Below are 121,896 nucleotides of genomic sequence, written 5' to 3'. Positions count from 1 at the left end.
ATGGAAAAGAGGAGAGAAAAAAAAAAAAAAAAAAAGGAGAAAAAAATATTATTAAAATATTCTGATTCAGTGTAAACGCAACATAAAATAGTTTTTTTTTTTTTTTTTTTTTTTTTTTTTTTTTTTTAACCTTACAGTGCACATCTAAAGATAGATGTGCGCTGAGAAGCTAAAATTTTTAGGTTTAGCTCCACTGCTGCAACCCTCTTTTTTGTATTTTAGTGTAACTAAAATAGTTATATAGTTATTTAGCTACACTACTACAAATGCTTTTAGAAGCTAGTATAATATAATAATATTAATATAATAGAGATAACTACAATTCGGAGACGGTACTCCACTCAAACGGTCCAAAACAGTATTCAAAACCCAAACCTTTTGGTAAAGAGTGCCCAAAGATATATTTTCGACAGAATGTGGCTGACAGTGAAGCCAGCAGGACTCTAAACCTGCAATTCTTATAATCAAAACACATGCTTCGCCAAAGTCCAGAAACTATGATATTTTGTTTTGACTTTACTATTTTTATTAGAGCATTTATAACATCGTTGCTCGTTCCAAACAAGGAAAGTTTGAACACTCCCTCTCCCTCTCTCCCTCTCTCTCTCTCGTTTGTGTGAACTGTGTGTTGAAGCTTGGAAGAAGCTATGGCAGTTGGGTTAGCCAAAACAAGTGAAGAAGGGCAATATAATGCCAAGATGACCCTTTTGGTTGTCTTATCTTGTATGGTTGCTGCCACAGGAGGAATTATCTTTGGCTACGATCTTGGAATTTCAGGTCCCTTCTTCCTAAAATTTTATATATTCATCATGTTTATAATATATATATATATATATGTATATATATATATATATATATATATATATATATATATAAACCTTAGTTTTATTTTTATTTTTCACCTACCAATTAAGAAAATACATACTGATTTTAATTTATACTTGCATCTAGTTGACGGTGTTACTTTATGTGGTGTGTTGGCTTATGTTTTTGCCGGAGTCGGCCCAACTTAATTGAGGCCTAAGCTAAATATTTATGTGGGCCTTTTATATATATTAATTAAATAAAACTATTTAATGTTAAACAAATTAAGGTTATTTTGATGTATTAAATACATAATTTAATGGATAATACTAACTAAAACTATGGTTAATTTCATATAGAGAATTGAATATCATAGTTGAAACATAAATTTAATAAAAAAAAATATATATATTATTTTTAAAAAGAAAATTAATTTATTTTGGATATATGATGATATATAGTTAATTACATTTATAATCTAATGTATAATCTATGATTTTAATTGATGTATGGCTTTGTAGTAGATTAGTTTACAAATATGAAAGTTTCAAACTATTAAGGGGGATTAATCATCATTGATGATCTAACACATTTGTAAATTTTTTTTAAAGTCTTGTTAGAAATAAAAAAGGAAAATGCTAAAGGTACTACAAAATGTTTACAATATAATATGACAATAACAATGGTTGATGAACTTCTATAATGTAATTGATAAATATTTAAAATACTTTTTTTGTGATTGGTAACATGTCAATTTATAAATCTATAGTAAATTTGTGATATCCCTAACATCATTAATAATTAAAAGTGTGCAACCATTTGAAAAAATTCAAATCTTTTATAAAATTTTGGGCCTTTTACAATGGGATGGGGCCTTTTTTGTAAAGGGCAAATATTTTTTTGTGGTGGGGGCCTTAGGCCTAGGCCTTGGGCCGGCCCTGGTTTTTGCACACATTAAACTCAATTAAGGTTAAACAAAAAAACAAAAGCATTTCAATGCTTAAGGCTTTCCAGCTTCTTAGAGCACCCGCAGCAGATGTGCTAAATGTGCCAAATGCCAAATTTTTGGCACATTTAGCACACCAAACACAAAAATAGAGCTTTATCAGATGTTCCAAATGGTAAAAATTATACCACATATGAACAGTACCGTTTTATATTTGCCACTGTACGGACAAAAATGGTATACTGAATAATATTTTTTTATTCTCTTCTCTCTCTCCTCTCTCTTCAGTTTATTATTTTCTCTCCTCTCTCACCTCTGTTCTCTCTCACCGATTCTCTTCTCTCTCACGTCTGTCATCGCCGATCGTCATCGCCAATCCATCATCGCCGATCGTCATCGCCGATCCTTCATCGCCGATCGTCATCGTCGATCTCTCACCGGTTGCATTTTGCATCGTCATCGCCGATCTCTCCAGGCATCGTCATCGTCATCATCGATCGGAATTGACGTGGGCATCAACGTTGAGGTGAGATCGGTGTGTTCGTCACGATCGTGGGCATCGACGTTGAGGTGAGGTGAGATCTTGATCGTGGGTCGCCGGTGCTAGTGGGTTTGAGTTGATCGGATTGTTTTCTGGGTTTTGTTTTGCAATGGATTGTGGCTGCGGCGGCAGAGGCGGCGGCGGCGGTGGCGACGACGATGGCAGTAGTGTTGGGGTGATTTGTATGGGGTCCGGCGTGGGGCCGTGGTTGTTTGGGGTGATTTTGTAATGGGTTTGTGTCATTGATTGTTTGGGTTGTGGTGGTGCAGTGGCGGCGATCGTGCCTGGGTTTGTGTCGTTGATTGTTTGGGTCGTAGTGGTGCAGTGGCGGCGATCGTGCCTGGGTTGGTGTCGTTGATCGTTGGGGTGATTTGTAATGGGGTCCGGCGTGGGGCCGTGGTTGTTTGGGGTGATTTTGTAATGGGTTTGTGTCGTTGATTGTTTGGGTCGTGGTGGTGCAGTGGCGGCGTGGGGCCGTGGTTGTGGCTGGGTATTGATCAATCAAAGTGGTGGTGGTTGTGTGGTGGTGGCTGTTGGTTGTTTGCAGTGGCTGTTGATTGTGTTTGATGAGTTGTATATATTATTTTAATGTGTAGGAAATATTATTTTAATGTATAGAATTGTATAATAAAACATCTGATAAATGGGATGTTGTAAAATGGTGTGGTAAAATAATAAAGTAGGTCTTTGATGTTGTAAAATAGCATAATTTTTGCCACATCTGCTGTGGATGCTCTTAGTAGTTCAGTTTTGTGTTATAATTTTGGCATCAATATGACTGGCTAATAAGCAATGTATCATTACCTAATAAACCACACCATAAAAGAAGTTTGAAACAGTTTCACTAACATATGAAAGCAACTATGAAGGAGGAGTGACCTCTATGGAGCCATTTCTCAAAAAGTTCTTCCCAGAGGTGTACACTAAGATGAATGAAGACACTAAGATCAGCAACTACTGCAAATTTGATAGCCAACTGTTGACCTCCTTCACATCCTCACTCTACATTGCTGGCCTTGTTGCTTCCTTCTTTGCCTCAACAGTCACTAGAGTCTTTGGGCGCAAGCCATCAATTCTTATAGGAGGTACCGCATTCCTTGCTGGTTCAGCTCTTGGGGGTGCAGCTTTGAATGTGTACATGATTATATTTGGTCGAATTTTGCTTGGAATTGGTGTTGGTTTCGCCAACCAGGTATTAAAGTTACTCTAATTTTTTCCCTCCTTTTGTGAAACCTCTTTCATTCATCTCTAGAACATTTTCTGAACCTTCTTTTAATAGCATCAGTAACATTTTAGTAAGTTACTTTAATGTTCATTCCACAAAAGGAATGGAAATTGAGTATGGCAGAAATTGTGAAGGTTATATGTGTAGACACATACAAAAGTAAGACAAGACAACATATTGTAATCTTGTATCATTATGGGAATCTTTGAATTGGATCATGGTCTAAATTTTGTTCTAAAATGGACTTTGTTTTTGCAGTCAGTACCCTTGTATCTCTCAGAAATGGCACCACCAAACTACAGAGGAGCAATTAACATTGGCTTTGAACTCTGGGTTGGCATTGGGGTTCTATTAGCTAACCTCATAAATTTTGGTACTGAGAAGATTAAAGGCGGTTGGGGTTGGCGAATCTCCCTAGCCATGGCTGCAGTCCCAGCTTTAATCCTTACACTAGGTGCTCTATTTCTCCCAGAGACACCCAACAGCCTAATCCAGAACAGCAAAGACCATGAAAAGGCCAAGCTAATGCTGCAACGTGTCCGAGGCACCAATGATGTGCAAGCAGAATTAGATGATCTCGTCAAAGCTAGTTCCTTATCAAAAACCATTAAACACCCATTTAAGAATATCATACATAGAAAGTATAGCCCTCAACTGGTTATGGCAATTGCAATTCCATTTTTCCAACAAGTAACCGGAATAAATGTCATCACCTTCTATGCACCAGTACTTTTTCGAACAATTGGTTTAGGTGAAAGTGCATCACTATTCTCCGCAGTCATGACTGGGGTTGTTGGTGCTGTCTCAACCTCCATATCCATGCTTATAGTGGATAAACTTGGCCGAAGAGCTTTGTTTATGATTGGGGGTATTCAGATGTTCCTCTCACAAATTATAATTGGTGGACTTATGGCTGCTCAACTTGGAGATCATGGTGGGATTAGCAAAGGGTATGCAACTTCGATTATAATTTTTATTTGTATATATGTGTCCGGGTTTGGATGGTCATGGGGGCCACTAGGATGGTTGGTTCCAAGTGAGATTTTTCCTTTAGAAATTCGATCGGCAGGACAAAGTATTACAGTAGCAGTGGGTTTTATCTTCATATTTTTGGGTGCTCAAACTTTTCTTGCCATGCTTTGCCATTTCAAATCTGGTATTTTCTTCTTTTTTGGGGGATGGGTGGCTGTGATGACTGCATTTGTGTACTTCTTGTTGCCGGAGACTAAGAATGTGCCCATTGAACAGATGAGTAAAGTGTGGAGGGAGCATTGGTTTTGGAAGAGAATTGTTGGGGAAGTGAATGAAGATATAAAGATGGAAGCAGCATGATATGTTTACTTATTGTGTACCAGTTCATAGTTACTATGTTCTCATTAGAATTTCCAATTTCGCTCTTTCATCTCTTACAATTTTAGCTTCTTTTATGTTAGGTAATTGCAAAGTTATTAAGGATGGTGTGAAAAGGTGAGGATTCGGATAAGGAACACAAACATGTACATGAACCAACTAAGTAATTTATATAGACTGAGCATATATCTTCAAGCAAAGGTTATCAGTTACAGCCCCAATTTTTCTTGCCATCTGGATTTGAAATAGCACTTGCTAATTGCTTTCATTATATGATAAGTTATAAAGTATTTTGAAGGGAAATTTTTTTTCTTACCACATGAACATGAACAAATTTGAAGTTTGAACACACACACACACACATTCTCTCTTGCTTCTGCCCACTGTGTTGGAGCTTGGAAGAAGAGATGGCGGTTGGGCTAGCTATAACTAGTGAAAAAGGGCAATATAATGGCAAGATGACACCCTTTGTCGTCCTATCTTGTATGATTGCTGCCACGGGAGGAGTCATCTTTGGCTACGATATTGGAATTTCAGATCCCTCCTTCCTAAGCTTTTAAATTCATCAAGATTAAAAATAAAATAAAATTTTTAGTTTTATTTTTCTCCTATATATGCAATGTTAGAGACCAATTGAGAAATACATACTAATCTGTACTTGTTGACGATGGTGTGCGTGTATATTGGTACTGAATTTTCAAGTACCTTTTAAAGTAGTCCAAGACACATCAGACTTTTGTTTTTACAAACATTAATGTACTCAATTAAGGATTTAAAAGAATTCAATGTTTAAGCTTTCCATCTGCTTACCAGTTCATCTTCTGTTATAATTTGGCATCAATATGACTAACTAATATCTCCATCAATAAGCGATGTCATTAACTAATAAACCACCTACAAAATAAGTTTGAAACAGTTCCACTAACATATATGTAAGCAACTATGAAGGAGGAGTGACCTCTATGGAGCCATTTCTCAAAAAGTTCTTCCCAGAGGTGTACACTAAGATGAATGAAGACACCAATATTAGCAACTACTGCAAATTTGATAGCCAACTGCTGACCACCTTCACATCCTCACTCTATATCGCTGGCCTTGTTGCTTCCTTATTTGCCTCATCAGTCACTAGAGTTTTTGGGCGCAAGCCATCAATTCATTTAGGTGGTGCGGCATTCCTTGCTAGTTCAGCCCTTGGTGGTGCAGCTTTGAATGTGTACAAGCTTATATTTGGTCGCATTTTGCTTGGGATTGGTGTTGGTTTTGCCAACCAGGTATTAAAGTTAAATCTTTTTCCCCCCTTTTGTGAAACCTCTTGAGTTCATCTCCGGAGCATTTACTAAATCTTCATTGAATGGCATCAGTAATGTGTTAGTAAGTTACCTTAATGTTTGTTTGACAAAAGGAATGTAGAAATTGAATTTGGAAGAAATTGTGATGGTTAAATGTATAGACATTAGACGCATACAAAAGCAGGACACCTTAATCTTAGAATTTTGTTTTGTTGCTGAAATGTGGTTCTCAATCCTAGCACGTGTTTTTGCAGTCAGTCCGGCCCCCAGTCCCCTTGTATCTCTCAGAAATGGCACCACCAAAGTACAGAGGGGCAATTAACATTAGCTTTCAACTCTCTATTGGCATAGGTTTCCTATTGGCAAACCTCATCAACTTTGGTACTGAGAAGATTAAAAGTGGTTGGGGCTGGCGAATCTCCCTAGCCATGGCTGCTGCTCCAGCTTCAATCCTCACATTAGGTTCTCTATTCCTTCCTGAGACACCCAACAGCCAAATCCAGAATGGCAAAGACTACGAAAAGGCCAAGCTTATGCTGCAACGTGTCCGAGGCACCAATGATGTGCAAGCAGAATTAGATGATCTCATCAAAGCTAGTTCCATATCAAAAACCATTACACCCATGTAAGAATATCATACATAGAAAGTATAGGCCTCAACTGGTTATGGCTATAACAATTTCATTTTTCCAACAAGTAACTGGAATAAACGTCATCACTTCTATGCACCAGTAATTTTTCGAACGATTAGTTAGGTGAAAGTGATTCACTTTTATCTGCGGTCGTGACTGGGGTTGTTGGTACTGTCACAACCTTCATATCCATGCTTATAGTGTATAAACTTGGCCGAAGAGCTTTGTTTATGATTGGGGGCATCCAGATTTTCCTCTCACAAATTATGGTCGGACTTATAGCTGCTCAGCTTTGAGATCATGGTGGGATTAGCAAAGGGTATGCAAGTTGATTATGATTTTTATTTGTACATATGTTACCGGGTTTGCATGGTCATGGGGGCCACTAGGATGGTTGGTACCAAGTGAGATTTTTCCTTCGGAAATACGATCAGCAGGGCAAAGTATTACTGTAGCAGTGAGCTTTCTCTTCATTTTTATCAGTGCTTAAACTTTTCTTACCATGCTTTACCATTTCAAGTCTGGTATTTTCTTCTTTTTTGGAGGATGGGTGATGGTGATGACTGCATTTGTGTACTTCTTGTTGCCGGAGACTAAGAATATGCCCACTGAACAGATGACCAAAGTGTGGAGGGAGCAATGGTTTTGGAAGAGAATTGTTGGGGATGTGAGGATATTCCTGATGGTTGACTAATCAAGGCCAAATTTGCCTAATAGCACAATTTTAGCAAAAATGCATAATGACAAATTTATTTAGTTATGTAGAACATTTTTGGAACTCGATTTTGACAAACTCGAGTTCCAAGCAGCTCACAAGCGACGGAGCCCATATTGCTTGGAACTGAAATTCCAAAAATGTGCTATATAACTAAATAACTTTGTTAGGATGATTTTTTTTTCTAAAATTTTTCTAAAATTATGCTATTTGGCAAATTTGGTCACTAATAAAAGAACACGAACACATACGGTGTACCATGAAATTCTTGAAAATTTCCTCTAGTTTTCTGACTTGGTAGATAAATAATTTATATAAAGGACCCGACTAACTAATTTATATGGTAGTATACATCTTCAAGTTAAGTCTATTAGTTTGAGCCCCATGTTTCTTACAATTTGGATTTGAAATAGCAGCTGCTAATTATCTATAGAAGATAGCATCATAAGTTTAAAACCATCAAACTCGTCTCTTTATTTAAATCCCTAATGATTCTCACATGTAGTTTTATTATTGCCATAATGATTCTCATTTAAGAACCTCTTCTCTTATTTCTTTTAGTCAGTAAGTATAGGTCTGTTGGTGTCGTTCATGTAAATGCACATGTGAGAAACTAACACGCATTGAACACTGTGTTTGATGAAAGTGCTATGCTAGAAGAAATTATGAACTTATGAATGCTTGTGTACCATAGTAGTAAAAACTTGGTGTGTTACAATCTTACCTGATCTTGATTGGTCATCTCTTTAATGTTGATATTTTTGTGAGCAACAAAAATGACTAAATCATCAAACTCGTCTGAATCGCTGAGGCACGCCAACTGTTCGACTAAATGCCTCACCGACTCATAATGGTTTTTAACTTGTTGGCTCCTTCTCTGCTTTTGGCTTTTGGTTTTTTTCTTCCCTACAATCTCCCAACTTCCCTTACGTGAAGTTTGCATTTCTGATCTTGACTTGTCTTAATTTTTTGTTTGCTGGTTTTTGGGTATCGTGCTGTGTTTCCTATTATCTGCTGTATGGATTTTCCTTGTTCTGTGTACCTTCGGCTTTTGCTTGAATATATAGTTAGTTAGTTGAAACGAATGACTATAGTTCTAACCAAAGAAAAAAAAAATGATTAAATATTTTAAAAATATAATAGTTGGATAATATGTTTTTTTATGTTTTTACTGTTTATATCAAATTTCGTATCAATTAAATATTATTTAGACGGTAAGGACATGAAATTCAAGTATTTTATTGATAATATAGCTGTTGATATTTGATTTTTTGAACATTTTGTAAGTATAGAAAATATAAAAAGAAAATCTAAATCAATTTTTCTGATTTGTCAAAATTCATATCTAATAAAAAGATATTAAGTGAAGTTGTAACCATTAATTACAACTAAGTTTGTAACCAACTTTATCCGGAACTAGTCGCAGATCCACGCGATACGTGGGAATAGATAATAATTTTGTAGTTATGGTATAATATATAATTTGTTCTCTAACTTTTGTGTAAAATAATTCTTTCTAGCTCCCAAAAAATTAAACAATTTCTAAAAATAATTTGTTCTCTAAATTATGTCTAAAATTGAACACTTTACCTATCAAAATGAAAGAAAATTATTTGTATAACGTACAACATATATACATTTTCAATTTTTTTTATTAAGATTTAATTGTCTTTAATTGGACATTCATATCACATTTATTATTGCTACGCTTATGTTGAGCCTCCTCATCCGTCGCATCATTATTCTTTTTATTATTTATTTTGTACTTTTAATTTTTTGACTATATTAAATATTTAAATATACTGCCTTTACAAATTCATCTTAGGCAGTTTTAACTTTACATATTCATCTATTTTAATTTTGATATTATAACTAAATAATAAATCGATGAAAAATTAAAACATAAATATTGTTTATACATATTCACTTAAGTGGTTTTAATAGTTGATAGACATTCAAATACATAGCCAAGATTGTGTTTTGATATAACTTTAAAATCTCACTTCCAAAATAATTAAGTATTATGTCCAAAAATTCAAACAAAAGCTATGAGAGGGAGAGAGAAAACTTGTGATGGAAAACTAAAAAAATACACACTAACAAATCATATTAACCCAAAATATTAAAAATATAAGGGAAAATTACACTTTGTCCACCTGTGATTTGTCCCTAAAACACTTTGCTTACATGTGATTTAAAAATTGACAATTTACCCACCTGAGGTAAGCTCTATTTATCTCATGTTATCCACCTTTGTTAAAAACATAAATTTGTTTTTTGTTTTTTTATATCTATCTCTTCTCAAAACATAAATAAATAAATAAATAAAAATAAAAAACAAAAAAAATCAAGAGAAAATAAGATCTGAAAGCTAGATTTTATAAAAATTAAGAACTAGCTTTTAATTTTAGGTTTTAATTTTGGTTTTGGAGAAAGTTTATAGTTTGTCAGTAAATTGAGACATTTGTGAAGTATAGTTTTCTCTACCGATCTGATTCTCTCAGGATTTCATGTTCACTAGTTGGACATTCTTTTATGATTATTGATGTAAATGTACATGTAATGTGATAGCAAAAGACCCTGGAAATTTCCAAATTATTTGTGTTCTTATGTGTGATTGTTATTTTGGATTGCTAATATTGTTGATGATATTATTTAGAGTAGAAGTGATGGTCGAAGAAGAAGGCAAAGATTCAGGAATTGAAAAGTTTGATGGAACAGACTTTGGTTATTAGAGAATGCAGATTAAAGATTATCTCTATGGGAAAAAGTTGCATCTACCTCTTTTGGGAAAAAGCCTGATACTATGAAGGATGAAGAGTAAAACCTATTGGTCTTAAACGTCCGGAGATGTTAGAGCTGTGCTGCGAAATTCTCTCCGTACCAGTATAGTACCTTTTCCCCTTTTCCTATCAGTGGAGCAAGTCTCCTCACCGTCCCTTTTCCCTTTCACTGGAGCTAGTCTCCTCCTCACTGTTACTTCCTTTTTCCTTCCTTTTTTCCCCTCCCCACCTTCTGTACCCATTGAACTGAAACAAACGTTCATACCCTTACCCGTCCCGGTGTTTCAAAGTCTCCATTATGGAGGTCTCAGATCTAGTGGCCAGGACAGAAAAATGTTTGTGCCAAGAAAACAAGATTGAGCTCCCTCCAAACCAAAATACCAATTGACCTACTGATCTTTTCCTTCTAGCCAAAATCATAATCTCCAAAAATATTAGCTACAATATGGTAAAAGATGTCACAGTTAAGGCTTGGAAGCTGGTGTTCCCAATGGAAGTTAAAAGACTCAGCAAAGAAGTTTTTATGTTCATTTTTCACCATGAAGTAGACCTTCATAAAGTGTACTCAAGAAGACCATGGTCCATCAGAGGGGGCCATTTAGTTCTTAAGAGGTGGAGTCCAGAACTTACATGGCAGGAAGTAGATTTTTCTACATCTTCAATATGGGTCCAAGTTCATGGACTTCCTCCTCTCTAGAGAACAGAGGATAATCTAAAAAGGATTGGGTCTAGAGTGGGCTCAGTCTTGGAAGTTAATTTGACAGGTGAACCAAGTGGTGCTTGGAGTAAGTTCATCAGGCTCAGAGTTGAAGTGGACATAGCTAATCCATTATCCCCAGGAGTTTTCCTTCCGCGGCCAAATAGAAAAGATTTATGGATTGGTTTAAAGTATGAGAAAATCGCAGATCTCTGCTATCACTGTGGTATCATTAGGCATGACCAAAAGAATTGCTCAACTGAAGTGTTCAAACTTAAGAACCCATCTGGTGAAATGTTTAAGGCTGCTGGTCCTTGGCTCAGAACGGATAACGAAGATATTCCTGATGAAATCGCCGATGCAAGTCAAACGGTAGACTCGGCTAGCCCGGCAAACCAAAGCAGTGAGCCGGCCAATGGCAACCCAAAGCAGTGAGCCGGCCAACTGCAACCACAGTTGGCAAAAAGCCGAAAGAAACCACATTAGTGGTAATGGCCAAGGATGTGACACGTGCACACCTGAGGACAGCGTGAATACCGTGAGCAAGGACGGTGCAGGGACTGTTTCCACGAATCCAGGAACGAAGCTCACACAGCTGGCTGCTGATACCCAAAGCTTATCTGTTCAAAATGAGGTGGGCCTTAACAACTACGTGATGAGGAATCTAATTCTTTTGACATTAGTTAAAATTAGGCTGCATAAAGGTCCTAACACTGCTGAGCAATTTCCCTCACAACATTCGGGCCCATCTATTGACCCAATCAGTAACCAAGTGCCAAACCCACCTCCAAGTAAGGAATAACTATATCATGACCCAAACCCAATCAGCCCAAAAACAATTCCCAATCCACAGCAACTCCCTAACACCGATCACTCCATCCTAATCACTCAAAATCCCCAAAACCAAAATACCCTCACCATTGTCTCTGAAGATGCCTCTATCGAAACACATACCTCACCTTCCACAAAACCTTTCCAATTCCTCACAGAAGCAAAGACCACAAGCCTTAAAAGGAAAACCTCAAAACCGGTGCTAGACCATTCCTCAAAGAGGCTAAGGACAACAGTCAAGGGTTCAGAGCTGATTTATTTCAACCCAAGCTCAACTTCTTTCATTCCGAGTTCCAGACTGGAATCTTTTATGTTGGAGGAGAGAAATGACGCCGAAAATCATGGTGAGTTCCTTCTTAAGCCAATTCTCCCTTTCATCCCAATGGTTTCTGATTGTGTTTTCTCTGACACTGTTAAAACGGCCGAGGAGGCGGGCCTTATCATGCCCCCAAAATCACCATGAAAATCCTAGGTTGGAATTGTCGAGGTATTTGCAACACCTCGACAGTTCGAGCCCTTGGGGCTCAAATAAAAGGGGCAAGGCCTAACGTGGTCTTCCTCTCCGAAACGAAAGCTAATGCAAATAGGATGGAGTTTGTTAAAAAGTCTTTAAAGTTTGATTTTTCTTGTGTTGTTGAGGCTAAAGGCAATGCAGGTGGTTTATGTATTATGTGGAAATATGGAGTGGATTTAAAAGAAATGGAGTTTAATAAGGATTTGATTGTAGTTAAGGTCTCTGACCAGTGTGTCGAGTGATTGTTAGTGGGCTTCTATGGGCCATCTTACCACTTAAAGAAGAAGAAAGCGTGGGGAAATCTGTTTGCCCTTCTTGAATCTCACCAGGGGCCGTGGGCTGTCATGGAGATTTTAACTTTATAGTCAATGAAGAGGAACAATTGGGTGGTAACAAGGGTGGCTCCTCTTCAATAAATTACCTTAAGGAACTTCTTTTTGTGGTTAATGCTGTGGATTTGGGGTACTCTGGGAACAAGTTCACATGGGCCAGAGGTAAATGGGGCAAAGCTTCTATCGAAAGAAGGCTTGACAGGGGAGTGGCAAACATATCTTGGAGGCTTGCTTACCCAAGGGCAACCATCACACATTTAGGTGCTATCAAGTCAGACCATGCCCCAATTCTGTTGGATACAAACCCAAGTGATAGTTTTGCTCACAGGCCTTTTAGGTTCGAGGCGGTTTGGCTGAGGGATGATAGATTCAGTGATGTCATTGAGGAAGCTTGGAAGGGAAAGGTCTCGGGCTCAGAGTTTATTAAATTGTACAAAAAGCAAGCTGCAACTAGAGAGGCCCTTCGTAAATGGAATAAGAAGGTTTTTGGTCGCTGCCAGGACAGGATAAACTCTCTGCTCAAGAAAATAAAGGATGTTCAAGATAGGCAACCTTCACATGAAAATGGTCTTCTGGAAAATGTTATTCAAACCGAGCTCTCTGAATGGCTCCTCAGAGCGAAGTAATTTGGAGACAAAATTCCAGGGAATTATGGCTCAAACTAGGTGATAAAAACTCAAAGTTTTTTCATCTATTCACCATCATTCACAGGAGAAGAAATAATATAGATGCAATAAAAAATGAGGAAGGAACATGGATCAATGAGTCTAGCCAAATCAAAGCCCATTTCCATGATAATTTCATTAACCTTTTCAAAGAAGAAGAAGTTTGTTTCCCTGAACAACTGGATCACTTGGTGCTGTCTTGCATCACTGAAGAAGAAAATGAGGGATTATAGTGCATCCCAACCCCCGAGGAGATCAAAGATGTTTTGTTCCAGATGCAGGACCTAAAGGCCCCAGGCCCTGACGGTTTCCCTGCTCTGTTTTACAAACAACTCTGGCCGACAGTGGGAAACGATGTCATAAAGGCAGTAACATCATTTTTCACCGTGGGATCAATGCCAAAAGAGGTAAATAGCTCCTTAATTATCCTCATCCCTAAATTATCTAACCCTACCTCTGTTAATCATTATAAGCCAATTAGCCTTTGCAACGTGGTCTACAAAATTATCTCAAAACTCTTGGTGGAAAAGTTTCGACCTCTACTGGATAAGTTGATCTCCCCCACCCAATCGGCTTTTATACCAAATAGGTGGATAGTGGAAAACCAAATCATTGTTCAGGAATTACTCCACAGCTTTAAGACTCACAAGACAAAGTCAAGTCTCATGGCGATCAAGCTTGACCTTCAAAAGGCATATGATAGAGTGAATTGGAAATTCCTGTCTGCTGTACTTCTTCACTTTGGATTCAATGAAACTTTCACAAATTGGATCATGTATTGTGTATCTTCAGTCTCATTTGAAGTGGTTGTAAATGGGGGCAAGTCTGCGGGATTCAAGCCAAGTAGGGGGCTTAGGCAAAGGGATCCACTATCCCCTTAGCTTTTCATATTGGGACAAGAAGTGTTATCCAGACTTATAGAGCACGATCTCAAGCTTAAAAATGTTGCTGGCATAAAGACTAGTATCAGTGGTCCGACTATTTCTCATGTTATGTGTGCCGATGACATTGTGTTGTTCTCAAAAGCTTCCAAAAAAGATATAGAAAGCCTAGTGAAAATCTTGGAGAAGTATTGTAGGTGGTCAGGCCAAGCTATCAATAGAAGGAAGTCGGGGTTTTTTTTCTCAAAGCATACCCATAGCCATGTTCGAAGGTCCATAAAAGGCATCCTCCAAGTTAAAAATCTAAAAAAGGAAGCAGTCTATCTAGGAGCGCCAATGTTCATGTCAAGGGCACCTTCTAAGGACTTTGCATTCCTAGAGGATAAGATTGAAGCGAAACTATCTGGTTGGAGGAGCAAATGCCTTTCTTGGGTAGGGAGAAGGACTTTGATAAACTCAGTGGCGCTGTCAACACCAATCTACTCTATGTCCTCTTTCTCTATTCTAAACAAGGTGTGTAACAGAATGGATGCCCTAACTAGAAGGTTTTGGTGGAACCCGAACAAATGTGAAGGAAGATTTCTAGCATGGAAAGATTGGGATAGCTTATGCTGTCCAAGAAGTGAGGGTGGTTTAGGGTTCAAAAAATCAAAAACCATGAATTCTGCCTTACTGGCAAAGTTGGCTTGGATGATCGCAACCAAAAGAGATAGCCTCTATATGAGGATTCTCAGAGCAAAATAAAGGGTAAAAGATGAATGGCTGAGATCAGATGCAGCTAGACATGCCTTCCCTGTTTGGAAAGCTATAAAGAAAGCTAGGGAAGTGGTTCAGAAGGGAGCTTGTTTCATTATTGGTGACGGGGAATCAGTTGATGTATGGCTGGACCCATGGGTACCCTGATTAAATGGCTTCATCCCCACACCAAAAGATGGATCAATTGTCCAATCGAAAATGAAGGTAGCTCAACTCATTGACTTTGAACAGCACACCTGGAGAACATCCTTGGTACAGAATATCTTCAACCCCACATCAGCTCAAGCTATTCTCTCCATCCACATCCCTTCCACATCGTGCCAAGACAAGCTCATGTGGATTCCGGACTCCAAAGGTTTATTTTCAATCAAATCAACCTATAATCAGATGCTGTCAAACACCCCTTCCCAAGCATCCTCTGCTGTAATTTGGTCCAAAATCTGGAAAATAAGGGGTCCCAAAAGAATCAAAATGTTTCTTTGGAGAGTTGCTGCCAATACACTTCCTACAAAAGGAAAATTTGATGACCGGATTGGACATTACTGAGCCATGGTGTGTTCTTTGTAATCAGGAGGTGGAATCTGCTTCTCACCTATTTTTCAAATGCCCTGCTGCTAAGGCGCTCTGGTTTACAGCATGTTGATGTTTCAGATCAAAGGATGTTAAGTTAGCACAACCTTGTGACATCATTAAGCTCATATTAGAACCACCAGAAACCTCTTGTCAGGCACAAGATCGCTAGCTGGTATCACTTAAGATGGCGCTCACTCTAGAGGAGATATGGTACATCCGTAATGCAGTCATTCATCAAAAAGGTACCACTGACCTTAAGGCATCCATTGGCAGAATTGGGGAAAAGTTTAAAGAATGTACAAGAGTTTTTTCTTATCCTCAAAACTCTAAAATGGCATAACCTGTGATCCGTTGGTCCCCACCCCCTCCGGAATTTATCAAGCTCAATGTGGATGTAGCTATTGCTCAAAACACCTCAGCGCTAGTAGTAGTAGCCAGAAATAAGCAAAGAGCAGTTCTGATGGCATGGTCCAAGATTATGCCAAAGAGGTCTCCAATTGCAGCTGAAGCTAAATCTATCTTGTGGGCACTACACCTAGCCAATGGCGAGAAATGGAGGAAGATCATTGTGGAAAGTGACTCAAAAATTTGTATTGACTCTATCCTTGACCACACGGCCTGCCACCAATGGGCTATCTCCTCTATTGTTTTTGATATTTGGCTGTTAAAAAAATCTTTTGTTTCTTGTCTGTTTTTTTGGGTTAAAAGAAGTGGAAATGCTGCTGCTCATGAAGCAGCAAAGTACACAATTCAGTCTTGTTCTTCTTTTTCTTTTTGTGCGGACAATCTCCTAGCCTCTGTGGCTTCTGTTTATTCGAGAGATATCCAGGCTTTGTCTCTTTCTGTTTAATGGAATATATTGAAGGTTATCAAAAAAAAAAAAAAAAAAAAAAAAGAAAAAAAAAAAAAGAAAAGAGATGAAGAATAAAACCTTCTTGATAGACAGGTATTGGGAGTTATTCGATTAATTTTATTTAGATTAGTTACGCACAATGCTGTGAAAGAAAAGACCAACAGTGGTATTAGAGCTTAGTTGATTTAGTGGATGACTCTTTGTGTGAATTAAGATGGAAGAGAATGGATTGCTTTGATTTAGGTGGAGCTATTACAAGAGGAAAAGAGGACTACTTGATTAAGGTATGAGCTATCCCAAGAGGAAAGAAGATAGTTAAGGACAATTGATAGAATTTGAGTCAATGTGGATATTGTTGGGAAATTACCTTAAATTCCAATTATGACTTGGAAATTCAATTAGGTTTCCTAGTTGAAAAAGAAAAAATTAATTTGGGTTTCTTTGTTATAGTAGGAAAGACTATTCCTTAGTGTGGAAGGAAGTATATTCCTTGTTAAAGAGGTAATGTATTTCCAGTTCAAGAGAGAATAACAAAAAAGTCTTATAAATAGACAATGCTACAAAGAATTTGATGGTTTTGGCTTTGGCTTTGGCTTTGGCCCAACGGTCCTTCCTATAGGGAGAGGGAAAATAGAGCGTGAAATAAAGAGAGAAAAAATGGATTTTCACTTGGGAGGAATGTAAGAAGAAGGAGAGAGTAAGATACTAATGCTTTCAAGAAGACATAAATTGAGTATGTGCAAGAGTAAAGAAAGAGGAAGCTGCACAAGAAAGAAAAAGAAGAGCAGTCAAGAGGGAGCCACTTAGAGAAAAAGAAAACAGCCAAGAGAGAGCTATGCATGGAGAAGAAAATAAAAATGAGACAAAAAAGTGTTGCCACCTTTGAAAAAGATAATTAGTGTGTGTGAGAGCAAAGAAAAATAAAAGAGATTTTTTTTTAGCCATGAGAAATACACAAGAATTATTGTAATTGATTTGATAATAATAAAATTATTCGGAGTTTGTCCCATGGTTTTTTCCCTTCAAAGAAAAAAAAATTTCCATGTAAATATTTGTATTCTTGTGTGTGATTGTTATTTTAGATTGCTAATATTATTGATAATATTATTTGGGATTTAACAAATACAGTCATTTACTGTAATCCCCATTGACTCCAAACAGGGGACCCATTCATGAACACCACCTACTCCCAATATACCCATGAAGATAAAGTACTTTACCACTAGATTTACCACTTTAGGTCAAGCATGGTTTTGCACCACTGGTTTGCCAAGCGACATTGTTATCGAAGTCGACGATGTGACATTTCATCTCCACAATGTTTCTTTTTCCATCAATCCCTGAATTTTTTTTTTTTCTCTTCTGTACAATATAACATTCTCTCATTTTCTTTTTTGATATTTCAGTTTCCTTTGATGTCCAAGAGTCGAAAGCTTCATGACCTTACAACGGAGCAAGAAACTAACACCAGTATTGTACAACCACGAACAACAGAAGAGGAACAAGAAAACAGTGACGGCTACGAAATTGAGGAAATACAATGTTACATAACATTATCGGAATTTCCAGGTGGTTCGTAGAAGTTTGAGACTCTGGTGAAGTTCCCTAACGTGCACGGAATTTTCCAATTCGTTGTTGATCAAAAAGTTAGGTTTTAATTTTTACAGAAGCTAGCTTTTAGATTTTTCTTTTCTCTTGATTTTTTAATTTTTTATATTTTAAGAGGAAAGAGACATAAAAGAGTAGCAAAAAATACAAATTTACTTATTTTTAACAAAGGTGAGTAACGGGAGATAAACAAATCTTACATTTGGTGGATAAAATGTCAATTTTTAAAGCATTTTTTGAGCAAATCATAGATGGAAAAAATGTAATTTCCCCAAAATACAATGATTCATCAACCTAAAGTAAAGCTACATGAAAGAATAAATAATATATATATATATATATATATATATATATATATATATATAAAGAGAGAGAGAGTGAGTGAGATCCTTTTTTGGGAGAGAAATAGAAAATAAAATGAGAAGAAGAAGCATAAAATTAAAATATATAGTCATGAGTGAAACACCAAATTATCCAAGTCATTTTATATAATAGAACAATATTATATTCTTGTAAACCATATATCTTTATATGCAATAGGATAACATTTAACAATCATATAAAAGAAAAAACATGATAACTTAAAAACAAAAAACCATATCTAAAATGTTAGTCAACCGGTTGAAGCTCATCCTCCCAAATTTAATTTATGATACTTAGAGCACTTTTGTCCCGGGAAGATTAATTATAGACAACATTTTAGTTGCATATGAAACTTTGCATAGCATGGAAAAGAAAAGGTGGGGCAAGATAGGTCAGGTAGCTATTAAATTGGACATGAGTAGAGCTTATGATCGGGTTGAATGGGGTTATCTACAAAAGGTGATGGAGAAAATGGGGTTTCATGCAAAATGGGTGCAATTAATAATGGCATGCATAACAACTACTCATTTTTCTATTTTAGTTAATAGCAATCCTACAAGTTATATTTTGCCTTCTGGAGGATTGAGACAAGGTGACCCACTGTCACATTATATCTTTCTGTTTTGTGTTGAGGGGCTTACCGCTCTGCTCAAAAAGGTAGAAACAGATGGAATTATAAGAGGAGTGGTAGCTAGTAGAGATGGTCCTTGTATTTCTCATCTCCTATTTGCTGATGATAGCTTATTATTTTGTCGTGCCTCAGTAGAGGAGTGCCAATAGGTCAATTTTTTGCTTAATTTATATGAGGTTGCTTCAGGAAAAAAGATTAATACTAACAAAACTTCTCTTTTCTTTAGTAGCAATACTGGATTAGAGACCCAAAAATCAATTAAACAAGCATTGGGTGCCGAGACAGTCCTAGAATATGAGAAGTATTTAGGGCTGCCTAGTATAGTGGGACGTAACAAAAAATCAGCCTTTGCTCCAATCATTGGAAGAGTTTGGAGTAAACTAAAGGGATGGAAGGAAAAGATGATGTCTCAAGCTGGAAGAGAAATTTTGATTAAAGTCATAGCACAAGCTATCCCCACATATGCCATGGGATGCTTTTTGCTACCAAAAGGCTTGCTTAAAGATCTTGAAGGGATGATGAGTAGATTTTGGTGGGGTCAAGAGACACAAGAAAGGAAAGTACATTGGCTGAGTTAGTCTAAACTTTGTATGCCCAAGTCGATGGGAGGAATTGGGTTTCGGGATCTTCATTCTTTCAACCTAGCCATGTTAGCTAAACAAAGATGGAGGATTCTGAAAGACACACACTCCTTGTTCTATCGAGTCTACAAATCAAAGCACTTTCCCAATACATCTTTTTTAGATGCCCCATCACCAAATTCAGGGAGTTTTGCATAGAAAAGTATAGTAGCAGCCAAATCTATCTTGGACAGTGGATTGAGATGGCAGGTAGGAACCAGAAATAAAATTCGAATTTGGCAAGACCGATGGCTTCCAACCCCACCATCATTCAAGGTGGTAACCCTGTGCTCCACAATGTCAACAATAGCCACAGTGGATAACCTCATTGATCCAACTACAAGATCATGGCGAGTATCCATGATTGATCATGTATTTCTCTCGCATGAAGCTGTGGTTATCAAATCCATCCCATTGAGCAATAGAGTGGTGCAAGACATCCAAATTTGGGCATACACAAACACAGGTGAATATTCAGTAAAAAGTGCATATAAGATGATCCAAACTTAACAAGTGAGATCTTCTCATGGCCAATCATCCAATCACTCACAGAGCAATAAATTTTGGAAAGCGATTTGGGCAATCAAGGTATGTAATAAAATCAAAACTTCCATTTGGAGAGCTTGTAGAGATATATTGCCTACTAAAGCTAATATAACTAGAAGGAGAATTTTGTTTGATGCTGGATGTGAATATTGTGAGAATGGGGTGAAGTCAATAGACCATGTCATTCTAAGATGTACATATTCTGACAAGGTTTGGATGTCTTCATGTTTGAGGGAGATCATGACTCATTACACAAATCTCTTATTTGTGAATGTGGCTGATCAAATAATGCAAAGAAAAAATGACCTAGAGATTGTAATACTTTTCACAACCAGCTGGATGATTTGGAATAAGCGAAATGAGGCTCGCTTCAGTATTCCACGACCTGATCCCCCTTTTCTAGCCATGTCTGCTACAGCCCGTGCTTTAGAATATTTGGAAGCTAATTATGGAGTTTTGTCTTGAGGAATAGTTAGATAGTCTTGTTTTTTCTGTGGCTTTCCTTGATGTAACTTATTTATTTATAGTTGTTGTTTTGTTGGTGAAGAGAAAGCTATGTAGCTAGTACAGGTTTAGCATGCATAGTTTTTTTTTATGCTGCCTTACTTTGTATAAACTTATTCTTTCTTTGAATAAAATTCTGCCGTTGATTCTCAAAAAAAAAAAAAAAAAAAAAAAAAAAAAAAAAAAAAAAAAACCAAATACTTGAAGTAAAATTCTAAAGAACGCATAAATTCATAAATTTAAAGTAGAGATTAAAAAAAAAATCGCACAAAAATAAAACTTGAAAGAGAGAGTAATAAAGTTTTTCATGTGGGAAAATATGTATAAAATAGGAGAGAGAATAACATATTTATATAATAGAATGGGGAGAAGAAGAGTCAAAATAAAAGGAAAAGGAAGGGATAGATAAAGAATGATTAAGTTTGAGAGTAGTAGAGAGATAAAAAGGTAAAAGAGACATCATGGTTGGAAATAATGGAGAGAAATGGTTGGAAATAGGTAAATGATATGACGCTGAGATGACTCAATAGGAGCGTAGTAACAATAAATACTACGTTTCTACTTTTAAAAATAAATAGATATAGATAATATGTCCTTCCAAAATAAGAGAAAAAGAAACAAATGAGCCTATCTACGTACATGTCATGAGATTGATTAGAAACTCTTGCTACTTTCATCCACTTTTTAAGCACCTACTTTCATGTTTTAGACAGATCTCTCTCCCTTTTTTTGCCTTTTAAATTGTGCACATACGTGCATTAATTGTGAATATATAATGTAGATGTAAAAAGAAAAATTTTAGTATTAAACATGTTTAAAATTATCTTTTTTCAACTTATTATGTAACAACTAAAAAAAACAATGCATGTATAATTTTACCTGCATGACTTTGTTAATAGCTCATATGACTTATTTAAATACTATGCATAAATAGTTTTATAAATTACTATGTAATGATCTGTAAAAAATAATTCCAAACATATTTGAAAGTTGGAACCAAACTTAATTCAACGTTTGTTTCCGAGACAAATTTTTCTCTTGTTATTATATACTCTATTCGAGTCGAGGCAATCGTCACCTTAATGAAAATGCGTTTCAAAAAGCCAAATACTTTTTTTTTCTTTTTTGGTGATCATTATCACCACTTCAACCATGTGGCCGACAATAAAGCTTACAAGACTCTGCACTAGTTGATAGAACACATGTTCCACTTTAAGTGCAAAAACAAATATTTTTTGTTTCGACTTTTTCCACGTTCATAACATTGGTGCTAGCCAGTAAAGGAAGAGTGCTCTTTTTATTCTGAACCTACTATTTTGAACACACACTCTCTCTCTCTCTCTCTCCTATCATTTTTGTGTGTACTGTGTGTTGGAGCTTGGAAGAAGCTATGGCAGTTGGGTTAGCCATAACAAGTGAAGAAGGGCAATATAATGCCAAAATGACCCCCTTCGTTGTCCTATCTTGTATGATTGCTGCCACAGGAGGAATTATCTTTGGCTATGATCTTGGAATTTCAGGTCCCTTCTTTTTTGAACCTTTATATTCATCAGGATTTTAAAAAATAAAAATAAAAATCTTAACGTTATTTTTCTCATATATGTAATGTTAGCCATCAATTATGAAACACATAGTTGTCAAAGACACATTTCAGGTTTTTGTTTTTACAAACATTGTACTCAGTTAAGGTCAAAGGAAGAGTGATTTAACCTTTCCAGCTGCTCACTAATTCAGTTATTGTTATAATTTGGCATCAATATGAATGGCTAATATCACCATGAATATTACTATTAGTAAGTAATATCATTATCTAATAAACCACTTTACAAAAGAAGTTTAAAATAGTTTCACTAAGACACTAACATATGAAATCAACTATGAAGGAGGAGTGACCTCTATGGAGCCATTTCTCAAAAAGTTCTTCCCAGAGGTGTATACTAAGTTGAATGAACACACCAAGATTAGCAACTACTGCAAATTTGATAGTCAACTGCTGACCACCTTCACATCCTCACTCTATATTGCTGGCCTTGTTGCTTCCTTCTTTGCCTCATCAGTCACTAAAGCCTTCGGGCGCAAGACATCAATTCTTGTAGGAGGTGTCGCATTCCTTGCTGGTTCAGCCCTTGGTGGTGCAGCTTTCAATGTGTACATGATTATATTTGGTCGCATTTTGCTTGGATTTGGTCTTGGTTTTGCCAACCAGGTAGTAAAATTACTCTCTTTTTTCCCCTTTTTGAAAGTCTTTTGAGTTCATATCTGGAAGAATTTTTTAACCTTCTTTAAACAGCATCAGTGATACGTTAGTAAGTCACATTAATGTTAATTAGACAAAAGAAGTTAAATGTGGCTATTGAATTTAGCAGAAATTGTGAAGGTTATACGTATTGGCACACACAAAAGCAGGACATGACAAAATATTTTATTCTCCTTTTCTTTTCTTTTCTTTTTTTTTTTTCCCATAATCATTCTTGTATAATTATTGGAATATCTTTGAATTTGATAATTGTCGAAATTTTTTTCTAACATAGACTTTTTATGCGCAGTCAGTACCCTTGTATCTCTCAGAAATGGCACCTCCAAACTACAGAGGAGCAATTAACATTGGCTTTGACCTCTGTGTTGGCTTGGGTATACTATTCGCAAACCTTATAAACTTTGGGACTGAGAAGATTAAAGGCGGTTGGGGCTGGCGAATCTCCCTAGCCATGGCTGCAGCCCCAGCTTCAATCCTTACACTAGGTGCTGTATTCCTCCCAGAGACACCCAACAGCCTAATCCAGAACAGCAAAGACCACGAAAAGGCCAAGCTAATGCTGCAACGTGTCCGAGGCACCAACGATGTGCAAGCAGAATTAGATGATCTCATCAAAGCTAGTTCCATATCAAAAACCATTAAACACCCATTTAAAAATATCTTACAGAGAAAGTATAGGCCTCAACTGGTTATGGCAATGGCAATTCCATTTTTCCAACAAGTAACCGGAATAAATGTCATCTCCTTCTACGCACCAGTACTTTTTCGAACAATGGGTTTAGCTGAAAGCGCATCACTTTTTTCTGCAATCGTGATTAGGGCTGTTGCTACTGTCTCAACCATCACATCCATGCTTATAGTTGATAAACTTGGCCGAAGAGCTTTGTTTATGATTGGGGGTGTTCAGATGTTCCTCTCACAAATTATAATTGGTGGACTTATGGCTGCTCAGCTTGGAGATCATGGTGGGATTAGCAAAGGGTATGCAACTTTGATTATAATTTTTATTTGCATATATGTGTCCGGGTTTGCTTGGTCATGGGGGCCACTAGCATGGTTGGTTCCAAGTGAGATTTTTCCATTGGAAATTCGATCAGCAGGGCAAAGTATTACAGTAGCAGTGAGCTTTCTCTTTATTTTTATCAGTGCTCAAACTTTTCTTACCATGCTTTGCCATTTCAAGTCTGGTATTTTCTTCTTTTTTGGGGGATGGGTGATGGTGATGACTGCATTTGTGTACTTGTTGTTGCCGGAGACTAAGAATATGCCCATTGAACAGATGAGTAAAGTGTGGAGGGAGCATTGGTTTTGGAGGAGAATTGTTGGGGAAGTGAATGAAGATAGAAACAAGGAAGCACCATGATATGTGCACTTGTTTTATGTCATAAGTACCATGTTCCCATGAGAATTTCCATTTTCGCTCTCTCATTTCTTGCAATTTTAGCTTCTGTTATGTTGGCTAATTGCAAAGTTGTGAGAAGGTGAGGATATTCCCGATAGTTGACAAATCAAGGAACACAAACATGTACATGAAATTCTTGAAAAGTTCCTCCAGTTTTTTGACTTAGTAGAGAAATTATTTATATCAAGGAACCGTATAGCAGTATGCATCTTCAAGTTGAGTCTATCGGTTTGAGTCCTAAGTATTTGGATTTGAGATAGCACTTGCTAATTGCCTTCTTTAGATGATAAGTAATAAATATTTTTGATGGGATAATGTTTTTCTTACCACACTAACATATAACCATTATCTGCACAAGATAGTATCATAAGTTCATAACCATCTAAGCATATAAAAATTAGAGGAAGTGGATTGTTAAGCAACTGTGGCTATGATTATGTTATTAACAAAACTTTAATTTAAGCTAACTAATAAACTGTAGTTTTCATGTGGTCTGCCTTCTAACTGTTCCCTACTATCTTTATAATCAATTACTGTTTTCTAAACCACATTTACTCTCCAGCCTTTATCGTTTTCTTTTTTTGAAAGAGATGTCAATTGATCTTAAGGAGATTTGAAGTGTTTGTTAGAAACATCAAGAAATATCAATTGTTTACAAGACTATTTGCCTTAAACCATAATTTTAAGATTATTTTTTAAAATGTACGTAAAAGACATTTTCTAATTGGGGCGAAAGCTCACATAGATGTAAACATATAATAAAATTAAACAGAAATAAAAAAAAGCCCACCATTAGATAAAAGAAAGCTGGAAAATCCGTATTAAAAATAGTCAAGAGTCTTTTGTAACTATTGAATTATCAATAAAATGAAATAAAAAAATCTTTGAGCTGGGGCAATTACGCAGCTAGCGAGGTTGTAACCAAGGCATGTCTATTGCCGGTTGAAAACTATTTCCAAACCCCTCTTGGGCCTGGGTTCAACCTACGCCTTTGAGAATTTCTGGAATAACTCCCTCCGGGGTAAAGCCCTACAATTAGCTGGTCCAATACTCCAATATATTTTATTAGAACCCCCCCTCCCCCCAACCCCAACCTCCAAAAAAAAAAAAAAATAAGGAAAAGATTAAATTGCAACTATTGTAAAATCAGTTTTTTTTTTTTTTTTTTTATTAATATTTTTTTGAAAAAATTATGGATATGGGTTTGGTTTGGTTAAGACTTTGGGTTGTATTATTTTTGGGCCCTTCCTGTCCTCATCCGTATGTTGATTTGGATTCAATTCAATAGATGAGCACATATCTGAGCCCGACATGAACATGATAGTTACATGCAGGCATCACACAATAGCCCACCCAAAGTTTCAGCCAATCAAAAGAAAATGTTTTTGTGGTGTACTTGCGGATAAGGTTCTGTCTTCATGTTGTATTTCTATGACTATGAGACTGGCTCCATTAAAATTAAATGATGGCATGGTGTACAATTCTACTCCATCGGTTTCAAAGTATAACTTGTCATATTCTTTCTTAAAAATTGGGCACTAATTATAATATGGTGTTTTTATAAATTGTAATCATGAATTAAACTTATGATTTTAGTTTATTGAAACACAAAGACTGATTTTGTCGTTAAAAGTTACTATGATTTTTTAGTAGAGCTATATTAAAATCTCATTCCCTTTCTCACGTTTTTTTTTTTTTTTTTTAATTAAAATATTTAAAGAAGAAGAATGCTCAGTTTTTGTTGAAGTGTTTTGGAACACATCAACATCAAATCCTTCTCCAAACCTTTGGAAAAGTGGCTTCTCTGCAATTGCGGTTCAGTAGTTTAACCAAACCTGTGATTCTCATGATCGATGAGCCCACGTGCTCCGCTAAGTCCAGAAACTATGACGTTTCCTTTTGACTTTACCACTTTTTCTACATTGATGTTGATGCAGATGCTAGTCAAGGAAGACTGCTCTTTCTTTTGTTTACCACTTTGAACACGCAGACACACAGTCCACCTCTCTCTTTCGCGTTTGTGTTTACTGTATTGGGGCTTGGAAGAAGCGATGGCAGTTGGGCTAGCCATAACAAGTGAAAAAGGGCACTATAATGGCAAGATGACCCCCTTTGTTGTCATATCTTGTATGATTGCAGCCACGGGAGGAGTTATCTTTGGCTACGATATTGGAATTTCAGGTCCTTTCTTGCTAAACTTTTATATTCATCTTTCATCAAGATTAAAAATAAAATAAAAATATTAGTGTTCTCTTCTCTTATATATGCAATGTTAGCAACGAATTCAGAAACCCATACTAATCATATTTGTATAAAGTTGACAATGGTATATATAATATGTCGTACTAAAATTTTCAAGTGCCTTTTAAGGTTGTCCAAGATAAATATCAGGTTTTTCTTATTACAAACATTCATGTACTCAATTCAAAAAAAAATTCAATGTTTAAGCTTTCCATCTGCCTACTAGTTCAGTTTTGGTTATAGTTCGGCATCAATATGACTAGCTAATGTCTCCATGAATATTGCTAATGGGAAGCAATGTCATTATATAATCAACCATGCCACAAAGAAGTTTCAAACAATTTCACTAATTTATGAAAGCAACTATGAAGGAGGAGTGACCTCTATGGAGCCATTTCTCAAGAAGTTCTTCCCAGAGGTGTACACTAAGATGAATGAAGACACTAAGATCAGCAACTACTGCAAATTTGATAGCCAACTGTTGACCTCCTTCACATCCTCACTCTATATTGCTGGCCTTGTTGCTTCCTTCTTTGCCTCATCAGTCACTAGAGTCTTTGGGCGCAAGCCATCAATTCTTTTAGGAGGTGCTGCATTCCTTGCTGGTTCAGCCCTTGGTGGTGCAGCTTTGAATGTGTACATGCTTATATTTGGTCGCATTTTACTTGGAATTGGTGTTGGTTTTGCCAACCAGGTAGGAAGTTACTCTTTTCTTCTTCTTTATTATTTGTTTCTTTTGTAGAACTTCTTGAGTTCATCTCTTGGAATATTTTGTTGTTGTGAACCTTCTTTTAATGAGATCAGATAGTAAGTTACCTTAATGTTCATCAGAAGTAAGGAATGTTGAAATTGAGTTTGGTAGAAACTGTGAGGGTTATATGCATAGACATTAGACGCATACAAAAGCAGGACAGGAACTTTTTTTTCCCTCATATCTTTATCGGTAAATCTTTGAATAGGATTGTTGCTAAAATGTTGTTCTAAATTCAAGTACTTTTTGCTTTCAAAAAAAAAAAAAAAAAAAAAAATCAAGTACTTTTTTTTGCAGTCAGTCCCTTTGTATCTCTCAGAAATGGCACCACCAAACTACAGAGGAGCAATTACCATTGGCTTTCAACTCTGTGTTGGCATAGGTGTTCTATCAGCTAACCTTATCAACTTTGGAACTGAGAAGATTAAAGCCGGTTGGGGCTGGCGAATCTCCCTAGCTATGGCTGCTGTTCCAGCTTCAATCCTCACACTAGGTGCTCTATTCCTTCCTGAGACACCCAACAGCCTTATCCAGAACAGCAAAGATCCCGAAAAGGCCAAGCTAATGCTGCAGCGTGTCCGAGGCACCAATGATGTCCAAGCAGAATTAGATGATCTCATCATAGCTAGTTCCATATCAAAAACCACTAAACACCCATTTAAGAATATCTTACAGAGTAAGTATAGGCCTCAACTGGTTATGGCAATAGCAATTCCATTTTTCCAACAAGTAACCGGTATAAACGTCATCTCCTTCTATGCTCCAGTACTTCTTCGAACAATTGGTTTTGGTGAAAGTGCATCACTTTTGTCCTCATTCATGATCACTGGGGTTTTAGGTACTTTCTCAACCTTCATATCCATGCTTATAGTGGATAAATTTGGCCGAAGAGCTTTGTTCATGATTGGGGGTATTCAAATGTTCCTCTCACAAACTATGGTTGGTGTACTTATGGCAGCTCAGCTTGGAGATTATGGTGGGATTAGCAAAGGGTATGCAAGTTTGATCATAATTTTTATTTGTACATATGTGGCCGGGTTTGCATGGTCATGGGGACCGCTAGGATGGTTGGTTCCAAGTGAGATTTTTCCATTGGAAATTCGATCAGCAGGGCAAAGTATTACTGTAGCAGTGGGCTTTCTCTTCACTTTTATGGTTGCTCAAACTTTTCTTACCATGCTTTGCCATCTCAAATCTGGGATTTTCTTCTTTTTTGGGGGATGGGTAGTGGTGATGTCTGCATTTGTGTACTTCTTGTTGCCTGAGACTAAGAATATGCCAATTGAACAGATGAATAGAGTGTGGAGGGAGCATTGGTTTTGGAAGAGAATAGTTGGGGAAGAGAATAGTTGGGGAAGTGAATGAAGATGGAAAGATGGAAGTGCCATGATATGTTTACTTATTTTGTATCAGTTCATACTTACTATGTTCCCATGTGAATTTCCATTTTTGCTTTCTCTACTCTTGCCGTTTTAGCTTCTTTTATGTAGGCATATTGCAAAGTCGTTAAATAATAATGTGAGAAGGTGAGGATCTTGACACTGGTATGAAAATTGGCTAATTGAAAAACACGAGTTTGTACATGAAATTCTTGACAAGTTTCTCTAGTTTTCTGACTTGGAAGTGAAAAAATTGATATGAAGAATCCGACTAACTAATTTATATAGGACAATACATTCATGTTAAGGCTATCTGTTAAGAGTCCCAAAGGTTTCTTACCATTTGGGTTTGAAATAGCACTTGCTAATAGCCTTTGTTAAATGATAAGTCAATGATGTATCACACAAATTTATATTGTAAAGATGTAGAAGTTCAATAGCTTTTCACTATCGACATAGATCGTTAGGCCAAGCCATGTCAACTCTCTCTCTCTCTCTCTCAAATTTAAACATGATATCAAAGTTAAGGTTTTGAGAATCCTCTTCTTTTTAGCTCAGTCATCTACATATCATAATTTGTCACATAACCTTACAACATTAATTAGCATAACAGCACATCTCTACCATTCTGGCATGCCACATCAACCAACACATCATCAAAATATGCCACATCACAAACACATCATCAAAATCTACCACGTCAACAACACCTATGTTAACAAGCCATGTTAATAATCAAATCATCTAGTCACGATAGTACACCATTAACCAATAATGAATTTGACCATTGACTTTGAACGATCGATGACTTCTAGCTCCCACTACACTACACTATCCTTAGCCAATATCTTTCGACAAACAATGTCGCTCTCCTTTGGCGGTCAATGTCGTCACCCTCTAACTACCATTTGTCATTACATTTTACGTCAAGCCTAGTTCATTCTACATTTGATCTGTTGTAGCTTACTTTTCTACACGGTTACAGTTTCTTTCCAAACTCAAGGTATCCTTAAGCTTGTACCTTAAGTTTGAGTGAATAAGTTAGAGGTATTAGTCCAATCAAATTAGTGCAATAGCAAATTGCAATCGCCAATTCTTGGAAATATTTTAGCTGCAACTCCAAGTTCACTTTTCATCCAAAAGTTTTCTCCATCTTTTTTATTTATTTTTATATAGAGAAGTTTTCTTTAGCTTGTATCTAACAATTTTCTTGAATTGACAATAGACTAATAATCACAAGGGCAAAACATGATAGGGATATTCATTTCCTTTTTTCTATAACACACTGAGATCTATAGTTTCTTAATTTCTCATCCTTTAATGCCAACAGAAAGGATTTAAAGTTTGTTTGACATCAGCTTCAACTTTTAATTTTTAATTTTTAGCTTTTATCTTTTATATACAGCTTTTTAAAATTTCATGTTTCTCATTTTTTTCTTACATTTTTAAGGTACAAGTATACTTTAATACACTTTCAGCAAAAAGTTTTCAGCAAAAAACTAGATAAGTTGTTTCTAAACGGACACTAAATCTTCTTTTAAAGGGAGGAAATGAAGATCTGAGATAGCAGAGAAAGCGATCAGTATATCCCATTGTTCTTTTAGGTTGGTTGATAGTTATCCAATTTTCTAGCCACCTTGCTGACTTAATCTTCTTTTTTATTATTATTATTATTTTGTGTGAGTTTTAATTATAGTGGGAATGAGGATGTTTTCGTAAATTAATATACTAATAATACAACCAAATCTCTTCCCGTGGAAAAATGATGGATCATCCACCCAATTATTGTGTGGTGGAGATGGTTCTCTAATTTTTAGTAATCCTCCTCCCAAAAAAAAAAAAAAAAAAAAAAAAACTTATCTACCTTTCTTCGGACAACACATGTAGTAAGTCAAATGGTCATGCTTGATTTTGTAAAATGGCGTCTGATAGAGAATATATAAGCCCATATGAGACTCCAAACTTGCATATATACTTGAAATATTCCACACCACATGCTCCTATATCCCATGAAGTTTTCAAAATATACTATAGTTTATAATATACATTGATAAGTGATAACATTGTTTGTTTTGACAATTCAAATTGACAACAATGATGTTGATCTCTACCGGTCAAGGAAGACTGCTTGCTGCCTTTTTTTTTTCTACATATCCACAACATTGAACTCTCTTAATCTTTGTCGTGAGTGATAACAGTGAATGAACTTGGAAAAAAAGAGGCCATGGCGACAGGTCTAGCAATAACAAGCGAAGGAGGGAACTACAATGGAAGAATGACCCTTTTTGTGATCCTATCTTGTATGATGGCTGCCATGGGAGGTGTTATCTTCGGCTATGATATTGGAATTTCAGGTACGTCTTACAATATAGTTTAATTATCATGTCAGCTTTCTTCTTACCATAGTTAGCCATTAATCCATTGACATACTCAACCAGTTACATGTATCATATATGCTATGCTAGCTTTAGGCCTATATAGCTTTTTTTTCAGTAAAGTCGTTCTATCTTTATTGCTATGCTAGCTATGAAATTGAAGGTGTTATATTTGGATCAGCTTGGATGATTGTTTGTTTTCCGATTTCTGATGTCACATATTGGTCTATATGAACAATATTATACTGCACATAATATTATACCTTTATTATAATGTTTTTTTTTTAATTTTTAATTTTCTGTGTGAGAGACCATTAATATAATGCTAGTAACTCCAAAATATCTGTTTGTTTGTACCTCCACGTTTGTTTGCCTTGGGTCTATTTTGGTCGTTTTGCACTTTTTAACTTTTTAGTTTAGGAAAAATGATGTTGATCCCTACCGGTCAAGCTAATATTTTCTTAATATAGTATGATATGAATTGATAACAAAATACTCCAAAATTGGGTTATCATATATATCTTAAACAATCAAAGAGGTACCATAGAATTAGTCGTGACTATTATTACATATTAGGTTATTATATATAGTGTGTTCAAAATATAATAAGAATCCTACAAATAAAATATAATAATTGTTAAGAACGGAGTTTAGTTACAAAATTGATTATAGGCTCGTAGAATTAGGCTACAACTTTACTAAATATCTTTTTATTGGAAGTGAATTTTGACAAATCTACCATTAGATTACATCCTTTTTTTATATCCTTTATGCTTGCAAAATTTCTAAAAAATTGAAAATCAATATTTATGTCATCAATAAATTATTTAAATTACAAGTTTTTATAATTTAAAATTATGCATAAAATATAAACTTATAGATCATATAGTAAATAATATCCAATTGACACAAAATTTGATATGTATATTAAGAGCTTAAAAAAAATGCAATTTAACTATTAGATTTTCAAAATATGTAGTAATGTTTATTTTATTAAGTAAAATTGTAGTTTTAGACTACAACCAATTTTGTAGCTAAACTTTATCTAAATAGTAATTATTATTATTGTTGTTGTTGTGCTTCCTATTATAGAATCATGACGGTTTCACCGACATTGTGAAGAAAAATAAATAGACACATAAATTAACATTTCAATGATTGGGCAGGCTTACACTTTATATCAATTGATAACCTAAATTTCATAATGGATCCAGAAAATATCGAAAAAAAGTGCTTGCTTGAGTTGATCATCCATTCACTGGATCTGGATTATAATATAAAAAATTATTGAGATTATTATCATTCTTATTTATTATGTTCAACCATTGTATAACTATGAAGGTGGAGTCACTTCTATGGATTCATTTCTGAAGAAATTCTTCCCGGAAGTGCTCACTAAGATGAAAGAAGACACCAAGATTAGCAATTACTGCATGTTTGATAGCCAATTGTTAACTTCCTTCACGTCTTCACTCTACGTGGCCGGCCTCGTAGCGTCCTTCTTCGCCTCCTCAGTCACAAGAGCCTTTGGACGCATGCCATCAATCCTTGTAGGAGGAGCTGCATTCCTCGCAGGTGCAGCCCTAGGCGGTGCAGCTTTCAATGTCACCATGCTTATACTTGGTCGTGTCTTGCTTGGAGTTGGGGTTGGCTTTGCAAACCAGGTAGCATATTAAGAAAATTGCATTTATATTAATACAATATTCACAATTAAGAATATTTAGTGTTTGTGCATGTGTATGTATAGAAGATTGGATATATAGACTCCATCCGTTATTATGGTGTTCACCCACTTTCACTTATAATGGTAGAATTTTATGACAATACATGCTCTCCCATTCACCCTTCGTACTCAAAATAAATTACTTGCTCTTTTTTTTTTTTTTTTTTTTTGAGATACAAAATAAATTACTTTCAATTCCATATACAATGTTTGCTTTCTTTATAAACAGAAAATTTTATTGACTAGCCAAACTTTTGTTTTAAACACTCTATCTCACTAGAAGGTATTCAATTTTGATACTTTATAAAGGAAAATGACCAAAAATTTCACTATAATTAATTTCTTCTCCCACCATACACCATTGTCTTTTCATACTTCTAAAGATAGAAGATCTTTGAATTGGATATTCTATTTTACAACAATAGTACTTTGTCTTTGCAGGCAGTCCCACTATATCTCTCTGAAATGGCTCCAGCAAAATATAGAGGAGCATTCAACAATGGCTTTCAATTCAGCGTTGGAATCGGTGCTTTATCGGCTAACCTCATCAACTTTGGTACACAAAAGATCAAAGGTGGATGGGGCTGGCGAATCTCTCTAGGAATGGCCTCTGTCCCTGCCTCAATTCTAACTCTAGGTGCAATTTTCCTTCCTGAAACACCCAATAGCCTAATCCAACGCAACAATGACCACCAAAAGGCCAAACTAATGCTACAACGTGTCCGAGGTACCAATGATGTGCAAGCAGAATTAGATGATCTCATCAGAGCTAGTTCAATGTCCAAAACCATTGAAAACCCATTTAAGAAAATTGTACAAAGAAAATATAGACCACAACTTGTAATGGCTATAGCAATACCCTTCTTCCAACAAGTGACTGGGATCAATGTCATTGCATTCTATGCCCCAATACTCTTTAGGACAATAGGTTTAGGTGAAAGTGCATCACTTTTATCTGCAGTCATGACTGGGATTGTTGGTACTGTCTCAACCTTCATATCCATGCTTGTAGTGGATAAATTTGGTCGAAGAGCTTTGTTTACAGTAGGAGGAATTCAAATGTTTATCTCACAAGTTCTTATTGGTGCAATAATGGCAGCTCAACTAGGTGACCATGGTGGGCTAGACAAAAGGTCTGCATATTTGGTTCTGATTTTGATATGTGTGTATGTTGCTGGGTTTGGATGGTCATGGGGTCCATTGGGATGGTTGGTTCCAAGTGAGATATTTCCCTTGGAGATTCGGTCAGCTGGGCAAAGTATTACAGTGGCAGTGAGCTTTCTTTTCACTTTCATAGTTGCTCAAACTTTTCTTGCTATGCTATGCCACTTCAAGGCTGGGATTTTCTTCTTTTTTGGGGGATGGGTGGTGGTGATGACTGTGTTTGTGTACTTGTATTTGCCGGAGACTAAGAATATGCCAATTGAACAGATGGACAAAGTTTGGAGGAAGCACTGGTTTTGGAAGAGAATGGTGGGGGAAGTGAGTGGAGAGAGTAAGATAGAAGGACCATGATGCATGATTTGCAAGTCCTCTGTTCTTTCTTCTCCTTCATGGTCCAAAAATACAAAACAGGGTGATGGTGGGATTCAATTCTAAATGTATGATACAACACTATTTAGTAAGCTGGAATAGAAACACAATCAATAGAATTGCTATTCCTTTGAAATTATCATTCAGTTCAGTTATTTAGTTGTATTTTTGTTACTAGTCCTTTAACTAGGATTAAGGAATGGTTATTTATTATCAAATAAGCCAAGTAATAGTCCCAAAAAAAAAATCTCAAAACCCATCATTAGAAAATGTTGATTATAAGTATGGTATAAGTGTAATCAATTTATACCATGATATGAAATTTAATATTTAAAAAGACAAACAAGTTACAAACCATTTTTTTCTAATGTGTTAATTTTTAATTTCAAATATGCATTAACTTTTGCTATGAAACATGTATTTTTTTTAAAATAATTTTTTTTTCTTATATATATATATATATATATATCAATATTTCATTCAAGCAAGTAACTCCGTTAGCTATTAGAGTTTAATATTTATCAAAGATGTTGTCAATTTATATATATGTGTCTGTGGAGAAATTGATATGAACAAAGTACAAGGATATTAATTAATTTTACAATTATTGAATTTTCAAATAATTGAATGTTTAGAGAAACCTAACAAGAGTGTAAATATAATTATAAAAATAAATTTAGAAATTCGATAGGAATATGATTCCATTATTATATCATCAAATCATGTTGTATCAAACTATGAAATACAAATTTATAGTTCTATTTATGTACTATCACCAAACAGATCATAGAAATAGACGATAGTTATTCAATTATAAGTAGTATTCCTCATAATCAAGGATAGAGCCATTTTTTGGCCTTGGGGCATGCTCCCCTCCCCTTGAAATTTAGGGGGAGGGAAAAGTGTGTGTATATATATAATTTAACAATTTGGTTCAAAAAAATTATATTTGCCCCCTTATAAAAGCATCCGTAGCAGCTGTTGTAAAAATTATGTCATTTTACCACATCAAAAGCCTACTTTATTATTTTACCACATCATTTTACAATATCTCATTTATCAGATGTTCTATATTTTTACCGCTTCATTTAAATATTATTTCTTAATTCTTATTTTAAAACCTAGGACTGTAGCCACAGATGGGGATTGGGGACTGTAGCCACAGATGTCACAAAATTAAAAGCTTAGAACATGGGGACTGACCGACTGACAGAGAAAGAGGAATAAAAAAATCATATGCCACAGATTTCCGTACCATGCCAAATATATGATGACACTGTAGCATGGTGTAAAAATTATGAGATTTAGAATATCTGATATTTGGTGTTTTTTGGTGTTTGGTGTGTTAAATGTGCCAAATATTTGGCATTTAGCACATTTAGCACATCTAGTGTGGGTATCATTAGCCCTATTGCATATTGTTTGCCCCTCCTCGTTGAATTGTTGGACAACCACCATGGCCCAAATTTCAGCTTTTCGGACCATCCACTACTTCTTCTTTATTTTAACTTGCTGGATCATCCACACCTGCTTCTTAGTTATACCACTCCTCTGACTTTTATTTTCCCTTTTTCTACGCCTCAGTCTTTCAAAATTCCTTTTGTTTTATTAATTGAATTGAGATGGCCTTTTGTTTTTTGGTCAAATGCTTGAACTTTGCCTTTTGTTTTCATCAAGGCATCAGATAAGTGTGCAATCTGCAATGTGATGTGCACAATCAAGTTTTTAACACTTGTTGCTTTTATTAGGTTTGGTGAGGTGATGACTGACCATTTAACAATTGTTATTATTATTATTTTATAAAATTGTAACAATTATTATAAGTATAATAATTGTGGTTGTTTGTTTGTGTTTTTTTTTTTTTAAATAAAGTTGAGATAATTAATTGTTGTGTCATTCTCTTTATTGACAGTATATCTCTATATATAGTATAAAACTGAAGACATTTAACTATTTTTTGACCTCACCAAAATTTGACACATAAGCTTTAGAGTTCTTCATGCAAGTTTTGAAACCCCCATCTACATAATTTTTACTATGAAAAACCTAAACTAAACCTACAGATGCAGAAAATCACCCCATTGACAGTATACCCACCAATCCAATGAAACCAATCCAACCGATTTTGAGCTGCCCAATGTCTACCCCTTTTATTGAGAGTGAGTTCAGATGTTTTGCAACAATGTAGTGAGGTGCTACAAAGGCATACAAAAGAGTTCGAATTGTGGGTGCTTACACAAGAAACAAATATTGCATTAACCCGTTCAGGTACACCCCAGCGAGATCATGAGAACTGCAAAAGCACTATTGGCTGAGTTTCATATCACATTAAGTCATTCTCAGGTTGTTGCAAATAGAGACTAACTCATCGTTTTATTATTGTTTTGTTTGTTGTTTATATGAATGAGGACAGAGTCCTATTTTGGGTTAAGAATCTTTTTGACATTGAGTTTTTTTTCTAATGTGCATGTTTATTTTTCTAGATTAGTGATATTATGCACTATAAGGTTGAAATTGTAGATTATTTTGTAGGTTTTTTTTTTTAAGGCAAATTTAACAAAGCAATGACGTATAAGGAAATATTAATTCTTGGGGAGTGCCTCTCTTTTGTTGTGCCATTAGCTGAGAAGATAATTTAATTTCTTGGTATTATTTATTTGTTCTTTAAAGTGAACTCCACATGCTTGATGAAATGTCCAAGTTGAATTTTTTGGATAGTTTAAATAGGTTGGATAAAGATCTTACATTGGGTTTAGATTCTATTTGCAAATAACCATTTGAATGATGAGAATATGAGGTGTTTCTCCTCTTAAAGCCCCATTTAGTAGGTGAGGATGAAGTTTGCCTGGAAATGACTATTGTAATAGTAGATGATTAACGGGTTATGGGATATAATAATAGTGTTGAGCTATTGGGGAAACACTACTTTTGGAACTTAAAAAACTTTAAGCAATGGTCTTTTTTTTTAGTCTTAGCAAATAGGATTAAGCTTCAACTTGGGTTAGTGATTTATATGATAGTGTAGACATAATAGCATGTTCTTTTTCCATTTATCTCATGTTCACTTTGTTTTTCCCTTTACCTTTTTTAAACTTACAATTTTCTATCTTAAATGGGGTACATGTTTTCTTCTCCGGAATCAAACTTACGTGTTGGGTAGAAAAAAAAAAGTTTTGAAAATTAGGTCATATAGATGCAAGAACCCAAAATAAGGTTTGCTCTAAAATTCCTATAGAAAAATGTTTGCTCTAAAATTTCTTTTGCAATTTTCAAATTAAATATGGCCTCTTATTTGAAGATATGAGAGTTGAAACTTTCAACCTATAAATTAATTTCCTAAGTGCCACCACATTCATTTGACATTCACCAATTATCATAATCTTACTTTTCTTATTGTAGTATGAGGACATAATGTCTTCTAGATTTTATTTTTTGAGCATATATTCATTAACTGATTTGAAGAAGTTTTTTGTCCATCTTCTATATCATTACCACTGTATCCTTGCATATAATGATAATGATTTGAACCTTTTTCACTAATCTCATATAAAAAGGATTGTTCAAAGTGACTACATGTAAGAACTTTTGAAGTCACAATTGGTTAGGTAGATGTCATTGACTTAATTTTAAGAAGTCACTATATTAAAAGCAGTTATATGTTTAAACTGTGTAGTAATTCTTTTGTCTTTTGTACTTATCAAAGCAAATGTATTAGCACTTTTATAATAATGAATTTAACTATACATGAATTCTATTCATGTAGTGTAAGTTTTTTGTTATCATTTTCAAGTCATAGTACCTTCAAGTAAACTAAATAGTTTTAATATTTATTTAATTATTCCGTGCATCACAAGTTAGCGACTAGTTAATACTATATGGATACTTGTTTAGAGTTTTATAATGATCTTTTTTAATACTTTGGTCCTCTTAATTCAAAGACCTAGCTTTGTCTCTGGTTATAATACTTACTACTACTTCCAAGTAATCGTCATTAACATTCTCAAAAAAAAAGGTAGTCGTCATTAATTTCTTTATTTTTAATAGGTAAAGAATCGTGATTCCATCAATAAAATCTCAAGAAATGTAGATGCATTTTACTAAAACAATAAAATGATGATGATAGCTAAAGCATCAACTCCTAAAATAGTCACTAAGGCACTACTTTTTCTTTTTTCTTTTTCTTTTTCTTTTTCTTTTTCTTTTTGAGAGTCCACTAAGGCACAAATAGGGTAGGGCCTTGAGAATGAGTTTGACAATTAACAGACTCCAAAAAAAGTTACTCTTAGACATTAGCAAATGAACCATAAATGGCAATAAGCATCCATGGGTGATGCGCCGGGTGCTAGAATAACATACAATTGGTCAAGGAATTGTCATAAAATCTTATTTCTAAAGTAGCTACTTGTTTCCAACAAAAACATGGACATTCTACAAGGTCTGTTAGCGGAACAATTTGACTTTGAGAATACATTTATCTATTCCCATTTAAAGCGTGGGCATTATTCTTCTTGAAAATTAGGTATTTTCAAAATACAGTGTTATAGTTCTTCGTTATTTTACAATCACAATGTCACTATCCTCTAGAGTGCCTAATAATTACTCATTTATGGAGAATTGTTAGAAATTTGCACTTTTTTCCTTTATTCTGCTTGTTTTTCTTACATTAATAAAGTATTTAATCATACAACTATAATGGAATATACAATCAACCATCACTTATCAAATTTGAAAAAGAGCCATGAAGACCACATCCACTACTCGATTTTCTTTAATATTCACCGACTTTGTGATCATCCAAGGTCCAAAGCCCTTCATCTTTGTTTCCGACCTTTGATCTGCTGTTGTCATCTTTCTCCATCTGCATTCACCTTTGGTATGGCCTAATCTTTTGCGATTTATAGCAGACATTTGAAAGTCGCTTGTATTTCAGTTGGATCCAAAGGTCATACATAGGTTTCTGTAAAGGAAAAAGCCACTCTTCAATAGGCTTTGGCCCATATCAACTGAGTACCATCGCTATTCATAAAAACAATGGGTAGGTTGTGGATACACCCACAAGGAAGAAAAAAAAGAAATCTATATCCCTAACTACTTGGGTTTTTCCTGATGGGCAAAGAACTACTAGATGATCATTGTTCCATGGGCCCAGAGTACCACCTTTCTTTTATCACTCTCTGATTTAAATAGAAACATAAAAAAGATTCCCACCCATTAAGGTTACATAAATACCTTTGATTAGGACTACTCATTTTGACTAATAATTGTGGTAGGTAAAGTATAATGTGGAGCTTAAATTTATGCCTAGATTAAGAGAATCTTTGCGTTTGATCTTGAGTAGTTATCATGTTTTTCCCAAATGATGAGGCCCGAAATGAATGACTAGCAAGAATCTTCTCCAAAAAAAAAAACCATATAATGTTAGACACGTAACTTCCATTTAGAGAGATTAATAATAATGTCGGATAAAATAATTATTTGAGCAATTTTATTATCCTAGTAAAATTTATTCTGTTTTACAACTCTCACATATTATTTTTAAAACCCATTCAAAATTCAAAGTCTATCTTCATGTTCATCCTTCTGATGAATTTTCTTTTTATCAGTAAAATCCTTCCCGTCAAATTATAGGTTCATATGATTTTTACAGTTGATATTCAAAATTCAATGATAATGATAGAAATAGCCTTTATTAATTTTTTTTAATAAAAAAATAGCATATACTGCCTAATTAGTGAGAGTAATAAATTTTGATAGGTGACTTAGTGTGTGTTTGTTTAGCAACGCGTCTGCGTTGAAGTTGCGTCTACATTTTTTGGTTGGTCCCATGGCACTATTCATGGACCAGCTAAAGCACAAAAACGTGTGAACAGTAACAAGTGAACAGTGTTTTACTTTTTAAAAAATATTTTGCTATAGTGTTTTTAGCAAATAGGGCTATTTGGATTTTTTTTTTTTTCCATCACTCATCACTCCTCACTCAATTTTCATCACTCATCACTCATCATTCATCACCTAAAATACCCCAGTTTCCTACACCCACCCGTTTGGCACATATTTTCAGCTTCTCATCACTCAATTTTTTCTACTTTTTGTGGGACCCATGCTTGACTCCTCACTCTAAGAATTCTGTTTGGTTACCTACGAAACCCACAGAACCCCACCATTTTTCTTTACTTCTCATTTCCCCTTCCCCTTTCAACCCTGTTTCTTCACTTCTCACTTCTCATTGTCCTGACTACTCCTCTTTTATTTACATTATTTCCTTGGGTTATGTCATGGTTTTTTTTAACCCCATTTTAATTTTTTTTTTTTTTTTTTGTGTATCACGGATGATGTAATTATCTATGTTCACTCAAATATCTTTTTTTTTTTGTTCAATTGTAAAACCCATCCCCACATAACTATGTATGAGATTTGTTTAAACTTGTGGGATCCGACCAAACTTTCACAGCCCAGAACTAAGACAAATGAAAAAAAAAAAAAAAAAAAACCGCACCTAAATCGACAAAGCAAGGAAGAAAGATTGTGGATCTAATCTGTCGAGGACGAAATTGGTACAACTGAGAAAAATTAAAAAAAAATTAAAAAAAATAATAATAATAACCCAGCACCCAAACCGACGAAGCAAGGAAGGAAGATTGTGGATCTAATCTGTGGAGGCCGAAATCGGTGAGTTTGTTGCAGTTTTGTCCTTGGTCTTCACCGTCACAAGTGGCGAGGAGCACGTTAGATGGAGATCTCCTTCAGCTATGGTATGAATCTCCTTCTAAGCTAACCTTTTTCATGATATTGATGTTGGGAAGAGAAGATGAAGCAAGTATAGGAAGGGTATGGAGAGGTTGTGCTTGGGAAGAGAAGATGAAGAAAGTAAAGGAAGGGTGTTGAATGAAATGGATTTGGTCTGGTATGAAAGAGAGACGTCGGAGTAAAAGTTGACCACTGAAATGACTAAACACTGATTGTGGGGCCCATGACTTAAGTCAAATTACAATTTTACCATTGGAAACTGAGTTTTGAAAACTGAAAACACATTTATAACTCATCACTCAAAAATCAGAGAATTGAGTGATAGAAACAAAAACTGGAAACAATGACAAACAAACTTCTCGACTGTGGGACCCACATATTTTGAGTTATAGGTGATGGAAATAGAGTTATGAGTGATGGAAACACAAAAACCAAACAACCCCTAAGTTTTCAATTTTCAGCAAATAAGCAGTATTCAAATAGACTCTTAAAGGTTCAATGAGGCTTCTATTTTGAAATTCAGCTTTAATCGTGGCTTGCTAGCTTAAACTATCATCTATGAGAACATATGATTTGGAGGTTAGACCCTTTCGGACCTAGCCTTAACTTGGAAAGGGACCTTCATCGATCTAGTTAGAGGAAACCTAACCCTTCAACTGCACTTCACTTTTGACCTTCGTAGCCCAAGGCAAGGAGCTTGCAAGCTTTGAAAATCGTGAAAATGTAGTGGCTTCCATGCTCCACATGGATGAACGGGAGTGGCTCCTATGTTGTGGTGAAACGCACATTGGTCAAGAAATCCCCAAATCTCTGAATTGTTGCATTGATTTGGTAGAGCAATGATAGAAAGAATCTTTTCCATCCCAATGATAGGTGAAACCTACCCCTCAAGTGATCAAGTCTATTTTAAATTGAATATGTTAAGGGTTGAATTCTTAAACTAGTCCAAATATGAAAACGAAGATGCCAATGCCAATGGGCCATAATGAAACATACCTCTTTAAAAATATAATAATGATAATAATGAACTAATTTTAAAATGATAGAATTTGAGTTTTTTTTTTTTTTTTTTTACTTGGGTGAGGGGGAATTTAAATTGGGAGGTCTTCATTAGAAACACTAAAAGATGTCAACTAGTTGAATTACAAAACTCTTGACATCTAGAGTTTAAGTATTTGACAAAAATTGTTATTGAGTAAAATCCATCAAACATAATTTCGCTCATTAATGTTTGGCCATATGAGTTTTATTAATGTAAGTAGTACTCATTTAGATAACGTATCTCTTAATTACAATCCCTTATTTCAAGAGAAGACTCTTTGATTTCAACCACATCCTTTTTGTACATGAGTTTATTTTTTGTATTTGAGGGGATATGTGTTTTTTATTTATTTGTGGCTGCACCTAATAACTTATGTAAGTTGCCTATGTACCTTTGGTGGGGGGTCAAGCCAATTTGTAGTTCTTAAATTAAGGTTTTGGATATAAAATTCTCAAATATGATTTTGTCCACTTTAAATGATGGACATTTAAGTCAAATACTTGCTATTTAATTAAGTATTGACTTAATTTTTTTTTTTTTTTTTGGTTGAGATAATTTATTTTAATTTTAAGGATGAGTAAAGGATCCCTTTTTTTTTTTTTTTTTTATAGAAATTGAACCAAAAACCCAATTTTTAAGAAATTAAATGTACAAAGAAATTTCCCTTTCTTTCATTTGCTTCTTTGTAGGAATTTTATCAAGCAATGGTATTTTGATTGAAGTCCTAAAAATTAATTAAGGGAAAGAAAACTCATTCGAAGTAATTCTATTTTTATGAACATTTTTAGAGATTGGAAATTGGAAAATTTTCTCATATCAATTTTATGATCATTTTACTTTGAGAATTAGAAACTCCAATTTTAGTTGAGGAATTAAGAACCCAAAACAATTAATCATATTGGAATTAAATACTTTATTGAATTAATTTGAAGGAATTAGAAACTCCACTCTATGTAAAATAATTTAGAGAGTCAAAGACTCCATTAAATCATATTATTTTAAATTAGTGGAGTCAAGAACTCCAAATTATTATTATTATTATTATTATTATTTTGATATAAGATAGAATTTATACTCTAGCTTAATCTAAGTGTATATGTATGTGAAGCTCCCTCTTGGAGACTTGAATCCCGATCCTTACCCCCCACATCCCACAATTATTTATACTTGTGGAGTGACCACCGCACTAAAGGTGTGCGGTGGTAGGAACTCCAAATTATTTAATTGGTAGAGTCAAGGACTCTATTAAATTGTTTAATTGGTGGAGTTAAGAACTCCGTTGATTTGTTTGTTTTGTAGAGTCAAGGACTCTAATATTTAAATTGGTAGAGTTAGTTTCTCCATTAATTTGTTTAATTGGTAGAGTTAAGAACTTCATTAATGTATTTGATTTGTAGAGTCAATGACTCTAATATTTTTTTGATACAAGATAGAAATTCTAATCTAACCTAATTTAAGTGTATATATGTGTGAAACTCCCTCCTGAAAACTTGAACCCCAATCCTTGCCCTTCACACTCCACAAGCACTTATACTTGTGGAGTGACCAATGCATTAAGGATGTGCGGTGGTAAGGACTCGAATATTTAAATTGGTAGAGTCAATAACTCAATTAAATTAATTCATAATGGTAGAGTGAAGGATTCTGTTAATTTGTTTAATTGGTAGAATCAAGTACTCCATTGATTTGTTTAAATTAGTAGAGACTCCATGAAATTAATTTAAATTGGTAGAGCTAAAGACTCTATTAATTTGTTTAAGAAAATCTTTGGGTTTCATCTTGAGTAGTTAATATGTTTTTCTCAAAGCAAGAGTCTTCTAAAAAAAATAAAAAAGAAGACTAGTGTTGAGGGCCATTTGTGAGAGCCCAGGCAGAAAGAAAGAAAGGCCAATAATAAGGGCAACAAGGAATTGACAAAATAGATAGCAAAAAACCATTAAGCCCAAGCGGCAGGAATAATGGATCACAGGCCCAAGAAATAGACAAATGGGTCTTGAAGAGACAAATGGGTTCAAAGAAGCCCGGAAAGAAAGAAATAGCATCTCATGGGCAGTGTATGAAATAGAAAAACGAGAAAGGGCCGCCGCAGGCCCAAGGCAAGGCAATGCAAACTAAGAGAGTAAAGGGTTTATGGCAGGCCCATAAATCCTAAGGATGAGAATAAGGTTATTGGGCCAAGGAAGCCCAATGAAATTAGTAAAAAGCTCATGAGAGTGTGGAATTAGCAAATGGGCCGAAAAAGCCCAAAGAAAGCAAACGGGCAGTGGATGCCCAAAGGACCCAAAGGGACATAGGAGCCCATAAGTAAAAGCAAAACAGTGGCCATGACAAGCCACTGAGAGAAGGAATAAACGGCTAGCCCAAAAGAGGCTCAGCAGGATTAAGTTATTACAGCAGGAATAACAGTACAACATTGCAAGAAATAAAAAAAAAAACCAAGAGTGGGCCAAAGAAATGTAAGGCCCATCATCAGACATAATCCAGCTCTTAAATGGAGCGGGAAAACAAAGAAAAGCCCACATAAGAGGCCAAAAAACACGGACGGCGAGCCTTCAAATCACGGCAAACGCATGAGCAGCAAGCAGATTTTTGGACATATCTGAAAGGAAAGCACGCGCAAAGCCCAAGCACCACCAGCCTGTACTCAGCCAATATGGGACATGGTGGGGTCATGGGCTAGAGGTAAGAGGTAAAGGGGGTATGGTTTGGTGGTGAGGAGAGGGGAAAAGACCTATTTTGCGGCTCCTGCCCAAGCCCTTTTCGGAGGTACATCCTGCTGGGATGACAGACCACCCAAAAGAGGCAAGGTTGAGGGGGGAACCGTTAGGTGCATGCCTTGAGGGAAAGAGAGAGAAAGCATTTATGCCGTGACAGGTAAGAGTGCTACGGTCGACTAAGGAATGAAACAAACCTGCCTTTGTCTGGCAAGGGTGAGTGTCACACACCTTTGGTGGTCGGCAAGTACGCCCAGACCAGACAAAGGCGGTTAAGGAGCAAAGTGGTAAAAAACTGGCCACAGCAGGCACTATAAAAGGACCCTTGCCGTGCCCTGAAAAAGGGATTGAAAAACAGAGGCCATTTTCACGGAGTAAGAGAAAGCAGAGTAAAAGAAAACAAGAGAAAGAAAAGAAAAAGATAAGAGAGAAAACAGAGGAAAAAAGAGAGGAAAATTGAGGAAAAAAGAGAGATAACATAATGGGCATGCACCAGTAGGTCAATTTTCCTCTCTTCCCCTTGAAATCCTACTCTCTTCCAAAACATAACAAGGATTTCTTTTGGGCATTAACCATTCAGGTCCGACTCCCTCAAAACCATTAATCCCCACGGCAGGATCTTTTCCTGGGAGATTATTTGCATTGAGAGGCGTTCTCCCATCTTTGGTTTTGCTTCTGCAGACCAAACTTAAAACTTGACTTTATGCCTGTTCTTGATTAGTTCATATTATTTTCTTTCTCTGTAAATGACATTATCACGACTGTAATCATGTTTTATAAGTATGGATTACTTGGCCATTTTTATTAAATAGTCGGAGTACTCTGTTTTGTTATTATTATTATATCTGCCTGCCGTAACTCATCTGAAACAGTTCTGCTTGCCGTAAGGCTACTTCTGGCAGACGAGACATAGTTTGTGCACAAACCAGCCCAAGTTGAGTTACAGTTGGACCAGTCCCAACTCCCTTACTCAGAAACATTCGGGCCCATTACCGCAGGAAACAGCCCAGCTCAACGTGCAATACGCAAAAAAAGGCCCCTACAACTAGCAAAACATATGATTTTACTCGTAACTTCCATTTAGAGAGATTAATATGAATGTAAGATAAAACAATTATTTCCAGCAAATTTATTATCTATGTTACTATTTAAGGGTCTTCTTCTATTTAGATTTCTCATTTTTTTTTAGTTCAAAAATACCTTTATACCCCTATGTTTAAGTATAAACAAAATTAAAGGATAATCTGATAAAAATGCAACTCTAACTCCACTAAAATATTACCTAAAAAATAAGACAACTCTCCTATTAATTTTCAAATTATTTTATTCACTTATAAATTAGATTCTCAAAATAAAAATTATATATATAAAATCAGAACACAGCTCATCAAAAAAATAAATAAAAGCTAGTCCTAGTTAAAGACTTTAAAAGTTATTCTCTTTTACAACTCTTACAAATTGTTTTAAAAACCATTTAAAGCCTTTCTTCAGGTTCATTCTTCCTGTCAATGTTTATTTATTTGTTTATTTATAATCATAAAAATCCTTCCGGTCAAATAACTGGTTCTTATGATTTTTACAGTTGATATTCAAAAGTCAATGATAATGATAGAATCTAGAAAAAAAAATAATAATAATAACAATGATAGAGATAGCCTTTTTTATAAATTAAACAACAAACGAAATTTCCAGCACGTCGAGCTGAAAATAGCACACAGAACAGAACCGTTACATCAGTTACCAAAATTTTACATGACCCCAAAACACTAACAAACACACACGGGTCCGCGTACACATCTAAAAAGCTCTTACGTGTCACTATTCCATTGGCTCATAACGTTAACTAATATTCCTGACTAGTCTCACAGAATCCCTTACCTCTCTTCCCAACTCTACCCACCAACCACAAAAATTTACACAACTTTTACCGTAACTCTCTTACTAAGTCATGAATTGCAAATGACAAAAAAAATCGAGTTGTGAATCCGATGTGTAGTCACCACATTTTTTTCCGCCATTCACAACCCGGTAAACTTTACTTGACAATTTGTGACAAAAGTTGCAATAACTAGCAATTTTTTTTTCAAACTCCTCCGACGGCTGACACAAAAACACTCTCTCTCTCTCTCTCTCTCTCTCTCTCAAATAAATTCCCCGTCGAGGCTGTTGGCTTTTAAATTTGAACTCTCTCTTTCTCTCTCTAAAATTATTCTCTTTATTCACCATCTTTTCCAATCAGAACCTAAACAAAGCCACGAAGGTAAATTACTTTCTCTAACTTCTCTCATAATTAGGGATTCTCTCTCTCTCTCTCTCTAAAAAGATTTTTTTTTTAACATCATATATTCTCGAAAATTTTTAGTTTTTTTTTTAATAGAAAAAGTTAGTCGAAATTTTTTAGTATATCTGATTTATATAATCGAATTTTGATTCTGAAATTCATTTGGTTGCCGAGAAAATGTTAAGAATTCAATCAACATAACTACAAAACTTTGATTTTCCTTTTCCCCTAAACAGAGCCCAAACGATTCTTTAGTAATTTTTTTTTTCCTTAATTTGAAAACTAATAAAATTTAGAATCTCTATAATTAGCACTTCTAACCCAATTTGGCTAATTGAAATTTACAAATTTTGTGTGTGTGTGTGTGTGTGTGTATATATATAGGTGATAGGTCCTGTTTGAGAACAAAGCTTCAATGCCTTCAGCAGTCTCGCCTCCGTGGCAAGAGAAGGCTAGCGGTTTCTTTTCTTCCTCAGGTAATATAGTCAATCATTATTACATTAATTAATTTGATCATTCAATTCTTTTTTTTTTTTGAAGTGTTTAGAATTTGTGGTTTTGAAAAGCAGGGGTGAAGATTAAATCCGCAGGTCAATCGGCCGGAACATTTGTGGGGGAGGTTGCAAAGGATGCCAAAGGCAATTTTACAGATGTGGCGGAACGCGTTGGCACGATGGTGAAAAGCCGGTGGGCGTTCCTTCAGCAGCCTTCCACGAAGCAGGCCGTGCAAGAACGCCTTATATCCGCGGCTGCTACCACCGGCACATTGCTTAGGAAAGGTGTTGAGGAGACCAAGGACAAGGTTGTCGTTGGAAAAACTAAAGTTGAAGAGGTAGTTTTAGCTCAAATAGCCTGTCAATGCAGAATACTAATTTTTGTGTGAAATTATAACTGATATAGTGGTGATTTGAGATTATTTAATGCATTTGCAATTTGAAGAATTTTGGAATTGTGTTAGTGGTATTTATAATTCGATATGCTATTATGGTTTGGAAGTTGCTGATATTTATTTTAATAATGCTAGTCTGCTCTGTTTGGTAACTAAGGTTAGGGGTTCCCATGAATCTTTGCTGCTTGATTATGAATTAAGTCCCTGTGGTGATTGTCAGCCAATCCCTCTTCGATTATTTTATAGCCTTAAGCCTTTGTCAAAGTTTTTAATGCTCTACTGGAATCAGTGGTCTCCAACAACTAGGGATTCTTGCTGTTCGATTTCTTAATGAACCAAGTTAATTAGTGGTATCTGTTTAGGAGACTATGGAATATGGATCAACTGTGAGGCTTCCTATTATGGGATTAAACTCATAATTAAAAAAAAAAAAAAAATTATATTATTCATACATGTTCTCACGGTTGTACTGTTCATTCTCATCTATTTGCTTGATTTCTTAACATTTCTTTCTGCCTCTTTTTTCATATCTTAACATTATAGTGTATTTATATGATATAATATATGTAAGTGATAAGGAATTCTGACAGGTAAGGTCATCTTTGTTTACAACAACCTATAATAGCCTTGATTTCAAGTTAAGATGATAACTGACTCGTCTGAGATGCTGAGTTTGTCTCAGGTGGCAAAGAAGACTGCACAAAAAAGTAAGACTATCTTGACGGACATTGAACGATGGCAGAAGGTATAGATTCTGAGGCAGCTAGTAGTTCTTCTTGCTCTTTTTGTTCTCCTCTCTTTCTCAAGTTTCAAAATTCTTACTTAAATCTGTTTTGGTCATCTGCAGGGTGTTGCTAGTACCGATGGTAAGTTACTTAAACCTTCATAATTTTTAGCTTCTTGGATAGTATTTCGTATTTGGTAATCCTACCTTCTGTTGGTTGAACATGAATTGCCTGCCTCTTCAAAGACATATGGCTAGGATAGGTTCATTATATTAGTTTATTGAAGCTGAGATAGATGGTAAGAGTACCTTTTTTTTTTCTTTTTTTTTTTTGGGTGATATTGGAGACTTTTTGTCATGTAGTTGAAATTCTCTCCAATAGAGTTATTCGAATTCCCGCAATGGTTGGAGTATCCAATGTACCATTTATTGCTTTGTAATTTTGTTTGATGTGGATGGTGTGGAAGGAAAGGAATAGCCACACTTTTAAGGATATGGAGCAATCTCTTGATCATTTGAAGTGTTTGTTGTTTTGTACCTTGTTTGATTGGTCTTGTGCTTGGGGTTTTACTCATTGTAATTCTATTTTGGAGTTCTAGGACTCCCTGCATTTCCCTATTTAATTACTTTGTACTTTTTTGGATACTTTGTGTTCATCATCGTGAACATGAAGTATTCTTATTTCTTTTTACTTTTTTACTTTTATTTAAAAAAAGAAGAAGCTATTATATACTAACAGATCCATAATGCCTTTGGGTTGCTTTTAATTAGTATTGTAGTGTTGGCTGTCATTTCTTTATTTTTATTTTTTGTGCTTTCCTAGTATTTGGAGTTCCAATTGAGGTTACGGTGCAACGGCAACAGTCCAGCAAGCCTGTTCCCCATATTTTGGTCAGATGTGCAGATTATCTCATATTATCAGGTAATTAAGTTTTGACAAAGTATGTTTTCCTGGTATAATATATAACCACTCTTTAATTTTTCATTTTGATGCTGAGAGTAACCTGTTTATTGTTTTAATTTGAAGGATTAAACTCACCAGACCTTTTTAAGTCTGAAGGAGATAAAAAAGTCATTCAACAGTTGGTTTCAATATACAACCAAGGTATCCCTGCAGTTGTTATCATTTGTTTAATTTGGTTGATATTATAATATAAAGCTGTAATCTAATGCTGTAGTATATTTATTACAGATTCAAATGCATCATTACCAGAAGGAGTAAATCCAGTTGATGTAGCAGCTCTAGCTAAGTGCTACTTAGCTAGCCTTCCTGAGCCACTAACTACATTTGAGCTTTATGATGAGATCAAAGGTGCTCGTTCTAGCATTCATTCAATGAGAAACATACTGAAGAGGCTTCCTAGTGTAAACTACATGACCCTGGAATTTATCACTGCTCTGCTACTCCGCGTTAGCCAGAAGTCACTTCTTAACAAGGCATGAATCTTTCTCTTTCTCTCTCTCAAATGGGATTGGTTATCATGGGTGTCACCCGTGTGTTGGGGTGCAGGTGGGCTCAAGTATTGGCTTATTAGGTATGAGTTCCTCACTTGATTGAGGATTATATTGTCAGTGTCTTTTTCCAGCCAGCAATAGAATTATCAGTTGAGTTAGATTATCACTCTTTGTATGCATTATATTTCTATTTAAAAATTTTAAACTTGACTGAAGAAAAGATTTAAAACATCATTAGATTAGCTCATTAGAATTATTTTGAATGCTTTTGAAAGATAACATGCCTTGATCTATTAAAAAATTCAAGGAAGTTAATTTTGAAATACCTATATTTAGCATCTAAACTTTTCTAAGCTATTGTTCCACTGAAACTGTATGCAACCATGTCTCTAATGAATAAGGCACCCCATATATTCATTAACTGCTTGATTTATTTTTACATCCACTGGGATCATACAAAGCCTCAGAAATCCATATGAGTCTGGAAAATGGAAATTTCTTGTACTTGGGGTTGCTGATGGGTAAAACACAATTTGATAGTCAACTGGTCAAGACCAACTACTTTTCCTTTTATCCCCTACCTCTGTTCAAGTTCAGCATTTTTCATCAAATCACAACATTTCATGGTTAACTTGCTCCTCCACATTGACCATGAAGGAAATATATTAGGTTTATCTGTTGTTTGTTGCTGTGCAGCTATAATTTTCATGCAACTAAAGATATTCTTCATCTAATTTATTATGGCCATCTGCAATTTCCTTTTTTATTTTATCTTTGTACTGAATGAGGAACTGTGGATCAGAGCAAGAATAATTGCTAGCCTACAGGTACATATAATTTCATAAGCTTTCTCAGTTGTTGTTAACTTTCAAACAGATGGATGCCCGGAGCCTTGCCATGGAAATGGTTCCTGTTATTATCTGGCAGAAGGGACGGAAACCAGAATTCTACAGGCAATATTGGAATCAACCATCCAAAATTCCTTCCAAGAACTTGGATCAACCGCCTAGTTACAGTGCATGGGACATGCTTGCTGGTGAGTAATACAGTTTGTGCATATATATCAACTTTTTGCCTAGGCTAGTGTACTCTTGCATCTAACTGTCTGTGACACCAGTAGATTGAATAACATTCAGGGGGGTTGGTCAATGATAATAGTTGTCAATATTTTGTTTTCTTTTCAGTTGAATCACCTATAACCCATTTTCCCGTCCCAACCCATTTAAGAAATCCATATACTACAGGATTTAATTGGGTTATAAATGGGCACCTATCAGGAGCCATATAACACCTAACAAAAGCCTCAACTTACCTATTCTGCTACCCATTTGACTTCTTTGGAATACTTCTTTCATTATCTTGAGATGCCTAACTAACTTTTGCCCCAAATCCAATTAATTTGGTGATTCTTTTCCCATTTTGAAAAAAGATATGCTTTGTTTGGTAGCTTAGAAAATTTAGGGGGGAAATTGAGATCATTCAAACACCCCTGGGTTGGGTTCTCAGACAATTAGATCTTGCTTTCTGCTCTGCCTTGAATGACCATGATCCAGCATTCATAGAAAGGAAATTAGAAATCCATCGAGTGGATGCATATGCCTGGAGTCTTTCTTATTACTTGAAAAAGGCCCTCCTGAGTTTTATAACTGTTCATATATAATTGCGTTAACTGGTGGGTAGAGATGTATCCTAATTAAATGGATTGGGTTGGGTATCGGTATCAACAGACTTATTATCACTTATCCAAAAAAGAAAAACTATCAACAGACGTATGAAAATAAATAAATAGTTGTAAACTGCTAAATGTGTAATAATGTACCGAATCCATCTATGACTTAAAATTTATTGAATTTATTTATTGAAATGGTATAAGCCATAAGTTTGTTTCCCCCTAATAAATTGTAGGATAATGCAAATACATTGTGCTAATTGAAAAGTATACTTTGTTTGCATTGGTAAAGCCTTACTCTTCTGCCTCTCTCTTTTTTTTTTTCTTTCCTTAATTTTGTGGGTACAGAAGAGGGTGAAAGTGTTGATGCATCTTCTCTCATTCCCTTGGATGATGGCGTGCCGACTGACTTTGGTGCTATTGAAGTTGTTCAGTGCCTTATAGAACATCATAATGCAATTTTTACGGATGCAAATGTGACGACTTGGAGATGACTTACAATGACCCTACCTCATCCAGCAGGGGATTTAATGAGTAGAAATAGTTTAGCCAACTATTTCTCAAGGTTGAAATCTTGACTGGTCACAAGGGTCATTGCTCTGTAGTGGATGTTACATTCCTTGATAAAGCTGAGACCATTGCTGGATTTGGGTCTATATGTTTATAGTGATCAGGGAGTACTGAAAGTTGGATTTAAATGAGTCTTGGTTTTGGCAATATTTGCCCCTTTGGAAATGGAAGTGCACCATGCATATATTTTTAGAAGATCAATCAGTCAAATACTTTACAAATACATATCTTGTAGGTGTGAAATTCTTGTGGTGTGAGTACAGTTGGAATGATGATTTATAAGTATGCAAGTAATACATTGTAGACAGAAGTAATTGTATCTGATTATAGGATTGATCTATGGTGAATTGGCTTGTCTATATTCCCTTCTGTGTAAGATGAACTTGAATTCTTTTCATGGGATTTCATTAGGGGAAAAAAGGGCATGCATAAAAGGATGTATATTTTGCAGTAATTAATATGAACTTTTAAGAATAGGGATTCAACACAACCTATTTGAAACCTGTGTTTTGATTCACAATATTTCCCTCATGCCAAGGTTGCTACATTTGTTTTTTTAAAAGCTAACAGTCGGCTTGGTAAAGCCCCCATGAAGGGTTTGCCATTAAAAAAATATTTCAGTTTTCTTAATGATCTTACATTATTACTATTTTCATTATATTATATTATATTATATTATATATATATTAATAAGTAAAGCTCAAAGAAAGTTCAATTAAAATTTGAAATTAGAATATAATTTTGTGGCATGTGTCTAAATTTATATGGGGGTTACATTATAATTATTCACTTAAGTTTTTTAATCTTTGTGCTTAGTAAGTTAATGAGTGCAAAATACTAAGAATCTAAATTAATGAACTATAAATTTTTTATTAAAAAAAAAACAATCACATATACAGCTTGGATGCTTGCTGCATGGAAGATGTGGACTGGGATGAATTGCTTGAGCATATATAGGTCTGGAGAGGTATGTCAAAAGCGATGGTCAAACACATCGGTGAGCATTCAAACAAGTCATTTGCTGAACAAGTTGAAGTCCTTTCCAAACGGTATCGTCCAGATGTACTTGAAGCAAGAGAGGCCCATGATAGCAAGCCTGCGGTTTCTTGAGCACTATCTCCCAAAGTGTTTTGAGTTTGTGATACACAGGTACTCTTTTAAGATTAATATTTTGTACCAGCGATGTAAGTTAAACTAGGGGAGTGGGAGTAAGTGCAACTACATATGAAACATTGTTTGGTTATCGTATCCTGTTGCTTTTTGGTTGTTTATTTTATCATTTACTATTGATTGCTATATATATATATATATATATATATATATATATGTGGTCACCCTTCATTTATTTAGAAAAATATCTAACGCACATGGAAACGTAGTTAGTGTCCGTTTGGCAAAGATTATTTTTGTTAACTTATTTTATTATTCAGTTTATTTTTGTTACTATTTATGGGTTACATTGTACTATTTCAGCTAATTTTTATCTTTATCTATCGTATTTTCAGTAAAAAAATTTTAATTTTAGCAAAATAAGCGGATCCCAAACGAACCCTTAGTACGTGTGGATGGTGATTTGCTTGATTTTGTTGCTGTCGCTTTTGTTGTTCTCTTATTCTCCTTCAACTTGCACTAATTATTGCTAACTTATTGTATTGATGTCATTGGATCAAACTGTCACCTGGTACTGGTCTGAAAATTTTCCTATAACATCAGTAAAATTTGACCTTGCTCACTGTAGTTTGGGTATCTGATTAAAGTTAGAAAGTGGGCTGAGTGGATATGTTTTGTTTGATTGAATGCTTTTTGTGAAACTCTTTTTCCAGGATTTAACGTTTCGCATTTTACACATTTATGTTGATTATATGACTCGGGTTTTTCACTAAAAAGTGTAATTATAAATTGGAGCATTTTGGTTTGTTGTTGGGTCAGCTTTGTTCTTTGATAATTTTGTATCTGTCTTCATTTTTATTTTTCCTTTTCAAAACTAGACCTAAGGTAAGGATGCTTAAAATCAAAAATTGGTAATTGTTATGGTAGGTAAAAAGTGATGTTAGTGGTGAGCATAGATAAGGTCTGATAAATGTTAGTCAACTCAATTGCTATTAAAAATGTTGTGAAATTTTTTGTGTAGGTAACATTGCTCTAAAATCAATGAAAATGAACTTCAAATACTTTTAACCATATAAATGATCAAGACATTCAAGTCAAAGGATTTAAAATTCATGGAATCCAATCTATGCATTCTAAACTTCTATTTTGTAAATCTAAATCCTTGTTCTCAAATGCAATCCTAAAGGAGGATTTGATCACCTCAATCAAACAAAAGCAACCCAATTTCTAAATCTGCAAACTCATTCAGCTCAGACAATAAATTTGTTTTGCATTTTCTAAGTTAAATTTCTATTGTTATTGAGACATTTAACGGCAATAGAAAAGTAAAGAGATGAAAACTTCTTTATTTAGTTGAGAATAACAATGGGAGGATGGAAAAAATTGTTTGCATGAATTTACTATTATATATCTCTATTACATAGTATGATCATATATAAAAAGTTATTGAGTAAAATTAGTTAAAAAGAAATACTAAAAAAAATAATGTGATTAACTAAAAAAATAATTTGATGAGATTTTTTTTTTTCTAGAAGACGTCATTCGTAGAAGGAGCTAGGGAAAGGAATAGTTCAGTATCCCCCTTGTTTTATGCTAGATTATATGTCTAGGTCTCATTTAAGTCTAACTTATTAGTTATTATTATTCACTTTTAGTATTAGGATCACCCCATTGGGGTACTCGAATGGTGTTGTTATTACTTAATACTTTCGATCCACCATACTATTGGATAGAGTATTAGTATTGGTGTAGGCATTTTGCTAAAATGCTAAATTTACTATCAAAATATAGCAAAAGTGGGCTGTATTAGTGGTGGTGGTGGTTGATGTTGCTTATTGTAATAGATATATTATTTTATTGTATTATTTATATTATTTTATTGTGTTGAATGCTAAAATAAAAGCATTGATGTTTATTGTTTTGTAAAGTGAGGTGATAAAATAGATAAAGTAGCTTTTTATAGTGTCAAATTGCTAAATTTTTTGCACCACCAATGCTGATGCTCTTAATGTGATTTCTTGGGTGTCTCATAGATAAAGCAAAATACTTTGGACAAAGTTTGAAACACCATTTTCTTTTATATATTTTATGTGTCAAATATTACAAATTTAAAAGTGTATTTAGTGGCACATTTTTTTTTAAAAAAAATTTTAAATGGCATTACATTACACATTGTACACTTTTAAATCTAGAAAATAAAATTTTAAGTAAACATCTCCTTCCTGCCTGATTGGGTCTCCCTCTCTTGCCCAAGAGTGGCTTTGGAGCCTCCCTTCCTTGGTCAAAAATCAAAACTGTACGTAACTTCTTTTTTTTCCTTTTGTAATTGGCTTCTTTTTTTTTTTTTTTTTTTTTTTTTTTTAGAAAAACCGTTAGTAATTTTTTTTTAAAAAATAAAAGAAGTTTTTTTCTTAAAATTTATCTAAAATTTAGGAGCTATCTTATTTTCTAATAAATTTTTTTTTCTTTAAATTTGAATTTGACAAAGAAACATGGAAGAGGGAGAAACATGGATTAAAAAAAAATTTAATCTAAAATGTAAATTTTACCTTTTAAGTTGACTGAAATTCATTTTAGTCTTTTAACTTTCTTTTCATTCAATTAGTTCTCTAAGTTTTCAATTTATTCAATTTAGGCGTTTCTTTCAATTTTGTTGAAAAATTATGTAATTAATTAATGAAAAAAAAAATTTTTTTTGAAAAAAATATCTTCACGTAAAAAATTAATAAAATATTTTTATCAACTTTATAGATTTTACAGAATTTTTTTTCAATTTGAAAAAAAAAAATTTATGAAAAAAATTTTAATTAAATAGTCAAATAGTTATTGCTCTTTTAAAAAAAAAAATTATCTATTTAATTTTTTGATAAGAAAAAAATTATCTATTTATTACATTGGTAAAATAATGTTGCTTGGTCTGATAAAAAACAAGTAACTTTTTTTTTGGATAGGAAAAAAAAAAAAAAAAAGTAAAAGGAATACTCATTTTCTTTATTACAATATTATTTCTTTATTACACTACCGTTACAACCTATTTATATTCATCCAAAACAATTATAAAAGAATATGCATGAGTGCATGACATGTATCGATGTGGTTTTGATACCATTCAAACAGTTATAAAATAAAAAATAACCATTCAAACTAAACGGGTAGCCATAAAACGTGTTGGCTCTATGAAGTTAATGCCACTTTTTCTTGTTTCAAAAGAGAATGTCTGCCACAAAAAGCATGGAAAAAAACCATTTTGGCCGCTTAGCTATTTTCAAGAACAAAAATAGATAATAAACTCACGAAGAAAAAAAAAAAATGCAAATGTACAAAAAAATGTAGCAAAATTTGACTTGATGAGTAGCGTAGTAGTAAATGGCGTAGTCTTAACCTTTAAGCAAAAAAGAAGAAAATACCTAGCCTTAAATTAGCAAAACATAAAAACTTTTGTTAGTACCAACTGCGTGTGAATTTGTGATTTGTCTATTTGAAAATAACACTTCCCTTTTTTCTTTTCTTTTTTTCATTTCAAAGCAAGTCCATTCAAAGTTCATTATTGGTTTTTTTTAATAAAAAAATTAACATGCTCCTACCAATTAAAACATAGCAAGTTCATGTGGGTTCCAGTTAACTCAACTGGTAAAGTCTCTGATGGTTGTATAAGAGATTTGGGGTTCAATCCCCGCCTACATAAAAAACTGATTGGTGTCTTGGTCTGATAATAAAAAGCTATCATCAGGAGCGGACATCATAGGTTGAAACTATCTCAAAAAAAAAAAAAAAAAAAAAAAAACATAGCAAGTTCATTAGATACATCATTAAACATTGGTATATATATATCCTCATGCAAATAAATTTATATACCACAACAATATTAAAGCTTTAATTCTATTTTTTTTTATTGGTTATGGATACTCAACAAATTAGTTGAGGTGGGTCACATGAATTATTTTTATCTATTCTATTTCATCTGAAATCATACTCTTTATCACATTCTTAATTTATAAGTCTTTATATATATATATATATATATATTATTACTTTTACTAATATTGATATTTTTAGTTTTATTAGAGCATCTCCAACAAATGTTGTATCCGGGTTGTCTAGCTAAAATTTGGAGAATTTGGGCACTGTCCATTCTTAATTTATCAAGTCTGATGGGCTACTGTTCATTCTTCAAATCTTTTTTTTTTATTATAATAATTAGGTGTTGAATAAAAAAATGTTGGAAAATGTGTAATTGTTAAAAAAAGAATAAATAATGAATGAAGAAATAATATTTAAATGAGATAGAGAATATATTGGAAAGTATATTTGAAAAAGTTGGTAGATAAAGATGAAAGTCACTGTTTATTTTCCAAACAGTACAAAAATTTAATGATTCTGTTAGAGATTCTCTTATATACCCTTTTGCATTCCTTTAACTCTCATCAACTCCCAAATAAATAAATTTAAAACAGCCATGAGCCCATGATTAAATATTGTAATTGGACACTCACATATAAATAATCTCAAAATTCAAATTAAAGGAGAGAATTATTTTAAATCTTATGGAGTGAACTATTTATTTTATTTTTCATGAGTGTCAATCAACCTAAATTAATAGTGTCTATTTGGTTTGACTTTTTTTTTTTTTTTTTTACTTATTAAATTTATAATAATAATATAATGTGAGAGAATGAGTAGCATTACTATTTTTCACTATTTTGTTATTACTGTGTTAGAGTTTAATTAGAGAACCAAACCGCACATGCAATAATATATATTGCATTATTCAGCAAAAAAAAAAAAAAATATATATATATATATATATATATATATTGCATTGCAGACAAAGAATACTAGGAAAACCCGGAAAAAACATTCAATTCCCAACTGGGTTTGATGAATTTTCGTCAAGCCCTTTTGGGTTGTTTATGTCCTGTCCTACTAAGGATATATCATCATATGAAAGCCTCACCTAGCTCTCTCTCCAAATTTGACTTTGAAATTGCATACAATCCAAGTACTCTTTCTTTCTTTCTTTCTTTGCATGTCTTATATTATTGGGGAACACAGCAGACAGCTCTCTCTACTTTCAGATAAGAGTAAGACTCTCAGTCGCACTCACACACACACACTTCTACTTCTCTAAAGTCCTAAAAATGCAAAACACAAACCAAGTTCAAGTCCAAGAGTAGTGATTTTCGAAGCCTATTATGATGGTACGGACACAACACCAACTCTCTTTGCAAACCAAAACCCACATCATCGGATCATTCTCCTCCTCCTCCACCAATGCTCAGGTACTCCACTCCTCTCCTGCTCTCTCCTCTCCTCTCCACCCAATCAGATCCCTCCACGTGTCCCGTCCCCTTCACCGGATCGAATCCAAGCTAACCCGGCCCGAATTAACCGATCGGATCTCCCGCCTCCTCGTACTCCAACGACACGACGCCATATCCAACCTCTCCTTCGACTTCTCCGACGGACTCGTCGACTCCGTTCTCCGAAAACTCCGTTTAAACCCTGGCGCTTGTTTAGGGTTTTTCAAATTGGCCTCTAAGCAAAAAACGTTCAGACTCAATGTTAAATCTTATTGTAAGATTGTTCACATTTTGTCTAGAGCTCGAATGTACGATGAAACGAGGTCGTATTTGAATGAATTGGTTGGTTTTTGTAAGAATAACTACACTGCGCTTTTTGTTTGGGACGAGCTCGTTAGGGTTTATAGGGAATTCACGTTTTCACCAGTTGTTTTCGATATGGTTTTGAAAGTTTATGCTGAGAAAGGTATGATAAAGAATGCACTCCATGTGTTTGATAATATGCCTAAGTATGGTTGCGTGCCGAGTTTGCGGTCTTGTAATTGTTTGTTGAGTAGTTTGGTAAGGAAAGGCGAAAGTCACACTGCTGTATTGGTTTATGATCAGATGATTAGGATGGGGATTGTGCCGGATGTTTTCACGTGCACGATAATGGTGAATGCTTATTGTAAGGAGGGGAGAGCGAGTAGAGCTTTGGAGTTTTTGAAAGAAATGGAGAGTTTGGGTTTTGAGACGAATGTAGTGACGTACAATTGTTTGATTGATGGGTATGTTGGTGTTGGGGATGTGGAAGGAGTGGAAAGGGTGTTGAGGTTGATGTCTGAAAAGGGGATTTCGAGGAATGTCGTGACTTATACAATGTTGATTAAGGGTTATTGCAAGCAAGGTAAGATGGAGGAAGCAGAGAAGATGTTTCAAGAAATGAAGGAGGAGGAGGAGAAGGAAGGGTTGGTGGTAGTGGATGAGCGTGCTTATGGAGTGTTGGTAGATGGGTATTGTCGAGCTGGCAAAATGGATGATGCCATTAGGGTTCGGAATGAGATGTTGGAGATAGGCTTGAAGAGCAATATATTCATTTGCAACTCGTTAATCAATGGGTATTGTAAGCTTGGTCAGGTTCATGAAGCAGAGGGAGTTTTAATGCGTATGGTGGAGTGGAACTTAAAGCCAGATTCTTATAGTTATAATACTCTCTTGGATGGGTACTGTAGGGAAGGTCATATAAGCAAGGCTTTCAAGTTTTGTGACAAGATGCTATATGAAGGAGTTGAACCAACTGTTGTAACTTACAATACTCTTCTCAAGGGTCTATGTCAAGCAGGTGCCTTTGATGATGCTCTACGCCTTTGGCATTTAATGCTGAATAGAGGGGTGGATCCAAACGACATTGGCTATTGTACTCTTCTTGATGGACTGTTCAAGATGGGGGATTTTGACAGGGCTTTTGTGGTGTGGAAAGATATTTTAGCACGGGGATTTACTAAGAGCAGGGTTGCTTACAATACAATGGTAAATGGATTATGTAAATTGGGGAAATTAGTTGAAGCAGAGGAGATTTTTGACAGGATGAAAGAGCTAGGATGTTCACCTGATGGAATAACATATCGAACCCTGGTTGATGGATATTGTAAAGTTGGAAAAGTTGAAGAAGCTTTAAAACTTAAAGGGACAATGGAAAGAGAAGCTATTGTTTCTTCCATTGAAATTTATAATTCTCTTATTTGTGGTGTTTTTAAGTGTAGGAAATTAAGTAAAGCAATGGATCTTCTTGCTGAGATGCAGACTAAAGGATTATCCCCAAATGTTGTTACTTATGGCATCTTTATCGCTGGTTGGTGCAATGAAGGGATGCTGGATAAAGCCTTTAGTGCATACTTTGAGATGATTGAAAAGGGTTTTGCGCCCAATGTAATCATTTGCAGCAAAATTGTGAGCAGCCTGTATAGGCTTTGTAGGATTGATGAAGCAAGTTTGCTTTTGCAGAAGATGGTGGATTTTAATATTGTTTCGCATGAAAGATGTTTTAATAAGTTTCTCAAGGATGACGTTAGACATCTAAACATATTGAAAATTGCTAATTCATTTGAAGAAAGTGCAAAAAAAATTTCTCTACCCAACAAAATTATGAACAATATAGCTATTTTTGGGCTATGCAAGTCTGGGAAGGTAGATGATGCAAGAAGTTTATTGTCAGAACTGTTGCTTAGAGGCTTTGGTCCTGATAATTTTACTTATTGTACCCTAATTCATAGCTGTTCAGCCACTGGCAATGTGAATGAAGCTTTCAACTTACGGGATGAGATGCTGAAGCAGGGTATTGTTCCAAACATTACTACATACAATGCTCTTATTAATTGCTTGTGTGAGTCAGGAAATATGGATCGAGCACTGAGGCTTTTCTATAAACTTCACCGAAAGGGGTTAACTCCTAATGTAGTTACCTATAATATTTTGATTGATCAGTACTGTAAAATTGGTAATACTAGTGAAGCCCTTAAATTGAAAGATAGAATGGAAGAAGAAGGGGTTGCTCTATCTATTATTACCTACTCTGCGTTGATCAATGGTCTTTGCAAGCTGGGAAATATGGAAGAATCTACGAAGCTTTTGGATCAAATGATCAAGGCTGGTGTGCTCACAGACATGAAGAAATTCTCCAAGCTTCATAATATGACTCAGATGAGATGTCCCTCTTCTGGTATTGTTTCTCCTGAGCCAGCTATTTTAGACGATTGCTTAGATGCTGAAGGAATGCCTAATTATTACTACATGTCTGAAGCTGTGAGTTGATGCACTCTGTGAACTAAGAACTTTTTGTGAGAAACATTCTTTCATTGAAATGATTTTGAGTTTGCTATGGCGTTGTGTTCACAAGTGCATCCTTATGCATTAACATGCAAATTATGGAGATGTAGGTTGTAACCTCTATATTAAGGAGGGCTATGTTCTAGTCTCTTAGAAACCCAGGTAATTTTCTTTGCAAATGGGATCTGTTTCCTTCTTTGTTGCAAGATTGTGCTAGTAAAGGTGGTTTCATTGGTGCAGGACACATTTAATCAGAGTCATCCCAAAGCATATGTTCCTCTGTAGTTTCTTTGTCATTAAACTACATATCACTTCTTCATTCCAGAAGTTTCGCTTCATGAAGTAGTTCCTTGGAGGTCCTCTATTTGGAACCAAGGTGATCATTATTATTGCAGACAAATTGCTGATGGGTCAAAATCCAAACCAATTATTTCTAGGAGAAATTCCTGTTATCTAATTCTTGCATTCTGTCTCTAGTGCAAAGGTATTGCAGACTAACATGCTGGTCCTCTATGTTGTTTAGATTGTCTAGCAATTTTCCTGCTCAATAGCTCTTAGTTGGCATAAATTGTTTCCTTCTAGTGAAAAAGAGAACAACATATGCTGAATGTCTTAAACATCATAAGGTGGCGGTACATGGAACCCAGGAAATCTACAGAAAATGGGATGTATTATATGTGCAGCTCCTTACTGAAGATCTTGTCCAAAATGAAGCTGGGGTTGCATTTTTTCTCCATCAGGTACTCTTAAATTGTTGTGCAACTATTTGACCCATGCAAATGTTGTATATGGTTTGAACTTTTGAAGGCTAAATATTTTCGTCATGCATCTGAATTCTTATGGAAGTGTACTTAGAAACTTGTCATGGGAATATAGAGATATGTATAGGTTTGCATTATTCAATCAAACTACACAATTTAAGATCCATATTTTGGCACCTAGTTAGATATAGAAAGTTTGAAACCTATACACATTCTGATTGTTCGATTTCTCTTTAATGTTCTTGGGGAATGAATTTCTAGTAAAATATCCGAATAAGTTTTTGTTTTTTCTAATCGTCCTCCTTTGCCCATGTTACACACTTATTCCAGGTTATTGTTTTGTGCTTTGAGAAGCCCTCTCAATATATCATTATTACTTGACTCATCTTATAGGCCAAGCCGGTGGGTGTTCCTTCAGCAGCCTTCCATGAGGCAGGCCGTGCAAGAACGCCTTATATCCGCGGCTGCTACCACTGGCACATTGCTTAGGAAAGGTGTTGAGGAGACCAAGGACAAGGTTGTTGTAGGAAAAACTAAAGTTGAAGAGGTAGTTTTAGCTCAAATAGCCTGTTTTTTTTGTTTTTGTACCTTATTAGGTTTCTTGTCAATGTAGAATGCTAATTTTTGTGTGAAATTATAACTGAGATGAGTTAACTTGTTTGACATTATTTAATGCATTTGCAATTTGAAGAATTTTGGAATTGTGTTAGTGATATTTATAATTCGATATGCTATTATGGTTCGAAAGTTGCTGATATTTATTTTAATAATGCTAGTCTGTTCTGTTTGGTAACTAAGGTTAGGGGTTCCCATGAATCTCTGCTGCTTGATTATGAATTAAGTCCCTGTGGTGATTGTCAGCCAATCCCTCTTTGTTTATTTTATAGCATAAAGCCTTGTCAAATTTTTTAATGCTCTACCGGAATCAGTGGTCTCCAACAACTAGGGATTCTTGCTGTTCGATTTCTTAATGAACTTAGTTAATTAGTGATATCTGTTTAGGAGACTATGGAATATGGATCAACTATGAGGCTTCTCTTAAGCAAAGTAACATGCAAAAGCAGTGTTCTTTTCAGTTAATTTTCCTATTATGGCATTAAACTCATAATTTTTTTTTAAAAAAAAAATTTATATTATTCATACATGTTCTTATGGTTGTACTGTTCATTTTCATCTATTTGCTTGATTTCTTGACATTTCTTTCTGCCTCTTTTTTCATATCTTAACATTATATTGTATTTATATGATATAATATATGTAAGTGATAAGGAATTCTGACAGGTAAGGTCATCTTTGTTTACAACAACCTATAATAGCCTTGATTTCAAGTTTAGATGTTAACTGACACGTCTGAGATGCTGAGCTTGTCTCAGGTGGCAAAGAAGACTGCACAATAAAGTAAGACTATCTTGACGGACATTGAATGATGGCAGAAGTTATAGATTCCGAGGCAGCTAGTAGTTGTCAATATTTTGTTTTCTTTTCAGTTGAATTACCTATAACCCATTTTCCTGTCCCAACCCATTTAAGAAATCCATATGCTACAGGATTTAATTGGGTTATAAATGGGCACCTATCAGGAGCCATATAGCACCTAACAAAAGCCTCAACTTACCTATTCTGCTACCCATTTGACTTCTTTGGAATACTTCTTTCATTATCTTGAGATGCCTAACTAACTTTTGCCCCAAATCCAATTAATTTGGTGATTTTTTTCCATTTTGAAAAAAGATATGCTTTGTTTGGTAGCTTAGAAAATTTAAGGGGAAATTGAGATCATTCAAACACCCCCTGGGTGAGGTTCTCAGACAATTAGATCTTGCTTTCTGCTCTGCCTTGAATGACCATGATCCAGCATTCATAGAAAGCCTTACTCTTCTGCCTCTTTTTTTTTTCTTTCCTTAAATTTGTGGGTACAGAAGAGGGCGAAAGTGTTGATGCATCTTCTCTCATTCCCTTGGATGATGGCGTGCCAACTGACTTTGGTGCTATTGAAGTTGTTCCGTGACTTATAGAACATCACAATGCAATTTTTACGGATGCAAATGTGACGACTTGGAGATGACTTACAATGACTCTCTACCTCATCCAGCAGGGGATTTAATGAGTAGAATAGTTTAGCCCACTATTTCTCAAGGTTGAAATCTTTACTGGTCACAAGGATCATTGCTCTGTAGTGGATGTCACATTCCTTGATAAAGCTGAGACCATTGCTGGATCAGGGAGTACTGAAAGTTGGATTTAAATGAGTTTTGGTTTTGCCAATATTTGCCCCTTTGGAAATGGAAGTGCACCATGCATATATTTTTAGAAGATCAATCAGTCAAATACTTTACAAATACATATCTTTTAGGTGTGAAATTCTTGTGGTGTGAGTACAGTTGGAATGATGATTTATAAGTGCAAGTAATACATTGTAGACAAAGTAATTGTATCTGATTATAGGATTGATCTATGGTGAATTGGCTTGTCTATATTCCCTTCTGTGTAAGATGAACCTGAATTCTTTTCATGGGATTTCATTAGGGGAAAAAAGGGCATGCATAAAAGGATGTATATTTTGCAGTAATTAATGTGAACTTTTAAGAATAGGGATTCAATACAACCTATTTGAAACCTGTGTTTTGATTCACAATATTTCCCTCATGCCAAGGTTGCTACATTTGTTTTTTTAAAGCTAACAGTTGGCTTGGTGAAGCCCCCATGAAGGGCTTGCCATTAAAAAAATATTTCAGTTTTCTTAATGATCTTACATTATTACTATTTTCATTATTATCTATATATATTAATAGGTAAAACTCAAAGAAAGTTCAATTAAAATTTGAAATTTGAATTCAATTTGGCACCATATGTCTAAATTTATGTGAGGGCTATATTATAATTATCCACTTAAGTTTTTTAATCTTTGTGTCAAGTGAGTTAATGAGTGCAAAATATTAAGAATCTAAATTAATGAACTATAAAATAAAAAAATAAATAATAAAAAAAACTATCACATATACAGCTTGGATGCTTGCTGCATAGAAGATGTGGACTGGGATGATTTGCTTGAGCTAGCATAGGTCGAGAGAGGTATGGCAAAAGCGATGGGACCAGATGGTCAAACACATCGGTGAGCATTCAAACAAGTCATTAATTTGCTGAACAAGTTGAAGTCCTTTCCAAACGGTATCGTCCAGATGTTCTTGAGCACTATCTCTCAAAGTGTTTTGAGTGTACTGTGATACACAGGAACTCTTTTAAGATTAATATTTTGTACAAGTGATCTAAGTTAATTAAACTAGGGGAGTGGGAGTAAGTGTAACTACATATGAAACATTGTTTGGTTATCGTGCCCTGTTGCTTTTTGGTTGATTAATTTTATCATTTTCTATTGATTGCTATGTGGTCACCCTTCATTTATTTAGAAAAATATTTAACACACATGGGAAACGTAGTTAGTGTGTGTGGATGATTTTGTTGCTGTCGCTTTTCTTGTTGTTCTCAGATGATTTATTCTCCTTCAACTTGCACTAATTATTGCTAACTTATTGTATTGATGTCATTGGATCAAACTGTCACCCGGTACTGCTGGTCCGAAAATTTTCCTATAACATCGGTAAAATTAATTTGACCTTGCTCACTGTAGTTTGGGTATCTGATTAAAGTTAGAAAGTGGGCTGAGTGGATATGTTTTGTTTGATTGAATGCCTTTTGGGAAACTCTTTTTCCAGGATTTAACGTTTCGCATTTTATGATTATATATTTATATGACTCGGGGTTTTCACTAGAAAGTGTAAAAATATAAATTGGAGCATTTTGGTTTGTTGTTGGGTCAACTTTGTTCTTTGATAATTTTGTATCTGTTTTCATTTTTATTTTTCCTTTTCAAAACTAAACCTATGGTAAGAATGCTTAAAATCAAAAGTGGGTGATTGTTATGGTAGGTTAAAAAGTGATATTAATGGTGAGCACAAATGAAAACTGATAAATGTTAGTCAACTCAATTGTTATTAAAGATGTTGTGAAATTTTTTGTGTAGGTAACATTGCTCTAAAATCAATGAAAATGAACTTCAAATACTTTTAACCATATAAATGATCAAGACATTCAAGTCAAAGGATTTAAAATTTATGGAATTCAATCTATGCATTCTAGATTTCTATTTTGTAAATCTAAATCCTTGTTCTCAAATGCAATCCTAAAGTTGGATTTGATCACCTCAATCAAACAAAAGCAACCCAATTTCTAAATCTGCAAACTCAATCAGCTCAGACAATAAATTTGTTTTGCATTTTCTAAGTTAAATTTATATTGTTATTGATTCTCCAAAAAAAAAAAAAAATTATATTGTTATTGAGACATTTAACGGCAATAGAATTTCTTTCGTGTGATGGCTGAGGGGTGTTTCAGCAAATTCTTACAGTTGTAGCATGTTGATAGACTTTGACATAGGTTACTTGAGGCGGGACTCCGCGGGAGAGGAGTTGAGAAGCTCAGGGTCAATTACCAAGATTTGCCAAATAATTTAGAAATAGAAATAGGCCAGTATTTTCCATTGATAATCTAACTCAACTCTTTAAGAAAACTAAATCTTTTGCAAACTATTTGGATGAAAAGAATCCCAATATGGATGAAATTAGAAATAGAAACTCATTTATCAGGTAATGTATCATGTTTAAAGGATAATAAAGTGAGGGATAAAAAATATTTAGTTTTCTCTCATACGTGTTTAGTTAGGAGAATGAAAAAATAAAGAGATGAAAACTTCTTTATATAGTTAAGAATAACAATGGGAGAATGGAAAAAGTTGTTTGCATGAATTTACTATTATATATCTCTATTACATAGTATGATGATATATAAAAAGCTATTGAGTAAAATTAGTTAAGAAGAAATACTAAAAAAATAATGGGATTAACTAAAAAAATAATTTGATGAGATTTTTTTTCTAGAAGACGTCATTTGTAGAAGGAGCTAGGGAAAGGAATAGTTCAGTATCCTCCTTTTTTTATGCTAGATTATATGTCTAGGTCTCGTTTAAGTCTAACTTATTAGTTATTATTATTCACTTTTAGTATTAGGATTACCCCATAGGATTACCCCATAGGGGTACTCGAATGGTATTGTTATTACTTAATACTTTCAATCCACCACAATATCAGTTAGAGCATTAATTTTGCTAAAATGCTAAATTTACTATCAAAATATAGCAAAAGTTGGCTACATCAGTGGTGGTGGTGGTGGTAGTGGTTGTTGTTTATTGTAATAGATATATTATTTTATTTTATTGTATTAAATGCTAAAATAAAACTATTAATGTTGGTTGTTTTATAAAGTGAGATGGTAAAATAGATAAAGTAATTTTTTGTAATGTCAAATTGCAATTTTTTGCACCACCAATACTATGCTCTTAATGTGGTTTCTTGGGTGTTTCATAGATAAAGCAAAACACTTTGGACAAAGTTTGAAACACCACCTTCTTTTATATATTATATGTGTCAAATTTTATAAATTTAAAACTGTATTTAGTGGCACATTTTTTTTTTTAAATTTTAAATGGTGTTACACATCTACACTTTCAAATCTAGAAAATAAAATTTTAAGTGGAATGAAACCTTAAACATCTCCTTCCTGATTAGGTCTCCCTCTCTTGCCCAAGAGTGGCTTTGGACCCTCCCTTCGTTGGTCAAAAATCAGAACTGTAAGTAACTTCTCTTTTTTTTCTTTTTTCTTTTTTTAAATAACCATTAGTAATTTTTTAAAAAAAATAAATGAAGTTTTTTATTAAAATTTATCTAAAATTTAGGAGCTATCTTATTTTCTTTAAAAAAAAAATCTTTAAATTTGAATTTGACAAAGAAACATGAATAAAAAAAAAACAATCTTTTTTTAAATTTAATCTAAAATATTTATTTTATCCTTTAAGTTTAGCTTAAATTCATTTTATTTTTCTAACTTTGTTTTCATACAATTAATTCTCTAAGTTTTCAATTTATTCAATTCAGACATTTCTTTCAATTTCGTTAAAAAATTATGCAATTAACTAATGAAAAAAATATTTTGTGAAAAAATATTTTCACATAAAAAATCAATAAAATATTTTTATCAACTTTATAGATTTTATAGAATTTTTTTTTTCAATGTGAGAAAAATATTTTAATTAAATATTCGTACAGTTATAAATTTTTTATAAAAAATTATCTATTTATTTTTTTGATAAGAAAAAAATTATCTATTTAATACATTGGTAAAATAATGTTGCTTGTCTGATAAAAAAAAAGAGTAACTTTTTTTTTTGGATAGAAAAAATAAAAATAAAATAACGTAACCAAGCAAAAAAAAAGGAAAAAGAAAAAGGAATACTCATTTTCTTAATTACAATATTATTTATTAACGGTAATACTTTTTTTTTTGATAAAGTATTACGGTAATACTTGGTTTAAAAACAAAAAACAAAAAACAAAAACCGGTAGTCCGGTACAAACTTTTTAGGCTAAAATGGCCAAATGGCCATAAAATCCTAAGTATATAGTTAGTAGTTCTAGTTACTAAACTATATTATTTACTAGCATTTTGAGTCTTAAAGACTTGATTTTGGCCTATAATTCGAGTCTTAAAGACTCGATTTTGGCCTATAAATCGAGTCTCAGGGTTTCATGGTCTAATAATTTCCGATGTGGCATATTTTTCCACGTGGTCACATGAAAATTGAGTCTCTAAGACTCGATTTGTAAACCTTATAAAGGTCAAAGCAGCACTAGAAGAACCCAAACCCAGAAGAAGAAGAAGAAGAAGAAAAAAAAAAAAAAAAAAAAAAAAAAAAAAAAAAAAAACAGATGGAGAAGAACCTAGGCCGCACGGCGGATTGCGCTGCCTAGCCTGGGTCGCGCATGGCCAGGCCACGTGTGCTGTGCGCGACCCAGGCCAGGTCGAGCACGCCGTGCGCAACCCAGGCCTACGACCTGGCCTGGGTCGCACACGGCTAGGCCGCGCGTGCCGTGCGCGACCTAGGCCGACCGATCCAGGTTCTTCTGTTCTGGGTTCTTCTCTCTTTCTGTTTCTGGATTTTTTTTTTCTCTGGATTCTTCTCTGATATGTTTTGGGCAATTCACCTCTCTCATTTGATCTGATTCTTTCTCTTTTGATCTAATTGTTGTGTTTTTGGATTTCTTAAAAAAAAAATTTGTGTATTTTGGCTTTGTACGAGAGACTTGAGAGTTGAAAATTTTTAAAATTTTTTTGGTTTATAAATCGAGTCTTAGAGACTCAATTTCCAAGTAGGAAAAAAATGCCACATCAGACCATGAAAATTGAGTCTTTGATACTCGATTTATAGACCAAAATCGAGTCTCTTACACTCGAGATGCTAGTAAATAATATAGTTTGGTTACTAGAACTACTAACTATATACTTAGGATTTTATGGCGATTTGGCCATTTTGGCCAACTTTTTATATTTGAATTTCAAAGTTTCAAACACAACCTTGTTCTTGTTTCTGTCCTAAACCCTCTCTCTCTCTCTCTCTCTCTGTTGCTACCTTTCTCGATCTCGTAGTTTTTGTAACATCGGAGGCCGAGGATTTCTCAAATCTAGTTCCGGTAAGTGTTTATTTTTTCCATGAAACCTTAACAACATTACGGTAATTATTTTTTCTTGTTCCTGATTTAGTTGGGTATTTTTACTTCTAAACCCTAATTCTATTATTCTGGGTTTTCTAAATATGTTTTATTTTTTAGGTTAAAATCATTTTATTTAAACAATGCTATTGATTTAATGAGTAATGTTATTCATTTACTCCTGGTTTTGAATTAGTTTGGTTTTGGTTTTTTTTTTTTTTAATAATTTTTTTATACTTGTTCGTAGAAATAATGCCATATAGTAGGAATCTTACTATGATCAATTAAATATGATAAGTTTTGGGTATTTTTTTATATTCATATTTTATGTTCTTGGTGAAATAACATAATTGATCTGAACAAGTTTTGGGTATTTTAATCTAGTATTACAATTCCTTCTTATTTGCTTTTGGATTTACCTTTTTTTTTTTTTTTCTTTGTTAATTCGAATTGGGTATTGCTTTATTTATTTATTGGTAGGTTACAGCACACTGTCATGTTCTCGAGTCCATAACCTGGCCCTCCATCCCATTATTATGGTAGAAAGATGTGCATTTTGTGTTAAGACTTAAGAGTTTAGTGGCAAGATGGTCTTTGAATTAAGTGTGTTGTGTGGCTATAAAGTATGAAATTTGAGCAATTTTTTGCCATGAGTTTCACTAGATATGCACATGCATTGTTTTTTTAATTATATAGCACTTCTTATTTTCAAGCACATATTCTAAGAATGATTTTGCTCTCTTAAAATGATTCGGACATAACCCACTGTATTTTTGTCTTAGATCAGTGAGCCATTGATTACTGTCATTAGGAGATAAGTCACTAATGCAAGTATTAGAGATTGAACACCATTTTCTTGTGCATTCATTGTATTAATTATGCAGGTCACTGCAAACGCATTGCGGTAGAGGCTTATTTCTTGTAAGTTACCACTTATCCTAATCGTTATTCTATTATTCTGCAAAAAAGCACCGCTCCTCTAACTTTTTAATACTTTCTTAATTTTACAAAGCTTGCTGCCTGATGGTTTTGTATTTTGTTAGATTAATTTCACAAAAAACTAGTTTGGTAAGTTAATAAAATTCTATAAGAATTATATCTAAACTAGTTTAGGACACATCTTTTCCTATAGTTGGTGCCTAGATTGCCTATTGTTGCTGATAGGCAAATTTTTACTCATTTAAAGAATGAGGTTCATTTGGCGCCACTTTCAACTTTAAAACACAACAGAAACTTAGGGCAATGTGGTCCAACCTAACTCAATTGGCATCTCCTCCCCTTATACATTCTAGGTGGAGGGTTAGGTTGGTTCAAAATTCATCGGGTGTGTGTGTAACTTGCCAATAAAAAAAAAAAAAAGCATAGTTGAATAAGTGTTTCTATCTATAAGGTAATAAAATACACATCAACATCAAAGGGGTTTGAGGGATAACCCTGTGGTTTCATCCTTTCTTGTGGTGCTTGGGCACTATGGTTCATACTCCAAAAAAAAAAAAAAAAACCCTGTACACATCAACATGAAGGTTTATTTATGCTTCAATTGAAGTTGTGGGTTCAAGATTCATCAGGTGTGTATACAACTTACCATAAAAAAAAATGCATATTTTAACAGGTGTTTCTATCTATAAGATAATAAAATACACATCAGCATGAAATGGGTTCAAGAGATGCCCTGGTGGTTCTAGCCTTTCTTGTGATGCTTGGGCACTGTGGTTTAAACCCCACCAACCCCCTCCCACTCTTTACCCATACACATCAACATGAAAGCTATTTATGCTTCCATTGATTTCCAAGTGTGCCATCTATAAGATAATAAAATGCATGAAAAGGTTTTGAGGGATACCCAGGTGATTCCAGCTTTTCTTCTAGTGTCTAGGCACTGTGGTTCAAACCCCACTAGCTAGCTCCCCACTCTTTACCTATCCAAAAAAATTGTACACATTAACATGGAGGCTATTTATGCTTCCATTAGATGGTACACATGTTGATGCGGTGGAAGAAAGGGCAATACAACCCAAAATGTGATGGTTGCATGTGACGCTAATATTCTATTCTCGTTTGTCTTGGTGAGATGGGAAAGTTAGCAAACAACACACATTTTTTATGTAATTTATAAACCATAATTAAACTTTACAAAGCCACCACCAAGTTCATAATTGGTTGGTCAATTGTTGGTTACAATGATATCTTTTGTGTGTGAATGTGAAAGTACTATATGACATATTTATTTATTTTATGGGGAAATACTATCTAGTTGATTCTAGATACCCTATGATGAAAGGCTATATGCAACCACAAGGGGTCTAACACACCATCTTGCAGATATTTGATGAAGAAGCGGAGGACCAGAGGATCAAGAGGCATACAAGTACATATTCAAAGACTTGTTGCATCTACTACCATGACTTTTCATAATTTTATCAAAATATATGATAAGGGGTTCAAGTGATAGCCCAGCCATATTGGCATCATTTTATGGTGCCCATGTCTGTGGTTTGAATCTCCTCTCTCACTTCTCTGCTTGCTCTTTGCCATTGTGTCCCTCCGTCTTCTTGGGACGTCTGGCTTAGAAAGCAGCTTTTTGCTTTGTTTGTGGTAGTATTGAAATGAATTGGTCATTTGTTGATGTTATTTTGATTGACTGTAGTTTGACTTGATTTTTTTTATTGTAATTTTCTCTTAGGGGCTATGTTCTCCCTAGCATATACTCTCTGTAAATATTTTATTATCAATATACTCTCTGTATATATGTTTATATATATATAAACATGGATTATTGGTATATAATCTTTTGATCTCATGTAAAAGTCGTGAATATCAAATTAACTTAGGAATAATGATGTAGGACAAGGGGAACAAATAAAACCTAATTTATAACTCTTGAGGGAAATCTGAGGTGCGGTTTGGATCTGTGTTTCCTGCTGCGTTTTGCGTTTTCAGTTTTTTTTTTTTTTTTTTTTTTTTTTTTTTTTTGCTTCAGCCACACCTTTTGACTAAGTCAGTAGTGAACAGTGTATTTGTGTACTGTTCATGGGTCCTACAAATTACACTTTTCAGCCATTTTTCATTAAAAATGGGTCCCACAATACTATTCATATATTTAAAAATTATTTTGCTACAGAATTTTCAGTTTTCAGTTTCAGCAAAATAAGTTCTATCCAAACAGACCCTGAATAGCTTGGGTTTTAAAGAATTAGTGTTAGGTTTTTGTGGGGAATAAGCTAGAAAATAATAGGGATTATAGGGTTTCCAAGGGAGTAAGGCTTAGTAGGGTTTGGGGATGAAACAAAGGAGAATAATCAAGGTTTGGGCGGCTGTTCCTGTTCTATTGTGGACAGTAAATAAAATAAAAGATAAGTTCTAGGTATCATGCTTATGCTATGTTTGGAAGTTAGGAAGGAGAGGAGAGTAGAGGGGAGGAGGGTAGTGGGGAGGAAAGTAGAGGAGAATGGTCATCTTTCACCTTGTTTGGATGTTTTTAAAATCAAATAATGGGAGGAGAATAATTAGCCTTTTCATAGTTTGTAATTTTGTTAACATGGTAAGGGTAAATTTGGTAATTTATTTGGTCAAGCATTTATATGCACTACGCTCCCTTCAAATCTCTCCATTTTGGGGAAATTAAAAATGAGGAGTTAGAATCCCTCCAAATCCCTCTCCCTCTCATCCCTTAAAAAACATCTAAATAAGGTAATTTAACTTACTTTTCCTCCTTTTACTCTACTCCCCTCTACTCTCCATCTATCCAAACAAGCTATTAAACTTCCTTGGTTTTACACCTAGGGTTCCTTGGTATCACACCTTGGAGAAGGTTGCATTCATAGCTCTTAAATTCTAAAAACATTCATCATTTCAATAGAAAGCATTACAACTCTTTAAATAGAAGTCTAGTATGTAATCTTAGTTTAACTAGGATTTCTTAAAACCCTAATAAGACTTAGATTTGGACTCCTTAGGCTTTTACTATTAAGCCCAACTAAATAACTTAACTTAAATAAAACTCAAATGAAGATCTAATAAACTTTTAGCACAATTCATTCCAACATATTATGAAATTACAAAATTGCTCTTGATAAATAAAATCAAATAAAATATAATTAATCTGTCTTCTCACTACCTCCTTCATCAAATAGGTATAGCTTAAGGTTTAAGGCATAATGATGATCTCCTAAAGATAAACTTCATCAGGCATAATGGTATTTAAGTTGCATCTAATTCATAAAGATAATGGTTTGACCCATTGTTGCTATCTTTGTGATTTTGTGATAGAATTTGAATAAGATGGTGAATTTGTTAGGTAGGGCCACAGGTGTGAACAGCTTTTATTCTTAGTGTTTATTTATAGTAGTCTTATAATATTAAGACAGTCTTTTAGTAAATTCATGATGAAGCAACTACGGCTATTATTGTTAAATTAACATTCAGTAAGAAATTGATGATATCGGAAGAAATTAAAAACATATCTATATAGGTCACAATAGATCCCCTAATGAAATCTTAAAATTATTAGTCATTACACCCTTCCAGTTTTAAAATCTAGGGACAAAGTCACATTCCTGCTTTTTGTGAAAGAACGGGCTTTGATTTGATGAGATTTTTTGCTTTGAATCTTTCTGGATGTCATTTGTGCAAGGAGCTAGGGAAAGGAATAGCTGAGTATCCTCTTTATTTTATACTTGATTGTATGTCTAGGTCTCATCTAAGTCCAACTTATTAGTTATTATTAAAATCACCCCATAGTGGTATTCGAGTAGTGGTCTTAGAACATTCTCATCAAAACTTCTAAAAAATTTAGCATTTACCATATCAAAAACCAACTTTATAACATATAACACATCACTTTACAATATCCCTTACATCAAAACTTCTATTTTTTTTAACACTTCATTTAAATATTCTTTCTTTTTTATTTTTTATTCATTTTTTTAATTATTTCTCACTCTCCCTTTTTCTCCCTCTCCCACTGTCTCTCCTTCTTTCTCAACCCGGTCTAGAAGCTTCTCCCTCTCTCTGATATTTGCTCTCAAAACCTCCATGGCTTAAGCTTTTCAAGCTCATCACCTCTGGCCACGGCCACAACCACAACCATCACCACCAACCATAACCTCAACCCCCAACCACCAAAAAAAAAAAAAAAAAACTGATAGCACAAATTGAGAAGCTTCTCCCTCTCTCTAATATTTGCTCTCAAAACTTCCATGGCCTGAGCTTTTCAAGCTCATCACCTCTAACCATAGCCACATCCACCACCACCAACCACAACCTCAACCCCCAACCACCAAAATAAAAATAATAATAAATAAATAAAAAACCCACGGCATAAACCGCAACCAAAACCTACCACAAAACCGCCACAAAACCCACCACCCCAGCAATCCCGATCTAAACCTCAACCCCGATCTTCAACCTACGGCCTCAACCAACTCAACCCACGGTCTCAACCAACCCCAACCACTGTTAGACCCTCCACCATCGGACCTAGACCCACTTGCAGTCATCGAGAGACCCATCAAACCCACTAGAGGGAGAATCTGTGAAAGAGAGATGAGAGAGAACGAGAGTGAGAGTAAGAGTGAGAGTGATAATGATAATCTAAAGACAGAGAGAAAAATATTAAAAAAATGATAGCAGCCTACTACAATGTGCTTTAAAAAATGAGAGCGCATTGTAGCAAGATTGTAAATCTTTTAGTATATAACATGTTTAATGGAGTAGCATTTTGTGGTTTCAGATGCTAAAAATAGCATTTTAGCACTTCTACAAGGCTTGATGGGAAAGCTCTTATTAATTATTCCCTTTCACTTTCAATCTACCACACTATTGGTTATGTGGCTTCTTTGATGTCTCATGGAGAAAGTGGAATAATTTGGTCAAAGAGTAAGATACTATCTTTTATATATTACATGGGTCAAATTGAGTCCAAATCTTCTGTCTCACTTTTCCTGCTCCATCCTATACTTCACCAATAAAAACATGCCATGTGTTCACCTAATTAATTAAATACTATCATTATTGAATTATTAATACTACCGTTATTAATTAATAGTAGTATTTAATTAATTAGGTGAACACGTGGCATATTTTTATTGGTGGAGTATAAAGTGGAGCAGGAAAAGTGAGACAGAAGATTTGGATTCGGTCAAATTAAAGAGATAGGTTCAAGTTACGTTTAGTGTAACTTTGTAAGAGTTACACTTTTATTTTTTCTTTTTCCTTTTTGAGAAGAAAGACTTGGTGTATTATTAAGGAAGACCTTTAAATCAGCCTCGAAAACATCATAAATGTTTGGTGGAACATCTTTCATCCAAACTAACAAATGATAACATAAAATCGCTCTCCTTGGTAAAGAATGAGCAACTTTGTTACAACGCCTACGCATATGTGAAAAAATACAACTTTGGAAACATGAGGCAAGGTGCTTTACATCCTCTGCTATGTGACCAAATTGGGCCAAGGAGTGGTTGTTGCTTTGAAGCGTGTTGACGAGAATTGCACAATTCTGTTAATCCCTATCTCAATTGCAAACTCAAATGCCCTTCACTTTTTTTAATCCATTGATTTCCATTAGATTTAATAGTTAAAAAAACACTAGTGACATGTTAAATATACAAATTTTCATTAAGTCATTAAATTCTCTTCCAAAAATAAACAAATTTTCATTAAAGTCTTTCACCCTCCATCATTGTCTTCTTCTCTTCTTCTTCTTCTTCTTCTTCTTCTTCTTCTTCTTCTTCTTCTCTCTCTCTCTCTCTCTCTCTCTCTCTCTCTCTCTCTCTCTCTCTCTCTCTCTCTCTCTCTCTCTCTCTCTCTCTCTCTCTCTCTCTCTCTCTCTCTCTCTCTCTCTCTTGCCAGGACCTCCATGAAGACTCTTATTATGTGTTTGATGAAAAGAAAAACTGAGAGCTTTGCAATATATGCTTTTTTAGATTGAGTCTTGACATGAGTGGGTGGGAGACAATACACCTTTACAACTGAATTGATATAAGGTTTTCCTATACAAATTTCACTGAATAAAATTAGATGTCTTTTATAAGGATTTCCATTCCACTGGAAATTTAGAGGAAAGAAGGTATTTTGAAAGACAAGTGCAGTAAAAAAGAAATACTCGGATGTTTATGTCCAACTATAATTGCAATTGACAATTTGACATGCATAATCCATCCAAGTAGTCACTTCCAGTCTGAGATAATGGCTATGTGGATGCGCAGTCCTGTCCAATGGCTTGTTGTGGATTTGAAGTTGTCTTTGTCTTTTTCTTCTTCTTCAATTTTTTTTTCCTCACTTTATCTCGCTATCATAATTGTTAGTTAATTTTTAACCATTAAATCTTTTACAAATTAATGGTTCAAAAAATGTGTAACTGTTACAAAGTTACACTAGGTGTAACTTGAATTCATTTTCAAATCAATTATTATAAATTTAAAAATGTGTATAATGCCACATTATTTAAAATTTAAAAGACATGGGTTATTGTACACTTTTAGACCTAGAAAATAACATTTTAAGTATGTATCGAATTTTCTCCATCTTGTTCCTCAATTTCAATATGTGGGCTTCAAAGGGTCTCTTGCATCTCTGTTCACTTTCATTTGTTAGACATGTTATCTTTTCTTCTTTCTTAACAAATTTTCAACTTTTTATTATCTTTTCCTTATTGTTTTTTCCTTTTCAAAAAAAAAAAAAAAAACACAAAATCTTTGTGTGGTTTCCATTAAAACACGAAATCAATTTGAGGTATCAATGTTCTCTCAAATAAAAAAAAAAAAAAAAAAAATTCAGCTTATTTTAGTGGGATGAACTTTTAAATATTTCCTCCCTTCTCGATTGGGTCTCCCTCTCTTGCCCACACTATATTTTAAAATCAGATTGGTCAGTTGAACTGGTTGAATTTAGGGTCCATTTCGATTCAGCTTAGGGTCCTTTTGGAAACATCTTATTTAGTTGAAACTGAAATTTTTTTGCTAAAAGTGTAGAAAAAAAAAAGTTAAAAGTTAACTTAATAGTATAATGGGACCTATAAATAATGCTAAAAAGTGCAAGACCCATAAATAGTACCCAAAAAAAAAAAAAAACTAAAAACTAAAATAAGCTGAGTATTAGAATCATTCCTGTAAAAACCGGTAAAAACTAGGAACATGTCTCTTCTCTAAAATCATGCTTGCCCAAGAGATGATTTTGTTTTGGCCCTTCCTTCCTTTGTCTTAAAGTCAATATATATTTATTTATTAAAAAAAAGTTATTTTCAAAATACAAATCTATAATTCTCATAAGTTTCTAATCCAAAAATAATATATAGGCTACTTCAAGGGGGGCCAATAAATATAAAAACTTAACCTTGGGGCCAATGTTATGTCATCGAGGACCCCATTTCCCTTCCTATCCATTATAGGACTTTTTCTCCTCCGGTCCCTTTTCAAAAGTCAAAACTTGATGATAAATAATAAGCCTTTCTCACAGTACTACTCTAGTCTCTTTTTTGCATGCAACTTTTATAGAGAATGAGAATTACACAAACCCAACACTAGTTAGTTGATTCTAGTAGTGGAACAATGTAGCAATAAGGAAGAATGCAACAAAAACGGTCATGTTTTGGCTGCTGGTTAGCTCTTTGAGCTCCACCATTGGCTGACAATAGCTTGATTAAGTAATTGATCAAGTAATAAGGGGACTTTCTCATCAGTAACAGTACTTTCTAGTTTGCTTTATATGCAATTTTGACAGAGAATGATAATTACAAAAAACCAACACTTGTTGGTGATTCTAGTACCGGAACAATATAGTAATAAGAAAGAATGCTACAAAAAGGGTCATGTTTTGGCTGTTAATAAGCTGAAAAGGCTCCACCATTGGGCTGATAATAGCTTGATTATCTTGTGTTAGGATCCTACACTAATTGATATGGTTTTAGAGAGGCCAAAGAGTTAGAGAGCTAGGCAAGAAAAGTAAGGGACCTGTTATTGCTTGATTCCTCGATTGCTTAAGGCTTCTAATGGAAATTTTAGTACATGAAATTGAGGTCAGGTTGTGGACTAGTAGTTGGCCTGTTGCATAATGCAGCAGAAAGTATGGGTAATTGGGTCAGTGTCACTTATGACTTATCTACTTTACCTGTTTTGTTCTGTCACTTAAACTGTTATAGGTTGGTTCCTCTTTGGAAGTTGGAACTCAAAAGCAGGAAATATTTATTCCCACATCATTGTTGAATTTATTTTCATGGAACAAAAGAGTCTGCTCATATGTGTTAAGTTTGCATACTTTAAGATGACTTGCTAGCAATCTGAATGGAACTTTTTTTTAATTAAGAATCTTGAAGCAAATTAATTTTCTGGAACAGTCCCTCCAGAATTTAGGAATTTGGTTAACTTAGAAACCTTGTAAGTTCTAAGCCATTTTTGTTACTTGTATGTACTAGTCAATTTATCTTTCTGAATGTTAATTTGCCTATTTGAGCTGAATCTGCAATTTTGTGTTGCCGTTGCTCTGTTTGTTCTGGTTTGCTGATATGTCTGCTAGTTGTAACTTTGTGTCCATGAAAGTTTTCTGAATTATACCAAAAAAAAAAAAAACTTTCAATTGATTAGTAACAAGCTCCTAGCTTTTTGACTGCTCACTAACAACTCAGTAGTTAGTCACATGCTCATATGAATTATTAAATGTGCTATTAGCAAATTAGTTATAGGTATAGACATAGCAATATCCCCCATTTGCTATCATCTAGCACACACATATATCTAATACCTACTACACAAACCTTAACCAATGCCAAACTGCACACTGCTGCAATGCTCCACTGATACTACAACACAGCTCCAGGCTATAATTATGACTGTTAGTAATGCTTTATTGGGCTCCAGCACCATATAGCAACAGTAACTTGGCATCACAGAAACTTAACAGTTGAAGTTTCATGACACTTAAATCACTTGAACACTATGCACTTGCTATAGGACACTAGCAAGGCACGGTACTAACATGCTTCATTGAGCAGCAGAAGCAGCATGCACAGCAAACTGCACACACATGAGCTCACTGCAGTAGTCACTAACACAGCATACAGCAGCAAAGCAGAATCAGGGCACTTACACACTGGCCTCTCAGCCCAATCAGCAGCATCAATAGCACAGCACCAGCATTAAGCATGACAGTAAGCTAAGCTAATGTCTCATAGTAGACACAACCTTAGCACAACAGTGCATTAGGTTCCTAACATCATCATAGCTGCCAATAATAATATGGATAAGGCCTGCCAATGACAGCTTTGAAGAGAATAAACAAACAAACAATGTGGAAATGAATTCTACTTACTTGTGAAAATAAATTCTACTTCAAATTACTTGCCATGTGACACTAATTACTTTCCATGTGAAACAATGACAGACAAAAGTTTTTCCCTGGGAGAGCCAGGATCATTGCTGAGCTGATGGATACTAGAAAGCTTTCTGAGTGTGAATTGGATGATGTCTACAAGTTCCATAGAAAAGATGCACAGAAAATGACAAGGTAAGTATGGCAACATGTATTTGCATAATCATGATTTTTTTTTTTCATTAAGTTTTATGTTATTACATACCACAAAAACTTCTCTTCTCTTATGAAATTTTCATTAACAGGATAGCATCCCAATACTCAAGAGCAGCCAATGATGCATATCAAAGAGGTGATTGTGTTTCCGGTTATCATTACTCGTTGATGGCTCGAGAAGCACAATTCGTTGCTGACTGTCTCAACGCTAAGGCAGCCACGAAAATATTCAAGTATGTGAATAGCACAGAAGACTTATGGAAATTGGATTTGCATGGTCTTCATGCAAATGAAGCCATTCAAGCTTTGCATTGCCGTCTGCAACAAATTGAACTATCAGGGCAGAGGCCAAAAACCATTAGAGGTCATCACGGGTAGAGGTAAACACAGCCAAGGAGCTCCTGTCATTCCAGCAGCTGTGAGGAACTACCTTAAGGAATGCAAATACTATTTTTATGATTTGCGAGCAGGGGCGATAGCAGTTCGGCCCAAGTTTGTAGAACGCTAAAGTGAAGAGAAAAAAGCTAAAGGGAAAAAAGAGGAGTTGTGATAAAGCCTTGATAAGGTGCCAGCCTCAGTAAAGGGAATTTATTCATCAATGAACCAAGCAGTTTCTGAAATTCCTGTTGCTGCAACCACTACTGATGGTGGTTCCCTGAGTGGAGCAGTTGAAAAAAGTAAAAAACTGATGACAGGGTAGTTACGGATGATGTCAGGGGTACTGAGAATGTTCTGGTTGTTTTTCGGGCTCACATATTACTCTGCAACGTATTATTGTGCAAATGGGTTGGACAATTCTTCTCAGACTGAGAACAAGCGTCCAAAACTTGAAAAAGGTTCTGTTTTTACCCGAAAACTTCTTGCTATTGGTTTTGCTGTGAATAAGTTGGTCTTTGTGGTGGTCTTGCTTTGTATTGGTCTGCAGATGTGGATCTTACAGGATTATCTTATTCTTGGTCTCATGTTGATACTGTTATAAATGATGTTGGAGGTGCTTTGTGCTTTACTGGTTTTTATGGCCAACCAGATTCCTCAAAACATAAGGAGAGTTAGTCGCTGTTAAGGCATTGCATGGAATTCAGTCCTTGCCATGGTTATGTGTAGGTGATTGTAAAGAACTCTTGGGGCCTCATGAACCTTTGTAAGTGCTGTCAGACCATCATGGCAATTTAAATCATTTAGGAGAGTGATGGAGGATTGTGCTAAGTCTGAGTTGGACTTTAGAGGCTCCCCTTTCACTTGGTGTAAAAATCATTTTGATTCTACTTGTTCTTGTGCTCGCCTGGATAGAGCATTGGCTTCTGCCTCTTTGATTGAGATGTTTCCTTCTACTGTTGTTGAGCATGTTCCTTCAACTGGTTCAGACCGCTCTGTTATTTTTATTTGTCTTGACTCTGGTCCTTCGGCAATGTACAAGGAAGCCTTTTAGTTTTGAAATGGCTTGGTTATCTAGTACAAGTTGTGAAGCACTAATTGAGGAGGTGTGGACTTCTGTGAATGTGATGGGCAGCCCCTTGTAGAGCATTTGTGAACATTTGTAGGCCTGTAGAAGATGATGGCAGAGACTTTGCTTTGGTAATATTTACAATCAAATTTGTACAGAACATCAACAACTTCAGGTTATTGATCACTTTCCCAATCCTGTGATTGGTGTGCAAGCTAACACTTTAAAGAAGCAGATTGAAGACATTTTGGATAAAGAAGAAGCAATATGGTGCCAGTGCTTGAGGGTGAGAGACGATATGAGTAGAGCTTACACACGTCCAACCCCATTCAACCAGGTGTATCCCTGATATTGCACTCTCTCTCTCTCTCTCTCACACACACACACACCCCCACACAGACACGCATATATAACATTTTATATGAATTATATTTTTATCTCAATGAAAATAATCTAGTCACAGTGCAAACAAAAAATTAATCATTTTACTTTACTAATGAATATCTACATATAAAAGAAAAATTATAACAGAAAAAGTAATAAAAATAGATGAATAAAGCATAGACTTCCATTCGATTTATTGGCTGAAATCCATGTTCCAATTACAAGAATAACCAGAGAGACATAAAATTTTAAAACCCACCCATGCAGGATGATTTCTGAGTTACAGGTGTTAGACATGCTTTTGTCATCTTTGCACATGGTACCACCACAATGTATGCACTAATGCTATATCTCGCTCCTAATATTTTTTTCATCACAAGGCCATCCGATATCCCATACCACATTCTTTGCCTTTTCTTCAATCACCTTACTAAATTGAATCAAAACAACAAATTCAATTAAGGTTTAGCTTTATCTCAGTCCCTTGAAGAATGAGGCCACCCTTCCAGTCACCATCTTTGACCTCCAAAATGCTCATTTCAAGTTCCCCATGATCTTCTCCTGATTCATTGAAGAACTCACCTAAATCAGTCTCCAGCCACCCATCTACTCTCTCCTTGGGATACTTAAGGCCATCCAGTTCCTCGTTTTCTCTAGGCTGTGGATGTGGTGCGTGAAATCCCGTAATGCTGCTGTGGCAGCTGTTAAAAAACCCAACTCGCATTGGTAATATCTGGTATCACAGCCTCCACCCTCTTTCTGCTTACAAATAGACAGACTGCTTATGAATTTCTCCTCCAACAAGTCCAAGCATGGCCTCAATAGGTTGGAATTCGAATCCATATAACGCTGCAGTTGTCTTGAGTTCAGCCACCTTAGGGAACCTGTTTAATTTGTGCATGCAATTGAAGAAATCAGCTAATCATATAGAGCACGTATGCTGCCTGAGTAGTTGCCTTCTTGGGCTTCAAAAATAAATTTGACAAAACTTTTATAAAAAAAATAAAATAAATAACACTTTAAAAAGTTATACATAAGTTGAATGAACCCATAAATTGGCACAAAACTCTGTCAACAAATGCTGAGTGCTTATAATAATAGTTACATAATATATATATATATATTTTTTAATTATGAGTAAAGCTTTATGATCATATTGAGTTGCCTTTTCTAAGAATGATGGTGCAGAAGTTAGGCTTTGGTGAGAGCTAGATCAATTTGGTTCTGGAGTGTATCCTCTACTCCTACATACTTGGTTTTAATCAATGGTTCTCCAAAAGGTTTTTTCAGTTCTAACAGAGGATTATGCCAAGGTTACCTTATCTCCCCATATATCTTTCTTCTTTGTGCAGGACTATCAAGCCAATTGACACAATCTTAGCAAGCCAAATGGTTATCTGGAGGTGCTGCTAGTTGTGGAGGTCCTTGTTTGAATCATTTATTCTTTACAGATGATTGTGTCATCTTTAGGAAAGCATCAAGTACGACTTGTGATGAGATTCTTCATGAGAAACTGTTAGGTCTGGTTGTTAACAGAGCAAAAACCCAAGTTTTCTTCAGTTCAAATGTGCAACAATCTGACTGTGATTTATTTACAACTCTATTGGTTGGTCAAGAAACAAATAGTTTTGATCGTTATTTGGGGTTCCAGCTTTTATTGGTTGCTCTAGACGTGCTGCATTCGAAGATTTAAAATCCCAAGTTTCAAGTAGACTATATGGTTGGAAGGAGAAGAATCTGCCTATTGTTGGGAAGGAAGTTTTGATAAAGTCAGTCATACAAGCCATCCCTTCCTATGTTATGAGTTTCTTCCAACTACCTGTGAGGTTATGCAAGGAACTCACTCAAACGACAGCTGCTTATTGGTGAGGGCAGAAGCATTCAGAACAGAAGATGCATTGGGCTATGGGACAACTTATGTGTTTCTAAACGCAATGGTGGATTGGATTTCAGGGAGCTGCAATCTTTTAATCTTGCTATGTTGGCTAAGCAAGGGTGGAAAATTTTGAATGATCCAGACTCAATCTTAGCAAGAATTTGAAAGACCATGTAATATCCTCACTGTTCTTTCCTTCAAGCCAAGTTGGGTCATGCTCCATCATATACTTGGCAAAGTGCATTAGCTGGAAGGAAAATACTGAAACAGGGATTGTGTTGGAGGATTGGAAATGGGGAGACTGTATTTTCAAAGATAGATGGCTTCCTGCTGCTGAATCTCATCAGATACTATCACCTGAAGTTACTTTCATCCTGAAGCTAAGGTTGCTGAGTTGATAGATATGGATACTCATTTCTGGAGGCTTGATCTTTTAAGGCAGTCATTTATGCCTCATGATATTTAGAATATTCCAATAGTCCCGTATGTTTTAGTATTGTTTGGAGTTGAAGAGAGAAGTTCTGGTGTGGGAATCTTTGTCTAATGCTGAATCCTCCTCAACTGGCTTGTTGTTGAAAGTAAGAAGGGATGCACTCAGGACAAGAGCAAGCATAAAACCAGAGTTGAAGAAGAGAGCAGTGATCAAGCAACTAAAACACAGTGACTGGGCTAGACTTGATTGAAGCAGTCTCTTACCATGAACAGTTCATTCACACTTTTGAAGAAGAAAGGCCACGTACAGAGTTTAGTCAATGTACACGTGGTCTAATAGATAGGATTTTTGTAACATATTTTCCCTCCAATTACGGAGTTAGTTACTTTCTTTACTTGCTTAGATTGTATATATAGGAGTAGTTATGTATTATTTCATTCATTGGATTCTTTTCATCAATCAATAAGATCAGAAGTTCTATTTAGAGAGAGAGAGTTCTAGAAATTTACACTTATTGAGCACGAGCTTATGAAATTAGAGTTGGCATCTACTTGTGTGCGTGCAAGGGAGCTTTACCAGCGAAAGACAACTTGCAACGTTGAAAGATCCTTATGGAGAGTATCTGTGAACATTGAAAGGCTCATCAAGAAACCTATTCATGCATTTGCTCATTATTGTGAATATCACCAAAATGTAAAAATCAGGAGCATTGTCGATACCGTATTTTATCCGGCCCTAAAGTTTGCTGAAATTTTAAGATTTAAATTAAGAATTTGGTGGACTTAAAAGACCATAAAATTCTCTTCAAAATGATTTTTTTTTTTTTTTAAAACAAAAATCATGCTTGAATTGGGCGAGTTATTGTAAATGTAAGGTTGAATTTATTCAACCATCTAATTGGCTTTATTCCGTGCCAAATTTGCTTGTAATTCAGCATTTAGTAACCTTGTATTTAGGTGGGATTGTTGTAAGGGTAGTGAGTGAGATAGTGTGAAGATTGCTCAAGAGTGTGCAAGAAAACAGAGTGTCGCGGCTGGGACTCGCGACTGGACTCGCGGCTTCAACCCGCCAGAAGATGCACACGTGCCAAGCATGCTGGAAGATGAACAGTCATGCTAGCTGGAGCACTACAGGACAAAACAGGACAACTGGCCATACGGTTAACTCGCGACTGGAACTCGCGACTTAGTCAAGCCGCGAGGTCAAGCCGCGAGCCACCCCTGTTTTGGAAAAACCTGACGTTTCGCATTCCACTCCTCTTCAGTATAAATACCCTTTTAACCCACGATTGAAAGAGAACTTCCAGAGAGAATTTTGAGAGAGAAACCCTAAAGAAAAACCAGATTGTTTCACCCACAATCTCTACCTTAGAGTCTCATCAAATTCCCTCACTCTCTTCCTCTCCATTGTCAAATCCTTGAGAGGCCATTATACCAAACCTGGTTCTCACCATTATCATCTCTGTGAGACAGTCGTTTGGAGTTCTGGGAAGCAGTTAGGAAGGAGCCAATATTCATTGGTTGATGCTACGGTGAAGTAGCGGAATCCGGAAAGCTAGAAAAGAAAAAGGTTCGGCGCAACCTCGTTGGAGCAAGAAGCTTGGAGGGCTTAGGTGCATTGGGTAGATTAGGCTTGGAGGGTCTATTGCTGTCCTTGTATCCCAACTGTATTTTCTAGTGGATTGATTACCGCTTGGAGGGCGGCGGAGAGGTTTTTCGCCGAGGTCTTCGGTTTCCTCTTCGATAACATATCTGGTGTTATCGCTGTGTTTGCATCTTCCTTCCTCTCTATCTCTGCCTTTACATTAATCTGCTGTGGTTTATTTTGATGTGGCTTAGATAGTTGTTTAATCAATTCCTTGTTATAGCATATGTTAAGTTTCCGCACACTAGTTGTTTAACATATTGCATGTGTTGATTAAATTGATTTTTGGGGGGTCTAAACGTTCAAAAGTGTTTTTGTACACGTTTTTGAACTGTCAATTGGTATTAGAGCGGGTACACATCTGTTTGGTTTTATTACCATTGTGTGATCCTTGACTCCCTTTCTTTTTGAGATGGATAGGTCTCAATCCCTTAATGCACCTCCATATTTTGATGGAAGTAATTATGCATTTTGGAAGGTTCGTATGAGAGCCTTTTTATGTTCTATTGATGAATCCGTGTGGGATGCTGTTGAGATGGGTTGGACCAAACCTGAAGCAGCCAAATCCACATGGGATAAGGCAGCACTTACTGCATCTAATGCTAACAGTAAAGCACTAAATGCTATTTTCTGTGGTGTGTCTCCAGATGAATTTCACAGGATTTCTCACATTATTATTGCCAAAGATGCATGGGAGATTCTGGAAACAACTTATGAAGGCACGAAGAAGGTGAAAGATACCAAGTTACAAATGCTGACCACTCGGTTTGAGGAGCTCAAGATGAGTGAGGATGAGTCTTTCGACTCGTTCTATGGGAAGTTAAATGAAGTGGTTGTCAGCAAGTTTAACTTGGGGGAGAAGATGGAGGATTCTAAGATTGTAAGGAAGATCCTTCGATCATTGCCGGAAAGCTTCCGTGCCAAAGTAACAGCCATTGAAGAGAGCAAGGATCTTGACGACATCAAGGTTCAGGAGCTGGTTGGTTCTCTACAAACCTATGAAATGTCGCTGCCAAATCAACGGAAGGGTAAATCCATTGCTCTAAAGACCGTTAATGAGAAGGTGGAAGATCAAGGCTCGTCAGGAGAAGATATGGTTGACAAGGATGTAGCCTATCTTGTTAAAAATTTCAAGAAGTTTTTGAAATTCAAAAACAATGGAAAATTTGATGATAAGAGAAATTTCCAAAATTCTGGAAGGGAGAAGAGGGATTTCAAGAGGAAAGATGGAAAAGAATCCCAATCCACACAAGGTGTTACTTGTTTTGAATGCAACGGGCATGGACACTTCAAGAGGGAATGTCCTAATTATTTGAAATCAAAAGGCAAGGTGTATGCCACGACCTTGAGTGATTCAGACTCATCCGACTCAGAATCTGAAGAGAGCTGTGATGGAGAAGGGAACTATTCAGCTTTCATGACTATTGCTCATGTTGAGTCTTCGGATGAATTGAGTTTGCTTGTTCAAGACCTTGGAGAACATAGTGAGGATGACTCACTAGGAATTGTTGAAGAATCGGAAGCTGAAGAAGAAGAAAGCACAGCTACTCTTCAAGAAAATTACAACTCACTTTTGGAGAAATCTGGTGAATACACAAGGGTGGCCAAGGCTGCTGTGAGAAAGATGAAGAAGGCCGAGGAGGACTACAAAAGTCTCCTAATCCGGTATAGGGAGGCCAAATGCGAGATTGAAACTTTGAATGGTGAGCTCTCCGAAGCTTACACTAAAGTTAGATTTCTTGAAAGTGAGGTTGTTCAAGCAAATGCAAAAATAGAGAGGGTCACCACCAAGAAGCTTGACGATGTTATATCTTCTCAAAAGAGCTTCTCAGACAAATCCGGACTGGGATATAGCGGAGGAAGTAGTTCAACTGGAGATGTCACTAAAGAAGTGAAGTTTGTGAAGTCCAAAGATCCAGTTGTAGCTGACCCTATTGATGTGAAGCTCGAGGTGGAGGAGAAGAAGAATGTGGTGGACCAACGGATGCTGAATCATCGGAATCAGTCTATGGGCAGGTCTGAGTCTCGTGCCAAGTCACGTCCTCGACCACAAAGAGGTCCTAGAGGAATGTATGTGTGCCATTATTGCGGACTTCAAGGGCACACTCGACCGAATTGCCAAAAGCTGAGAGCAAAGAACAGTGCTACTCCTCAAAGGTCAGGAGGACCAAGAACTGATAGGAGAACTTGGGCAGGGGATCAACCTAGAGAGCAAAATGGAGATCCCGGAATGATGGACGTGATGAAGATGATTGGTGCATTCACCAACTGCTTGGAAAGCTTCTCACGAAGGTTTGAAAGTCCTAACTCCCGTACCCAATCCTCTAAGGAAATCACCCCAAACGCAAGTGTCGTGTGGGTGAAAAGGGGTACTCATGCATAAGCATTACAACATGTCCATGCATTAATACTTCCTATGCTTTGTGACTATGTTTGTTTGGTATGCTTGTTGGTTTTGATTTCGTTTGTTTGTTTGTCTTCTTGTGAATATCTCTTAATTGTGTTTTATCAATCTTTTTGTTTCTTGAGTCAAAAATCCAAAAAATTACATAAAAATTTGAAAATCAAAAAGCTTGATTGACTTTGTTGAGTTTTGTCTTAAAACTCGTTTTGCCGTGTACCTTTGTGCTAATGGCTTTGTGCATTGTCGAGCATTGCTTGTCTTCATGCACTCATATCACTATGGGAAAAATCTTGAAATCTATGTGATTGTTGTAAATAGATCTTCAAACTTGTCATGAATGATTAGTGAATGGTTATGTTGATCTTGAAACATGCATAGTCTTGTGTCTATATCTCTTCCCATTTTTTATTTTTTGTTTTGCTAAAAAGAGCTCACTAAATGTAAATCTCCAAATGAAAAGAGATATTGAGCTGCAAAAGCCTGTCGCACATTCTAGTATTTGACTAGGAAAAAGGGTAAGCGACCTTATATCAAAAGTGAAATTTCTTTCAAAAAGGCCAAAGGCCTGTTCTTCAAAGAAAAATGTTGTCTATATCTCTCACAATGAGAGATGATTGCCTCAAAAGATCAAATGTTATGGCGGAAAGTGGAGTCAAATGAAAGGCTCCTAGTTATGTTATCAAGTTGTGTGGGAAGTCATATATTCATATTTCTATAATTGAGATTGGTCACATGATCTAGTGCTAATTGTGTATGCCTTGGTTGAATTGATCATTGAAGCTTCACATTAGACAAAGGACTATTTCATTGTTGATATCCACACACAACACACAAGTTTATGTTTGATAAATGCCATATTCATTTGTGTGATTGTACTTGATAAAATGTGTTTTCACATGCTCAATCTTTGTTAATTCAAGCACAAAAAGATTTTTGAGTGTTTTAGGTGTTTTTGGAAAGTATTTTGCTGGAAAAATCTGAAAATTTCAAAAATACAGTTTTGCCCTGTTTTGGCGGCTCAGTCGCGGGTATGTCAAGTCGCGAGCTTCAGTCGCATCTTCGCTGGTCAGTTTTGGCGACTTGTTCGCGAGTGGAAGGTCCAGTCGCGAGATTCACTCAGAGATTTTCGCGGCTCAGCTCGCGACTCACTCGCGGGTAGACCTTCCAGTCGCGAAAAACACTTAGAAAAATTTTTCAAAATTTTCCTCTTGAGTGTTTTGGCGGCTTGAGCTGGCGACTGTGTGGCGACTTGAACCAGTCGCGAAAATCGCGTGTTTTGCAGAAACAGGAGCAGTTTTTAAACTTTTTCAGTTTTTCCCTCGAATTTTTGTGACTGTTCATCTTCTCTCTAAACACTCTCCCTCCCAAACACTCCGTGCTCCCTTTTCCAATCTCTTGTGTTGCATTCTTACAGCCCAAAATCGTCGAGTTCCAGGTATGGGTTTTCTGATTTTCACTCTTTTCTACTTGATTTTGTGCTTTTACCCTTGATTTTTCGCATTTGATTGTGTGTTTGAAATGGGTTTGAGTTTCGGTCTCTGCTTCTTGTTCTTGCTTTGCGTGTGGATGTTGTTGATATAGGTTGTGTTAATGATAGTCTTATTCCTATTGTTCTTGTGCTTAGCTAAGTATTCCTTTCATTTCAATCTGAACTTTGTGCTGTTGATGTTACTCTTGGTTCTGTTTGAGGTTGTGAGTTTTCCTTTGCTAGATTTGCATGTCTTAGTTTGTTAATCTGTGGGAAGATTCTGTTAGGCTCAATATATTGTGTGTATGTCATATCATTTTCCATAATCTGCCTCAATGTCATTTATTCCTATTGTTCTTGTGCTTAGCTAAGTATTCCTTTCATTTCAATCTGAACTTTGTGCTGTTGATGTTACTCTTGGTTCTGTTTGAGGTTGTGAGTTTTCCTTTGCTAGATTTGCATGTCTTAGTTTGTTAATCTGTGGGAAGATTCTGTTAGGCTCAATATATTGTGTGTATGTCATATCATTTTCCATAATCTGCCTCAATGTCATTTATTTGCCTTCAGGATAGCTTCACCATGTTGTTCATGTGTTTCCTATCCTAGGTTTGGTTTATCCATATGTTTGAACTAAATTGCTTGCTGTTTAAGTGTTTGAAGTTCACTTGTTTGATTGATATCTCTCTCTGTTAACTACATGGTACTGACTGGTTATGCACATATATTGTTATATGTTGTTGTGGCCTTTTCTGATTGTTCACAGATGGCTCCTTCACCCCAGAAGAAGAAATCTACTGCTAAAAGGGCTGACAAAAGACTTAAGATGGATCCTAGATTGTTTAGGTCAGTTCACCATTTTGAGAGATACAAGGATAACTTCTTGAATGCAGGAATCATTCAAGAGAGATTTGTGGATTTGGAAGATTTAAGGCAAACTTTTATTCCCAGTTGTTTTGAAGGAAGAGGATGGGACAAACTTTTGAGTGATTTCCCTTTGGTGTGTGAACCCCTGATTAGAGAATTTTATTCAAATGCTGTGATAAAGGAGAATGAGTTAAATTGCTGGGTTAGAGGGAAAGAATTCATTTTGGATGCACATGTCATAGATGATGTACTAGGGCTTGAGGGTTTGGATGATGAGGAGTTTATCAATTTCAAGGATAGGAGTGTCTCTATTGAAACAGTTCAACAGAGGATAGGTGGGCAGAGAGAAGGGAAGTGTTTGAATACCACTGCCTTTCCAGTGGACATGAGGGTTCTAACCATAATCATGATGTTTAACCTTTATCCTATTAAGAAGTTGACCACAATCAATTGTGCTAGAGCAATTTTTCTGATGGATCTCAAAGAGAAGAACTTCATAGATATAAGTTCCCACATCTTTGACATCATTGTGGATGAGACAAGAACAACATCTAGACCAAAACTGATCTTTCCCAGTCTCCTAATGAGGATATTTCGAAGGAAGGGTGTTCCAATTCCTCAAGACATCAGTCACATGTCCACACCCTCTGCAATCAACAAACTTACCTGCAAAAGGATCAGTGTTAGGCTTCCAGGAGAAGAAGATGAAGGTGATGAAGGAGAGGAAGTCCCTATGGAGACTGATGCAGAGGCAGCAGGGCATGCATCCACCTCAACACCAAGGAGGAGTGGCAAGAGGTCCAGAGCTTCAACTTCTGCAGATGCACCTCCAGATGCTTTCCAGATCATTCTGGAAAGGCTTGATGGGATCAGGGCAGTCCAGACTGAGCATTCTGACAGGATGAGAGCCATGCAAGATCAGATTGATGTCTTGGCTGCTACACTTGACAGCTTCACAACTCAGCATGACAAGTGACCCTTTGGCCATTCCATGTCAAAAAGGGGGAGAAAGTTCATTGATAATTGAAAAGCAGAAAAGCAGCTCTTAAGGGGGAGTAATTTGTTGAGGGGGAGTAATTAGTGTTTTTATGGTTTTTATGGTTTTAATACACTGGGTTTTGGTGTATAACTGTTTCTAAATCTTTTCATATACTCTTGGATAAACTTTTATATATGTTTAATGATGTTATTCAGGTTTTTGTTGATTTGTACCCATATGCTTTTGTAAGCTTTGAGGGTTTATGGTTTGTGCATAGTTTGTAGGCCTTGTGGTATGTACCATGCTTAAGTGCAGCCTTTATGCTATGTTGAAATCAGTACTTTAATCTAAATGTTCTGCATTGTGATTGTTGTACTGTCACTCTTGTGCCCTTGTAGGATTGTTCCTAGATGCATATGCCATGTGTGCTATGCATTGGTTGAGTGTTGAGCATACAAGTGTCTTGCCTTGTGCTTGTTAACTTGTATGTCTTTGTGTTCATTCCAAGTGTGAATGAACACTGTGATCACTACTTTGTGGTGTTCACTTGGTTGATCAAGCCATGGTTTGTTCATTAACTACATCTTATGCTTGATCTCTTTTTGCCTGTTTCATATGCATTTATAATTTTCTGCTTACAATGATCATGGTATATTGTTGTGTTTCAGGAGTTTATGTTCATATGATTCAAGTGCTTCACAGCTTCTAGAATTAGGTGTGAGTGAGTTTTGATCAATTGTTCCCAACTCACATGTTAAGTCTAGAGTCTGTTTTAGGGTTTTGTCACGGAATAGCCAAAGGGGGAGATTGTAAGGTTGAATTTATTCAACCATCTAATTGGCTTTATTCCGTGCCAAATTTGCTTGTAATTCAGCATTTAGTAACCCTGTATTTAGGTGGGATTGTTGTAAGGGTAGTGAGTGAGATAGTGTGAAGATTGCTCAAGAGTGTGCAAGAAAACAGAGTGTCGCGGCTGGGACTCGCGACTGGACTCGCGGCTTCAACCCGCCAGAAGATGCACACGTGCCAAGCATGCTGGAAGATGAACAGTCATGCTAGCTGGAGCACTACAGGACAAAACAGGACAACTGGCCATACGGTTAACTCGCGACTGGAACTCGCGACTTAGTCAAGCCGCGAGGTCAAGCCGCGAGCCACCCCTGTTTTGGAAAAACCTGACGTTTCGCATTCCACTCCTCTTCAGTATAAATACCCTTTTAACCCACGATTGAAAGAGAACTTCCAGAGAGAATTTTGAGAGAGAAACCCTAAAGAAAAACCAGATTGTTTCACCCACAATCTCTACCTTAGAGTCTCATCAAATTCCCTCACTCTCTTCCTCTCCATTGTCAAATCCTTGAGAGGCCATTATACCAAACCTGGTTCTCACCATTATCATCTCTGTGAGACAGTCGTTTGGAGTTCTGGGAAGCAGTTAGGAAGGAGCCAATATTCATTGGTTGATGCTACGGTGAAGTAGCGGAATCCGGAAAGCTAGAAAAGAAAAAGGTTCGGCGCAACCTCGTTGGAGCAAGAAGCTTGGAGGGCTTAGGTGCATTGGGTAGATTAGGCTTGGAGGGTCTATTGCTGTCCTTGTATCCCAACTGTATTTTCTAGTGGATTGATTACCGCTTGGAGGGCGGCGGAGAGGTTTTTCGCCGAGGTCTTCGGTTTCCTCTTCGATAACATATCTGGTGTTATCGCTGTGTTTGCATCTTCCTTCCTCTCTATCTCTGCCTTTACATTAATCTGCTGTGGTTTATTTTGATGTGGCTTAGATAGTTGTTTAATCAATTCCTTGTTATAGCATATGTTAAGTTTCCGCACACTAGTTGTTTAACATATTGCATGTGTTGATTAAATTGATTTTTGGGGGGTCTAAACGTTCAAAAGTGTTTTTGTACACGTTTTTGAACTGTCAGTAAAACTGTGAAAATTATCTCTTTGAATCTTTCATAAAAAAGGATGTATTTTTGGCTTGATTTGATTTGGATATGTGCTAGGAAGACATTTTGATTCTTAAAATTACTTGATTTTTCATCGAACACATGTCATTCTTTGAAAATTCATTTAGTTTTCTGTTTTATTGGGCGTATCCAAATTAAATTAGGACTTTTTTTATGTTGTGCTAATCTTCAATCAATTGTTACATATGAAGGGTCAAGTTCAGGCCATGTGGCAATCTATGATGGGGTTAAGTACCCAAAGTTCTAGTACATTGAAGAGAAATTTCCAAAATCAACAGTAGAAAGCATCAACCACTCAACATTCAGAGAGCAAAGAGCAAAACAGAGACTACAGAGAGATTTATCAATCCATTAGTCTTCAATGTTATCTATTATTTCTTCTGTTCTTTTTATTTAGATTCTCACTTGAACCTTATGTTTTGTTTTCAGTCAAGCAAAACATGGACGCAAAACAGAGGAGGAGGTTGAATACAAAGGAAATGCATAAACCATCACAGACAAGATTCCAGAGCAAAATAAAAAAGGGAAGAGAAATGGGTAAATATTTAAACACCCTGCTACTAACTGTGTTCTTGTATCATAGATTGTACTCCTCCATGAACACAACATATATACATTCTATTGCCTTCATGTTCACAATCACACACTTTGATTTTTGGTTTATACAAATGCTCAACTCAGTGGCGGAGTCAGGATTTCAATTCAGAGGGGGCAAGATTTAAAGACTATTTTTAAAAAGGAAAAAACAAAAACAATTGTATAAGAATTCGTTTAGAACTTGATTTGGACTCATTATTATACTCAGGGTTTTCCATATTTTCAATTAAGTACAAATATATATTTCACATCGAAACAAAAATAACCAATTTATAGTTACAAACAATTAAAGTAAGAGATTAATCTAATTACATAAAATTTAGATATCTAATTTGAATCCTTAAAATTTAGATATCTAATGTTGTATACATGTCTATTGCTTTGATTGCTTTTAAATAATATCTACCATTCAAATTTTTTGTTCTCTATTCTTCAAAGTATTTAAATTTGGGTTTGTAGTAGAAACCTAGACCTAGAGTTTAAAATTGAAATGTCTAAGAGATGGACAAGAGAGAAGATAGTGGAGGTTTAGGGTCTGAAACTATAGTACAATTAAGGACATTAGTTATTATTATTATTTTTTTTTAATAATTATTTGTATAAAATATTAAAATATAAGACCTACCATCAATTGAAAATTTATGAAATAAAAAAGAAAAGAAAGTTGGGATAAACATTCCAAGAATGGTAGTGACATGCTTAAATTTGGGACTTGATAAAAGTTTCTTTTTAAAACCAAAATGATGTAGCATGTTTTAACAGTGGCGTCAATCCTTCAATTGCTATGTAACCATTTTAGCTTTTCTTTTTCAGTAACAGAGCTATTTTGGGGACTGCATTTTGTTTTTTTCTTTATATCAGAGGGGGCAAACAGGTTAAACATTTAATGGAGTTTTTGCTCACTTCTGCAGTATGTTACTATGAACTTTTTTTGGGTGGAGTCAGAGGGGGCAAGTGCCCCCCCTCGACCCCCCCTGACTCCGCCCCTGGCTCAACTCACACTCAACAAACACACAGGCTCATTCTCCACTTACCCACATACACAAAATACCAACCCATTCTTCCACTGTAAATACATACAAAAATCCAACTCGGACCATTAGGGAAAAAAGCCACAACTCACCATATGAAACCATTACCCAACACCAATGCGCTGCCAAAACAACCTCACGTGCCACTTTCTTTCTCACGCGCCACTACGGCTTTGTCACCACCACCGATATTCAACCTTTGTGACCCCATCTTCACAAATCTTCAGCCCACGCCGTGTAGGTCCCTCTAGGTGCTAGAACGGAGAGTGGCAAAGATAGGAGTTTATGGGTTTTGCTTTGGAGAGAAGAAATGAGGCCGGTTTGATCGGTAACGACCCAAAGAAAAACGCTAGTCATACTAACGAGAGCAATTTAAGTGGAGGAGATTGTGATGCTCTAATTTGATTGATTGTGGGATGTGTGTGAGTGTGTGATGAGTCATATATCGGGCATGTACTAGATTATTAACAACTACAAAGATGTTCAATTGTGACTAGTCCTTTTGAGGTATAACGCATATATGATTAACGTTTTTCCTTAAGTTATTACATATAGTATTTGAGCCAGCCCAATAACCCCATGTGAGCTTAGAGACACTACTCCACAAAGTGGGTCCTAACGAAGGACGCTAGGGATTTAAGTGAGAGAGATTGTGATACCCCAATTTGATTGATTATGTAATATGTGTGAGTGTGTGATGGGTTCTACATCGGACATATTGCAGACATCGCATTTTGTACCCCTTACGACTAGGGCCTCCGTTCCCCAATGATGCTTGAACTCTAAGGTCCAAGGCCAGTTTAGAGTCCAATCAGATTTAAATTGACTTGAGAAGTATTAAAATGGAAGATAAAACCTTTTAAATGAGCAAAAATATTTTTTTGGAAATAAAATGATCAAAGTGGCCCTTGGCTTGCACACGTGAGTCGTAGCCTGCGTACATGAGCCAATGCATGCGTACGTATGCACATTCTTACGTACGCATGCACATTCTTGCGAACATAGCTAGGGTTTTAGAAGCATAATTAATGCAAATTTTCTGCAATAATGGTTGAGGTTTGAAATGAATCCCACATCGTCTGGGAGCCATTCCAAACCCCATTTTTTCAACTATAAAAAGCCTTACATGGTTCATTTTCAAAACACACAGAAATCCCATGGAAAAAACCTAAAATTCACTAGAAAATAGTGAATCAAAAAGCAGTTTTTTACAAAACACTCTCAAGTCAATTTTATTTGATTGTGACATTTTTTGGCCCAATCTTTTTAATTTAACATTGCTAATCACTTTCTTATTGGTTTGTGAATAGATTTAACAGAGGGAAACGGTCAAAATCAAGCTTGGAACACTTTTGTGAAGGCTATCTTGTCTAAACCTTTCTTTTTTCCTTTTCTTTTATTTTCTGCCTTTAAATGCTCCTACTTGCTTTATTGTTTGTTAGAATATGTTTTAATATGCCTTTCTAGGTTAGGTTTAAGTTTTTGTATGCTTAAAATGCATGTTAGGTTGTTAGAATTGTTATTTTAAAGTTTTGCTCTGTTTTTGCGTTTTTAGGTTTTTTGGGCAAGGATCTGCATACGCATGATCTAGCCTGCGCACGCAGGCTTGATTATGCGTATAAAGGCCTGTTCTAGCGTGCATGATGCTGTTGCCCAAAAACTTTTTGTTTGTTTGTTTTGTTTCTTCTTTCATATGTTTGTTTGTTTAGCCTTTTTCTCCATGCTTTTATGCTTTTAATGCCTATGTTTCACATGTTTAATTACTTGGTTTGCTATCACATGTTAGAGTTAGGGTTTGTTTAGTGTTTTCCTTATGTTGATGACATGAACATACATTCACATGCCACGCATTGATGCCATAGGTGTTGTGGTGCTGCAAGTTAAGTGAAAGGTAAGTCATGCATTGGAAATGTTCATGCATTTGTGATATGATCTTGTGTTGATGTTAGAGATGAATGTGAATGCTTGGATCTTTCCTTATGCTTATGTTTCTGCCTTGATTTGATTATGTTGCTGCCTTGGATATGCTTTAATGCCATGATAGATGTATGCTAGGGTTTGTGATGGATGCCATGATTAAATGTATGGTTAGGGTTTGGGATGAATGATGTCATGTTGTATGCTTAGATGTATGCTAGTGTGTGTGTAAGTTAAAATACAAGTATTGAACATGCTTTTAATAAGGTTAAGATAAAAGACACAATGATGGGAGGCCAACTTTAGGGTTGGGCGAACTTAGGTGCCTAATATCCTCCCAAGAGTGTACCTAAACTCTGAAAACATATCTCTGGTAGTAAGATCAAAACGTCATTCCTTAAGAAGATGCTATATAAATGGTTCCTAGACCATTGCAAAAACTAGGTAGTGATTCCAACACCCCCTTGTGTCCATACATATACTAGGTTATTAACAACTACAAAAGGCTTTATATATGTAACGATCCAAGGAAAATCGCTAGTCACATCTATGCTATACCTCACATTTGGTTGTATCAATAGTTTGTAGATGCATAATATTTGTGGGCAAATGTGTAAATCTTAAATTGAGATTAGTGTAAAATTATGACACTAAAAAAAAAGCATCATCTCAAGCACAAAGTGCATATGATGAGGCTAGTTTTTTTTTGAAGGGCCAATCACTAAATTTATATATATATATAATTTTAGAAAAATTGTAAGTGGGAAGGGGAATTTTAAAAGCCAATCAATAAATTTTAAATATTTTGTGTATTTTCATAATTAATATATTTATATTTTTTATTTGGTGATTTTATTGTAATTATGCCTCTCTAAACGATTTTCTATAATTTTAGTGTGCGTTTGGCATGAATTATTTTTGCCAACTTATTTTATTATTCAGCTTATTTTTGCTACTATTCATGAGTTTCACTATACTATTTCAACTAACTTTTACCTTTGTCTATAGTACTTTCAGCAAAAAAATTTCATTTTCAGCAAAATAAGCGGATCCTAAGTGGACACTTAGTGCTAGTTTGGATAGCACTTATTAGTGCTGCATCTGCGTTTCCTCAGTTTTTTTTTTTTTTTTTTTTCTTTTCAGCCGCAATGGTTGACCCGTTCTTCTATGAACAGTGCACTTGTGCACTGTTCACGGATCCCACAAACTCCACTTTTTATCAACTTTTTCATTAAAAATGGGTCTCACAGCACTATTCACACATTTAAAAATTATTTTGCTATAGTGTTTTTAGTTTTCAGTTTTCAGTTTCAGCAAAATAAGTTCTATCCAAACAGACCCTTAATATATATATATATATATATATTTTTTTTTTCCATTTTTGCCAGCTTTATTATATTCTGCTTTTCTTATATAAGTTGTAGAAGTGTGTTTGAAAATTATTGAAATCTTTGTAAACTTTTTGAATAAAGGATCACTAATTCACTAAATTTATTTGTAGTTTAGTTGATAACTTGATATTAAATTAATCTATATATATACTATAAAACCGAAACCTCTGACTTATGTTTGACTTTTTTTTTTTAACCTCTTTAGAGCTTACCACATAGGATTTGGAGCTCTCTCATTTTTTCACATCAGCACTATTTAAAAAAAAAAAAAAAAAACTATTTCTCCACTTGATACATCTTCTAAAAACGAAAACTAGAACCTGATAATAAAAAAAACACTCTCCTACCTATATCCTTCTCCTTCCCAAAAAAAGAACTTTTGTTTAATTGATATTTTCCATTTGGTAATTGAATGTTTAGTATTGACTATAGAGGATAGGAATTTTTGAGATTGGAATGCTAATGTGCAATATTCTTTTTTTTTTTTTTGTGATGAGAGTTAGATATGTATTACGTTAGATATCTATTTGCTTATGAAATATATCAAATATAACCCTCACTTTCACAAAACATAGGGTATCACATTCACAAAACTTCATATAAGGCTTTCTTTCTTTGTGAAAAATTTCAAATCCATTCCATGGGTTTGTCTTAGGTTTTTAAGGTTGTTGAGTACTGTCAACGAAATTGCATAAGTGATAGCTTAAATTCTTCATTCATTGTTGGATTTTTTTATTGTAAATATTTTTTTCCATGCATCGCATGGGTTAGTAACTAGTTATGACATATTGCTATCCAATCTCCATAAAAGCCTTTATATATATATATATATATATATATATATATATATATAATCTCCTCAAACCTTATACATCTTTTTTCTTCTTCTTAAATTGGCTCAATTATTATAACCTTGTGTTTTCTAAAAGGACCCCAACATCTCGAGAAATTATTGGGTGTACAAGAGGATCACCACGTCACCCTTGTATAGTGATACTCATGCCCAGTAAATGACAACAAAGATGACAATGAATCAAATGTCCACAAGTTCTCTATACTCTATTATTTTCTGAATTATGCTAGTACCACATAAATTGGCACAACTTGTGCCACAACTTGCTCACGTGGCAAGTTATGAGTGGCAATCAAATGTCCATAAGTTCTTTATACTTTATTATTTTCTGAGTTATGCTGGTGCCGCATAAAGTGACACAACTTGTGCCATAACTCGTCCACATGATGAGTTATGAGTGGTAGAGGGGTGTCCCCACATTGACTCACCATCACCTCTTTACCAATCATAACTTGCCATGAGGGTGAGTTGTGGCACAAGTTGTGCCACTTAATGTGGCACCAGCATAACTCTTATTTTCTATTTTCTCAAACTGAGCACACACAAAAAGAAAGTAATTATGCGCATCACATCACGATGGCATCTGGATTTTGAATGGATCACATCACACCTGCATGTCCAAGAGTTACTTGGTTCGAGCATGCACTTCGTAAAAATGCTGTGTTATGACGTGGATAGCCCTAAGGCCCCTAACGCACACAAGGGTGCCCCACACCATAAGTATTACGCGTTCAAGTGTGCGGGGTCAATGATTATATGCGTGAGACTTTTTTTTTTTTTGTTCATAAAAAAAGCTCAATATCATTTATAGCTCGCCTAAAAAAAAAAAAAAGAAAAGAAAAGAAAAGAAAGTTTCTACCTAATTTGAATAAGCTCATGCAAAAATGTGTGTTTATTTTAGTACATGAATCTCTCTCTCTCTCTCTCTCTCTATATATATATATATATATATTAAATTTTACATACTCACTTTTTAAAATACCTTTTATCTTTATACCACATGTCATTAAAACATCAAAATTTTTAATTTTTCTTTTCTTTTTTGACACACAACAATTACTATTAGCTCTCCTTCTTCATTCTCATAATAAAGCATAAAAAATTAAATACAAAATGAATAGTGCTAGTAGAAATATTAATAATCATACATTTTAAAGTAATTTTACATAATCTGGGTGAATTTTGAGCTTTTTTTTTTTTAGAAGAAATTTTGAGCTTACTATAAAGCTAGTGAAGAAGTTGTTAAAAAATCAAAGTGAAGAGTAAATAAAACTTTATAGTATAGTGGTTACCAGGAATGTACTTAGTAAAGTAATCAAGTAAAGGCAATTCTAGTTAAAGCTTTGCTTGATCCAAATAGTTTTCTGTCTTCGGTAGGCCCTTTGATTGAAGATGCTAAGGGGTAGTTTGGTTTTTAAAAAACCATTACTCATTACTCCTCTCTCAATTTTCATCACTCATTACTCATCACTCTATAACTCATCACTTATCACTGAAAATACCACAACTTCCTAAGGTGGCATGTTTGGCACTTGTTTCCAATTTTGATAAATCAAAAAATTTTACTTTTTGTGGGACTCACAGATTGACTTGGTGTAGCTTTTACTTCTTTTTTTTTTTTTTCCCTTCAACCCCCAATACCCAAACTCATCGAACTCAGTGAAAAGGAATGGAGCCAAAAAAAAAAAAAAAAAGGCTAGACCCAGCGTGAAAGGAAAAAAAAAAAGAAAAAAAGAAGAAGACCAAACCGGATTTGACTACTCTCCAACTGTGGGTCTCTCAAATATGTGTGTATTTATCAAAATGCCATCATAACTTTATTTCCATAACTCAAAAACATCTAAAAGTTGTTTTTAGTTTCTATAACTCATTACTCAAAAATCAGAGAATTGAGTGATGGAAACAAAAACTAAAATCAAATCCAAACAAACCAAACAGCCATAAGACCCACCAGTTTTGAGTTATGGGTGATGAAAATAGAGTGATGAGTGATGGAAAACACTAAATCCAAACAGCCCCTGAGTGTTGTTCTGATAGTTTTGATTAATTACTTTACTCTCATATAAAGAGAGAATGTAATAATGTTACTCATAGTTTGGCAAGATTTGTGATTAACATTCCAGATTTTTCAGTGTGAATGGAGGATGTTTCACCACAATTTTTTGTTTTTTATTTTGTAGGCTGATTTAGCTAGTTTAATTTAAAGAATTCTAGTTTTCCCCCTAAAAAAAAAAAAGAAAAAAGAAAAAAAAAAGTAAAGGCAATTCCAATTAATAGTTTTTCCCCCTTCAATTATTTTATTTCTTCTCAAACTAATGAGCACTCGGAAAGGTTTCAAGCCTACTTGTCTCCTCAACTTTGACAACATGATCCTCATCCTCAAGCTCCTCTCTCTAATCTTTATATATGCAATTCAATGCAATGCTTTGTGTGAATTCTTTGTTCTTGATGTTCTTGGGGGATTTGGAGCTTGATTCTAGCAAAGTTTCAAGACTTTTCAATGTTTCCGAATCCCCTCATAAGGTTGAGAATGGTCTTTATTTATAGGAGTCTTGGAGAGGTGTGATCACACCTTATTTACTATAAGCAGTGACACATATCATAATTTAAATGGAGGGACTTTATGCCTTGTTTTTCAAGGGATACATGGCATGTGCGATTGACTCTTAAGTGTATTCTTTGCAATTTTTTACTTAGAAAAACTTGGAATATTTTCATTGGTTTCTTAATAATGACAGCAAAACCCACTAAGTTGCATGTGGCACTTTGTGATTGGTTGCAAAATTTTCACTTCTACAATTATATAGATTATTTGAATAATTTTCCATAATTTTTAGTTGAAGAGGATTGCCTTATTCAATAGTTTTAGTTGAAAAGGTTTTTCTACTATTTTTAACAATTATTTTATTATTCAATTTCCAATAATTTTTTAAATTTTGATATAATTATGAAATGTGAGGCGTTTTTTTTATTTTTTTATTTTTATAGAAACAAACACATGTGAAAGGGAGAGGAAATGTGATTGTAAGTTTCTAACACAAAAACATACTATGAACTCCACTAAAAAATTATAATGATACAAGGGAATTAGATAATTGCCCATCTTTCCCTTTATTTAATCAATTCATTGTATTGTATGAAAATATTGGTAATACTATATAATAAAAATTACACCTTATATATTGTGATTATGCTGGGTAGACATTCACACTCTTTCTTTATTTTATTATTATTTTTTTTTCAACTTTTTCTTCTTGTGCCATGCGAATCTAACTTTTTCTTCCCATATAATTTATGCACTAAATAGTAGAGATTTTGTAGTTCCGGTTAACTCAATTAGTAAATTCTCTTATTGCGGATGCCATGGTTTAAAATATATAAACTATATGTAAATTATTGGTGAATCTAATTTTTATAAGTTTATAATTGAAATAATTCTATTTAATTAACTAAAATAACATAATTTTAACCATATTTTTTTTTTTTTGAGAAACAATTTTAACCATATTTTGATCATTAACTGCTAGCATAATGGATTTTTTTATTCGGGAATCAAAATGTTTACTATATATGATTTGTTAACGTTGGTGGAAAATATAAAAACTCGTAAAAAAAAGTCTTTTTTTTTTTAATTTTCTCAATAAAAATTTCTTAAAATATATGATAATCTTAAAAAAAAAAAAAAAAATTGCTTTATATATTAGAGGTAACACGAGTTTTAATAAGAATCATAACTAAATTTTTGACTATGATAAAACATATTCTTAAAAAAAAAAAATCTATGATAATATAGGAAATTCAACATATGAAAAGTTGGAACAATTCCTGTTTGGGTGTCGAAAACAGAAAACAGACGACGGAAAAAGTAGACTAAAGAAAGAAGAATCAACGATTCTGAGGACTTATTTCAGATGGGTATGTCCCATTTCCCAACAACAACAAGAACAACAACAACAACAACCCAGATTTGGTTTTCCGTATTTTCAATTTCTTGGGAGAGAAAAAGTTATCTGGGACACAACAGTTTTGCCTAAATTCCAATTCCAAATGGAGAGAGACGAAGATAACTTGTTAGAAGATGGTAATGGTATCGTTGTGGGAGAGAGTTCCAAGCCGATTCAGTCGAATGACAACTCTGAGCCTCAGCTTCATGGTGGTGATGGTGAAGAAGCATCGTGTTTGAGCACTACCCTTTTCTTGGATCATGTTGGCCGAGTCATCCTCACCTTCAATTCTGATGGGTTGTCTTGGGAAAAATTGCACCACTCCTCCTTCAATCTAGTAAATCTCTCTTCTTTTTTCAGTTTCTTTTTCTGTATGGATAAAATTTATCAGATTCATATAATTATAATGTTTGTTTGTGTATATATTTGGTTCATATTATATCTAATCCAATACCAATTTGTGATCCTTTTTGTATGTAGTTTTGTTTTGTTTCGTTTGAAAAAAACCCTTTTTTTTAATGGGGATTGCTTGGTTTTCAAGGAATGAATGTTGTTTTAATGCTTAATTGGGCTGGCCTTCCTGATGTCAATTAGGACTTGTAATATTGAATTGGAGTAATTTGAGATCCGCGTCAAGGTTAATAATTTGGTTTCTAGTTTCTTTGGCAAGGTTAAAAGATTGTACTTAGTGCACAAAGGTCCCATTTTTGCGGGGTCTGGTAGAGGTGATTGATAGGAAGCTTTACCTCCAAATTTTATTTTTGGAGGGGCTTATTCCCAAACTCGAAAATCGAAACTGTGACATGCCACTTTTGATGGAAGGCACATGCCACAAAATGCCGCTTTCTACAACACAGTTATGATACATATAAGTTTTCAAAATGATGGTCTATGTATCAGTAAAAATTTGGTTAGGGAGGTCATTTTGGAAGTTGAATTTGTAATGAATTGAAGTTTTTTTTTTTTACTAAAATTTTAATAAACGAATGGTTTGGAAGTTGGTTTGCTGCATGATTGAGTTAAATTCAGTAGGTTAAGCTTGGGTACAATCAGTTAGGTTATCATGTTTTAATGTAGATAAGAAGTATGGCATCAAGTACAATATAATTTCTGCATTGCTTGATCATTTATTTATTACAATCTCTATTAATTGGCATCATCATCTTATAATGGATGGTTGTGTAAAATCTCTATTAAACCAATATAAGTATTTTAAGATATGTTTTCTAACTGTCAACTACTATAAGGTTAATAAGATAGTGTAACACTTGATTTTTTTTTTCTTTTTTAAATAAACAGGACGAGTCAATTTGTTTGGGCAGAAAACTTGCTCCTAAGGCTGCAACTAAGATCAAATTTTCCGATGTTTATGCTGTTGAGTTCGTTGAATATGGCTTGGTTCATGAACCAAATCTTCTGAATGGTGGAAGAAGTCTTTTGGGTGATGACCATGAGGTTTGTTCTCATTAATGTTCTTTCTTATGCAGTTTTAGTCCACATGTGGCTATTATATCAAGGGATGGAAAATTTATTTACTCTGATGCAGATGTACCGCTTTACGGTGCATGGTTTCCAAAGGTCAAAAACTCAGTCTTCTCTTTGGGTTCTGGCTGTGTACACATTCTGTCATAAGGATCTGCAGACGTGTCAGATGTGGGTGGATCGAATTAATGCCTCTCTAAACCTTGAATTGGGGAGACCAAGAAATCTTCTGGTATGTTCTGTGAAATAATTCATTAATGTGTCTTTTGCTTCAATTATATCTTTTGGGTGGTTGCTCAAAATGGACAAAATGTGGTAGTAAAGTTTTTGCGGATTTTGTCTCTGATTTACTAGGTTTTCGTTCATCCAAGGAGTGGGAAAGGTAGTGGTTGTAGAACTTGGGAAACTGTGGCACCTATATTCTCACGTGCTAAAGTCAAAACGAAGGTAAGATTTCAGCGCACTTGATGCCTCTATAAATAAATGTTTCATACGCTTTGAGAATCACACATTTTGTTGGCATACTTGATATACCTACTAATTAGATTACGACACTTTGTGCCACAATATTGATTTGTAACTTCTTTCAATTGTGTAATGCTGAAATATCTAATGCTTCAAAAGCATCTTTGCATTTGCATATTTGTTAGTGTTAAATGGTTCTCTTTCTTTTGTTACTATTATAGTTTGGCTACATGGTGGTCAGGTAAGTGCGATTATTGCACTTCACACACTGTCTACTAGGAATTTTTTGTTTTATTTATTTTGGTTTTAAAATTTTCATTATCTGACTTCAGTTAAGTTTATGCACTTGGGAGTTTATTTTGTAAATGTATAGACAAAAATGTATTAGGGATAGACATGGTTTTAGATTTTGATTATGGTTAAACATTGATAGCTTTGGAAGGGAATTAGTCAATGGAAGTGATGAGGGAGACGCAAGAAGATTTTTATTTAGTATTATTTATGTTTGCAATTCAATTGTATTTTTATGTTTTAGGTTCTAGTAGTTTATTAGGCTATTAGTATTTTAATTTGGAAGCAAGATTATTTTTGTAATAAGGCAATTAGGGTTTTCTAGCCAATTAGAACTACGGTTTAGCAATCCTTTATAAACAACCTATTGTACTCCTTAAGGAGATAGTTGATATTTTGATGAATGAAAAAAATGGTCGTTTGGTCTTTCTTTGGTCTGGTGCTGACTCCAGGTTCACCTTAGGTGCTGACTCTTAGTGGATTCCTCACTTGGTTTTGACTCCAAGCAAGGTCTAGATGCTGACTCCTAGGTCATATCCTTTATTTTCTTGTTTTTTAATTTTGTTTTGGTTTTCCTGCGTCAGTTTTGGTATCAGAGCAAACACCTATCTATTTGAAGCATCACTGCAGTGAATCCAGAACCAATAAAAAAAAAAAAAATCCCATCACCGTTGTGTTTTCCACCACCAGAAAGTTGTATTTGTCATTTCTCTACTTGGTACCATAAAGCTTTTTGTCATATAGTTGTTGCCAATCAGAAAACCTAGGGATTCAAGCCAACCATAAAACTCCAATCCAAAACCCACAATCAAGTCTCCAAACCCCTCGCAACTAGAGACAACAAGAGGAGAAATAAGAGTCCATCGTTGCCGTCGCAGCACTCCACAACCAACAAACCTCAATAGTCAGATCTGGTTGCTTCGCACGCCACCACCATCCCTTTCTTGATGTTGTGCCACCATCGCCCTCACTTGTCTAATGCTACTGCTGCCGTCGCAATCCCACCAACAGCCTCATAAGGTAATCATAACCAAGCCATTTGTTTTAAAACCCTAGCGGATTTGTCTTTTAAAACTCTACCAATAGCCTCATAATGATGAGGGAGACGAAAGAAAATTTTTATTTAGTATTATTTATGTTTGCAAGTCAATTGTATTTTTATGTTTTAGGTCCTAGTAGTTTATTAGGTATTAGTATTTTAATTTGGAAGCAACGTTATTTTTGTAATAAGACAATTAGGGTTTCTTAGCCAATTAGAATTACGGCTTAGCAATCCTTTATAAGCAACCTATTATACTCCTTGAGGAGATAGTTGATATTTTGATGAATGAAAAAAATGGTCATTTGGTCTCTCTTTGGTCTGGTGTAGACTCTAGATCCACCCTAGGTGTTGATTCCTAGTGGTTTCCCCGCTTGGTGCTGGCTCCAAGCCAGGCCTAGGTGTTGACTCTTAGGTCGTATCTATTTATTTTCCTGTTGTTTCATTTTGTTTTGGTTGTCTTGTGTCAGGAAGTTTCAACAATACGTCTATTTAGTTGTACATGTTGATTATCCTGACATACAGGTTGGTATTGTAAGTTGTAACATACAACATTTTTTTTTGGGTAAGTTTGTAACATACAACATGTGAAGATGGTACTTTAATTTTTTTTAAGTAATAAAATTCTGTTTTCTTAGAAAACAGAAGAAACCTCAAGCATTGGTTAAAAAAATTCTACGAATTATTACAAAAGGATTCCATTTTAATGTTTTATTGTAATTCTTAATGCCATTGCTTTTGGATTGCAATGCCAAACTTTAAAAACTAGATATAGTTAATGATATTCTTATAATACCACTAGAGTTTGGAAGGGTAGATGACAAGATGTGTTGGAAGCCTAATAAGAGTAAAGGTTTTGAGGTAGGAAGCTATTACTGGCTATTATGCCCCTCTAATTCTGGCCACTTTCCATGGATAATTATTTGGAGATCTAAGATCCCTTCTAGAGTTGCCTTCTTCTCTTGGAGTGCTGCATTGGGAAGGATCTTGACTGCGGATAAGTTATGGAAGAGAGGCATTAATGTGATTGATTGGTGCGTCATGCATAAACGGAATGGGGAGAATGTGAAATGAATCATCTGCTTATACATTGTCCTATAGCTTATGAGGTGTGCCCCTTGGTTTTTTGTTTGTTTGGTGTTCCTTGGTTATGCCACTGCGGGTTAAGGACCTATTAGCCTCATGGCAAGGCAGTTTTGGTCGACACTGCAATGCTGCAATTTGGAAGATTGTGCCACATTGTTTAGTGTGGTGCACTTGGAGGGAGAGAAATGCTAGAAGCTTTGAGGACTGTGAGTACTGAGTAGTCTGTCATTGAGATTAAATCCTTTTTCTTTGCTGGAATGGGCTAGAGCTATTCAAGCTTTCTCTTGTGATTCTTTTTAAGATTTGTTAGATTTGTGTTCTTTGAGATGTTGATTTGTCTTTGTATACCCCCTAAATACTTGGAAGTTTTGCTGTTTTAATAAACTAGGTGATCAAGATTCTTACTTTGTTTAAGATGTTGCAGCCAATTTTTTTTTTTGTTAGAGTTTTTGAATGGAACAAAGTATCAGTTTTGATAGTTTGTGTTACTTTCTATGGGGTGTCATCGGGATGATCCCCACTGCTTGTGATATGTGGGACTTTTTTAGTTGGAATTGATTAAATCTGAATTTAATCAAAATTTTCTCTGATTGTTTAGTAACCAATTGGTGCACCTGATGGGTTACATCAATTATTTTTTTTGCTATTGAATTGTTTTTACTTTTGACTTCATAATCAAGTCAGTTAATTGTTAGTCAACAAAAAAAAGAGTCAGTTATTTGTTTGTAGTATATATAGATAGCTTAGGTTTTTTGCCTTCACTATCCCAGACAAACCTTTTTATATTTATTTGATTAATGGTGGGTAGACATCAACTGAGGGAGTTTGCTGTTAGCACCTTTTTGTCTTTAGAATGTTTGCTAATGGTATCTCACCCCTATGTGATTTATTTTATTTACTGCCAAAACTGACACTTTATTCCATTAAAAAACTCTCCAAAAATTTTGAGGTCATAGCAGCTTAAATAAACTTTAAAACCTTGGTTAGTTTAATTGGATGTAATTTTTTTAATTAAAGACTTCTTCTGTAAATCTACTTGGACTCGCTAAGAAATATGTAAGGCATAGTTATATAGTCCATTATTTATAAAAGAGTAATTAAGCCCATTATAACAGATCCCAAGAAACTAGACTAGCCCAATGATTTGCCCAAGAAGTACAACCCTTTTAAAAGGAACCCAAAAAAAAAAAAAAAAAACTAAAGGAAATTAAAACCGTAATTTAACCTAATAAACAGTTCTTAACATCTTGAATTTCAATCAATCACCTTTCACAACTGAACTTTGCACCTCAATATCTATTACATCAATCATTGCATAACTTCTTTTTTTTGATAAGGAAAAATAATTATGAACACAAAAGGGGCCAAATCAATCATTAAAAGCACAAAAAGGGTGCAGCCCATGTACATTGGATGTATACAGGAAATACACTAGCAACTAAGAATAAAAATTACAAAGATCGTCAATCATTGTCATGACTATGCTAATTTTATTGTAAAACATTAAACTAAGGCATAAAAGATGGAGATTATGTGTCAATTCTATAAAAATCAATATGCAGCAACGGATTAGGGAGAATGTGGAAGATTTTCTCTGTAAGTGGGCTTGCAAGGGAAAAAGTGTCTGTAGTTTTAGCCAAGGGCCTGACAGTTATCCCATGCCCACAACTATGTTGAGTACTTGTGTCATGTTGATATGGGTATAACAGCTAAATAAAAGAGTATGAACAATAGATCTTTGCTGGATGAGAGTATGTTGTTAGCTTTTGTTTTCATTATCTTGGATGTACAATCCCACAACCCACAGTATTTGGAACATTTTGTGTTTCTGGTAGTTAAAGGCAACCTGTCACCAAATTTCAATGTTCTAAAGAGTGAAAGTGCTAAAATTCCATTAATATTATATGTTATATGTACTCTTGATTGGAATGAAGATTCTGGTGGAAGTCATAAGACTGAAACATATGCAACTAAAATAAATGTAATTCATATTCTTTTTTAATAGTTATTATTTAATTCCCTTTATCAGGTGATTGTGACACAGAGGGCAGGACAGGCATTACATGTGATGACCTCTACTTCAAACAAGGAGCTTTACTCATATGATGGTGTTGTGGCAGTTGTATGTAATGAGATCCCTTCAATTGTCATTTGTCATTTGTAGAATAATAGTAAGCTATAAATTTTAGGCCATCCAGTTGATAAATTACAGAACTATGCTTAGCTAGTGTTGTGAATCAACTTGGTCTATGGCATAGTGAGTGTTGTGCTCTTGTATGTTTCATGTTCCATGTTCCATATTCCATACCATGTGATAATTGCTTTATGCTGCCAGATGTACTGAGTCATGAACTTTACTGTATATATGATGGAGGAACAGGAAACTTAATATTGAAGGGAAAAAGCTTGTAGGTTATTATTCAGGTTTTTTATTTGGGGGGTTTTTGTCTTTTATAGTCATTTATGTAGGTTATTTTGGATGGCTGAGATTTTATTATGTTCAAGGGCTAGGATTTAATTTTAATTAGGGTTTCTATGGTATAACAGTTTGCTTAATAGCTCTGGACACCCACATTAGCCAAAAAAAAGAAGAAAAGATTGTGCTTCCTGGTTGTTATCATATTTTAATTTAGATTTGATAATTTTCAGTAAAGAAAGTTTTTTCCCCTTTTCTTTCTTTTCCCTGGCTGTCCAGTTCAGAAGACCATCCATTTGGCAGTGATTTTACTCTCTTTGCTTTCTTGAAAACTTCTAAATTTCTCGTTGATTTGTTCCACTCATACTTAAGTTCTAAGTAGTCTTTCCTGCTTATTTTGGTAGCTTTCTAACTGATCTGATTCCAGGGTGGTGATGGTTTCTTCAATGAAATCCTTAATGGGTTTCTTTCATCAAGGCATAAAGCTCCTTACCCACCAAGCCCTTCAGATATTACTTGTCCTGTTGATGGAAATAGCAGTTTCGTAATTCATCATGGTTCAAGTGAAACAGTTGCTGAGACTACTTCTTATCAAAATGAAGACCAGTCACCTCTCCTCTCAAGTGCTAGACAACAAAATGGATCTGGATTCTCAAATTCCAGTACGTACCACAATCACTTTGTTTCTATATAAACCAACCATGGATTTGGTTGTGATTGTAATGGATGGTTATCTGATGTATCACTAAATCTATCTGAAATTACAGGAACTGAAGATGGTTCTTGCAACACTGGTTAGTTTTTTCCATACTTAACAATTTTATATTATATATGATGTCAGTATACTGAAAATTGTTGCCGACTCTCCCCCCACCCTCCATCTCCTTCCATGGGCAGTGTTCTTTTATTGTTAAAAAATGTCTAGTTTCTGATATTGCTCTTTTCTTGTTTTGAGAATTCAACAGATCAAGATTGTGTTTTGTCCTTCGCCAAAAAACAGTTTAGATTTGGAATCATTCCTGCAGGTTCAACTGATGCCATTGTGATGTGGTATTTTATTGCATAATTATATTTTTTGCACTCATTATTCTTTTTTTCTCCTGGTATAAAGCATGACTGTTGTTTCATAGCTAAGATCAACTGAATATAATTTTGTGAACTTATCAGCAGTAGGTTTCTATGGTTGTTACTCCCATGTTGTCTTTTCTAAGTTGCATTATGTACTACACATCTCACACCTCAGGGGTCACTAAGGGAATGTGCCTTATACGTTACCCAAAAATATCATTCTGGCCTTATTGACAACTTATTGTTCAAGCATGAGCTATGGAGTATGTATATAGTATGTGATGTTTCTTAGGTTCTATAACCTTGAGTTCCTGTTTAGGTCATGTTTTTCCATGGTGTCTAGTAATAATCTAATCTAATACACATCAAAGAGGCATAAGACCTTGCTTGCCTGTAAATTAACTGGTCTAGTTTCATAGGTACTATTGTAGGCAACTAAAACTAAATTTTTAAATATTACCCTTTGTGAAGTGTTTTTTTGTAAATATATCAAATATTCATTGTTGCTCAAAAACCAAAATTTAATCCTAAAAATATATACTTAAGTGGTGATTCATATTTTGTTTAGGAACCAGAAAATAGATTTGATTGAGATACTTATAATGAAAAATACAAATAACTGCACATAGTAGAACCAAGAACTAGCATTTTATGGTGTTCAAAAGAAATGGAAAAATATTTGGGCTAAAAGCGAAGATCTTATAGCCATGATGTCAAATGTCTTTCATTCAAGGGGGAACTTAGTCTATTTGAGTTGTTCAGTCATGTATAAACTAAAAAAGATTCTCTCTCTCTCTCTCTCTCCAATGTAAGCATTGTTGGGTTTACACGTGTGAGTGAAGTCCCACATTAAATAATGATGAGAAGATTGAGTGGTTAATGTGATTAACATAACATAATTAAGCACATACCCATTGGGCTTACGCCTTTTGGGTTAAAGTGTCTCTATATGTTATATTAATTACTTAAGGAGATTTCCCAAGAAGTTTATCTCCCCAATAAGTGGTATCAAAGCCCAAGGTGGTGTGGGGCAAAAAGGTGGCAAGGTTATTGAGGTTTCTTTTGCGGTTGGAGCAGGAAGGGGTGCATGTACTTGGTGGAGCTCTTTCACAAATGGAGTAGGGACAAGTCCCTTTCATAGTTGGAGCGGGGGGATAGTATATTGCACAAGGCAAGCCCATAAAAGCCCACACAAACGATCTTGAAGAAAGGCCTAACAAAGGAGCATTACTGCCAATGGTGCTAGACAACAGTGAGGTGCGAGATTCTCATGGATGAAGACGTGCGGGGTTGACATGTGGAGGCCCATGGATGACGCACTAGTGAAGGAAAAAGCCCATAAGACAAGGGGGAGCGAGTAGGACTTGTTCATGGCCATGGAAAGGTCTTGAAGCTCACAGAGAGGCAAAGGCTCACATATGAGGGGGAGATTGTTGTGTTTACACATGTAAGTGAAGTCTCACATTGAATAATGATGAGAAGAATGAGTGGTTAATAAATCCTCCTTGTGTACTTGGGTGTCTCTCTCTTTTTGTTATCAATAAATCCTTATTACTTATCAAAAAGAATGAGTGGTTAATTAGCAAAGTTGAACACATGCCCAGTGGGCTTAGGCCTTTTAGGTTAAAGTGTGATTTTATATGTTATATTAATTATTCAAAAAGGCTCCCCAAGAAATTTATCTCCCCAACAAGCATTTGAAATTCATTAAGATTATCAATTTACAGAGTTGAGCTTCTGCACAAGAAAGACTGTAATCTTTGCCCCATGCATTTTGAGCATTTAAGACTTGGGGAGTGGGATTAAATTTGAAGATAAGCATTCTTTGATTAACTATAAGCATAGTATCTTTCACTGATTAATGATGGTTTGCTGAACAAGTGCTTTTTTTATGGATTTTAGTGACTAGTAAATGCTTAGTGGATTTTAGGAACATCGTTTTTGTTTTTCTAATTTGGATGCACGATCAAATACTAAGACATAGTTGCAATGCATACGTCCTTGTTTATGTCTGTGCATGAACAGGAGATAAAAGCCTTGAATAGGTATCTCACTGGTCTCATTTAGGCTTTTTTTTTTTTTTTTTTTCATTACGAAAATGATAATTTTGAAAAAATTTGAATTGACAGGTGAGACTCTAGGATCTGGTTCTTGATCCTACTTGCATAGAACTCTTTTTTTCCCTAGGCAAATAGAGGGGGAGGGGGGAGGTGGTGTTCGAGCCCTAGACATTGAGCACCACAAAGGGTGCCAATACCATTGGGTTATCACACGAACCCCTACCTTCATAGAACACCTTTAGGAGTATCTTTATCATACTGATAAAGTTCCTCGATACCCTTGATGGGATTCATTTAATGCAGATTCAGTGCTGAAGAAGCTCTGTGGTGGATGCCCATAAACCAATATCCTGGATCATAAGCCCATCCTGCATATTGATGGGATGATGTTCTGAATATAAATTGTTTCTACAATGGGCATAGATCCAGAAGTGTGACTACTTACCCTATGTTTTGGGTGTCCAAGATGTAGGGAGATTATTTATTAATCTTTTTGCTGCCACAGCCTCATACAAACAGAGTTAAACCTTAAAATTTCAAGGAATAAGTTGTGATGGAGATTGAGAAGAGCGGTCGGTGATTGGGTGCTTTGGGTGAATGTGTTGGAATTCTAATCTCCAACATACAATTGGAGTTATTGGGACTTTGAGACCCCCATTGCTGACCGATAATTTGTTGAAACCATCTGTTGGCCGGATGGGTAGATTGGGTCTGTTGGTTTTTTGCACAATTCTAGTGCTAATCATCAAAATTACCTAAGTTCAATTCAACGAATCCTAGATCCTGTTTACAATGGTAGAGGGAGGAGGGTTGAGGGGTCATTGTTGATTTTGATTTCGATTTTTTTCACTGAATTGGATCTCAGTTGATATAGTGTGTAAGAAAAGACACAATTCAAGTACATGGGAATTTTGCCTTTGTATATTTAATAGACGGTACAAAGCGCTCTGATCTACTTTAGTTTTCAATGATCATGTGCAGTGGTACTTATTTTTGACATCTAATACCTATAATTTGCTACTTTTCAAGGACAAATTTTTAGTATCATCTATTGTCTTGGTTGATATAATTATGTGGTTACATGTAATATATTGGGCTTTGTTTTGCAGTACCACTGGAGCTCGAGATCCTATAACATCTGCCTTGCACATTGTCCTAGGTAATAGGGTGGGCCTTGATATAGCTCAAGTTGTAAGATGGAAAACAACGCCTGAATCAAAAGTTGAACCATATGTACGCTATGCGGCTTCTTTTGCTGGGTAGGTTCTCATTATCTCTGATGTGGTATTTTTTGTACCAGAATTTTATATTTTTTTATTATTAAAAATGATTTGGGTCCAAAAATACACAATTCCTTGACTAATCTATACATAATCACACCTCATGCAACATCTAGTGAGGGTTTCATGTAACGGAAAGAGTCCCAAGTATGTGTTTAATTTTATTTTTTGGATGTTCTCTCTTCTAAATCCATATGTTCAATATGTTAGGTATGGATTTTATGGAGATGTCATTGCTGAGAGTGAAAAGTATCGCTGGATGGGCCCCAAACGTTATGATTATGCAGGAACAAAAGTTTTCTTGAAGCACAGGTATATCTGAATACAATGGAGCTACCCTCATTCAGTTGCAATGTGTTTAAAATAAATACTTCTGTTTACTTTGCATATTAGGTTATGTTTGTTAGAAATATGTGGTTAAATGATTAAATTTACCATATCCCAATAGCTTAAACTTTTGAAACAATCAGTAATTTAACATTGTATCAGAGCATGAGATCCTGAATTTGATTGGCCCACACGTGAGGGAGAGTGTTAGAAATATGTAGTTAAACGATTAAATTTATCATATCCCAATAGCTTAAGCTTTTGGGATAATCTGTAATTTAACAATGTTAATAAAATGATATTAAAATTTAAGGGGGAAAAAAAAAGAAGAAAAAGAAAACAGATCAGTGTCGGTCTTTAATTGCTATTATTCGATTTCAGTATTCAGTCACTGCCCTGGTATTTCTGCTTCATGGCAGAAAAACATCCAAATCTGATCAACAAAACAGTTCTGCTCTATGAGCTTTGTTGTTTTCGAGGCATTTTTGCACCATGTTGAGGTCTTGCATAAGTTACTATGTTAACTTCGGGTTTGTAACTAGTGTCATGTCATATATGCTATATTGTGAGTCATAAATATGGTTATCCTGTGTATTAGAGAGAGACATTGTTAATCTTTTCTTTCACCCTGGTTTTGATGTGGAACTTGCAATAAGCATGTTATTGTTTTCTTCCATAGTACTGTGACCGTGTGACCATGACTAATGCTAATTGGTAATAGTTTCTGATCTATGATATTATTCAGGTCATATGAGGCAGAAGTAGCATACATAGAAGTCAAATCAGAAGAAAAAAATTCGACTCTTGAAAGAGGCCGCTTGAGTGGTCGGGTTCGACCACTACGAAGTTCAAATAAATCTGAAAGAGTGATTTGTCGTGTTAATTGCACTGTTTGTAACAAAAAAACAGATCAAGTATCCATGGGAAGTCCCAGATCAGTGCCTTACCCACCTCCGGAGGAAACAAGATGGTTGAGATCTAAAGGGCGTTATCTTAGCATTGGTGCTGCCATAATATCCTGCCGAAATGAAAAAGCACCAGATGGTTTGGTGGCTGATGCACACCTTTCAGATGGTTTCCTGCATCTCATATTGATTAAAGACTGCCCTCATGCTTTGTATCTATGGTATGTAGACAGATGGAGACTATCTTTGCCAAAACAACCCCCCCCCCCCCCCCCCCCCCCCCCTCTTTTTTCATCCAAAAAAAAAAAAAAAAGAGAGAGAAAAGTTGGTTAATTTTGAACTCATTAAGTTTGAAAACAGAATTGGTTGAGTCTTTTAAACTGCTAGGATGTGGCACATGATGTAGGAGAAATGGAGAATGTCTTTCTCAAACACTTAATGACCAATTGATTTCTTACTGAAAGTGAAGGATTTGAAAACTTCTTTCATTTACTAAGAAAACCTTCTATTGTCTCATAAGTAACACAGTAATGCAAAATTATATGCTTATCCTCATCTTTTAGGGTGTTTCTTCCGCAATCCTACCAAAGTTGGGTCCTGTTGTACCTGCAACTCATCTCTATGAAGTTGGGTGTGATACTAATTATGAAGATATTCTTGCTGCTTCTTTTACTGTCCACCCTTCTTTCATTTAAGTTTCTGTTTCCTTCTCCTTGGAGTTGTTTTTCATTCTTTATTTATTTTTTGAACTAATATGCCATAATTGATTGATACCTACAGGCACCTAACCCAGCTTGCAAAGAGAGGTGGAACTCCCTTGAACTTTAAGTTCGTTGAACATCATAAAGTATGTTTCATATATTGGGTCTTATCTTTCTTGTGTTTTTGCAATATCTCTTTTTGTAATTATTTCATTTCTTGTGCACAGACGACAGCTTTTATGTTTACTTCTTATGGCACTGAGAGTGTATGGAATTTGGATGGGGAGCCCTTTCAAGCTCACCAACTCTCAGCACAAGTATTTAGAGGCCTTGTTAGCTTATTTGCGTCTGGTCCCGAAGTCTAACAGAAGACTTGCAAAAGAGTTTGTTGGAGAAAATCTTAACTATTCCCATATATGTTACCATTGTTTTGTGATTAAGTTATCCAGTCAAATCAGTTTTGTACAAATGACGTGTGTGTGTATAATGAAATTTAGAGAACATTTCAGGGGGCCTTAGTTTAAGAGTGTGAGGTTCAACAAACACCTCTGATACAATGCGTAGAAGAGTATCAAGCGGGAGAAAAAGACATCAGGCAATGCTGCTGTTCATTTTGTACTACTATTAAAAGGATAAGTCATCAATTAACCACACATCAACTGGATTTTATCATTGATATCAGTAAGTTATTTTTTCGGGTTGTTTCACTTTTACACTGGCCGGAGTGAGAAGCCAATGTGGTGAATAATTGGGGGAAAAAGGAAAACGGGCCAGGTCAGGAAGAGTCCAGTATTTTTAAGCTTTAGCTTGTCTTGTTTAAATATGAGTTGGGCATACTTAAAATTGTTTTAAATTTAAGCCAAATTCATGGTTCAAAAGCCTATACCAAGCTGCCTTTTTTTTTTTTTTTTCTTCGTTCTTTGGGACTAATTTTCATTCTGTGCATTTGACTCATTACTGAAACATGGTAAGTCCTTTCTCTTCGGCATATCATTCCTGGTTTTGAGAAATGAAAACTCAAGTTTAGAGTCTTCAGACTGATTCCAATAAAAAATGATGAACAACAATGAGTTTTTGATTGAGGCGAAAGCCTATTCTCATAGGGAAACTTAATTAATTAATTTGATTCACAGCCCGTTATATCATATGAATTTTGAAATTTTTTTAAGTTTTAACCCAATTGAGTCCCAAAAGGACACATAAAATTGCTGTCACAAACAAATACAAATCATTGGATGTTTCAGTGAGAAGCCAATCACTTTGGAACTATGGTTGGAAATTGGAATAGACATTTATGTTAATCCAGACGCTACGTTAATACACGTGATATTGAGTGACCTTGACGCCAACTTTATGAGACAAGCAGAAAATCCAAATGCGGACTTTTCCCTCCCAACTTTTCCAGGTACTATGAGCAGTGTTTGAGTTAATGGTCATTGATTGGAAGGACTGTCAAAATTATATTCTTGACATTTCCAAGCAGAAAATCCAAATGCAGACTTTTCCCTCCCAACTTTTCCAGGCACTATGAGCAGTGTTTGAGTTAATGGTCATTGATTGGAAAGACTGTCAAAATTATATTCTTGACATTTCCTCCTCTTTGAAGTTTCCGCTGGTTCCAGAGTCTTCTCTTTGAAGTATCAGTCCATTGGTTTATACTTTATACTAGTATTTTACTATTGTTGAAGACCAATGCGATGCATATCCAATATTCTTGTTATTAGAATCTTTAAATCTACGACCACTTTCTACCATTCCAGTCAAAAAAAAAAAAAAAAAAAAAAATCTACGACCACCCTTTCCACTACCATCACACAAGTTTGACATAAGAGAACCATTGTGTGCAATATCTACACCATTGGAGTAATCTTTCTCTTTCCTTCTTATACATGCACAAACACATAAACATTTCAATGATGCTTAAATGACGTTTTGTTGATTTGCATGCTAGCTAGTTGAATATTACGCAATGTTTCTTGGTTAATTTTCTAACATAAAAGTAGTGTTTTTTGGCACGTGTGTGTGTGTGTCTCTCTCTCTCTCTATATATATATATATACATGTCCGTATATATATCACTCTGCTACTGATTTTGAGTAACTGTAATCATCATATCATTAGTTCTTACTTTTCTTCAATCTATAGCTTTATTTTGTTGTGGATTTCATTCCAAACCAACCAGATGCCCCTCAGTCTAATAATAATGTATCTATAATTTGAGGTGGTTCAGAAGCATGCAATATTTCTTGCCCTTGCTGCAAGTTATATATCTATTTGGTCACGTTAGTTTCTGACTATTTAGTGTCTGACTATTTACTTTTGGACTCATTAAAATAATTAAATAAATAAATAAAAATCAACCGGCTCTTGATTTTATATCAAAGCTTGCAATTTTGATACTTCATGATTTCTATAACCTCTTTGCTACTTAAACAAGCTGATTTTTCATAATTTATTTCAGATACTATCGATCTCTCCCACCTGTAAGCAAGTTCTATGGAGTGGCGTGCTTGATTACCACTTCTGCATTCTATCTGGAACTTTATAATCCTTACAATACAGCATTATTTTATGGCCTAGTACTAAAACGTTTTAAGGTAAACAAGTTAAGTTACCAATTTGTCCAATCTGTAATACATGAGATTAAATTCATTTTACTCATTATGTATTGCAAAGATCATGTTGTAATAAGTTATAATTTGAGGGTTCATTTTCTGCCTATGCCCCGATTGTTAATGTTTGTACATAGTGCAGGTTTGGAGGCTTATTACGAATTTCTTCTTTCTTGGGCCATTTTCATTTCCCTTTGCATTTCATCTGCTAATTATGTAAGATATCCGACATTCTGACTCCATCTACTCTCTACAACCATATCATATTACGTTTACTAAAAATTTTGGATTAAGGTGTGATGTTGCAGAAACTTTAAGAAAGCAGACACGATGTTCTCTTTGCTGGAACATAAACCAAATAGTTAGTTTATGGTAGTTAACCTCAAATTCCACGAGGGGTTTATGGAATCCACAAGGTGATAGATCTGGAATCTACCAGAGAAACAATAGACAAAGTTTGAATTTTATTAATAATAATCTCATTTGCCTATGGAGGCTACTAAACATATAAATACTAAAGAAGTAAACCCTAGGATGATTAGGAAATCGTCTGAAACCCTAATTTGCACTATTCACAAGATTAGGTGGCAAAATATCAAATTTTACCAAAAATGGTAAAATTGAGTTCAATGCAAAATCATAAACTACTGACCTTAAAAGTCTTCCCAAAATAAGCAGAACCTTATTTTGACTTTTGAGCAAAAAGTTATTAAGAAAACAAAAATTACTAAAAATAGTTAAATCATTGATTTCGGGGCCTAAACGAAGGAATTAGCCAAAATCAAGGCACACCTTGTGGCAAAGCTACAACTATTGATCAAAAGGCCGTTTCCTTTCAGCCTGCCAAATTTCATGCAATTCAGACTCTGTTGCCCAAATGATCTCCACTAGTTCCTTTTGCCTTGCGCGATTTCAGGAGCCCTTGATGTTCAAGAAGGTCATGCCAGTCTATTCTACATCAAGGTGGTAGGAAAGAATGTTTTGGAAAAACCAATGGTAATTAAAATTACCCAATAGATAAAATATCAGGTTTTAAATAATGATCCCCATCTGCATTAAGCCATTATTCATCCAATTGATGCCTGTGCATACATATCTTTTTTAATCTCTATCATTCACTTATGATCATTGATTTTCAAGATTTAAAAGTCATGAAAGGTTTACAGTATGTAGACTATGTTCCAAGGTGATATTGAAAATTTGAAATACTATGTCATGCTGATTTGATTAGAGCGAGATATGGTGTTTCACTTGAGAGAGGACCCTTTGACAAGAGAACAGCAGACTATGTATGGATGTTCGTCTTTGGAGCACCATCACTTCTTGTAAGTGAGAACAAATTATCTTATATTTAGAATTTTCTTTTTCTTTTTCCCATTTATCTTATAATGACAAGGGTTTTACTTGATCTTAGGTGATGGCTGCTGTTCCATATCTATGGTCTCCATTCATGGGAGGTTCCTTAGTATTTATGCTCATCTATGTTTGGAGCCGTGAGTACCCAAATGCACTCATAGACATTTATCGTCTTGTGTCATTGAAGGTACGCTTCTAGCAGTTTTGTTTTAATCGTTCTTTTCACTGGTCTGTTTTAGTTATCCTACTATTTGGAACAATATACGCTTGTGACATTTTTTCTGTATATAGACTGTGAAATTAGACCTCTTTGTTTCTGTAACATTTAATATGAGTCTACTTAGTGTTCTATAAAATAGGTTGATATCTAGAACTTGCAGTATCTGCACCACCATGCTATAAAGCATCAATGTGAATCTAGATTATCAATCAAAGAAGGTTTGATACAACATTTTTAACTTCATCTCTACCTTTTCCCACACAACCAAATTTTCTCTTGCTCTTTTTGGCCTTACTAGTTCCTATCTCTTGTCATTTTCTTCTTTCATTACTATTTCTGTACCATTGCAGTGGGAGTGTGAACGTGCAATAAAGGAAAGTGTTGGGCTTTGTGGAGCCTAGTTTTTTTTGTTTGATCTGGTTTGACGACCCAACCCAACCCGAATAATATTGCCGTGTTTTAAAGAGTGAGAAAATATTGTAACCGCAAGTTGTATTCTGTATTCTTCCCTGATAATAGTGAAATCCCTGCAACTCCGTGGACGTAGGCAAATTGCCGAACCACGTAAATATTGTTTTGTGCGTGTAATTGTTTTTCTTTGGCGTGTGTTTTCTCTATTTTTTTGTTTCTCACAAGTTGGGAATTTGGTTAAATTCCCTACAGAAGGAATATTTTTATGCATGATTGCTGTACTTTTGGTTCCTGTAGATTTTTTTTATTAGAGGCCCTTAAAAATGCATCATGAGTGAGGTATGCCCCCATAAAGAGGTACCACCTTGATGAAGTTAACCAAAGAAAAAATTTGGACTCTCAAATTTTGCCTGGTTAGCCTTGAAATCATGGTGTTGCAGTTCCAATTAAGTGTGCTCACTATGTTTGGCCTGTA

At 35.0% G+C, this 121,896-nt stretch overlaps 11 protein-coding genes and 2 pseudogenes across 20 annotated transcripts in view; all 13 read left to right on the top strand.

Moving 5' to 3' along the window:
• The first annotated feature begins 369 nt into the window (after window positions 1–369).
• Window positions 370–5,080, top strand: LOC126700378 (hexose carrier protein HEX6-like). Its single transcript, XM_050398498.1, has 3 exons — window positions 370–777; window positions 3,161–3,483; window positions 3,775–5,080. The coding sequence occupies exons 1-3, from the start codon at window positions 648–650 to the stop codon at window positions 4,846–4,848; spliced, it is 1,527 nt and encodes a 508-aa protein (XP_050254455.1). The 5' UTR covers window positions 370–647; the 3' UTR covers window positions 4,849–5,080.
• A 748-nt stretch (window positions 5,081–5,828) lies between these two features.
• LOC126700934 (hexose carrier protein HEX6-like) lies at window positions 5,829–6,349 on the top strand. Its single transcript, XM_050399096.1, has 2 exons — window positions 5,829–6,137; window positions 6,317–6,349. The coding sequence occupies exons 1-2, from the start codon at window positions 5,829–5,831 to the stop codon at window positions 6,347–6,349; spliced, it is 342 nt and encodes a 113-aa protein (XP_050255053.1).
• Window positions 6,350–6,356: 7 nt separating this feature from the next.
• On the top strand, window positions 6,357–6,907 carry LOC126700380 (hexose carrier protein HEX6-like). The gene has a single exon (XM_050398502.1). The coding sequence runs from the start codon at window positions 6,446–6,448 to the stop codon at window positions 6,782–6,784; it is 339 nt and encodes a 112-aa protein (XP_050254459.1). The 5' UTR covers window positions 6,357–6,445; the 3' UTR covers window positions 6,785–6,907.
• A 15,026-nt stretch (window positions 6,908–21,933) lies between these two features.
• On the top strand, window positions 21,934–24,538 carry LOC126700376 (hexose carrier protein HEX6-like). The gene is made up of 3 exons (XM_050398496.1): window positions 21,934–22,179; window positions 22,543–22,865; window positions 23,206–24,538. Exons 1-3 carry the CDS (start codon window positions 22,050–22,052, stop codon window positions 24,277–24,279), a joined length of 1,527 nt encoding a protein of 508 aa, XP_050254453.1. The 5' UTR covers window positions 21,934–22,049; the 3' UTR covers window positions 24,280–24,538.
• A 660-nt stretch (window positions 24,539–25,198) lies between these two features.
• LOC126701285 (U4 spliceosomal RNA) lies at window positions 25,199–25,341 on the top strand (annotated as a pseudogene).
• Window positions 25,342–26,070: 729 nt separating this feature from the next.
• On the top strand, window positions 26,071–28,771 carry LOC126700379 (hexose carrier protein HEX6-like). Of its 2 annotated transcripts, XM_050398501.1 has the most exons (4): window positions 26,071–26,499; window positions 26,931–27,253; window positions 27,608–28,148; window positions 28,269–28,771. In XM_050398501.1, the coding sequence occupies exons 1-4, from the start codon at window positions 26,370–26,372 to the stop codon at window positions 28,673–28,675; spliced, it is 1,401 nt and encodes a 466-aa protein (XP_050254458.1). In that variant the 5' UTR covers window positions 26,071–26,369; the 3' UTR covers window positions 28,676–28,771. The 2 variants fall into 2 exon arrangements, with proteins under 2 accessions (XP_050254458.1, XP_050254457.1); XM_050398500.1 differs by having other exon boundaries at window positions 26,072–26,499; window positions 27,608–28,771.
• A 1,864-nt stretch (window positions 28,772–30,635) lies between these two features.
• On the top strand, window positions 30,636–34,497 carry LOC126700377 (hexose carrier protein HEX6-like). The gene is made up of 3 exons (XM_050398497.1): window positions 30,636–31,043; window positions 32,406–32,728; window positions 33,229–34,497. Exons 1-3 carry the CDS (start codon window positions 30,914–30,916, stop codon window positions 34,300–34,302), a joined length of 1,527 nt encoding a protein of 508 aa, XP_050254454.1. The 5' UTR covers window positions 30,636–30,913; the 3' UTR covers window positions 34,303–34,497.
• A 12,428-nt stretch (window positions 34,498–46,925) lies between these two features.
• On the top strand, window positions 46,926–52,772 carry LOC126700375 (uncharacterized Rho GTPase-activating protein At5g61530). Of its 2 annotated transcripts, XM_050398495.1 has the most exons (10): window positions 46,926–47,083; window positions 47,489–47,580; window positions 47,674–47,936; window positions 48,676–48,738; window positions 48,841–48,859; window positions 49,541–49,639; window positions 49,745–49,822; window positions 49,910–50,154; window positions 51,049–51,208; window positions 52,190–52,772. In XM_050398495.1, the coding sequence occupies exons 2-10, from the start codon at window positions 47,520–47,522 to the stop codon at window positions 52,333–52,335; spliced, it is 1,134 nt and encodes a 377-aa protein (XP_050254452.1). In that variant the 5' UTR covers window positions 46,926–47,083; window positions 47,489–47,519; the 3' UTR covers window positions 52,336–52,772. The 2 variants fall into 2 exon arrangements, 1 of the variants encoding a protein (XP_050254452.1); XR_007647124.1 differs by lacking the exon at window positions 52,190–52,772 and having other exon boundaries at window positions 49,910–50,252; window positions 51,049–51,195.
• Window positions 52,773–58,353: 5,581 nt separating this feature from the next.
• LOC126700374 (putative pentatricopeptide repeat-containing protein At1g19290) lies at window positions 58,354–64,863 on the top strand. Of its 6 annotated transcripts, none has more exons than XM_050398494.1 (5): window positions 58,354–61,788; window positions 61,867–62,002; window positions 62,253–62,366; window positions 62,781–62,934; window positions 63,761–64,863. In XM_050398494.1, exon 1 carries the CDS (start codon window positions 58,714–58,716, stop codon window positions 61,609–61,611), a length of 2,898 nt encoding a protein of 965 aa, XP_050254451.1. In that variant the 5' UTR covers window positions 58,354–58,713; the 3' UTR covers window positions 61,612–61,788; window positions 61,867–62,002; window positions 62,253–62,366; window positions 62,781–62,934; window positions 63,761–64,863. The 6 variants fall into 6 exon arrangements, with proteins under 6 accessions (XP_050254451.1, XP_050254449.1, XP_050254450.1 ...); XM_050398492.1 differs by having other exon boundaries at window positions 62,150–62,366; XM_050398493.1 differs by having other exon boundaries at window positions 61,867–62,110.
• A 15,542-nt stretch (window positions 64,864–80,405) lies between these two features.
• LOC126700933 (uncharacterized) lies at window positions 80,406–80,884 on the top strand. Its single transcript, XM_050399095.1, has 2 exons — window positions 80,406–80,485; window positions 80,596–80,884. Exons 1-2 carry the CDS (start codon window positions 80,406–80,408, stop codon window positions 80,882–80,884), a joined length of 369 nt encoding a protein of 122 aa, XP_050255052.1.
• A 22,635-nt stretch (window positions 80,885–103,519) lies between these two features.
• On the top strand, window positions 103,520–117,523 carry LOC126700372 (ceramide kinase). Of its 3 annotated transcripts, XM_050398485.1 has the most exons (13): window positions 103,525–104,039; window positions 105,002–105,157; window positions 105,249–105,416; window positions 105,539–105,631; window positions 110,095–110,187; window positions 110,909–111,143; window positions 111,249–111,275; window positions 111,447–111,531; window positions 114,719–114,868; window positions 115,100–115,201; window positions 115,962–116,342; window positions 116,902–116,968; window positions 117,050–117,523. In XM_050398485.1, the coding sequence occupies exons 1-13, from the start codon at window positions 103,806–103,808 to the stop codon at window positions 117,185–117,187; spliced, it is 1,929 nt and encodes a 642-aa protein (XP_050254442.1). In that variant the 5' UTR covers window positions 103,525–103,805; the 3' UTR covers window positions 117,188–117,523. The 3 variants fall into 3 exon arrangements, with proteins under 3 accessions (XP_050254443.1, XP_050254442.1, XP_050254444.1); XM_050398486.1 differs by lacking the exons at window positions 116,902–116,968; window positions 117,050–117,523 and adding an exon at window positions 116,685–116,895 and having other exon boundaries at window positions 103,520–104,039; XM_050398487.1 differs by lacking the exon at window positions 105,002–105,157 and having other exon boundaries at window positions 103,858–104,039; window positions 105,190–105,416.
• LOC126701329 (small nucleolar RNA snoR83) lies at window positions 108,829–108,950 on the top strand (annotated as a pseudogene).
• Window positions 117,524–119,579: 2,056 nt separating the features above from the next.
• The window catches only part of LOC126700368 (derlin-1-like), a 3,844-nt gene continuing 1,527 nt past the window's right edge, over window positions 119,580–121,896 (top strand). The window contains exons 1-3 of the mRNA XM_050398484.1: window positions 119,580–119,650; window positions 120,666–120,759; window positions 120,849–120,977. Coding sequence (XP_050254441.1) covers window positions 120,730–120,759; window positions 120,849–120,977 — 159 coding nt within the window. The 5' untranslated portion in view covers window positions 119,580–119,650; window positions 120,666–120,729. The remainder of the gene's footprint in view (window positions 119,651–120,665; window positions 120,760–120,848; window positions 120,978–121,896) is intronic.

This window comes from Quercus robur, chromosome 9 (assembly GCF_932294415.1).
Source record: "Quercus robur chromosome 9, dhQueRobu3.1, whole genome shotgun sequence".
NCBI classification, from domain to species: Eukaryota; Viridiplantae; Streptophyta; class Magnoliopsida; order Fagales; family Fagaceae; genus Quercus; species Quercus robur.
This window is presented reverse-complemented; position numbering and strand designations above follow the sequence as displayed.

Excerpts from the sequence above, each read along its gene's own strand:
- LOC126700378 (XM_050398498.1), top strand. The coding sequence starts at position 648 with ATGGCAGTTGGGTTAGCCAAAACAAGTGAAGAAGGGCAATATAATGCC. Across the intron at positions 778-3,160 it reads CTACGATCTTGGAATTTCAG|GAGGAGTGACCTCTATGGAG; the intron begins GTCCCTTCTTCC and ends GCAACTATGAAG. Across the intron at positions 3,484-3,774 it reads GTGTTGGTTTCGCCAACCAG|TCAGTACCCTTGTATCTCTC; the intron begins GTATTAAAGTTA and ends TTGTTTTTGCAG.
- LOC126700375 (XM_050398495.1), top strand. The coding sequence starts at position 47,520 with ATGCCTTCAGCAGTCTCGCCTCCGTGGCAAGAGAAGGCTAGCGGTTTC. Across the intron at positions 50,155-51,048 it reads AGAAGTCACTTCTTAACAAG|ATGGATGCCCGGAGCCTTGC; the intron begins GCATGAATCTTT and ends ACTTTCAAACAG. Across the intron at positions 51,209-52,189 it reads TGCATGGGACATGCTTGCTG|AAGAGGGTGAAAGTGTTGAT; the intron begins GTGAGTAATACA and ends TTGTGGGTACAG.
- LOC126700376 (XM_050398496.1), top strand. The coding sequence starts at position 22,050 with ATGGCAGTTGGGTTAGCCATAACAAGTGAAGAAGGGCAATATAATGCC. Across the intron at positions 22,180-22,542 it reads CTATGATCTTGGAATTTCAG|GAGGAGTGACCTCTATGGAG; the intron begins GTCCCTTCTTTT and ends TCAACTATGAAG. Across the intron at positions 22,866-23,205 it reads GTCTTGGTTTTGCCAACCAG|TCAGTACCCTTGTATCTCTC; the intron begins GTAGTAAAATTA and ends TTTTATGCGCAG.
- LOC126700374 (XM_050398494.1), top strand. The coding sequence starts at position 58,714 with ATGATGGTACGGACACAACACCAACTCTCTTTGCAAACCAAAACCCAC.
- LOC126700934 (XM_050399096.1), top strand. The coding sequence starts at position 5,829 with ATGGAGCCATTTCTCAAAAAGTTCTTCCCAGAGGTGTACACTAAGATG. Across the intron at positions 6,138-6,316 it reads GTGTTGGTTTTGCCAACCAG|ACATTAGACGCATACAAAAG; the intron begins GTATTAAAGTTA and ends TTAAATGTATAG.
- LOC126700372 (XM_050398485.1), top strand. The coding sequence starts at position 103,806 with ATGGAGAGAGACGAAGATAACTTGTTAGAAGATGGTAATGGTATCGTT. Across the intron at positions 110,188-110,908 it reads ATGATGGTGTTGTGGCAGTT|GGTGGTGATGGTTTCTTCAA; the intron begins GTATGTAATGAG and ends ATCTGATTCCAG. Across the intron at positions 111,532-114,718 it reads ACTGATGCCATTGTGATGTG|TACCACTGGAGCTCGAGATC; the intron begins GTATTTTATTGC and ends TTTGTTTTGCAG.
- LOC126700377 (XM_050398497.1), top strand. The coding sequence starts at position 30,914 with ATGGCGACAGGTCTAGCAATAACAAGCGAAGGAGGGAACTACAATGGA. Across the intron at positions 31,044-32,405 it reads CTATGATATTGGAATTTCAG|GTGGAGTCACTTCTATGGAT; the intron begins GTACGTCTTACA and ends ATAACTATGAAG. Across the intron at positions 32,729-33,228 it reads GGGTTGGCTTTGCAAACCAG|GCAGTCCCACTATATCTCTC; the intron begins GTAGCATATTAA and ends TTGTCTTTGCAG.
- LOC126700933 (XM_050399095.1), top strand. The coding sequence starts at position 80,406 with ATGGATACTAGAAAGCTTTCTGAGTGTGAATTGGATGATGTCTACAAG. Across the intron at positions 80,486-80,595 it reads GATGCACAGAAAATGACAAG|GATAGCATCCCAATACTCAA; the intron begins GTAAGTATGGCA and ends TTTCATTAACAG.
- LOC126700380 (XM_050398502.1), top strand. The coding sequence starts at position 6,446 with ATGGCACCACCAAAGTACAGAGGGGCAATTAACATTAGCTTTCAACTC.
- LOC126700379 (XM_050398500.1), top strand. The coding sequence starts at position 26,370 with ATGGCAGTTGGGCTAGCCATAACAAGTGAAAAAGGGCACTATAATGGC. Across the intron at positions 26,500-26,930 it reads CTACGATATTGGAATTTCAG|GAGGAGTGACCTCTATGGAG; the intron begins GTCCTTTCTTGC and ends GCAACTATGAAG. Across the intron at positions 27,254-27,607 it reads GTGTTGGTTTTGCCAACCAG|TCAGTCCCTTTGTATCTCTC; the intron begins GTAGGAAGTTAC and ends TTTTTTTTGCAG.